The 144,179-nt window shown below is 36.6% G+C and overlaps 1 protein-coding gene across 47 annotated transcripts; it reads right to left on the bottom strand.

The window, feature by feature from the left end:
* Positions 1 to 52,005: 52,005 nt before the first annotated feature.
* Positions 52,006 to 139,429, bottom strand: RBM26 (RNA binding motif protein 26). Of its 47 annotated transcripts, none has more exons than XM_055245183.2 (22): positions 138,877 to 139,429; positions 112,221 to 112,339; positions 110,779 to 110,915; positions 105,734 to 105,822; positions 104,530 to 104,747; positions 102,328 to 102,588; positions 100,220 to 100,459; positions 99,643 to 99,783; positions 99,179 to 99,334; positions 93,215 to 93,326; positions 91,924 to 92,083; positions 88,839 to 89,003; positions 88,042 to 88,164; positions 86,766 to 86,837; positions 78,345 to 78,470; positions 77,853 to 77,927; positions 76,267 to 76,434; positions 74,705 to 74,809; positions 70,700 to 70,900; positions 67,951 to 68,037; positions 62,504 to 62,617; positions 60,118 to 60,884 (listed from the first exon to the last, which is right to left on the bottom strand). In XM_055245183.2, the coding sequence occupies exons 1-22, from the start codon at positions 138,945 to 138,947 to the stop codon at positions 60,795 to 60,797; spliced, it is 3,030 nt and encodes a 1,009-aa protein (XP_055101158.1). In that variant the 5' UTR covers positions 138,948 to 139,429; the 3' UTR covers positions 60,118 to 60,794. The 47 variants fall into 47 exon arrangements, with proteins under 47 accessions (XP_063474783.1, XP_063474786.1, XP_063474787.1 ...); XM_055245184.2 differs by having other exon boundaries at positions 88,042 to 88,173; positions 99,179 to 99,319; XM_063618690.1 differs by having other exon boundaries at positions 99,179 to 99,319; positions 99,643 to 99,813; positions 138,877 to 139,383.
* Between the last annotated feature and the right edge of the window lie 4,750 nt (positions 139,430 to 144,179).

Below are 144,179 nucleotides of genomic sequence, written 5' to 3'. Positions count from 1 at the left end.
TTAGGAGAAGGGATAGTTTATCCAGTGCAACAAGAGGAAGCACAGGGTGCTTGGTATGGATACATGTGGGTGGGTTGAGTAGAAGGGGAATGTGGAAGTTCCTTTCTGATCGTTTCCATTTTCTCAGTGACAGAAGAAACAAGGTCTTTAGTTGAGAATGAGTAGGGAAAAGAGAGTGTAAAAGTTAGAGAAGATCAGAGTGAGTGTAAAATAGCCATCTGGAAGGGTGGGAGCCAGGAACTACAGCAACATCTAAGAAGAGAAGTGATCGAGACTGGGAATGAAACAAAGATTGTAAATTCACGATTCACCAAGAAGACATTTACAACAAGAAGATGTGTGAGGCATAGGGAAGCAAACTGAGTGCCAGAACAAGAAGGAGGATGGCCTTCTTATGCTCAAGTCCATCACGAGGCTGCCTGTCTAGGGACAGAACTTTAGCTCAGCTTCCTATAAGTAGTTAAAATTCCAGGATGCTATTGAGCCCTTGGATGTGCTAACATGATGACTTAATATAATGTCTTTCACATGAAGAGGCACTATGGCACCACAGAAAATGATGGGGCTTAGGAGTCAGATGGATAGGGCTCAAACCCAGTCTCAGCAACTTGCCTGTCAAATGATGCTATTGGATCCATTTCTTGTTTTTTCTGAAATTCAAGTCCCTTATTTACACAGTAAAGATGCTAATATCTCCTTTTGAAGATTGTTGTGATAATGAGAGATAACTATAAAGTATCTTACAGAGTACAGGCAAAATTACTAAATTAAGTGTTTGGACCTCTCTTTAAACATGTCAGTTCAAACATATGCATATGTCTTCACTGTCTTCAAAAATCACACTAAAGCAACAATAAAGAATAAAAAGAAAATCAGAAATATGCAGGGACAAAGATAATAGGAGAGAAGAAAAGACCACACCAGATCACATCAAATTTTGAAATGTAAAATTTTTCAACATGTTTAATCTGACATATAGGAATTAAAATCTGCATATCTTCTAATAAGAAGCAAGCTGTCTTTAGTCACAGAGCCCCAGAAAGGCTCCATAATTGGAGGTATCAAATGCATATCAAGTGGAGGCAAAAAACAGGGCTGAAAAAGGGGCAATCAATGAAAAGCCTAAATAACATATCTCTATTATGTGAAGTCAAATGACCACGCCTCCCAACTTCTTAAGAAAGCTTATTGGAGAACATGAAATTTGGGAAAATTGAATCAAAAAGGCTACAGGTACCAGGGACAGGTAGGAGTGAAACATCAGACTGGAAACATAGAGGCCCCCCAGCCCCTCAGCAAATACTCAACCTGCCAGGTTCCAAATCTCTGGTAACCAAGTTTCAACTCCAAACCCTTGCCTCAAGATAGAAAATTCAAGAATTTGTTTGCTGGGAAAATCGAATGCTCCAGAGAAAATACCCATAGGCACTGATACGTAACACCACTCCTAAAAAAATGTAAGCTAGCCATGAAATCTCCTTAGAAACAGCTCACTATTTCACAAGCCCCATTCACACTCAGACCTTTCAATTAACTTTTCAGTTAATTGAATTTCAAGTAAAAAAAAATACAGCAAAAGGGTATCACAATTTGAAGAAAAACCTTGAAAATGAAACCTAGAATACAAAACAAATACAGGATGGCAGGCGGAGGGAGGGGGATTGAGGAACAGAGGCCTTACCAGTTACAGAAGAATATTAAAATTGATGTGAAGAAAGAATGAAAGGAGGGAGGAGGAGAATATCCTAAGCGAAAAGGGGAGATTGCCTCTATAAAACAAGAACTAAATGCTATATATTAGAAAGGCATAGAGGAGACACTCAGAGAATATGAAAGTGCCCTAGTATATTAAATAAACCTCAAGAGAAGGTTTGAAAGACAAAGTGGAAGTAGTACTCAGAAAACTAAGACAAAAATCAAGGTGATGACTAACAAGAAACAAGAGAATTTTTAAAATGAGGGCATCAGTCTAGGAGGCTACACAACCAAACAATGAAGTTCTGGAAAGAGATAATGAAGACAAAGAAATTATCAAAGAAATAATAAAAGGACATTGATTCTTCAGGTGGAAAGGGACAATAAGAATCTAGCACAACAAATGAAAAAGATCCAAATCTAAGAAAAAAATACTTTCAAACTCAAATTTTATACCCAGCCAAATTATCAATCAAGTGTGAGGACAGAATAAAAATATTTTCATCCATACATCTTCCCAAATCATCTGTTTTCCTTGCACTCTTTCTCATAAGTTACTAACATATTCTTTAAAGTAAATCAAGAAAGAGGAAGACCTGGGTTCCACGAATCAGGGGGTCAAACACAGGAATAATAAGAAAGAATTTAAGGGTGATGATAAAGGAAGGACAAAAGATGATAGCATTAATCAGCCTAGAAACAATCCTAGATTGCAGAAGGTGGATGAAGGGCTGCAGGAGGGATGTTTAGTTGTGATAAAGGGGAGAATGCACTTGCTAGATATATTAGTGTGTTTTCATGCTGCTGATAAAGACATACCCAAGACTGGGAAGTAAAAAGAGATTTAATTGTACTTACAGTTCCACATGGCTGGGGACGTCTCAGAATCATGGTGGGAGGTGAAAGTTACTTCTTACATGGTGGCAACAAGAGAAAAATGAGGAAGAAGCAAAAGTGGAAACTCCTCTTAAACCCATCAGATCTTGTGAGACTTATTCACTATCAGGAGAATAGCAAGGGAAAGACCAGCCCCCATGATTCAGTTACCTCCCCCTGGGTCCCTCCCACAAGTCATGGGAATTCTGGGAGATAAAATTCAAGTTGAGATTTGGATGGGGACACAGCCAAACCATATCACCAGATGATCAGATACATTTGATCACTTTAAAACTGCATTGAAATGTTTTAGCAGGATTAGGAAGAATTTATGAAAATAACAGAAAACTTAGCAAAAGAAAAAACAAAGTTGAAGTAGTAGTCAAAAAACTAAGACCAAAATCAAAGTGATGGCTAATAGGACACAATTATTAATACCAGGAAAACAACACTTATTGGAAAAGAAATGCAATCATAGTACACTATTTTGCTCAGCAGTAAAAAATATTTACATTGCCAGAATAAACACTAAAACGTTTAATTTTAAAATACAACATATAAAAAGCCCTGCTTGGATTTCTGCCTTGAGTTCTCCCAAAGCCAAGATTCACTGCAGAGATCTTGGTGTTTCAATGTGGAGATAAGCATGTTCATTTGTGAATAAGGATTCTGGAGATCTTGTAGCTGGATGTCTCCTGAACCTTAGATGTTAGCATGCACTCTTTTTCTCTTACTGTACTGTATCCCTTGTCTTTAAATAAAAGCCTTGGCCGGGCGCGGTGGCTCACGCCTGTAATCCCAGCACTTTGGGAGGCCGAGGCAGGTGGATGAAGAGGTCAGGAGATCAAGACCAGCCTGGCTAACACAGCGAAACCCCGTCTCTACTAAAAATACAAAAAAATTAGCCGGGCATAGTGGCGGGCGCCTGTAGTCCCAGCTACTCGGGAGACTGAGACAGGAGAATGGCGTGAACTCGGGAGGCGGAGCTTGCAGTGAGCAAAGATCGCGCCACTGCACTCCAGCCTCGGTGACAGAGCGAGACTCCGTCTCAAAATAAATAAATAAATAAAATAAATAAATAAATAATTAAATGCCTTATGTGAGTGAAAAAATTACGACATAACTGTATTGAAGAATTGAGATACAAATACATTGATACGGGGGAGGGGAAGGGTGACAAGAGCTATATCCTCGTCTACCATGACAATAGGTCAATACATATTTCTAAAATTGCTAAATCAATTTAAAAGTGAGTAAATTAAAATAAACAGTAGCTTGAGCATATTTCCTAGAAATACAGGGGTAAAGACCACCAGAAACAACTAAAAAACTTGAAGGCAGTGGTCTCCAAACAAAGGAGTAGGGAAGAATAGGGCAGGTAGAGGCTGTAGTTTCTCATTATACACTTGCATGAAAAGCCTTGACATTTTAAACTGTGTGTATTATTTTGATAAAAATAGAAAACAACTTTATAAAATTAATTTTCTTTTTAACTACTCCATTCCCTCCCTTCCCTTAGATTCTAAACACTCATAAACACATACCCTTATAATAAACAACACAGAGCAGGAAGGGAAAAATCATAGTGGCTATTTCTGTAGCATACATCCAATGCTTGCTGAGTTGAATTACCTGCTCTTTTTATATTTGTGTCACTTCTGAGATTTTAAATTTTATATCTTTATGTTCAAAAGATGGAACTTGGGGGACATGAAAGTTTCTATATCCCAGGTAAGTTTTCCACATCATCAGGACCTGAAGTACAATAACAACTTTAATCCCCAAATTAGGTCTGTATGACATTAAAGCAATCAATTAAAGACAAACGTGAACATTTTAACAAAGGCAATAATGTCATATAAGCACAAACTTAGCAAATACCTATTAACAGAACTCCATAGAAATGTATTTTTATGAATCAAGACAACCTAAAAGAGAGATTTGGGTTCTGTCCATGGGTGGAAGCTCATCAATATCATGAAATAAGATAAAGAATGATACTATAGGCCCATTGTCTGGAATATCATTTCCTTACATCTGAAAACAGAAAATGCCTTTTGTCTCTTAAAATTCATCAAAGCAACCTATATTTGGATGCTGCAAAACATCTGACAGTTCTTCTCATAAAGATAAAAATTCATACTTATATTTTATCCTCCCCAGATCTAATGGTGAAGGGGTTGTTTTGGTTTGGTTTTTTGTTCAGGGTGCTAAATAGTACTGAAAATTGATAACAAATCAAGTCAGCCTAATTTACAGTCTTGAAGTTAGCTGACATTACATTAAACAGATGATCAACCATCAAAATTACTACAGCAGTGTTTATTTTCCAGATCATATTTTGTAGTCTTTGAAATGTCAGATATGCCCTCCCACTGAGAGGCAAATGTGGATATACATATGCAAGGATGTCATCAACATGGAGAAGATTGAAAGCAAATGTGCAAGGGTTCATTACAGATTTAATCCTTCCAACAATTCTGATTAAACAAGGGACCGACAGGTTGTTTGATTCTGGGGATTTGGGTTATTGATTATTGACATAGGAACGGGATCTCCTGAATATTTCACCAAATGGAATTTTGGATTTGAAAATTTGTGGCTTCCAAATAAAGGACATTCATTTATAGTGTGCTTTATTCATGTTAACATTACATACTTCCTTCCGAGCTATAACAGACTGAGAGCTGTCACCTGAGGCACTGTCTTCTTTTTTATCACATTAAAGAGCAAAAAGCCACAAACAGCTTAATAATGCATCTTAAAGACCCTTGAAAACACTGAAGAAACCCTCTGAATTAATGATGGGAAATGTTAGCCCAGACCCCACGCCAATCACTCATCCCAAGCACTTACATTGCCTTTGCTTTCTGGCTATGCCAACGCCACACCCCTCCCCAACTTCACTCGGCTGTACACACTGTGTATGTTTAGCCATGACATACAGGTGAGTGGCTTCTCCCAGCAGCCACTCTCCTCAATCCACCTGATCCTACTCCCAGCCACAAAACACTGGGACATTAATTGGGAAAGATGGCTCTCTTTCCTTCACACTCCTTGTGCCTTTGTCCTTACACTGTGTGGGGGGACAATAGCATGCATTTCTTTCTTTGAAGAGCTCATAGTTTATAGGAGGCAACAACAGCCACAAAGACAATTGCCAGATATTGAATGAGGACTAGCAGAGAAGCCAGCACGAGGATGAGCCGAGTGAAGGGAGATGCTCATTCTGGCCCCATCTAGAGGCAGCAATGGAGCAAGGCCTTGAATTTTGGTGGGGTGGAGGACAGCAATCAGCCGAGTCCAAGGGCAACATTCCAGTCCTGGGAACAGCATCTGAACAGCAAGGCATTGCCTGGAAGGACAGTGTTTTCAAGAACCTATAATTGGGTTTCATGTCACTGAGGCTGAAACAAGTAAGTAGGGAATGGACAGGTACAAAGTTTAGGGATAAATTGCAAAGGGCCTCATATGCTGGGCTAAGAAGGTTGGGTTTTTATCTTGTAGGTAGCAGGGAACCATTCAGAATTTTGAAGTAAGAGAATATAGTCCTGGAAGTTTCAAAATGAATCTGCTTCTTCATGTTTTATCACATATTCACCTACCTAAGAAGGCTCTGAGAAGTTTCTTATCTCCATTTCAGAGTTTGTAGGAGGATTCACTAACCAACACAAATTCCTCTATTGGTCTTAGATCAAAAGGCCATAAAAAGGGAGAATACATCTATTCTATGTATTTTATACCCTTTCTAATTCTTCTTATCCCTAAGCAAAGGAGCCTTAAGTGCATGCTAAATCTATTTCTAGAATTTCCTAATTTGCAGCTTTGAGTTTTCTACAAATAATACTTACCAGATAAAACGTTTAAAAGCCTCTCATCTTTATTCTACATATTGCTTTGGTTTTTAGGACATATGTCTCCCAATTTTAAGAAGTCAATATACTTGGAATTGTTTGCCCTTTCACTAATCTGACATGTGGTTACCCAGCATGGCATCACCTTCATTCCTTATCACTCCACTTGTACCACAAACACTTGACTCTGGGTCACATCTTAAACACAGGTGAAGATCATTTTCTTGCATTCCTATGAAAAGTGATTCTTTTAAGAAACATAATAAGTGTTCAACAAATGTTCACGACTGTCTGACTTATGAGCACCTCCTGCTAATTTCTAAGCAGATTAGAAACACAACAAATCTCCAAGCGAGGCCACCTTCCTAGGACTGATCTAACCAGAGCATACAAAACCAATCAGCACTAAAATTAACCTCAGTTACACTGCTGGATAAAGACAGTTATTTGAAGAGCCTTGCTGTACAGTGCCAGATCAACAGATGTAGTTTATCCAGAAATGTCTCCAGGGAACCTGTGGCTAAAAGCTGTTACTAGGGCTCAGGAGAGAGCCAGTCCAGGCCTGGAGGCCATGGGCCTGAGGCCAGTGCACAGTTACAGCCTCAGCTTCTTATACTGCAGAGAAGTGGGACCCAAGCTACCCCTCTGAGTCAGCCAGCACACATTAACAATGACCCAGGACATTATATTGATGGAGGTGCCATGGTTAACATCAATAGCTACTGACAAGGCCACACAATTACTCCACATAGATTTTTTTAAATTCTCCCTTGCAATTTTTAATATTTTTAGGGTAATTTTCAGGTTAATGAAAGATAGGGAACTGAACTACTTTCTAAAGCACTGTTATATGTTCATCTCATTTCATCTTCATATATCCCTTATAATAAATAATATTATCTCCATCCTAGAAATGAAAAAACGAAACTCTGAGAAGGTAAGTGACTTGCCTATCACACATTTTTGAAGCCATGGAACCAGAGCCGCCTCCTAGGTTTTTCTGTGCCCTTGGCCAAAGCTCTTTCTTCTGTGGCAAACTACCCCTTGGGGTAGGCTGAGAAAAGAAAGGGGAATCTGTGAGGAATTCAAGGATGGTTAGAGATTTCCTCCTGGAGACTGCTTTCAGATGTGTGATGACAGATAGAGAGAGAGAAAAAGAGAGAGAAAAGGAGGGAGGGAAGGAAAGACAGAGGAAGAGAGCAAGGGAAGGAAGAGGGAGAAAAAGAAAAGGAAATGAGAGAGGATTGAAGGGAAGAGGAGGAGAGATAATTTAATCTACTATTTCCTCTACTTCTCCAAGTAGACCTCATAATATATTTGCACAAAACTACAGCATTTTTCACAGTGAGAAATATGCCTAGCTTCTGTCAAAGGAGCTAGAATTTACAAACGTGTTGGAAAGTCATCTCATAATTTTAGAGTGATTTTTGCCAAACCAAGTGTTTTGTGTATTGATTTCCTTCCCTGTCTGCCACTGGACATTGCTGCTGTGTTTCTGACATGACAGCCATCAGTGACACAGAGGCAGGAAATCCATGAGGCATGGTGGCAACTCCACTCCAAGGGACTGCTTAAGGCATTGGGTGTTATGTCCTCGTGGTGGAGGTGATGAGGGGGTGAAGAGGCAAAACAGAGGCATTAAATTTACATTTTGCTATTGATCTTCCACAGAAATCTTATCTTGTTTTCCTAAATCCTTGGCTATAAAAAACTCATTATTTTTAAGTATTTCCTAAGAACCTAAGTCTTCTTCCTATGTTGTGTCCAGAAATTTTTTTTAGGGACAATTTCAGGAAATATTTTGTGAAATACAAAGAGAAAGACCATCCCTAACTGCTCCTTATGTAATAGAGCTTCTGGGGGCCGATGTTAGAAACATCAGGTTATAAATTGTAGGCCTTTTGATTACTAAAGTATAATAATTAGATTATATAGAAATGTCCTTAACTATGGTGCTGAACGGAACAAAATAACTGGTAATTGGTCTCAACCAGAGTAAATAATGTCCTTCCTTTTATTTACATTTGGTTTTTCTATAAACTGCCTACTGGGTTGTGTGGAACTCAGAGGCTAGCAAAAAACTGAATCCCCATCCATCAGTATTAATCTCACACTTTACTGTGGCTCCATCCATTTATCTTTCCGACACAAATTAGAAATTCAAGAGTTTTAACAAATGAGCCTGCAAATGTAAACTTATTAGGCCATATATTTTTACTACACACTGTGCAGTGCCCTCCACAAAGCTGTCCCTTCAGAGAGCATTTTCCTATTTTCTGTTATTGATGGCAGCTAACTAATCACATTTTTAATGTTGTCTTTGGGGAGGGCTGTTTGAGTGAATGTGCAAGCTAAACTACCCAGAATAAATCTACCTTATTAAATGCTTGAAATTATGTGTCTTTTACGATAAAGAAACTCCCGAGCATTGTTACATTTGCTAACCTTCTTTTGCAGGAATCAAAAGACTGGGATTAATTAAAATAATACATCAAAACTGGGGTGTTGTACAGAATGTGTCTATGTGTGAGGAAAGGCCAAGAAAAATTGGTTAATTGGTCTCTTCATCCCTATTCAGTCCCCTCCATCTAAATAGCTTTAAGTGTTGCTTTCTGAAATGGAACTACAATAACGTGAGCTAGGGAGAAAGACTCACTCCAACTGTTCGCTAGACAATGGCTGGCCTCTACCCCACCCCGCTGCCCCCCAGAAATTCCTTCTGGTTGAGACAGTGCATATCTGATTAACAAAGAACTCCAAAAACTTTGGTCATTAGACTTGAATGCTTGAAAAGACATAGAAAGCATAAATATATTGTGACCCTAGCATTGTATTTCATCTAAACAAAGATGCACTTATTTAAATGCCTCTGAATAATGTCAGATTTCACAAGTATCAAAAGAAAACATCTGGCAGATAAATGCTTTCCTCAAAGCCCAGGTCTGCTTTTCCTTTAGCCATGATGGGCAATCTAATGGTGGGCCTCTCTCAGTCCTGGGTACAATCACTCTGTTATTGAGAGGTGGGCTAATTACTGGCAAGTCCTTTATTACTGAGCTCAAGTACTAATCTGAGCCCCGAGTACATCTGCTTTCTACTTCTTTGTAAGTTTTGCACTCTCAGAAGCAAATGTAAATATGGCCACAATTCTGGGTTGTCACATAAATTTCAAGGATAAGGAATGAGGTGTAAGCTTGAGTAGAGGGAATGGGATAGTTTGGGAATCAGAACTCTCAGTGGCACAAGTGGTAGAGAATTTGGACTCTATATCAGTACGTACCCTTCAGGACATAAAGAGATGTAATAGTAATTTACTTAAAGGAAAAAAAAAATGTTTGGAAAGTGGGAGGATAAAGTGAGAACTCAAATTTCAGCCAATTATTTTCCAGTTACTTGACTGTCCCACTTAAGAAGCAAGGCTTTTGTGAAACTGACATTTAAACACAATAAGCATATGCTAGTCATTGAAATTACAGTCACAAGCATTTCAAGACCATGTAATAGACAGTTTTAGTGTTCCTCTGCAATCAGAGTTCTTCTCTTTTGCTTAGCTTGGAGGAGAAACATAAACTTGATTAGCGCTTAACTGAAGTGTAATGGCTGATAAATTGTCCTTAATGTTTCAAAACTAGACAACTATGCTAAGGTTGCCTAGAATTTACTTCTAGACTACACAGACACACTCATGTTTTTCTCACTCAGTCACAGGAATCAACAATTTAAGAACACACTGGCTTTCTTGAAGCATATTTCTTGTTTATCTTAGATTACTTAGAGTAATTATTTAACTGTTACGTTTAGCAAAGGTGCAATCCAAAGAGAAAGAGTGAAGAGGTAAAGGGGGTGTTATGACTGGCAGAGGTAAAATTCACTAGAAGAGTCTTTTGTATTGGAATTTGGCTTGAAAAATGCAAGAAAATGTTTATTTTGCTCACTCTGCAAATATTTACTGAGCCCCTATTACAAACTGAGTCAGGTGCGGTTTACAGAAAGACAAAGATACTGGGTTGGTGCAAAAGTTATTGAGGTTTTTGCCATTAGAAGTAATGGCAAAAACCGCAATTATTTTTCCACCAACCTAGTAATAGCCCGTGCCCTCTAGGAGTTACTGGAGGACACGGCTCTGCTCCGTAAGCAGCTAATGAAATTTGCCAGGCACTAGTATAGAAACATAAACCAAGAGTTTCGGAGCTCAGATAATCACTAAAGAAATGTTCCCGTCCCTCAAAATTATACTTGTTATAAGGCATAGAATCTAAATTACACTTGCTTTCACTGCATTCTCAGGGGGAAAAAATCCATTTGCTGTTAACGTTAATGGGATCAATATTCACATTTTAAATAGTAACATTGTTACCTTCATTGTAAAACAGATGAAACACCACATCATAGGAAAGTTTTTTTTAAAGTTTAGTTTAAACAGAATTAAATAAATATTCATTTCAAACATCCCATGCTAAGGGATATTTACTCTTAAAAAGCACCCTTCAATTAATCCTTTATTTAAGCAAAGAACCCTTTTGCAATATGAACAATCTCCATATGCATTTGCACCGTAAGCCTGGATTTTCATATATTAGATTTGAATGGCAAAAATCTTAGTGATAGGTCCCCAGGCAACATATTGTATTGTCTTTTTGGGTCATGACACTGCCTGTGCTAGCAATGAATAGAATAAAAGACATTAAAAGCACTAATCCTTCTTGCCCTCAGGATAAGGTCCAAGCTCCTTAACCTTTCATGGATCTGGTCCCTGCTTAATCCTCCAGGCTTTGATTGAGTGACATAAAATAGTGGCACCTCTGTCAGCCTGGTTGCTGAGTGACTACATGGAACAGAGACACCCCCACCTCCACCACTGGTCCTTCTGGTCATGTTGGATATATAATGTGAGCCATAAATCAATCATGTTTGCTAAGTCCCTGGATTCAGGGGCTGTTTGTCACAACAGCATAGCCTAGCCTCCCTTAGCTCTTTGTCAACCATAGTCTAGTGTTTCCAGAGGAACATTTTCCATACTTGAGCACTCAAGTACCATCTTCACAATTTTTTACATACCTCAATACTGTCTTCACTTCCATCAATTTAAATTTATTTATCTAAATACATTTATGTTAAAATAAAATTTCATATTACTATTGGAAATTGAAAACCAGTATTACTTCCGATAAGTGGAAACTGACTGTAAAAACTATAACTCTTAAAATAAGGTGTTTATGTAACACTTTCAAATTTCTGATGTACCACCGGTGTAGATCTAATACACTCTTAGAAATGCTGGTCTAGAAAAGATAGACATGGGCCTTGATGTCCAAAATAATTCAGTTTTAGTACCAACTTCACCACCTACTTTGTGTCTTCAGGTAAGTTACCTGACTTCTCTGAGCCTCAGATATTTTATCTCTATTTTATAAAGTGGAAAACTATTACATAAAATTAATTTGCAGATTAAATGAGAAATAGATGTGAAGTTCTTGGCACATATTTTTAAGTGCACAATTCAGTGGTTTTTAGAATACTGGCACATTTTTAATGCTCAGAAATATCAGATGTTGTTGTCAGTGATGTCACATAAGTGCTAGATTGTGAGCACCCTGAGGTCCTGTGGTTATTCATCTGTGGGTCCTCATAACACCCAGTGCTGTCTTTTGCACGTTGGAGGTGCCAAGTAAATGTTTATTGAAATAGTCTGCATAGTCAATGATTTCCCATCTTGTTTGTGGAGGTTTCGTTCCATCCCCATATGTATTCAATCACCCAACCAGTTAATAGGTTCTGAAGGTAAATTGGTTTGTAGGTAAATCCACTTGGACTAGGGTTTGCCTGCTTCAGTCATAGACTAATTGAGGGTTGTCTTCTTTTCAAGCTATTATTTCTCAAAACAAATGTGTATCTTGTCTTTTAGTTTGAAGATTTACTAATTAGTAGCAGAAAGGATCTCAAGTTTGAAGGTTTGATGAATGTAATTATAACAGAAGAAAAAGTGGATTTTACTTACAGAAACCACAGAGTCCACAACATTTAGTGTTGATTACTGCTCACCTTTCAAGTGTTTAAGCACACAGAATCTAAACTTGGACAAACATGGTTTGTGCCAAGTTTCAAGGGCAAGTTACACAACCTCTTTGGTCCTTGGTTTCCTCCTCTGGCCTTATTAATGGCAGTCTCCTCTTAGAATTGACACAGGATCAAATGAGAATGAACAGAGCTTAAATGGGTTTAGAACAGGCCTGGGACATAGCAAGAGCTTAATAAATATTAATTATTATTACAATTCTGTTTACACCTGATGATTATGATTACAAAAATTTAGATTCTGACTAACTATAAGAATTCTTTTTCTTTTTTCTTTTTCTTTTTTTTTTTTTTTTTTGAGATAGAGTCTCGCTCTGTCACCAGGCTGGAATGCAGTCATGCAATCTCAGCTCACTGCAACCTCCACCTCCCAGATTCAAGTGATTCTCCTGCCTCAGCATCCCAAGTAGCTGGGACTACAGGTGTGTGCCACCACACCTGGCTAATTTTTGAATTTTTAGTAGAGACAGGGTTTCACCATGTTGGCCAGGATGGTCTCCATCTCCTGATATTGTGATCCGCCCGCCTCAGCCTCCCAAAGTGCTAGGATTACAGGCGTGAGCCACCGCACCTGGCTAACTAAGTATAAGAATTCATATATTGAATCACTATAAACATTTCAAGCAGCTAAAGAAAGAGCTTTGGGCATCCTACAACCATCTTTTTTATATTTTTGTTTCAATTCTCTCATTTTATTGAGCAGGATAAGCCAGATTATGCTGTGATTTGAAAAAAATAAAAATGATTCTGACAAAAGTGTATCACTCATTCTTCCAGGTCTGCTATGGGTCCAGATGACAGACAACAGTCCAGGGCAGCTGGTCACTTGTTGGTTTCATTCTCTCTTTGATATGGTTTGGATTTGTGTCCCAACCCAAATCTCATGTCAAACTGTAATCTCCAGTGTTGGAGGAGGGGCCTGGTGGTAGGTGATTGGATCATGGGGGCAGATCTCCCTCTTGCTGTTCTCATGATAGTAAGTGAGTTCTCATGAGATCTGGTTGTTTAAAATTGTCTAGTACCGTCCCCTGCTCTCTTCCTCCTGCTCCAACCATGTAGGCCATGCCTGCTTCCCCTTTGCCTTTGCCATGATCGTGTTTCTTGAGGCCTCCCCCATCATGCTTCCTGTACAGCCTGCAGAACTGTGAGTCAATTGAACCCCTTTTCTTTATAAATTACCCATTCTCAGGTGGTTCTTTATAGCAATGCAAGAACAAACTAATACATTCCTGCTTCTGTCTCAGGGCACCTCCACAGCAACGTGCACATCCCTGATCGATTGTTGTGAGAGGGAAGAGCAGGCTAACAGGCAGTCATGACTAACGCATAATACTTCCCCTCACTCGCCTTGGCCAAAGCATATCGTAAAGCATGCTTATCCTTTAGGGCAGCAGGTGGGGAAAAGCAGCCCACTCACCTGCCAAAAGTGGAGGAAAAGCAGGCATCAAAGCAGAGTGGTAATGCCTGCCATGATTGTAAAGGATCATATTAATCACTTCTCCAGTGACTTCGGCTTGGTAGTTGTAATTTCTCAAAGCTCTTAATAAAAAGCTATCATTACATTACAAATCCAGTCTAACACTTAACAAAATTCCATAGCAGGTGTTAAAGGTCATGAAAGGAGAGCTCTACTAAAACATTATTAATTCCCACCTAATTTCAGGGATTTGTGGTAGCTTCTTTTCCCACTCTGAACACTGATCTTGCCCCATACTAGAAGAAAATAAGTTTCTACCTCCCTGTCCTCACAGCAACAAAAAAAAGAGACCTAATTATTGGATCCAATTCAATGTAGAATTTGGACTTTAATCCATATGATTATATGACTTTTTTAAGCAGGGGAACAACCCACAGAAAATCACCTACAGAAGAAAGAGATGTTCCTATTTCAATGGCTTTTTTAACTTTCCTCCCTTCTCTTGAAAAATAAAAACTTTCTCATTAATTCTCTGATGTATTCAAGCTGCCTCTTTAGCTTGTTTATTCCATTCACTGTCAAATTACTGAAACAAGTTATATCTTCTAATTCTTGTTCATCATTTTCTATTTCCTCGTTTAATGTAATTGTCAAATTTGATCTTCAAATCTGCATCCAATCTTAATCACCCCAGCTACAGACACACTGCACCACTTGAGTATCTCACTTCACATATCTAGAATCACGTTCATACTTTTCCCCTCCAAGCCAGTACTTCTGGTTGCTTATTTTAGTTAATATTTTGCCCAAGTTTGAAACGTCAATAAACTTTGAAATCTTCTTCCATTTTAGCCCCAAATTGTATCCATCAACAAAAGCTATTAATTCTTTTTATGAAATGTCTCTTTTGTATGTTGTTCCCTTTCAATTTTTCACCATCATTATACTTAGCGTGATGCTTTGTACCTCACACCTGGACCATCCACATCCTCTTCTAACTGGTCTCCTTTGCTGCAGGCTTTTCTGCATCTTCCAATTTCAGCATGCCACCTGCACAATCATCCTAAAACATCACTTTTGTTATGTTAATTTCCCAGCGGGGGTGGGAAGGACCCTTTTATAGCCTGCCGCTGCATACAGCATAAATACCAACCCCTTTTCATCACTGGAGCTTTTGTCTTGGGCATGAATTTCCTCCTACATAAAATCAAATTGCTCACTGGCCTTAAGAAGCATCATCTATTTTCTCATTCTCTGCCTTTCCCCACCCATCACTCTGCCTCGCATGTGGCCTCCCATCCTCACTTGGACAAATCCCCTTTGTCATTTATAGCTTAGTCCCAGTGCCTTCCTACACTCTTTCTGAACCATGGTTAGCTCTATAAATATAACATCATTTGTGTACGAGTAGACACAGAGCAGCATCCCACAGAATGCCACTCAGATGTCTTTTTCTTGGTCAACATGGTGATGGTGTTTTTGCCACTATTTAAACTAAATTTTAATGCTTTCAGGGACCATGTGTATACTCTTCAGTTCCCTTAGCACTTGAGTTCAAAAACCCTTGTCTATGTCATGTCATGCTGGTGGCATTATTTCACGATTTTTATCTGTAAAATTTTAAAAATGTTTTGTTTATTTTTCTGACTAACTTGTAAGTTTTCTAAGGTCAGGGAAATGTTTTATACAATTAAAAATTTAAGTAGGGCAAGAGGAGTGGAAAGCACATTGTAAACATAATTAGCCAAAGAGTCGCTGAGTGCTACATCTCTTTTATTCCAAGCCCTTCAACACTAAGACCAGGAGGATATCTTAGAGCCACTCAGGTACAGAAATGGTTTCTGTCAGGCCTCTGAGCCCAAGCTAAGCCATCATATCCCCTGTGACCTGCACATACACATCCAGATGGCTTGTTCCTGCCTTAACTGATGACATTCCACCACAAAAGAAGTGAAAATGGCCTGTTCTTGCCTTAACTGATGACATTATCTTGTGAAATTCCTTCTCCTGGCTCATCCTGGCTCAAAACCTCCCCTACTGAGCACCTTGTGATCCCCACTCCTGCCCGCCAGAGAACAACCTCCCTTTGACTATAATTTTCCTTTATCTACCCAAATCCTATAAAATGGCCCCACCCTTATCTCCCTTCACTGACTCTCTTTTTGGACTCAGCCCGCCTGCACCCAGGTGATTAAAAGCTTTATTGCTCACACAAAGCCTGTTTTGTGGTCTCCTCACACGGACACGCATGAAATTTGGTGCCGTGACTCGGATTGGGGAACCTCCCTTGGGAGATCAATCCCCTGTCCTCCTGTTCTTTGTTCCATGAGAAAGATCCACCTACGACCTCAGGTCCTCAGACCCACCAGCCCAAGAAACATCTCACCAATTTTAAATCAGGTAAGAGGCCTCTTTTTACTCTCTTTTCCAACCTCTCTCACTATCCCTCAACCTCTTTCTCCTTTCAATCTTGGCACCACACTTCAATCTCTCCCTTCTCTTAATTTCATTCCTTTCATTTTCTGGTAGAGACAAAGGAGACACATTTTATCCATTGACCCAAAACTCCGGCGCCGGTCACAGACTGGGAAGGCAGATTTCCCTTGGTGTTTAATCATTGCAGGGATGCCTCTCTGATTATTCACCCAGGTTTCAGTGGTGTCAGACCACGCAGGAATTCCTGCCTTGGTCCTTCACCCTTAGCGGCAAGTCCCGCTTTTCTGGGGGAGGGGCAAATACCGCAATCTGGTATCTCTGTGCCCCAATCCCTTATTTCCACACCCCGACCTATTATCTCTGCGCCCTGATCCCTTATTTCCGTGCCCTGACCTCTTATATCTCTGTGCCCCGATCCCTTATTTCTGCACCCCAACCTCTTATATCTCTGTGCCCTGATCCCTTATTTCCATGCCCTGACCTCGTATCTCTGCACCCCGACCCCTTTGCCACTTTTCTGGAGAGTAAGAACCCCCAAACCGCTTCCCTCCATGTCTCTACTCTCCCTTTTCTTTAAACTTGCCTCCTTCACTATAGGCAACATTCCACCCTCCATTCCTCCTTCTTCTCCCTTAGCCTGTGTTCTCAAGAACATAAAACCTCTTCAACTCTCGCCTGACCTAAAACCTAAATGCCTTATTTTCTTCTGCAATGCCGCTTGACCCCAATATAAGCTCGACAGTCATTCTAAATGGCCAGAAAACAACACTTTCGATTTCTCCGTCCTACAAGACCTACATAATTTTTGTTGAAAAATAGGCAAATGGTCTGAGGTGCCTGACGTCCAGGCATGCTTTCACACATCGGTGCCTCCCTAGTCTCTGTGCCCAAAGCGACTAGTCCCAAATCTTCCTTCTTTCCCTCCCACCTGTCCTCTCAGTCCCAACCCCAAGCCTCGCTGAGTCTTTCTAATCTTCCTTTTCTACAGACCCATCTGACCTCTCCCCTCCTCACCAAGCTGCTCCTCACCAGGCTGAGCTAGGTCCCAATTCTTCCTCAGCCTCCGCTCCTCCACCGTATAATCCTTCTATCACCTCCCATCCTCACACCAGGTCCAGCTTACAGTTTCATTCCGTGACTAGCCCTCCCCCACCTGCCCAGCAATTTACTCTTAAAAAGGTGGCTGGAGCTAAAGGCATAGTCAAGGTTAATGCTCCTTTTTCTTTATCCCATATCGGATAGTGTTTAGGCTCTTTTTCATCAAATATAAAAACTCAGCCCAGTTCATGACTCGTTTGGCAGCAACCCTGAGATGCTTTACAGCCCTAGACCCTAAAACATCAAAAGGCCGTCTTATTCTCAATATACATTTTATTACCCAATCTGCTACTGACATTAAATAAAACTCCAAAAATTAAATTCCAGCCCTCAAACCCCACAACAGGACTTAATTAACCTTGCCTTCAAGGTGTACAATAATACAGTAGAGGCAGCCAAGTAGCAACATATTTCTGAGTTGCAATTCCTTGCCTCCACTGTGAGACAAACCCCAGCCACATCTCCAGCACACAAGAACTTCCAAACGCCTGAACCGCAGCAGCCAGGCATTCCTCCAGAACCGCCTCCCCCAGCAGCTTGCTACAAGTGCCAGAAATCTGGCCACCAGGCCAAGGAATGCCTGCAGCCCGGGATTCCTCCTAAGCCATGTCCCATCTGTGTGGGACCCCACTGGAAATCCTGGAAATCGGACTGTTCAACTCACCTGGCAGCTACTCCCAGAGCCCCTGGAACTCTGGCCCAAGGCTCTCTGACTCCTTTCCAGATCTTCTTGGCTTAGCGGCTGAAGACTGATGCTGCCTGATTGCCTCAGAAGCCCCATAGACCATCACGGACGCCGAGCTTTAGGTAACTCTCACAGTGGAGGATAAGTCCGTCCTCTTCTTAATCAATACAGAGGCTACCCACTCCGCATTACCTTCTTTTCAAAGGCCTGTTTCTCTTGCCTCCATAACTGTAGTGGGTATTGACGGCCAAGCTTCTAAACCTCTTAAAACTCCCCAACTCTGGTGCCAAATTAGACAATACTCTTTTAAGCACTCCTTTTAGTTATCCCCACCTGCCCAGTTCCCTTATTAGGCTGAGACACTTTAAATTATCTGCTTCCCTGACTATTCCTGGGCTACAGCCACACCTCATTGCCACCTTTTCCCCCAGTTCAAAGCCTCCTTCACATCCTCCCCTTGTATCTCCCCACCTTAACCCACAAGTATAAGACACCTCTACTCCCTCCTTAGTGACCGATCATGCACCCCTTACCATCCCATTAAAACCTAATCACTCTTACCCTGCTCAATGCCAATATCCATCCCACAGCATGCTTTGACAGGATTAAAGCCTGTTATCACTCGCCTGTTACAGCATGGCCTTTTAAAGCCTATAAACTCTCCTTACCATTCCCCCATTTTACCTGTCCTAAAACCAGACAAGGCTTACAGGTTAGTTCAGAATCTGTGCCTTATCAACAAAATTGTTTTGCCTATCCACCCCATGGTGCCAAACCCATATACTCTCCTATCCTCAATACCTCCCTCCACAATCCATTATTCTGTTCTGGATCTCAAACATGCTTTCTTTACTATTCCTTTGCACCCTTCATCCCAGCCTCTCTTTGCTTTCCCTTAGACTGACCCTGACACCCATTAGGCTCAGCAAATTACCTGGGCTTTACTGCCGCAAGGCTTCACAGACAGCCCCCATTACTTCAGTCAAGCCCAAATTTCATCCTCATCTGTTACCTATCTCGGCATAATTCTGATAAAAACACATGTGCTCTCCCTGCTGATCGTGTCCGATTAATCTCTCAAACCTCAATCCCTTACAAAACAACAACTCCTTTTCTTCCTAGGCATGGTTAGTGTGGTCAAAATTCTTACGCAAAAGCCAGGACCACACCCTGTAGCCTTTCTGTGCAAACAACTTGACCTTACTGTTTTAGCCTAGCCAATCATGTCTCCGTGCAGCGGCTGCTGCCACCCTAATACTTTTAGAGGCCCTCAAAATCACAAACTATGCTCAACTCACTATCTACATTTCTCATAACTTCCAAAATCTATTTTCTCCCTCATACCTGATGCATATACTTTCTGCTCTCCGGCTCCTTCAGCTGTACTCACTCTTTGTTAAGTCCCACAATTACCATTGTTCCTGGCCCGGACTTCAATCTGGCCTCCCACATTATTCCTGATACCACACCTGACCCCCATGACTGTATCTCTCTGATCCACCTGACATTCACCCCATTTCCCCATATTTCCTTCTTTCCTGTTCCTCACCCTGATCACGCTTGATTTATTGATGGCAGTTCCACCAGGCCTAATCGCCACACAACAGCAAAGGCAGGCTATGCTATAGTACAAGCCACTAGCCTGCCTCTTAGAACCTCTCATTTCCTTTCCATCATGGAAATCTATCCTCAAAGAAATAACTTCTCAGTGTTCCATCTGCTATTCTACTACCCCTCAGGGATTATTCAGGCCCCCTCCCTTCCCTACACATCAAGCTGGAGGATTTGCTCCCACCCAGGACTGGCAAATTAGCTTTACTCAACATGCCCGGAGTCAGAAAACTAAAATACCTCTTAGTCTAGGTAGATGCTTTCACTGGATAAGTGGAGTCCTTTCCTACAGGGTCTGAGAAGGCCACCGCAGTCATTTCTTCCCTTCTGTCAGACATAATTCCTCAGTTTAGCCTTCCCACCTCTATGCAGTCTGATAACAGACCAGCCTTTATTAGTCAAATCGGCCAAGCAGTTTTTCAGGCTCTTAGTATTCAGTGACACCTTTATATCCCTTACGGTCCTCCATCTTCAGAAAAAGTAGAACAGATTAATGGTTTTTTAAAAACACACCTCACCAAGCTCAGCCATCAACTTAAAAACGACTGGACAATACTTTTACCACTTTCCCTTCTCAGAAGTCAGACCTGTCCTCAGAATGCTACAGGGTACAGCCCATTTGAGCTCCTGTATAGACACTCCTTTTTATTAGGCCCCAGCCTCATTCCAGACACCAGACCAACTTAGACTGTGCCCCAAAAAAACTTGTCATCCCTACTATCTTCTGTCTAGTCATACTCCTATTCACCATTCTCAACTATTCATACATGCCCCACTCTTGTTTACACTGCCGGTTTACACTGTTTCTCCAAGCCATCACAGCTGATATCTCCTGGTGCTATCCCCAAACTGCCACTCTTAACTCTTGAAGTAAATAAATAATCTTTGCTGGCAGGACTATGCTGAATCTCCTTAGGCACTTTCTAATCAGATGTCCTGGGTCCTCCCAATTCTTAGACCTTTTGTACCTGTTTTTCTCTTTCTCTTATTCCATTTAGTTTTTCAATTCATACAAAACCGTATCCAGGCCATCACCAATAATTCTACACGACAAATGTTTCTTCTAACAACCCCACAATATCACCCCTTACCACAAAATCTTCCTTCAGCTTAATCTCTCCCACTCTAGATTCCCACGCTGCCCCTAATCCCACTCGAACAGCCCTGAGAAACATCACCCATTATCTCTCCATGCCATCCCCAAAAATTTTCACCATCCCAACACTTTACCACTATTTGGTTTTATTTTCCTTATTAATATAAGAAGACAGGAATGCCAGGCCTCTGAGCCCAAGCTAAGCCATCAAATCCCCTGTGACCTGCACGTACACATCCAGATGGCTTGTTCCTGCCTTAACTGATGACATTCCACCACAAAAGAAGTGAAAATGGCCTGTTCCTGCCTTAACTGATGACATTATCTTGTGAAATTCCTTCTCCTGGCTCATCCTGGCTCAAAAGCTCCCCTACTGAGCACCTTGTGACCCCCACTCCTGCCCACCAGAGAACAACCCCCCTTTGACTGTAATTTTCCTTTACCTACCCAAATCTTATAAAACGGCCCCACCCTTATCTCCCTTCGCTGACTCTCTTTTCGGACTCAGCCCGCCTGCACCCAGGTGAAATAAACAGCCATGTTGCTCACATAAAGCCTGTTTGGTGGTCTCTTCACACGGACGCGCATGAAAGTTTCAGTCACTGGGGAAGAGAAATGAACGTTTTCTCTCTTTTCCTCTGCTCTGCACCAAACTGAAAACACTCATTTTCATATTAATTTATGGATTCCTTCAGCTTTTTACCCCCATTTAAACTTAATTACTCAAACAAAAATTTTTCATGTAAAAACATTCCTATGGGAGATCTTCAAATCCCAAATAAAAGAAGTAGGTGTCTAAGCAGGTAAGTCCAATAATAAAAAATGAGGAAAGATTATTTTTAAAAAAAAAATCAAATTCAGCAGAAGGAAGCAAAGAATCTCAATTGTTTACAATGGTTTGAAGATGGGAGTGAAAAGATATTTGCAGGAAATATTTTGAGAAAAGAACAGAAGTAGGAATATAGTAATGATTAAAATAGTAAATAAACTACTATATATGAAGTGCTGATACCAGCCAAGATTTCACAGACCATATACCACAGTAACCATGTGAGGTTGATATGGTTGTTTTCATTCCAAAGATAAATAATTGAAGTTCACAGAATCTACCTGAAGTGACACCACTGATAAGTGATAGCATTGGGATTTAAACAGGGATCTGACCCGAAAGCCTGCATTCTTCGAACTAGAATACAGTGTCCTAATAGAATAAAATAGAAATAGTAGGCTTAGTAGATGACAATTGAGGTACTAGTTTAACTAATAAAAACATAACTTTATTTAAAAAGAAGTACGTAATTCAGAAGAATGCTTCTAACACTGTCATGACATAAACAATGGTTGAGAAGAACTATTGTCATGCGAAATGAATAAGAAAGAGGGTGCTAGACATAGACATGGTATTACAAGAAAAGACCATGGCAGTAGTTTAGAGAGTGCTCAGTCTGGGCTTTGGCTTTGAGGTGAGGGAGACACAAGACAGGAAATGCTAGCAAGATTACTGGTGAGGGCAGAAGTTGCAGCTGATATTATGAAACGGTTCAGTCTTTTTTGGATGATGACTTTGCAATATGATTCAAAATCAATAAAATGATTATGCCATATGAAACGAGAATCTCACCTCTGGAAAATTAACTCAGAAGAGTAATAAAAAAAGCAGGGAGTGGGGTGCGGGGAGGTAAAGGAGCATGACTGAACAAAGATACTTATAGCTGCATGTATTTATAAACGAAAACAAAAACTAGTAATAATATGGATGGTTGTGGAAATATTTGGTAAGCTACACAATATTATATAAAGCTATGAAAATGCTAAATGTGATTGCTTAGAAACCTCAGAAACTATTTAAAATTGGTCAAAGGGAAAAGTAAAGCATTAATATTGAATGCACTATAACACTAGCTACAATTTTTCGACACTTACTATTTGCTGAATTCTGTTCCAAAGTGTTACATGCGTTAACTCACTGAAAGTTAGTAAGTAGGCCAGGTGCAGTGGCTTACACCTATAATCCAAGCACATTGGGAGGCCAAGGTGGGGAGGATTGCTTGACCCCAGGAGTTCAAGACCAGCCCAGGCAACATGACAAGACCCAACCCTGTCTCGGCAAAAAATTAAAAAATTAGTTGGACATAGTGGCACATGCCTGTGATTCCAGCTACTCGGGAGGCGGAGGCAGGAGGATTGCTTGAACCCAGAAGGTTGAGGCAGCAGTGAGTCATATTAATGCCGCTGCACACCAGTCTGGGTGCTAGAGCAAGACTCTATCACAGAAAGGACAGGAAAAGGAAAGGAAAGGAAAGAAGGAAAGGAAAGGAAAGGAAAGGAAAGGAAAGGAAAGGAAAGGAAAGGAAAGGAAAGGAAAGGAAAGGAAAGGAAAGGAGAAAAGAGAAGAAAAGAAAAGAAAGGAAACAAAAAATTACTGAAGAGGAATTAGCATGACTTAGAATATAAGTGGAATAGACTATTTTGTTTCTACTCTGTATAAGGCCTTGTAGTGTTTTAAGAGATTTCCCTGGTGATGGTTTCATTCAATCCTTCCTGAGATGTTAAATTAAGTTCTGCAGGCTTCTCACAATTTTTGGTTTCAAAACATAAAAATGCCTCATAAGTAATATTTACCAATATTGTTCATAGGTAACTAGTTGAAATATATACCTGCAGACACAGAGACTTTCATTCACAAAACAAGAAATCATAGTAACAACGACATAAAAATCCCAGCCAACTTTGTTTTATTGTACTTTACAGACACGGTGTTTTTCTGGTTTTTTGTTTGGTTTTTCGTTTGGTTTTTTTTGGAGATGGAGTCTTGCTCTGTTGACCAGGCTGGAGTGCAGTGGCCCAGCCTCCACAAGCATTTCCTGTCTTGTGTCTCCCTCACCTCAAAGTCAAAGCTCAGACTGCAACCTCCACCTCCTGTGTTCAAGCAATTCTCCTGCCTCAGCCTCCCAAGTAGCTGGTATTACAGGCGCCCACAACCTCACCTGGCTAATTTTTGTATTTTTAGTAGAGACAGGGTTTCCCTGTGTTGGTCTGGCTGGTCTCAAACTCCTCACCTCAGGTGATCTGCCTGCTTTGGCCTCCCAAAGTGCTGGGATTACAGGTGTGAGCCACCGTGCCCGGCCTCTGTTGGTTGTTGTTGTTGGTTTGGTTTAAGGATGAGCTCTCACCATGTTGTCCAGGCTGGAGTGCTGTGGCTACTCACAGGCGCCACCATAGCTCATGCCTCCAACTCCTGGCCTCCAGCAGTCCTCCGCAGTAGCTGGGACTACAGGCGTGCACTACTGCACCTGGTCTGACCCTGCATTTTTTACAAGTAACGGAAGGTTTCTGGCAACTCTGCACAGAGCAAGTCTGTTGGTGCCATTTTTCCAACAGCATGTACTCACTTTGTGTCTTTGTGTCACATTTTTGTAATTCTGACAATGTTTCAAACTTTTTCATTATTAACATATCTGTTATGGTGATCTGCAATCAGTGATGTTTGATGTTACTATCGTAATTGTTTTGGGGCGCCACAAACCATACCCATATAAGGTGGTGAACTTAACCAATCAATGTCTATGGTCTGACTGCTCCACCCACCAGCAATTCCCCTGTCTCTCTCCCTCTCCTCAGGCCTCCCTATTCCCTGAGAAATAACAAAATTGAATTTAGGCAAGTTAGTAACCCTACAATGACCTGTAAGTGTTCCAGTGAATGGAAGAGTCACAAATCTCTCCTTTTAAATCAAAAGTTAGAAATAATTAAGCTTAGAGAGGAAGGCATGTCAAAGCTGAGAAAGGCCAAAAGCTAAGACACTTGTGCCAGTTAGCCAAGTTGTGAATGCAAATAAAATGTTCTTGAAGGAAATTAAAAGTGCTACTCCAGTGCACACATTAATGATAAGAAAGCAAAACAGCCTTATTGCTGATATGGAGAAAGTTTGAGTGGTCCGGATAAGAAGATCAAGCCAGACACAACATTCCTATAAGCCAAAGCCTAATCCAGAGAAAGGCCTTAACTCACTTCAGTTCTGTAAAGGTTAAGAAAGGTAAGGACATTGTAGAAGAAAAGCCTGAAGCTATTGGAAGTTGGTTCATGAGGTTTAAGAAAAGAAGACATGTCTATAACACAAAAGTGCAGCGAGAAGCAGCAAGTGCTGTTGCAGAAACTGCAGCAAGTTTTCCAGAAAATCCAGTTAAGATCATTGATGAAGGTGGCTACACTAAATAGTAGATATTTAATTTAGACAAAACAGCCTTCCATTGAAAGAAGATGCCATCTAGGACTTTCATCTCTACAGAGGAGGAGTCAGTCCCTGGCTTCAAAGCTTCAAAGGACAGGTTGACTGTCCTGTTAGAGTTAACGCAGTTGGTGACTTTAAGTTGAAGCCAATGTTCATTTACCATTCTAAAAGTCCTAAGGCCTTTACGAATTATGCTAAATCTATTATACTTGTGCTCTAGAAATGGAACAACAAAGCCTATCTCCCATCTGCTTTCAACATGATTTACTGAATATCGTAAGCCCACTATTGAAACCTCAGACAAAAAGATTTATTTCAAAATATTACTGCTCATTGACAATTCACCTGGTCACCCAAGAGCTCTGATGGAGCTGTACAAGGAGATTAATGTTGTTTTCATGCCTGTAACACAACATCTATTTAGCAGCCCATGGATCAAGGAGTCATTTTAACTCTCAAGTCTTATTATTTAAGAAATTCATTTTGTCAGGCTATAACTGCCATAGATTGGGATTCCTCTGATGGATCTGGGAAACATAAATTGAAAATCTTCTGGATATGATTCACCATTCTAGATGCCATCAAGAACATTCATGATTCATGGGAGGAGATCAAAATATCAGCATAACAAGAGTTGGAAGATTGTTACCATTTTTTAGCACTAAAGTATTTTTAAATTAAAGAAGGTACACTGCTTTTTAGACATAATGCTATTGCACAGTTAATAGACTACAGTATAGTGTAAACATAACTTTCACATGCTGGGAAACCAAAAAATGTAAAAGTGTGATATTCACTTTATTCTAGTTGTCCAGAACCAAACTTGCAGTATCTCTGAGGTATGCCTGTAGAAAAAGCCTACACAAAATGTACCAGGAGTGAAATATTTCCCTAGCTCTGTAAAAAAAAGAAATTCACCTCTTAAATGTATCATTTATGTTTCAAAGTAGTAAGCATTTCATACTATAATCTTTTTTTAAATAAAATGGGATGAAACATTGTAAAAAGATTTGTGCACGCTCAAATTTTCAAATTAGATTTAATTTCTCAGCATTTCGGAGGTTGTAGCAAAGAGAAAGACATACTGTTTTCTTTAGGATATGACTGTATAAAATGAAAGAGTTATGTATGTGTTTGTATATATATACACACACACTAAATACTACATATATATGTATATCTATTTAAATATTTCTTCCATTAATCATTTCATATGACCTACTAAAAATAAATCCCAAAGGCATATTGCAGTAAATGACACCATATCCAACTTTTGCAAACTGCAAACTGTCACTGTAATGTCACATTTCATTTCAACCCAATTTCAAGACTATACCCTTCCAATTCTCAAAGGTGATTTAAGCTATACTCAAGCTTAAAAGGTTTCAACTTTAGTTAATGCCATCTTCATTGTTGCCTGAACCTAAACTATTAGGAGCAAATTAATGCAGCAAAGCAGTGAGTGATATTGTTAGAAACAAAGGAGACATTTTCTTGCATGACTTCTAGAAAATGAGTTTTTGACTCTAGCCAAACCATGTGTATTGTTTTAATAGACATCAAGAAATCACTAACTTAATGCCCATAAAAAGAAAACAGTTAAAGCTTCTATATAGCAAATTCTGAACTCCATTGTGCATATAACACATACAAGTTTTTTTAAATACCCATATTACATACCATTTAAAAGAGGTCCTGTGATTGAGTGTTGTAGGCAAAGGAATTTTATCCATTGTTTCCAATACTACTTCAAATGGGATCATTTGAAACCTTGATTAAAAATGTGTACTGGTATGTCAGGTCAGATATTAGAGAATAGGAATGTGCTTTTTAAGACCCATTATACAATTTTTGTTATTTGAGAAACAGAAAGTAAGAAACAAAATAACACACAGGTTTTAAAAACATAAAGCTTGCAAACACCACCCATCTTTAAATTTCTTCTATCAAAAGGTTATATAAAGAAATAAAATTATCAAATGGAAGAGCACATGGAGGCATACACCAGCATTGTAAAAATCAATTTAAGAAGTGCAACTGCAGTTGTCTTTCCTGGGTTTTTAATTATGTGTTTGTTTGCCATGGCGGCCTAATTTAGTCAAGAAGATGAGCCAACATTAAAAGCTGGTAGGAGAGGTAAGTAATCCCCAGGGTGGGCTGCTTGTGCTCAAGAGTTTAAAAGCTACATAGACAGAGGCAGAAGCCAAGGCACATTTGAGAAGGGGGTCCACATGACAAACAGTGAAAGGCGAGCAAATCAAATTTTTCACAATTAGTTGAACAACAACTGTGACAGGTTTAGCGCTTAGCATTTTCATTTGTGTGCTCAAATTTGGTTATCTGTCCTCTTTTATGCAAATGCGATGTGACAGGAGAAGCTGGGAGCACTGGAGCAGGCCAATCATTCACAACAGGGGCTAGGGCTGAGTGGCTGAGAGGCCTGGATTAAATGGACTGAATGCTGATGGATAAATGACATGAGCCACGCTGAAAGCCTCATGAACTGATTTAAAACTTCTAAGGGAGGATGCCAAGAATATAATTATGCTTTATGCCCCGGCCTAAACTGTCAAAAATAAAAAGATAAAAGAAGAATAGAAATTGTACCAAATGAATATTATCAGCATTCATAATTTAACTAAACCCAACATGTTTATCCTTCATTGGAAAATAGATAAGATTGGAAAGCTGTGTTCTTCTAACACAGGCCTTAGGACTGAAGCAAAGTTTAAAAATTTACAAGTGAAGCACAGTGGAAAGGAATTCCAGGCATCCAGGCATCCTAATGGGGTTCCATCTCTAGGAGGGCAAGCGTCCCCTCTACGAAGTTGGTATAACCTGTTCATCTTTAAATGTATCTTGACTCCACGGTACTAAGGTGACTTTGCAAAGGGGGCAGGTTCAGGGTGGCATCTCCTTTACATATAGCGACTTGGGAGCACATCCACCAGCCCCGAGCAGGCTCTGAGGGACCATTTTTATGAATTTGTTTAGTGTCTGTCCTCTGTCCCACCCAGCACTAACATTCTATAATTCTATCAGGTTGAAAAAGTCGAAAAACAGTAGCACTTGTTATCTTGTTTCTTCACCTAGATCTTATGATTTTACCATCTCTCCAAGTTCTTAATAGAATGCTTTAAAACACTAAATTTCTTAGCAGCTGCCTGTCTGAAAACAGGAATCTCAACTATTCTCTTTGGTTCTTTTCAACATGACTGCAATTTCTCCATTATATTATTAATATCACTAGACACATACACACACAACATTCTGAGAAGACATCAATGATTTTAGACAAAAAGACAGGAAAAGTCCACATGTATGTATCTTATAAGTAAGTAACATAGACATAAAGGAAAAATGTAATCTTAAATTCTTTTTAGAGAAAGGGAGGATTCCAAACAGTGCAATACAATATGAAGGGAGGCAGAAAGTAAAGATGGTAGCAAAGTCAAACCACGTTTGAATGAGTTGTGTAATGCCTATATTCAATAAAATAAGTACATAAATGTTAAATAAAATATAATTTTCCTCAATAGTTGATGCTATTAGCTAATAGAAGTTTTTCCATTCTAGAAGAATCTTTGACATAATTTGTTAGTCCATGTCTTAAAATTTATCATTGTTTGCCACAGTATTAGCCACCATAAAGAATGTCACAAAATTCAGAAAATGTTAATTGGTACACATATATATTTAAAGGAACATCAAAATCAAAATACTAATACCTTGTGCAATGTGCTAATATGTACAAAGTAATTAAATGTGTCTCACATTTAAGACATCTGAATATTACAAATAAAAGGGCAAACCTCTTTTAAAATTTTTATAGAAGTAAAAATATATACACAGAAAAGTGCACAAATCATAAGTGTGTCTAGTGGTGACATTTCATAGTAAACACACTGTGTAACCACCATCCAGATCAAGAAAGGGAGTGTCCCCAGTAGAGCAGAAGTCCCTGCCATGTCCTTTCTCAGTCACTGGCTCCTCTGAATGTAACCACTTCTCTAAATTCCATCAGTGCAGCTTGGTTTTGCCTGCTTTTGAAATTCATACGAATCAAATTACATAAAATCTTTTCTTTGTGTTTGTCTTCTTTTGTGTGTGAGTGTTGGGGGTGGGGGGTGTCTGACTTTACTCAGTATTATGTTTGTGGCATTTATGCATATTCCTGTGTAAGCAGCAGTTTATTCTTTTGCTTTGCATGACATTCCATTGTATTTACAGAATATTCTACCATTGGTGAACACCTGGGTTATTTTCAGTTTAGGGCTATTACAAATGCTGCCATGAACATTCTTGCACATTTACTCTGGTGCTCATGTATTTTCATTTCTACAGAGTATAGACCTAGGAGTGGGATTGCTGGGTCTTTGGATGTACAAATATATTTTAATTTGAATTTATAGCATTAGTGGATTCTCCATAGCAGTTTTCTAAAATGGAACCAAGCACTCTATATAGTAAAGAAACACACCGTACCCTGTGAAATTTTCTTTAAGGTTACAAAAGAAAAAACCAGCAAGAAAAAGAAAATTGGCCAAAACTAAATACACACATGATATGCACAACTCAAATTTAGAAAATAATGCACCTAAATCAAAACCTAAATGTTAGTTTCTCCTAGCCCTGCCCCAACTGTGTATGTCTCACTGTAAAAGGATAGGAGGGGTACTTTTGCTTGTCAACTCTGATGCAATCTGCTTAAGGAGTTCATTAATTGTACTATAAAATGATCTTGTTGAGGGGCCTCTCAAAAAGTGCTATGAGGGTAAAACTAGATATATCTGCCTACGAAGTCTAGTCTTACCTGGCAGACATAGCACCCAATCTATAGCCTTCAGAACATGGATCACATTTTTATTCCTGTAACACGTCTGATTTTATCTTTTGGGGACAACAAAAGGTTTGTTGCAGTCTTAATCTGTAAATGTGCTTTTCCAGTAGGTTAAATGGGCAGAGTGCTCACTGTTCAGCCTCTTATCTATGCTTACCCAAGAGAGGGCCCAGACAACTCGAGAAGCCTAATCAGGCTGCTCTGCTGTCATGATGGGAACACACAGTTTAAGATGCAAATCCAGCTAACTTTATCTGCTGGTCATGCTAACACATGGCGACAGCTCCAAGTATCAGCGATGAAACTCTCCAGACAACGGTGAAGTCTGTGTCAGGGAAATTTGCAGTTGGGTTCACCTTGCTCCTTCTTCTTTCTTTTTCTTTCCTTTCCTTCCTTTCTTTCTTTTCCTTCCTTTTCTTCCTTTCCTTCCTTTCCTTTCTTTCCTTCTTTCCTTCCTTTCCTTCCTTTCCTTTCTTTCCTTCCTTTCCTTCCTTTCTTTCCCTTTCTTCCCTTTCTTTCTTTCTTCCTTTCTTTCTTGACATTTCACTGATTTTATTATTCTGAGTTTGGGGAAGGCAAACATCAAAAACGGTTGTTAAAGGAGACAAAATCTGTCATAAGTATATAAACACAAGAAATATTTACAGTTAACATTGCAAAATCACACAACAAACAACAAGGATTATTAGAAATGTAACCTTTTTTAAAAAAAGCAAAGACTCAAGTTAGCCAAATCTGGTGGTACATGCCTGTAGTCCTAGCTACTCAGGAGGCTGAGGTGGGAGGATCACTTGAGCCCAGGAGGTTGAGGCTGCAGTGAGCCGTGTCTGTGCCACTGTACTCAGCCTGGGCCACAGAGCAAGACTCTGTCTCAAAATAAATAAACTAATTAAATAAAGGTAACAACTGTTTTCAAAAACTATTTAAGAATATATGAAAAACCACCAACAGTTAACAGATTATTTTGGTGACAAAGGGAAACCTCTACTAATATGGGAAGAGAATAATTTAGTTATTTTTATTAAAAAAATCTAATTTTACTTCTTTTGTTCATTATTCATACAGTAACTTGTAGTAAAGGATTTATTAATATAACTTCATATGTATGCATTTAGTCATACGTGGATATATAAATACAGATAGGCAACAGCTTTAAAGTTTTTTGGCTATAGTTTCAAACTAAAATTAACTTAATATGATAAATAAAATAATGTATACATTAATTATAGTATTACCTTCTTGATCAGCTATAACTTTTTAATAAACATAAATCATATGTGTCATCTGCTATACATATTCATATTTGTAATTATTTTACCTTGTATATCAACCATTCATATTATCCTTTTTCCTTTTTTTAACTGCATGAGTCTATGAAGTCTATGTATGTGGTTGTTTTTTTTAAGTGTGAGTCTGGGAATTCTATCTATGAGTATACGAAGTTGACAAAACTATGTATGAGTATATGAGTAGTCAAAACTAATATATGATGATAAGACTCAGAGCAGTGGATGCTTCTTTTCCCCAGGAGTTTTCAACAGCTCATAAGGAGAAGGAGTTGGAATCTGCATCTCATCCCTTCCCAAAGGCCTCAGGCCTGAGAATTCTACTTCTCTCCAGAAACCAAGACGGTTTTTTTCCTTAATTGTTTTTGGTTTTTTCTTAATTGTGTCTTAGGTTTTGGCTTTTCACACACATTAATAGTGCATTCTTCACTCACTAGTATCCAATCAACTTCTCCTCCACAGGTTCCACATCACCTTTCTTCGAGGGACAGACTCCTCTTGTTGACCTCCATCTCACTGTTCCCTTATGACACTTCACTGTCCTTCTCCAGCATGGACACTCTTTCCATCACTACCTCCCTGGAGAAGCTAGGTCCTCTTCTGGGAAGTCACCCCTTCCCAAAACCTCACACAAATTTTCTGAGGAGCAGCCCCAGTGCCCCCTTCTCAGCCAACACACCCACCTCCATTCTCTCTGAGCATCCAGCTTTCGTCAGCACAGTTCTGCTCTCTCCCTTCCAAGCTATTCCCAAGATTATCATCCAGGGATATGTAAGTTTCCATCTGAAATGCATCATTCCTCCTCTCCTAGGCAGTCAAATCTCATTTCCAGGCCCATATCATCTGATTAATTTCTTAAACATCAGAATAGTCATTAACAATGATACATCAGTTTTCTAGACTCCATCTTAACCAAAACAACACACAAAAAAATTACAAACAACTTCTGGGAAGAAATTCTTCTGCCAATAGCACTAAAATGCTTAAACTATTCTCTCAAGGATAATTTTTATTCATTCTTAACACTCAGCTCAGGTGTCACCTCCTCTGTGGAGCCTGCAGCAAATTCCTTGAGACAGAGTTAGTCATTTTATTTTCTGGACTTCACAAGATCATTGTAGCATTTAACACGTTGTATTATAATTACCTGCTAGGGAGTCTGCCTTTCCCACTGGGCCATGAACTCCACAAGAGTGAGAACTGTGTCTTATTCATCTTTCAATCCTCCATTTCAATTCAATTCAGCAAATATTCAACACCCAGCACTGTGTCAATTTCAAAGTCAGTACTTAATAAATATTTCAGGAGAGAACGAAAGAGTGAAAGGAAGGTAAGTTTACATTATCTTAAAAATTCTTTCAAAAAAGTTCTGGCAGAAACTTCCTTTTTTATTTCTACTTCCAAGGAAAAGGTGTTTTTCCAAAATCCATACTTAGATAGGGACCCTCAAGATTTGTTTTTCCAGTTTGTTTTATGTTTATAAATTTAAATTTAAATGATAAATATCTTGAATTATATGGCATAGTACAAGTGACCTTGGAGGCAATCTCATCCAAGGAGACAGCTCATATACGGCACTCGTGGCCTGCTCTCCACTTCCTGCATCCATAGCAGACAGCACTAATGGATCGTGGTGTACTTCCTTATTAAGCCCGTACTCAGCCTAGAATTCTCAACTCAGCACTTAACAAGCTGCTTTCTGGAGCTGGTGGTCAAGATGAATCCTGCTTGCCATCCTTGATCTAGTTTATTCTCTCTTATTGCATATAAGCAGAGTGAGGTCCAGAAAGGTTAAATGAATATGCTTAGATTCCAAAACTAATTATTAGAGCCTGAACTAGACCCAGGTCACCTAAGCCTCTTTCCACTAGAATACGCTTTAATTTTATAGCTATAGGATTGAATACTTCATAGAAAATGTTAGTTGTGGTCATCACATCATATGTATATATGTATATATGTATATATTTGTGTATATACAATGATGAAAAAACCGACATTTTTACACTGTATACATATGTATGTGTATATATATATGAACAAAACCAATATTTTCTATGAATTGTTTATTCCTATTAATCAGCTATAGAATATGTGTGTTATATAATATATAATATAGCCACATAACATTTGTGTGTGTTATATATTACATTACATATTATAATATCTATGTTTTTCAGTCAAAAGTGAGGTGGCTCTAAAAGTGTACCATAAAAAAACAGTAAAATACAATGAAAAACAAGCACTGGTCAATTTAACTCTTTGGTATTTTTCTTATAGCTTCTTAACATATGCAAGACCTATTTGGAAAAAAAAATAGCTGTGGAAATTAGAATTTAAGGCTGATTATGTATATTATTTTAGTCAAGGGTTAGGGAGTTAGTAACATATACTAATTTTCACTGTATAAATTCAGCTCATCCTCCTCCATGTGATGAAACTGCCACCCTTACAAGGGGGAATCAGGGAGGATCCCAGAACTGTCTTAATGTTACTGTTTAGGCAACTCCAATGCTAGAAGTATCTCTCTTTATCACACACAAACGTGTAAAAGAATGTATGTTAGAGAAAACAAGAAATATATTAAGAAGTGAGTACAAACCATTGTTTTCTTTTTCAGAGCATGAGTTTAAAATCCTCCAAAGGGATACAGTTGTTTCTTCCAAGTGGGTCAGCAGGGGTATGAGAAAGAAACAGAAAAAGTTTAAATAAATAAAATCTCAGATTCTGTAGCCTCTTTTTCTTTGCATGGCAAACTGCAAGATACTCTCGAAGAATCAACACCCAGGATACCTCATTACCAGAGATAGAGAAGCAAATGAGAAAGGAGGTAAAGAATAAGCAGCCCCACAGCCTGAGAACAGATAAAAGAAGACAAGCAGAGGTCTTGGACACGGAATCACACAAAGGTTAGCCATTTGAGGATAAGAAATGAAATAAACTATTAGCAAATAACAATGGTAGCCTTTGGAGGGGAAAAAGAAGTCTGATTTCTATGGACCAAGAAGAAGTAGTTGTAACTGACTTCTGGTTGATATTTGGGCTACATGTGTCCATTTGTATCACTGCCTGATTTACAGGTGTAGCAGACTTATGACAGTGGCCCAGTAGACATGCCTCTTCAGAGACCAGGGGTACCAGAGCAATCCTAGTTTGCCAACAATCCCTGGGAGAAATGGTGATGGCAGTTCTGGTAGTTATTTCCCTACTGTCTCTCAGACCCAATCCAACCCTTCTATATTCAACTCTAAAAATGCCACAACTATGTGTCTGAAAACTGTATTTCCCACACTAACTTGACAACTGGCTTTCAGCCATATTCCACCAGTGGGAAGCACTATTGAGAGGCTGCAAGGTGGGGAAGAAAGAGCTGCTCCAGTGGGAGCATCTTCCATCTCTTGTGTGCATCCCTCCAGCATCTTTTAGCACCTTTAGAACCAGGTGTGTGTGGTCCCCGCAGAAGTCGAGGCATCCATACCGAGTCGGTCACTCTTCCGTGACAACTATCTGTTCCCTTCCATTCTTAGCCCTTGAGGCAGCAGCAACTCCTCTCCTTAACTTCTAAGCTGTTGTAACTAACATTGCATTAACCATTTTTGTAAAATGTTACATGAGTTTGTAATTGGGAGACAAGAAAGCAACACAACTACATGCTTTGCTATATGTGCATGAACTGAATAAAAGATGCACAGTAACCAATCACTGACAGACTTTGAAAGAAGCAACATGACTGTTCAGGGATCAAGATGCAGGTCTCTTATTTACACAGTGATTTGCAGATTAAAGAGCTAATGATGAAGTTTGCACTTTATACAATTAACCACAGTTGATGTACTATGGTAATTGATTTTTAATCATGGAGGACTGGTGTTATTTATGAAAACTGTGGTAACTGAAATTCGCGCACGTGAGAAGCGTCTACAGCAAGGATCTCCCATAGTTATTTGTTAAGTCTCAACTCTTTGGGGGTTCATAACTTTATTCCTTTTGAATTATAACTCATCTGCTTCAATAAATGTACCTCCAAACAGTCTTGACTGGTCTTTTTTCTTTTAGAAACAAATTCATGGTGAAGTTTTATGAGTAATAAAAGCAATCTGTTCCCTTCTATTCTTTTTCCTCATGCTATTTACACATTTCCTGGTGTTCACACACTAGATATGTGAGTCATGCTGCATCATGCCCATTGGCCCATGGGCACTGTGGGCTGTGCTACTCAACTGCCTTCTGTGTAAGTACATGCAAAGATTAGATGAGAGTGGGCACCTCATGAATATGGATTACAGTTGTTTCAAACCTTGTTTGCCATTCTTCAAAATTTCCTGCCTTAGAATTCTGCATCCATGGCCTTTGCCAGTTGACATTGCTTTATGAGAGTAGGCAGAGTGTATGTGGCTTGGCTGATGGACTATGGGTGGATGTGACATGTGCCAGACTGGGGCCTCATGAGATACGACATGTGTCTAGTCATCCTCTGGTTCTACAACTACATGCAGGAAAAGAGAACGCCCAAGGCTCTGCTGCTCCTCCTGCCTGAGCCCCAGTGTGAACACGTGTGGGACAGAAGTAAGGCAAGCCCCATAGGCTTGGAGCAAATCTTCTCAGTTGACCCCAGGGTAGATCAGCTGGACCGCAGTTAACCTGCAGATGTGCAGAATGAAAGCTTATTGTAAGCCACTGAGTTGTTGAATGTTTCATTACGCTTTTTTTTTTTTTTTTTTGGCAATAGCCGATGAATACAGGGCAACAGTATGTGTGAAGCTAATTAGAAAATCCCCCCAAAAGTTATACTGAAGAGCTCAAAGACTTTCCAGCTGGTAGAGAGAGGAAATGCAGACAAAGCTGAGGTGCTATGGAAAAAGAGACACAGAGTGGTTGCTTTTCACCTGGAATAAGTTTGGACTTCCCAGCCTTTTTTGCTTGCAGCAGCCTGAATTATCTGAAACATTAAAGAGCTCACTGTCTCTATTCCACGGCCTTCATGCCTGTGAAGGTTGGATCTCCAGAGTATATTAGAAGTAGTTAGAGTGGAAATGGAGAAATGTTGAGACTTTCCACAGGAGTCCCTATATCTAAATCTAACCAGGCCTGAAGGTAAATTTAATTCACCTTTTCAAATAAGGCCCTGGGAGTGGATGGTGGAACTACACAGCATCCACTTTCATTAGAACTGTCTGGGCCTTTCCTTTTCACCAAGACATAGAGCTCATAGGAGAAGGTCAGCCTTTTATGAAAATTACTAATGAACTGAATTATTACCGTCTCTCAAGTAAATCTCGAATCTACATAATCTCATTTGATTTTTCTCAACAGCTCAGTGAAAAAGGTGCTATTTATAGCTGCATTTTACATATGAGGAGACTAAAATATATATCCTAAGTCATTTGCTTGAGGCCACACAGTTAGTAAACCCAGAGGCTTAACATGTCTACTCTAGCCATATTATGCTACTTGTTTTTAGGAAGTAGTGGTAGAAACCAACTCCTGCCCTAGAAAGATTTTCATTATCCTAGGCAAGAAGATACAGTCCTTGAAATAAACAATTCAGAACAAAGAAAAAAAATATTTTTTTTTGCACTTTACTTATAGCAAACACAGACAAAATGCATTTCTTCCATGCATCAGGTGTTTTTATTCTCTGCTGGGCTTTGTTGTCTCATCTTTCTCCCCTGGGATTCTTTCTCTCCCCAGTACTCCTTTCTATAGCTTTAGTATTCACCATTTCCCCTCTCCCAATCCCTCAAAAAATCCAGAGCAGCTGAATTCATTTATTTTGCAAATATTATGGGTGCTTATTATGGGCAAGTCATTTTAATTTTGTAATGGACAATTATAACATTTCGGTTGTGTTAGTATTTCTGGGGATTCGTTGCCAATGGCAATCAGCACACTCCAGTACTTGATACCTGCCCCAGTTCCAGTCAAAAGAACTTTCTCTCAAAACTGACTTAAAAACACAGTCCAGTTAGTTCCATGCATTTCTGTCAGCCATATCACGCTTGAGCAGTCCTTGAACGATCAGGCCTTGGGCACTACATTCTTGCACACTCTCGTTACTGTTTTCACAACCTCTTTTCTCCACCCCTTCCCATGGTGCATCCTGAAACCTCTGTCCATTATAAACAAATTCCTTTACATTTTTAACCTCTTCCTTTCCCCTGTCTCTTTTCTTTCAGTCTATAAAACATGTTCATGAAGTTCCCTCAGTCTTTGGTAGCCACCATTCCAGAAAGAAATAAACAATAGCAAAGTCTAAGCTACCATACTAAATTTTGCCTTCTCTCCACTGTTCACGTTGAGTTCCCCACATTCAGTCTCCACTTAACTTCCCAGTTTCTCTTCATTCTACATCAGTCTGTCTTCTCCTCCCATGAAACTACATATGGATTTATGAGTTGCTAGATCCTCTCCATCTTGATCTTATTTGACTTCTTACTTGATCAAGCTCTGGCTTGTGAACTTCTCTCTTTTCTTGGCTTTTGTGACACCACCTCACTTAGCTCTTCTTTTCTTCTAGCAATTTTTTCATCTGCTTCAAGTGTACCTTATCCTCTAGGTCTTGTAAATATTGGGGGTTCATCAGGATTCTATCCTTAGCCTTCCCTCTTCATGTGCTGCATGTGCTTTCTGAGGAATCTCTTTCATATATATGGTTCTTACACCTATGTCTGCAGCTTAAATGTCTCTTCTATGCTTCAGATAGCAGATATCTGCCTACAGGATATTTCCACTTTGATATTCCACAAGGTCAAAATGTCAAAAATGAATTCAACTCCTTCTCTTGTCCTGTACACCTGTTCCCAACCCCACATGTTCAATGTCAGTGTGTCACATGGCCATCAGCTTTGTTGCTCAGCCAAGAGACTTGGAGTCTCCTAACTGTCCCTTTTATGCCCAATGTTCTCCATGCTTCCAATTTATCCTCCCACCATTGTGAAAGAGATAATTAAAAACTGCAAATCTAATCATTTTACTATTCCCCATCCTCATCCCTGTCCTTCTTGTGTCACAGCCTCTTTCTCTCAAACTCTCAGACATTTCAGTGGCTCCCCAGCACCTCAAAATGAAGTTCAAAGTTCTTACCATGCTCTGAACTTTGTTATTCAGACTCCTGTCCTAATTTCTCCTATTTTCCTTAAAATCCTTTACATTCTAATCACTTCATGATCCTTGCCACTCCTCTGAGTACTTATTTTTATGAATTGATAGTCACGGGAACTTTAAAAATATAAGATATTAGGAAAGAGAGTGGATAAAGCAGAAAAGAAGAATTATGGAGGGATGGCAAGATGTTTGTCTACCCACTAGCTGCAGAAGTTTAGGTAGAAAATAGGAGCTGTGTTCAAAAGACTATATCTGTCATCCATATCACGCTTAAGCTCTAAACAGATGCTGTACACTAGGTCACAGCAACAAAGATTGACAGAGTTGGGATGGGTCATTGACTTCTTCAGACCACAGCACAGCTCTGGTGCCCCGAAGGTATAGGGTAGAGGTAGGGGGATGATGGGGGCTGAGTAACCCCAGCACAGCAGTGCTTTCACAGAGGCCACTATGATTGAAGACCATGGTGAAGGTTCCTGATAAGTTTGGAATGGAAGAACATGAGGGGAGTAGTTGAGACCAGCTATTTTAGAGGATTACCAGGTATAACTGGGAAAGATGGTGAAAGAGGGGTGATATTCAGAAGTTATGCAGGTGGGGACTAGGCAGCAAACTACTTGTCTACTGGGTTGCAAGGAAAACTGAAGACATCTGATGGGGACTCCCTTAATTCCACTGCCAAACCTAAAAGCGGAATCAACTTTTTTACTCCTTACCTTGATTGTTTCTACTCCTGTCTAAGGGCAGTTCCTATAATTGTGCTTCAGATTTTTTCTCATCCTATCTTTTTGGCTGCCTTAAACTATCATTATTGCTCACTCTGTCTTCTTATTGAGACTCCTTTCTGTAGAGATTTAAACATAATTCCCTGGCTTCCCTCTATCTCCCCGACTTGCAAACTACAATCCTATCTCTCTTTCACCCTTAAAAATCTTCTGAAAAAACTTGCCTATACTCTCTCTCTATGTCCTTACCTTCCTTTGACTCCCATATTCATCACTAAAAAGCAAGCAGGCAGAGGGATGTTCCAGGATGGTCTAATAGGAACAGCTCCAGTCTACGGCTCCCAGCGTGAGCGACACAGAAGATGGTGATTTCTGCATTTCCAACTGAGGTACTGGGTTCATCTCACTGGGGATTGTCAGACAGTGGCTGAAGCCTACAGAGCAGGGCAGAGCATCGCGTCATCTGGAAAGTGCAGGGGGTCAGGGAATTCCCTTTCCTAGCCAAGGGAAGCTGTGACAGACAGTACCTGGAAAATCGGGACACTCCCACCCTAATACTGTGCTTTTCCAATGGTCTTAGCAAACAGCACACTAGGAGATTATACCCCATGCCTGGCTCAGAGGCCAGGAAGCTCAAACTGGGTGGAGCCCACTGCAACTCAAGGAGGCCTGCCTGCAACTGTAGACTCCACCTCTAGGGGCAGGGCATAGCTGAAAAGAAGGCAGCAGAAACCTCTGCAGACTTAAACATCCCTGTCTGACAGCTTTGAAGAGAGTAGTGGTTCTCCCAGCAAGGAATTTGAGATCTGAGAACAGACAGACTGCCTCCTCAAGTGAGTCCCTGACCCCCGAGTAGCCTAACTGGAAGACACCTCCCAGTAGGGGCCGACTCACACCTCCTACAGCAGGGTGCCCCTCTGAGATGAAGCTTCCAGAGGAAGGATCAGACAGCAACATTTGCCGTTCTGCAACATTTGCTGTTCTGCAGCCTCCGCTGGTGATACCCAGGCAAACAGGGTCTGGAGTGGACCTCCAGCAAACTCCAATAGATCTGCAGCTGAGGGTCTGTTAGAAGGAAAACTAACAAACAGAAAGGACATCCACACCAAAACCCCATCTGTACATCACCATCATCAAAGACCAAAGGTAGATAAAACCACAAAGATGGGGAGAAACCAGAGCAGAAAAGCTGAAAATTCTAAAAATGAGAGCGCCTCTTCTCCTCCAAAGGAATGCAGCTCCTTGCCAGCAACAGAACAAAGCTGGACGGAGAATGATTTTGATGAGTTGAGAGAAGAAGGCTTTAGATGATTGGAAATAAGAAACTTCTCCAAGCTAAAGGAAGATGTTTGAACCCATTGCAAATAAGCTAAAAACCTTGAAAAAAGATTACACGAATGGCTAACTAGAATAAACAGTGTAGAGAAGACCTTAAATGACCTGATGGAGCTGAAAACCATGGCACGAGAACTACGTGATGCATGCACAAGCTTCAGTACCCGATTTGATCAAGGGGGAGAAAGGGTATCGGTGATTGAAGATCAAATGAATGAAATGAAGCAAGAAGAGAAGTTTAGAGAAAAAAGAGTAAAAAGAAATGAACAAAGCCTCCAAGAAATATGGGACTATGTGAAAAGACCAAATCTATGTCTGATTGGTGTACCTGAAAGTGACAGGGAGAATGGAACCAAGCTGGAAAACACTCTTCAGGATATTATCCAGGAGAACTTCCGCAACCTAGCAAGACAGGCCAACATTCAAATTCAGGAAATACAGAGAACGCCACAAAGATACTCCTCAAGAAGAGCAACTCCAAGACACATAATTGTTAGATTCACCAAAGTTGAAATGAAGGAAAAAATGTTAAGGGCAGCCAGAGAGAAAGGTTGGGTTTCCCCATCAGACTAACAGCAGATCTCTCAGCAGAAACTCTACAAGCCAGAAGAGAGTGGGGGCCAATATTCAACATTCTTAAAGAAAAGAATTTTCAACCCTGAATTTCATATCCAGCCAAACTAAGCTTCACAAGTGAAGGAGAAATAAAATCCTTTACAGACAAGCTAATGCTAAGAGATGTTGTCACCACCAGGCCTGCCTTACAAGAGCTCCTGAAGGAAGCACTAAACATGGAAAGGAACAAACAGTACCAGCTACTGCAAAAACATGCCAAATTGTAAAGACCATCGATGCTAGGAAGAAACTGCATCAAATAACGAGCAAAATAACCAGCAAATATCATAATGATAGGATCAAATTCACACATAAAAATATTAACCTTAAATGTAAATGGGCTAAATGTTCCAGTTAGAAGACGCAGACTGGCAAATTGGATAAAGAGTCAAGATCCATCAGTGTGCTGTATTCAGGAGACCCATCTCACGTGCAGAGACACATATAGGCTCAAAATAAAGGGATGGAGAAAGATCTACCAAGCAAATGGAAAACAACAACAAAAAAAAACCAGGTGTTGCAATCCTAGTCTCTGATAAAACAGACTTTAAACCAACAAAAATCAAGAGACAAAGAAGGCCATTACATAATGGTAAAGGGATCAATTCAACAAGAAGAGCTAACTATCCTAAATATATATGCACCCAATACAGGAGCACCCAGATTCATAAAGCAAGTCCTTAGACATCTGCAAAGAGACTTAGACTCCCACACAATAATAAGAGGATATTTTAACACCCCACTGTCAACATTAGACAGATCAGTGAGACAGAAAGGTAACAAGGATATCCAGGACTTGAACTCAGCTCTGCACCAAGCAGGCCTAATAGACATCTACAGAACACTCCACCCCAAACCAACAGAACATATATTCTTCTCAGCACCACATCGCACTTATTCCAAAATTGACCACATAGTTGGAAGTAAAGCTCTCCTCAGCAAATGTAAGAGAAAAAAATTATAACAAACTATCTCTCAGACCACAGTGCAATCAAATTAGAACTCAGGATTAAGAAACTCACTCAAAACCACTCAACTACATGGAAACTGGACAACCTGTGCCTGAATGACCACTGGGTACATAACAAAATGAAGGCAGAAATAAAGATGTTCTTTGAAACCAATGAGGACAAAGACACAACATACCAGAATCTCTGGGACACATTTAAAGCAGGGCGTAGAGGGAAATTTATAGCACTAAATGCCCACAAGAGAAAGGGACAACCTAACCTCACAATTAAAAGAACTAGAGAAGCAAGAGCAAATACATTCAAAAGCTAGCAGAAGGCAAGAAATAACTAAGATCAGAGCAGAACTGAAGGAGATAGGGACACAAAAAACCCTTCAAAAAAATCAAAGAATCCAGGAGCTGGTTTTTTGAAATGATCAACAAAATTGATAGATTGCTAACAAGACAAATAAAAAAGAAAAGAGAGAAGAATCAAATAGATGCAATAAAAAATAATAAAGGGGATATCACCACCTATCCCACAGAAATACAAACTACCATCAGAGAATACTATAAACACCTCTATGCAAATAAACTAGAAAATCTAGAAGAAATGGGTAAATTTCTGGACACATACACCATCCCAAGACTAAACCAGGAAGAAGCTGAATCCCTGAATAGACCAATAACAGGCTTTGAAATTGAGGCAATAATTAATAGCCTACCAATCAAAAAAAATCCAGGACCAGATGGATTCACAGCCGAATTCTACCAGAGGTACAAAGAGGAGCTGGTACCATTCCTTCTGAAACTATTCCAATCAATAGAAAAAGAGGGAATCCTCCCTAACTCATTTTATGAGGCCAGCATCATCCTGATACCAAAGCCTGGCAGAGACAAAACAAAAAAAGAGAATTTTAGACCAATATCCTTGATGAACATCGATGCAAAAATCCTCAATAAAATACTGGCAAACTGAATCCAGCAGCACATCAAAAAGCTTATCCACCATGATCAAGTTGGCTTCATCCCTGGGATGCAAGGCTGGTTCAACATATGCAAATCAATAAATGTAATCCATCATGTAAACAGAACCAAAGACAAAAACCACATGATTATCTCAATAGATGCAGAAAAGGCCTTTGACAAAATTCAACAATGCTTCATGCTAAAAACTCTCAATAAATTAGGTATTGATGGGATGTACCTCAAAATAAAAAGAGCTATTTATGACAAAATCACAGCCAATATCATACTGAATGGGCAAAAACTGGAAGCATTCCCTTTGAAAACTGGCACAAGACAGGGATGCCCTCTCTCACCACTCCTATTCAGCATAGTGTTGGAAGTTCTGGCCAGACCAATCAGGCAGAAGAAAGAAATAAAGGGTATTCAATTAGGAAAAGAGGAAGTCAAATTGTCCCTGTTTGCAGATGACATGACTGTATATCCAGAAAACCCAATCGTCTCAGCCCAAAATCTCCTTAAGCTGATAAGCAACTTCAGCAAAGTCTCAGATACAAAATCAATGTGCAAAAATTACAAGCATTCTTCTACACCAATAACAGACAAACAGAGAGCCAAACCATGAGTGAACTCCCATTCACAATTGCTTCAAAGTGAATAAAATACCTAGGAATCAAACTTACAAGGGATGTGAAGGACCTCTTCAAGGAGAACTACAAGCCACTGCTCAACAAAATAAAAGAGGACACAAACAAATGGAAGAACATTCCGTGCTCATGGATAGGAAGAATCAATATCGTGAAAATGGCCATACTGCCCAAGGTAATTTATAGATTCAATGCCATCCCCATCAAGCTACCAATGACTTTCTTCACAGAATTGGAAAAAACTACTTTAAAGTTCATATGGAACCAAAAAAGAGCCCACATTGCCAAGACAATCCTAAGCTAAAAGAACAAAGCTGTAGGCATCATGTTGCCTGACTTCAAACTATACTACAAGGCTACAGTAACCAAAACAGCATGGTACTGCTACCAAAACAGAGGTATAGAGCAATGGAACAGAACAGAGCCCTCAGAAATAATAGCACAAATCTACAACCATTTGACAAACCTAACAAAAACAAGACATGGGGAAAGGATTCCCTATTTAATAAATGGTGCTGGGAAAACTGGCTAGCCATATGCAGAAAGCTAAAACTGGATCCCTTCCTTACACCTTATACAAAAATTAATTCAAGATGGATTAAAGACTTAAATCTTAGACCTAAAACCATAAAAACCCTAGAAGAAAACCTAGGCAATACCATTCAGGACATAGGCATGGGCAAGGACTTCATGACTAAAACACCAAAAACAATGGCAACAAAAGCCAAAATAGACAAATGGGATCTAATTAAACTAAAGAGCTTCTGCACAGCAAAAGAAACTACCATCAGAGTGAACAGGCAACCTACAGAATGGGAGAAAATTTTTACAATCTACCCATCTGACAAAGGTCTAATATCCAGAATCTACAAAGAACTCAAACAAATTTACAAGAAAAAAACAAACAACCCCATCAAAAAGTGGGTGAAGGATATGAACAGACACTTCTCAAAAAAAGACATTTATGCAGCCAACAGATACATGAAAAAATGCTCATCACTACAGGCCATCAGAGAAATGCAAATCAAAACCACAATGAGATACCATCTCACACCAGTTAGAATGGTGATCATTAAAAAGTCAGGAAACAACAGGTGATGGAGAGGATGTGGAGAAATAGGAACACTTTTACACTGTTGGTGGGACTGTAAACTAGTTCAACCATTGTGGAAGTCAGTGTGGCGATTCCTCAGGGATCTAGAACAAGAAATACCATTTGACCCAGCCATCCCATTACTGGGTATATACCCAAAGGATTATAAATCATGCTCCTATAAAGACACATGCACACGTATGTTTATTGCAGCAGTATTCACAATAGCAAAGACTTGGAACCAATCCAAATGTCCATCAATGATAGACTGGATTAAGAAAATGTGGCACATATATACCATGGAATACTATGCAGCCATAAAAAATGATGAGTTCATGTCCTTTGTATAGGGACATGGATGAAGCTGGAAACCATGATTCTGAGCAAACCATCACAAGTACAGAAAACCAAACACCGCATGTTCTCACTCACAGGTGGGAATTGAACAATGAGAACATTTGGACACAGGGTGGGGAACATCACACACTAGGGCCTGTCTTGGGGTGGGGGGTGGTGGGAGGGGGGAGGCATAGCATTAGGAGAATGCCTAATGTAAATGATGAGTTAATGGGTGCAGCACACCAACATGGCATATGTATACATATGTAACAAACTTGCATGTTGTGCACATGTACCCTAGAACTTAAAGTATAATAATAACAAAAAAAAGTAATTAAACTAAAGAGCTTCTGCACAGCAAAAGAAATTACCATCAGAGTGAACAGGTAACCTACAGAATGGGAGAAAATTTTTACAATCTACCCATCTGACAAAGGGTTAATATCCAGAATCTACAAAGAACTTAAACACATTTACAAGAAAAAATCAAACAACTCCATCAAAAAGTGGGCAAAGGAAGACACTTATGCAGCCAACAGACACATAAAAAAATGCTCATCATCACTGGCCATCAGAGAAATGCAAATCAAAACCACAATGAGATACCATCTCACACCAGTTAGAATAGCGATCATTAAAAAATCAGGAAACAACAGGTGCTGGAAAGGATGTGGAGAAATAGGAACATTTTTACACTGTTGGTGGGATTGTAAACTAGTTCAACCATTGTGGAAGACAGTGTGGTGATTCCTCAACGATCTTGAACTAGAAATACCATTTGACCCAGCCATCCCATTACTGGGTATATACCCAAAGGATTATAAATCATGCTCCTATAAAGACACATGCACACATATGTTTGTTGTGGCACTATTCACAATAGCAAAGACTCGGAACCAACCCAAATGTCCATCAATGATAGACTGGGTTAAGAAAATGTGGCACATATACACCATGGAATACTATGCAGCCATAAAAAAGGATAAGTTCATGTCCTTTGTAGGGACATGGATGAAGCTGGAAACCATCATTCTGAGCAAACTATCGCAAAGACAGAAAACCAAACACTGCATGTTCCACTCATAGGTGGGAGCTGAACAATGAGAAGACTTGGACACAGGGTGGGGAACATCACACACCAGGGCCTGTTGTGGGGTGGGGGAAGGGGGGAGGGATAGCGTTAGGAGATATACCTAATGTAAATGACGAGTTAACAGGTGTGGCACACCAACATGGCACATGTATACATATGTAACAAACCTGCACGTTGTGCACATGTACCCTAGAACTTAAAGTATAATAATAATAATCATCATCATCATCATAAAGCAAGCAGGCAAAACAAAACCACCACCTTCCAGGGTTGCCGATGGCTTCCTTACCCTAAAATCCAAGATATATTTTACATGTCATTTATCTGACTTTGCAATCCTTGACATTGATTATCATTCCCTCATTCCTAAAGCCATTTTATTTTTTTACTTTGGCCTCTTTAACTCTTTCCTGTTTTTTTCCTACCTCTTTGGCTGCCCCTTCTACTTCTCCTTTGCAGAATTAGCCTATACTACCTAGATTAAATGGAGAGCTGCTCATTCTATATTTGATCTCTAGAGAGTCCAGTTCTTACCTATCAGTTAAATTTAGATTTCCATATCGATAATTCTCAAATTTTATGTCTTTGCACTGCAGCCACACTGGCCTTTCAGCTCTTCAAATGCACCATATTTGGTCCCCCTATATTTTTGCACAAACTGTTCATTCTATCAAGAATATGCTCCCCCCTGGTAAACTCTTGTTCAGTTTTCAGATCTCAACTGAACCTCTTATGAGAAGCCTTTTCTCACATCATCCTAGGTCAGGTTCATTTGCCTTGCACTTGCATATTACTGTCTCTTTCCTTCAGATAATTTAATTTACAGTTAACGAGTTTGTTCCGTCTCCTCCCATTTCGGACGATTTCAACTCTCCTGATCTATGTTAAAGCAGAGAGCAAAGCAAACATTAGTTGTTTTCATTGTCATCCACCTTTTTGAGGTAGATGAGATCTGCCATTTCTCAGTCTAGAGTCTCTTTTAGTTAGCAATACTGGTGGAAGAATAAAAGAAGCAACATGCATGTGGCACTTACTGGCACTGGTTGCAGTGAAGCCATTGGGAGAAATGAGTCTGCAGTGCCTCCAGAAACTCTCAGGTGAGCAAACTCAATTTATTCCTTTTCTATACCTCCAATCCTTGCTTTCCCAAGTTCATTCTTAACAGGGAGCACACATCCCTCCAAGGCATTTCTGCATGTCCAATACGTTGCTAGTTAGCTGTTATTCTGCCTTTGATTACTTTTTTCTCTTTTCCAAATTAAACTTTTTGAGATATTTTAAATTCACAAAGATGTAAGAAATAACACAGAGAGATCCCATGTGTCCTTTTCCAAATATCCCCCAATGGTGTTGTCATGCAAAACTGTAGTATGATATCATATCCAAAATACCGACAGTGATACAGTCAAGATACAGAATGTTTCCATCACCATAAGGATCCCTCATGTCGCCCTTCTACAATCCCATCTACTTCCTTCCCACCCCCACCACCTTCATAACGCCTAGCAACCAGACTCTGTTTCTCACTTCTATATTTGATTTCTGTATGTTTATCTTTTTTTGTTTGGGGGTTTTTGCTTTTTTTAGACAGGGTCTCACTGTGTCGCCCAAGATGGAGTGCAGTGGTGTGATCATGGTTTACTGCAACCTCTGCTTCCTGGACTCCAGCGATCCTTCTACCTCAGCCTCCCAAGTAGCTGGGATCACAGGCACATTCCACCACACCCAGCTAGTTTTTGTATTTTTTTGGTAGAGGCGGTGTAAGGAACATGGAAGTGCTTTGGTCAAGGACAGGCCGAAGTAAATATCCAGAGTGACTCAGCGAGTCTAGAGTGCAGGTGTATAATTCGACTTGTTACCATAGCCACATAGAGATAACATAGAGAAGTTCACCACCATAGCCATAACATAGGGAAGGTTCATCACTTGGCTCTATGCCACTATTGCCTGTAAAATAGATAATTGCCCTGTTGACACTGTGCAGGCACACTGGCACCCAGAGAAAGAGAGCCAAAGCTGTCCGTCTTTGCAGACAGACAGAGGAGAGCCAGGACACAGCTCGGCCCGCTGGTGCCCAAAGAGAGTTTAGCTGCTGACCCCGAAGGCAAGGGAGAGCTGGCCGCACAGCTGTGTGTGGGGGCCGCCTGACTAAGAGCCCAGACAGGGCGGAGAGAGCTGTTTATGAGAGCTGCTGCTGAATAAAATCATCTTTCACCTGCCTATGGTTCCCCAAGGGTTCTTTCTGCTCATCTACCCACTCCCTTGAACCTCAGCATGGGCTGGAACCTGACCCTGGGCATGACATGTGGCGTAGTCACGAACCTGACAGACAGGGTTTCACTATGTTGCTCAGGCTGGTCTTGGACTCCTATACTCAAGCAGTCCGCCCACCTCGGCCTCCCGAAATGCTGGGATTATAGGCGCGAGCCACTGCGCCTGACCTGTATGTTTATCTTTTATCCTGGAACCTTACTGAGCTCATTTATTTTACATATAGAATTTTGTATGTAGACAATGTTATCTGCAAATAGGGAGTTTTAATGTTTTAACTCCTTTCCAATCTCTATTTTTTCTTTTTGCTTTGTATCACATTAGCTACAATTTCCAGCACTATGTTAATTAACAATGGTAAAAGCAGACATCTCTGCCTTGTTTTCCTATCAGAGGGAAGTAATTCAGTCATTCATCATTAATGAACATGATCTGTAGCTTTTTTGTAGGTGCTTTTTATCAAGTTGAAGAATTTCTAATTTCCTAAGAAGTTTTATCATTTCTGTATCACAAACATTGAATTTTGTCAAGTGCTTCTTCTGATTGATAAAATCATGTGATTTACTTTTATTCAGCCTGATGATAGTCAATTCTAAAATATTAAACCAGATTTGTATCTCTGGAATAACCTTCATTTGGTCTTTAAAAAGTATTGCTAAATTCTACTTGCTAATATTTTGCTAAGGATTTTCACATCTATATTCATAAGGATATTGGCCTGTAGTTTCTACCCTGTTGTGCTGTCTCTGGTTTTGGTAACAGAATAATTCTATCTTCATAAAATGAAGTATTCTCTCCTTTTCTATTTTCTAGAAGAGATTGTATAGAATTAGTGTTAATTCTTCTTTAAATATTTGGTAGAATTCTCCAGTAATTCTTCCATCCCCAGACACTCTGATGTTATCAGCATGTAGCATGACCCAGGCATTGGGATTTTAAAAATCTCCCCAGGTGATTATACTGTGCAGTGTGAATTTCTTAACATTTCCAATTAAAAAATACTGGAAATTTGTCAAGTCTGAAGTCATAGACAACAACCTTTAAAAACTGGTTTGAAATGTTCTTGACATTATGAATATTCACCTGTATTTCCAGACAGATTTGATTTATATATCTCTGGGATAAACAAAGAACATTTTAACATTAAAAGTGCAAAAATGTCAGATTTCAAAGGCTTTTTTGTCACTTGTACTTTTTCTTCTTAAAAATCAGAAGTACGAAATGGTCTTTTTATTAACCTATGTCCTAAATTCAAAATCCCCCAAACAAATACACTGCATACTAGAAAATCAGTTTCATGATTCAGAGCATCGAATACAAAATGGACTACTGCTTCAATAATACACATCTTAGATTTATAAAGTGAAACAAACACCGAGAATTTAAGAAAACTGTCATAGTATTGCAAACCCTTGAATATTGAAAGTAATGTCACATGGGTACAAAATGTTCCCATTTGCATTTGAGTAAGAACACGGCCACTATATGAATAGCTAACGAAAATATTCATGGTTTGCAGGAAATTCTTTCCAATGAAATGAATTAAGCTTTCAAAAATGAACCGGACACCGCCGCTTACATCTGTAATCCCAGCACTTTGGGAAGCTGAGGCAGGCAGATTACGTGAGCTGGAGTTCAAGACCAGCCTGGGCAACACGGCAAACCGTCTCTACAAGAAATACAAAAATGAGACAGGCGTGCTGTTGCATGCATATAGTCCCAGCTACTCGGGAAGCCAAGACAGGATTGCCTGAGCCCAGGGAAGTCAAGGTTGCAGCAAACCGAGATCACGCCACTGCACTCGAACCTGGGCTACAGAATGACACCCTGCCTGAAAAGAAAAGAGAAAGAAAAAAAAAAAAAGCCTTTTCTGTTTATGACAAAAAAAAAAAAAGATGGAAAAACCATTTTCCCATTATCTAGTTTTCTTTTCATAGTCCAATTGATGTTTTATTTGTATCAGTATGTACTTCATGGGGAAAACACAAATTGCTTTTCTGGAGAAAAGGCGTTTGGAGTGTTGATTAAAAATATGGGGACGTTTTTGTTATGAGTTTTTATTTGGCGGCTCTGTGAATTCTCATAGTAAATACAGTATGAAAAATGAAAATTCCAGTCCAGATTCTGACACTTATTTTACCTTATTTAATAAAAATAATCTCCCATACCTTTCAATAGAGACTCATGATAAGACTATCAAAAGTTTCTTGAAAACTTATAAAACATCTGTAGTTTAAAGAAAAAAAATCTGCTATGGTATACAAAATCCTGGCAATTACATATAGTGGAAAATATCCGTAAGTGTCACTACTGCAGCAGAGCTTAACTACTGTATTAGGCATAATTTGGTTTCTGTTATGAATATGGAATAAATTCAGTAAGTTCTAACGTATTTCAGAGAAAATAACAGGCTGTTCACAAAGCAGAATTCTTATTTATACATATCTTTGTAAAAGAAAATTCAAAATGTATCACGAGTTTTAAAAACTATATATATTGACCAGCAAGTTCTGAGAATATATCATGAATAATCAAAGGCATGGTGTTCACAGCATTGTTTATACTAAAAAGTGGAAATAAGTTCCCAAAATGAGAATTGATGCATTACATTGACTCATCTTCAAATAATGGAGGGGCCATTAAAAATAGTATCAGTATCATAAGGGAAAAAAAGTTCCAAGGCAATAAAAATTATATAATTCCATTTTTAAAATGTCTGGAGATCATTTATAAATGACTGGCTATCATAGTACCTCCACGCTTTTAAAAATTTTTAGCTTCTCCACAATATTACATGATTTAAAAAAAGATTAAAGGACAAATTCTTTCATTGTGCAGAAACATTTTTCAGGTAAGTGAAGGCTGACAACATGCTTAATCTGCAAATACTCCACGGGGGCTGGCCATACATGTGTACATATACACAAACATGTACCTTTTTAAAATAATTGTACCATTATTAACCAAAGTCCTCAACTTCACTAGATCTTTTAACTAGATTTTTATCAAAATTTGTCTATCTGTAGATGAGAATGTATTTTCTTGCAGAAGCAGTGTCACGTTACCATGTTAGATGACAGAAGATACATATGCGATGAAAATCGAAATAATTCAAATTCATCATTCAATAAAACTATTAAATGTGAAATGAACATGCTGAATGCTGGAAAAGCAGGCCAAATCAGATCGGGGGAAAATGGATCAGATGAACTGTAGAAAGTACAGTTCTGAAAACTTTCAACAGCTTTGCAAATTGACATTATAAGCACTTTGTGTCTAATTTCACTTCAGAAACTATGGCATTCCTTCTTTAACATCACAATAGTATTTTTATTCTTATCATATGATAAAGAGAATTTTTTGGCTGCCAAGCAGAATAAGGAGAAAAACTTCCAGGCAGTAAAGGAGTCAGGTATCTGTGGGAAGGATCATGAGGACCTGTGTATGTGTGAAAGGAGGAGACATAAAGCCAGTGACATATTGGTGCCAAAATTGACTTAATACAACTTAAAATGGAGGGTAAAGAGGGGAAGGGAAACAGGAAATGTGGAGTCATTTCTTCGTATAAACATTTTCAGAATTCTCAATTATGTAATGCCTAATGAATGCAATTTTTTCCTAGTATAAATTAACTGATGCAAGATGTAGGACAGTTTTAAAACGTTAACGACTGTTTTCAGTAAGGCTTTTATTTTAAAAATTTTCAAAATATAAAAATAATAAACAATATGGATTTAACAAAACATAATTCAACTATAAATAATAAAAATGTTGACAACCCCACATAAACATTTAATACTATAAACATTCTAAGCATATAAGAGTAGTTTTCTAGTTCAAGTTTTATCTTTTTTCAGTTCAAGTTTTATTATTACTTTAAAAAAATAAACAAAAAAGCTGCTACAGCTTAACCAATTGCTTTCGCTCCACTCAAAGAGCAGGGAAATTTTTTCCCCATGCCAACACACATTCATGAAATGGGATACTTATGGGCACAGGTATTTAAAACTGGAACAATCCAGTCTCCAGACAAGAAAACTCCTTTGGTGTTTTTCAATTCAACAGTCCACAGAAATTGAGTTAAAATAAACCACTTATTAGAAGAAATCTTGTGCCAGACAGTATGTTCTGAAGTAGCATCATACCCAAAACAGGTTTAGCCTTCTGAGAATGAAAAGCAGGCATCCATGAATGCTTTGCTGATACTTTAAACATTCTATCATATGAACATTCATTAAGGTGCTGGAAGGAAATCTTGGGGACAAAACAAAAAAATCGACACATCAATGCAAAAACCTACAATGCAATAATACATCTCTTTACAACTCACCAAACGTTCTGTAAATATTTAAGAATCACTATGCCTCCTGTTGAGTGACGGACATGGGAATTTAAAGCAAAGCAGGATTACATATTTTAGTATTAGAAGTTTTTCATTTGAAATAAGGGAAAACAGCCATGCTGAATGAGTTTTTGGATTCTAGCCAAATTAACTGCCTTCCTCTTAACAAAATAATTTTCTTTTTGGGAAGACGGGCACAAATAAGTGTAAGGTCATTCTGCATCACATTCTTAAATTATGATGTGTTTCTAATGGGCTGGGCTCTTTATCTGACTCAGCACAGACCACTTTTATAATTATGCTGCTACGTTATAATAAATCACAAGCAATCAGATTAAAACCTAGCAAAGTCTGAACAATGGGTTCAAAAATGATACTGAAAGGTTTTATAGCACCAATGACTTTTTCCTAAGACACTTGAGGGGCCTGTATCATTTTAAAGTATGATTTATCTTGTAAACAAGACCAAAAATATTCAGTTGATCTGTATTTTGAGCAGTTATAAACTCTATTAAAAAAACAAATATAGCATGACTAGAGCAGCTTAATAGTGTAAAATCTAAGTATATTGAAAAATATAAAGATATACAAAAGGCTTTCATTATGCAATCATGCAGAGGAAACTGCTTCATTCAATTACACAAAAGTGATTCTGTACAGTTATCTACAATAGCTCCATGAGAATCCTATTTAGGAAAATAAAATGATGAAAACCTTATGTTTAATTAACCAACATGGAGATTTTAAATATGTAACTGACTAGATCTCAAAGCAATTTTCAAAAAGCGCAGTGATCTTAGTGAGAATCAAGTCATCTTGAATTCTGATTCTCAATGGTATCTTCAATTTTGTTTTGCTTTGTTTTTAATTTTAAAAGCGAAAAATGAAAAATCAAACCAAACCAAACCAAAACTCCAGGATGACAAAGTTGCAGGTAGTGGTATGTGGTCCATATCCATTAAACAATCAACACTGTTAACACCAAGTTTAGTGTCTTCAGAAAATGGTCTTTACCCTAGCAGTAAACCACTGTAGTACGGGTAGAAAATTCTTTGCTTACAATTAAAAATACTCAACTAATTTGGGAAAATATTTATGAATACCTTGTGGCTAGTTTGCAAATGTGAACCAAAAGTCTAACAACAACAACAAAAAAGCCTTGTAAACTACTAGGTCCTTAAAATATTAGAAGACTTTCCAAATTATGTATTTTTAACCAAGCCTAGAATTAACCATGCTGTGTCCAACCAATGTGGATCAAAACAGTTAATTTACATGATGACTGATGTGTTTATTACATTCTTATTTTTCATGACAAATGCAATGCATACTCAAGGAGAAAAAAAAAGTTTGCAGAATATTCAGCTTTGTACCAAAAAAAAAAAAAGTGATAAAGGTAGTATGGCTGGATAAAAATAAAAACAAGGGTGAATAAAAATCAGTGTAAACTGGACTTTTCTAATATAGTTACTACCAAGTATAGCTTCCAACTTTTTAAATGCCTCCTGAGAATCTATGAAGGAATACCCAGAAACTAAGTGCAAACATTTCTTATAGTGCCCATTATAAAAAGGATATTGTGGGTACATATTTAGGATGAGATTTAATCATATTCTTTATAAGTAATTCTAAGCCATATTAAGCCATACTGCTTATAAATAATTTGGACATACACTTCTTAAAATAGTTAAAAACTAGTCTTCACCAATGTTAGGCACACAACACTATTTCCTCTTGCTTTAAAGGTCGTCTTCGATGTCTTGATTGAAAGTCAAAAAAATGTGAAAAAATTATGTTAAGACATATAATTTTTAAAATATTTATAATCCACAGATCATCATTTGTCACTTGGAAGAAAATTATTTTCTTTGTTGGCTTTGAAGAGCTAAGAAATTTTTTAAAAATATTTGGGTAAATGACCTTGGCAACATCAGAAAGTATATTCAGAAGAAATGCACAAGCTATTACAGTACATAAAAAAGTACTTTATCATCTATTCAAAATTATTTTAAGTGGCTATCCTACTCCCAGAAATATATCTTAAGATCCCCCCAAAATTAAAACCAAACTCGTGTTTAACTTTTTAATTCATTTTCATTTTAAATTGCTCATGCTAATGAACACAGTAGTATGGCTTTACAGATTTCCTAGACACAATCCTCAATTTGGCTCAGACTGAATATACGTCATCCAAGAGAACTTTTCCGTTCCTTCTTAAGGTGTTTAAAAAATAAATGGCTATAAAGTACGGGGAGAAAACATTTAAGAATAAGGTCAGAGCACACATTCAGATACACTTTGGACTCAGATGTACTCTTAGAGATCTGTAGAGATAAAATGCTAATTATAGTACATGTAAACATCTGTTCAAATTGATAAAGAGTGAACATAAAATAAGATGATATTGTAACAGTCGTCTCCAGACAGGAAATGGTCTTGCTCTTGCAGTCACAAAGCTAAATTCAGGCAATGATGATCTCTCTCTGCTGGAAAAAGAGAAGACTATTAAAAAAAACTTTGAAAATAACAAATAAATCTAAAACTTGAATCACATCATAAATTGACCTCCAACTTTTCTAAACATTAAAAAAATCTATTTGAGAAAGAAATCAAAATCAAAGTTGCAGGAAAATTACACAAAGCTTTGGGCTAAAATGATTTTAACAAAACCTCTCTGCATCATGCTTCCTTCAAACATTAGGCTGCAAAAGATCACAGCATACAACATATCTATGGCCTAAAATTTTCATTAGGAAAACTAGTAACTGATATGGAAAATTTTCACAGAGATGTGGGTACGCAAAGAAATTTTAAGAAATCATGAACAAATTCCAAGATGTTGTAAATAAAAATGAAAACAGATACAATTTTCTTAAGGTTTCCCAAAGATTTCAAAGTAATTGCAAGATACATCTAATTTCCTTAAACTCCATATGATAATCATTTCATTTGTTAATCACATTATATGAAGTAAAAGTATACTAAGCACAAAGGCCCACAGTAAAAATAAAAGGAATACATAGAAATCAGACAGTGCCTGGTATACAAGGAGAGGCTAACTTTGGATGATGGGAAATGAGTAGATGGATGAAATAAACAGTGAGGGAGGAATTTAGGAAGTAGCAAGTATAAAAAGTAGATACGAAAAAAAGTAGAATTTTAAAATGCTTTTAATTACATTAAGTAACAAGCACATAATATGGATAAACTGCAAGAAAGTTACTAGCAAATTAGGTGTTTTTCTACTAAGCAAGTTTGATGTTTTTCATTAGCAATTATTGGGAACGGCAGTCATGTTCACCAAAGTTTCTTTCCTAGGATTTTTAGGTAGCAACTTTGGAAGATTATCTATTGCCATCTGATAGGTATATAATGATCAGAAAGGAAAAATTTAAAAACTGCTCTTCCCTAAAGGCCTGTATACATACCTTTGAGCAACTAGCCAGTTCAAGAAGTTAACAGGAACAAGGCAGTTCCTGAGATCTGGGAAAACGAAATTTTCTTCTTGTCTTACAAATACTGTACACTAGAAATTTAATTCTGCATTAAATTTCCATTTGTAATTTACAGTATTTTATAAGAACAAGAAAAGACCCGAAAGAAAGACCAAAAAGTTAACTAAGCCAGAATTTCACGCAGGAAATTTTTGTTTTAAAAGGCTAAGACTTTTGTAAGTGGGGTGTGTGTGTGTGTGTGTGTGTGTGTGTGTGTGTTGGGTGGAGCTTACAAAACTTATATACATTCTAGAAGAACTAAAACTAGTTTTCTATCATTAGTCTACATTGTGTGTAAGGGGGGAAAAGAAAAGAAAACATATTAAGTTTGCTTCATACTCTAAAATAGCCAGTGATATTTCAACATACCAAATAAGCAACTGTTGCTTCCTTTTTGAACCCTTATAGCCAACGGTTAGTGTTCCAAGTATGGATAGAGTCCCCCAAAATCAGTTCTAGTAAGAAGACATTTCTTTCAATTAAACTTAGCCACACTTTCTACAGGAAATCAGCTAAAACAGTGAAGTCCTGTCTTTAAACTACTAGTTGTCACATTTAATCAAATCACAATAAAACAAAAGCTATGGAATACTCTCCCATTCCTGCAACATGTTTTCATCAAATGCTTGGGTATCAGTTAAATATAAAATTTAATTTGATTATGTTACAATTATCCAGTAACATTTAAAACAACACTGCTTAAGTAGAGACACAAAATATTGGGTGAAATATGTAAAACGACAACTCAACCATCCCTTGAAATAATCCTAATCAATCTTTTAACCAGTAATACACAATGTTCCTCAATTTTTTCCTGTAGGAAGAGGCGACCTACATTGCTGTCCTCAATCCTTTACCAACTCCCAACTCAGCCTGCAGCCCAGGTCTGTACTAAAGTAAAATAATCTGTTAGGAGAGTTGCAGAATTAAAAATGTGTTTCTAGTTTCAGGTAGCATATTGGTTTTTGTTTTTTTTTTTTTAAAAAGAGTAAACTGAGATGGAAAGGACAATTTAAATCCATATTGGTGAGAGAACTGACTGTATCTGCATTACTAGCAAGTGCTTCTACTTTAAAACTCTGAATTTAGAAGAAAAATGAAAAGTTACAATTGGGAAAAGGAAGTGCTGCTGAATACAGAAGTTCATCTCTATTTTATAGGCTGAATGTAATTTGTGCTGGCAAATGCAAGCATGTAGGAACACTATGCAAAAAATTGTACCAAGAGGCATCATATAAATTATCATAACCAAATCCAAGTTGTTTCCAATGATAAAATGATAGAAAACAACAACGATAACAGGGAGAACTGGCTTAGATATATTAAATTGTTTTGTATCAAACACTAATATAATACCAGGGAAACTATAGATGTAAAGGGACCTTAGAGATCATCTAGTCCAACTCTTTATTTTACAGACAAGGAAACAACCCTGGATAAGGCAAGAGACTTGTCTAAGGCCACAGAGTTAGTTGCAGAATTGGGACCAAAAGCTAAATCTCTTATAAACCTTGTCTAGTATTCTAAACTAGATCACCTTTGGATATAAAAATTAGTGGGATGGACTAGACTGGTGGCTCTTAGCATTTCTAATCATATACACTGACAGAAACCAAAAGTGTATTTTACCTCTGAAACAGACTACAACATTTATTACCCCAAAATATTAATGCCTTACTAAATGTTGTGGAAATTCCACTAAGCCTACATATGTGTATACCTCCATCAGTACTTGTAAGCCCACAAGTGGCAAACTCGAATTGTATCAATTGCTTAGCAAAATGCTCCCAAGTGACTGAGGAGATCTTCAAGAGATTTTTGGAAAATTGATAAGAATTAACAAGGGAGGTATTTGTCACTCTATGATTGGAGATTTAAATATGCATTCATTCATTCATTAATTCATCCAACAAACATTTGAGTGCCCATTATAAGCCTGGCTTTGTGATAAGCACTAGAAATAAAATGATGAATAAGACATGGTCCACCTTCCTAGAGGAGCTTGTAATCTAGTGGGGAAGACAGACATAAACCAGATAAATTATATTACAATGTAAGTACTGTAACAGAGATATGAACAAAGTGCTGTATTAAAAGGGAGGGTATAAGTATGAACTGGCGAATGACCAAGAAGTCTGCTAATTTGGTGCAGTATCTTTGAGGCAAGAACTACCATATTTACTACAAACACAATCTCATGTTCCACTCCATCAATAGTTAGGAAAGCAGCAGCATCAACGTAGAGTTAAAAAAAAAAAAAAGTTGGCACTGAAATCAGAATGCTTGCATTCAAATCTATTTTCACCCACTAGCTATGACTGGGCAAATCATTCCATCTCTATTAGCCTAAGTTTCCTTATCTGTAAAATGGAAATGAACAGCTCCTTCCTAAGTTTTAAATGAAAACATATGAAAGTACTCTACAAGAGTGCTAGTATTTATAAACAAGTAAAAAATTCAGTAGCAACTTAATACTAAGTAATATTTATAATTAAAATCATATTAATACTATGAATAATATAATTGTAAACCTAATGTTGGTAAGATTTAATCTCCATTCTTTGGGATCACATTGAAACATATTTGTCTTCTGATTCATTCAAAGCAACATGGCTTAAAACATTTTAAGTTCTAGGAAAACTAATTAGCTATTCATGGACTGAAATAAACAATATGTATTTTCAGTTACATTATAAGGGAATTTTATAATTTTTGAAATATCAGGCTAAAACATACTAATCAAATTATAAAGCCAAAAATCAGCATGGAGATTTAACTGGCCTTTGAAAGATTTACTTTCTTTATAATACCTGTTTGGTGTAAAGAGAAGAAACGTGAGCCTCTGCCAATTTGGCACCTTTCACGACTACTAAAAAGAAAAGAAAACAAACTTACCTAATGAATCAGAATAGCACATAGTCAACATACAAGAGACTACATAAAAATAGATCTTTGATTTAAATATATAAGTAAAAATAGTGACTTTTTGAGCAAAGTCACTATTTTGACAACTGAAATCTGATTTTGAAATTTTAAATATAAACGTAGACACGAATTGCAAGGCAAAGCATTTCTATGAAATAGTGTTACCATCAAGAAAATACACACAACTTCAGCCCCAATTAGAGGGGTATGGGGAAGAAAAGAAAGAACAGCATCCTTAAGTTACTCCACTGGCAGAAGACTATCGTGGTGGTGGAACAACAGCTTTTGATTGTGAGGACCCCAATATGGAAGAAAGTAATTTTTTAAATGTGATTTTTTAATATTATCACTATAATCTCAAGAGAGGCAGAAACACTTGCAATCGAAATGATGAATTTTAAAATATAAATATGTAATCTCCCACCCCCATTCTACAAAGAATGCATTTATTTCCTGGAAACTGCCATATCAACTTTCAATGATCATGTTCACTTGCAAAAGAAATCCACTTAAAAAAATCAGTATTGTTGCAAACGTCAAAGATTTTTATACAAGTATAGGAAGTACACACTTAAAATATCAGACTGGAACACTTACCAAACAGTGTTTTCCTAAAGTAGTATCTACAGTACATTTCTTTATTCATATATCTTCAAATGGTCAAGTTTTCTTTCATACATCCAAAATGTAATGTGATGTTTTCTTATTCACCAAATGTTAGCTCTACTTGCAGTCTGGTTCCAAACTAATCAGCCTGCTTTTAAATTTTAAGACATTTGTTGAAAATTTATAGGATCAAACCAAACTCAAGTGGTATAATTTTTAAACATTGGATTGTACATTATTGTAAGGGTACCAGTAATCATTATTATTAAGAATAAGTTAGTGATTATAGCTCCTTTTGTGATAATTGGGGGGAAGGGTAGATCGCCATCTGGAATGGTCTATTTTAATTTTTTTCTTTTCTTTCTTTTTTCTTTTCTTTTCTTTTTTTTTAAATCAAGGAACATTGTCTTGGCTTTGTTTTTTTTTGTTTTTTTTTTTTTTGTCATTGCTTTTCTCTTTTCTTTTTTTTTTTTTTTTTTTTAAAGAGACCATTCCACTTTATTATAACATCCGGATGCATAAGGACTCATGTAAAGCAGTCATACACCATTATCATTAAAACCCATATGGTAAAATACATACACAGTCCAACAAAAGGCTAATACATAGTAAAGCCTAAGCATACTACTATGTAATATTATAATACATAACTTGGAGATTTTAGAGCACTATGTTATCTATTCAGTTTTGAAAACATTCATTAAGATTTTAAATGCAAATTCATTCCTTATTTGGAATAAAACAAAGTCCTCTAAGTTATAACAAGTATTGGTCATAAGTTTTCAGACCTATTCATTAAATTACAAAGAACCCAAAGAATTCTGTGATGTCCCGTAGAAGTATGTAATAAAAACATTGCATATGTTTCTAGTGTGATGTTTTTAGCAATTGTTTACTGAAATAAAATGCAAACATCAATCTTTCAAAATACAAGATCAGAAGGTAGTTTTCTTCTTTTTTGTCTATTTGTGAAATCCATCTTCATCACATTTTACCAAAAATTGTTTTTACAAATATGTAAAAGTACATTAGATAATACTAATGAAACACAGGTAGAGTTCTAGCATATGTAGATCAATGATCAGTCAAATCATCTTCTCCAAGAACGAGATTCATTGTCCTCTTCTTCTTCATCATCATCTTGAAGTAATGAGTCATCCACCAAAGACTCTTCCTGAAACTTTAGGTTAAAATGTATTTAGGAATTTACCCAAAAAAAAGAAAAGAAAAAAAAGGTGACACTTTTAAATACTCATCTCTCTCAACAGAGTTGAATACAAAAGGATTTTTATAGCTAGAACATTCACAAAACAAAAGCAACATTTAACCACTCAATGGTTTCTCTATATGATCTATTCTATTGCTTGCATGAAACGCACTAAACAAATATCAAATAAAGCCTTTGTACATGCCATTTTTTCCTGCCTCTCTTTAGCAAATTACGCCACCTTCTATACCTTTAAAATATTGGTCAAACTTTTTTAAAAAAGAAAACAATAAGTTTTCTCTAATTTACCCTCCTAACCTTGAATACTAAAAGCAACCAATGACTTGTATAAAATTCTACCAAGATTTATATTTATTTTCTGCTGTATGCAACAAACATTTTCTATTATTGCATTCCTTTCTTTTCCCCATTCCCTTCATAAACACTTCTCAGACTGCTATTTCAAACTTTTCAAAATACCTAATACCAGGAGCTCTCCTGCTTTTCTCCCCATTCAATTCAAACTCATGGAAGGACAAAGGTATAATCTAAAATATAAAATGACAAATCATGTATATGAGTTTCAAAATATACATTTTTATTCTTGCATTTGACTATGGATATGTATAACAGCCTTGAAATGCTCTTCAAACAAAATGAAGTGCCATTATGAAGGTAAAACATGGAATTATTTAGTTTCCCCACCTTACCTTTATTTCTTAAACTTTTTCCTAAAGTTTATTTTGTGATTAAATAAGAGTTGCTTACTTTTAAGTTTTTGGTTTCAAAAGGCTCTAACACTTCACTGGCCCGTACCTCTTAGCCATCAGACTAACTGCTGTTACTCAAAGAAAAATGCACACTTTCATTTTTCCTGACGTTTATCCCTCCATCTAAAATACTGCTCAATTATATTCCCAGCTCCAGTTCTAGCTTATGAAAGCTGTTTTATTGCTTAGGGCCCAGTTCTACTGTCAATACCTCCTTTAAAATTTTCGGGATGGAAACAATCACTCCTTCCTCTGAGTTTCCAGAGCATGTTGTTCAAATCTTTATTCAGCATTATCAGTCTGCCTTTTATTGTAACTAGTTTCTTACGTGTCTGCCACCACCCCCCTTTTCAGATTATAAGCTCCTTGATGATAGATAGGGACCGTGTCTTATTCATTTTTGTGCCTATGACAGTATCTACCATATAACAGGCATTCATTCTAATGACTAAAATGATATATGAATTAAAATAAAGGAAAGCTGAAATGTTAATAAAGCAACTGAGAATAGATTATCCTAAAACTTAAAATATTACAAGATTTCCTGTGGATAAAAATCTAATGAATAATTATTGTCTCTAAGGGTAAATAAAAATTGAGTATATAAATATGATTTTCATATATTCTTTTTGAATTAGCAATCCACAGTTCTTCTCATTATCCAGAAAATTTAAAGCTGTTTGCATTTATCTGATATCCCCTGCCTGGACTATGGGTCAGGAACAGAAGTTTTATGTTAAAAATCACAGCCATAAAAATCACATTTTATATAAAAGCTATGAACGATTAAGGGTAAAAATAAGTGGAAAAAAAGTAACATACTTCTTCTTCATCAGGCTCAACTTCTTCTGTTTCAACAGCTGAAATATTAGTTACTGGTTTATTCCATGCCAGTTTTAGATCTTGCCCTTTGAAACGAGCTCCATGAACTGCAGCCTAAAACAATTAAAAATATTGGAATATAAGACATTAAAAATTTCTGAAGAAAAAAATAAATTTCATAGTGCCTAATATTAAAATTAAAGTAACTAAAGACAGCTGAAGATGGCTAGCTACTCATTTGCTTTTTGATATTTACTATTCAATTTACTATTATTATAATTTATACTTTACTTTTTATGGTTATTTACTCCTATAATCAGACTAGTAATTGCAAATTCCTTTAAAAAGAAAGTAAGAATAATTTCTCATAATAAAATATAGCTATTTCACTACTGGCCAACATTTGACTAAAAGAAATATGTCTACATGTTTATAACACAATGACAACTGCTATTTAAGATGACAATCCCAAGGTACTTCAAGATCCTAGTTTTAGTGTCTGAATCAATGTCTAAATTAGGATCAATATGCTAAATATATTTTATTTCATTTTAATTACTGTTCATTTACAAATGGTATACAGTAATTATTAATCTTCAATAATAATTTTGCAAGTGTAAAGTTTATTATTTTCAAATTACATCAAATGACCAACTACCATAAAATGTTTATTGTAAAACTAATAAAAAATATAAGTGTCTCAATGAAAGGAAAAAAAAAAACCCTCTGAACTTTTCTATTGAAAAACAGTTTTTCCTACCAAGCTTTTGTAACTGAATATAAAACATGAACTTATAAAATAGTCATGTCTAAGTACTTGCTATATTAAGTGGCTGGTTTGGAAACTGCATTCAAATTAGAGTAACATGAACTAAGGTAAATCAGTGTTAGCAACATATTGCCAATAACTTATACTCACACAAGATTTATAATGCAATCTCAAAGCACAGCATAATGTGAAATGTAGAAACAATTACATATTCAATGATATTTGACATAAGTTGTGTGGTATTAAAATCCCCAGGTATAAATTTTAAACCTGCACATATACATTTATGATAAATTTAAAAGATTTCATGCCTGTTCAAATGCTGCTCAGAGAATTTTTGTCACAATGTCATACAATTAGAATTTTTTTAAAAAGTACTTATATGTATTTTAGTTCCAGGACAACTTGCAATTTTTTGAAGCTATCACTATTACATAAAAATGTATCATATTCTATAAGGAATTCCAACTGTTTAATGCAAAACACCTACTCATAAAACTCATCCTTATGTTCAGCTAAAAAAATTCACCTAAAAAGCAAAAAAGTTACTGACATTTTCAAAAACAAGTTATTGACAAAAATTTCTGATGATCTAACTTTACACATCTCTACATTCAGCACACAGCTCCTCAAATCTGTAAGATGAGCCTACAACTTTCTAAAGTTTCAACTTTAATTACAAGATGATTTACAAACTTTTTATTAACACTGCTCCATTACAAACTTGAGAATTAGGCTGTGTAAATTTTTGAAAGAACTGAGTTTTTGTTTTGTGAAGATGTAAATTTACTCAGGAAAACTAAGAACTTCTGATGTTATAAGAAACATTCCATAATTACTTTCATTTTGATAAAACTATGTTTTTATATTAGAAAAGTTCAAGAAACCAATATTTCAGGTAATTGCAACATATAATCTTTAAAGTTTAAACAATTCCTTCTGCAACCCACCCATTTCATTTTTTACAAAGATTCAAAATTTCAGGCCACATAATGTAAAAAAGCACAGTCCATGATTATCCCTAGCCCTAAGAGATAACCACTATTCTGTGAGGAATTCGGAGTTAAATCCTATGTATATTTTCCTACACACATACTAAAAGAACTTCTGTATACAAATATGTATGATATGTATATGGAAACATACTAGTTTATAACTTCATGGTTAAATTATTAACCCAATTCTTTTCATAAATATCTCTCAATGTCCATACCAATAAATCTGTCACTTTTCTTGAATGGCCATATATATTATATATTTAGCATAATTAAAGCAATTTCTACAGATATGAACAATCTTGTGTATTTGTATATCTTGTGTCACTTTCTATTGGAAGTGAAATGTTTGACTTTTTTCACAATCTGGCCTGCTTGTATTTTCCTAATTGAATGAATTTTGGTGATATTTTGGGCAAAATATTTTCCCCAACTGGATTTTGATTTTATGATGCACCTTTTACTGGAGAGAAAGGGGTTGTTGTTGTTGTTCTTTTGTTTTTGTCATGAACGAGTTTTAAATTTTTCATGTACTGGAATTTACCAATGTTTTCCTTTATGAATATCGTGCCATACCTTAAAAAGCCCTCTCAATATTAAGATTATTTTTTAAAAAATCTAGGATTTTATTAAAAAAAAAAAGAATTTTGTAGCATGTATTAAATATTTTATGTATTAAAGAAATTCATCCAATTTACATTTATTTGGATATTTAAAAAAGACATAATGATGTCTTTTTTCCAAATAGCTAGTCAACTGTCCCAACATCATTTACTGAATAACTTGTTTTATTCCTTGATTTAAAACAACTCCTTTGTGATCCATTAAAATCCTCATAAAGTCAGGCACCACAGAACAATGTTTTGGTCAACAATGACTATATACAAAAGTGGTCCCCTAAGATTTTAATAAACCTGAAAAATTCCTATTGCTTAGTGACCTTATAACTATCATAATACATTACTCACATGGTGATACTGGTGTAAACAAACCGATTGTGCTGCCAGTCCAGTCATATAAAAGTATGGCACGCACAATTATGTACAGCATAATACTTGAATATGGTGGCAAACGACTGTTACTAGTTTACGTATTTACTATACTATACTCTTTATCATTATTTTAGAGTGTACTCTAATTTTTTTTAAGTTAATTATAAAACAGCCTCAGGAAGGTTCCTCTGGAGGTATTTCAGAAGGAATTGTTATCGTAGGCCACTGCCTATGATACACACATTGCCTATGACAGCTGTGTGTTACTGCCCCGCAAGACTTTCCAGTGGGACAAGACGTAAAGGTAGAAAACGGTGATACTGATGAATCTGACCATGTTTTGGCATAGGCTAATGTATGTGTTTGTGTCTTAATTTTTAATTGAAAGTTTAAAAAGTAAAACAAAAAAATGTTAAAAATAGACGAAGGCTTATTGAATAAGGATACAAAGAAAGAAAATATTCTTGTACAGCTGTGCAACGTGTCTGTTTTATGCTAAGTGGCATTAGAAGAGTCAAAAAGTTTTTAAAAATTGTAAAGTTTAAAAGTTATAGCAAACTAAGGTTAATTTACTATTAAAGAAAGATAAAATGTTTTTATAAACTTAGTATAGCCTAAGTGTACAGTGTTTATAAGGTCTAAAGTACAAGTTTATAAAATAGGATAGTAATGTCCTAGGACTTTACATTCACTCACTAACTCACCCAGAGCAATTTCCAGTCCTGCAAACGCCATTCATGGTAAGTACCCCATACAGGTATACCATGTTTTATCTTTTATACCCTATTTTTACTGTACTTTTTCTATGTTTAGATATGTTTACCTACACAAATACTTACCACTGTGTTACAAGTGCCTCAGTATTCAGTATAGTTAACACAATGCCACAGTTTCATGGCCTAAGATCAACAGGCTATATACCATATAGTGTAGGTGTGTAGTAGGTTATATCATTTATGTTTGTGTAAATACACTCTGTGATGTGTACATAACAATGAAATTGGCTAACAACACATTTTTCAGGTCATATCCCTCTTAAGTGGCACATGATTGTATAAACTTAGGTCTATTTCTGAACTGTATTGTATTGTATTATCTGCTTTGTACTGCTTTTTAACAGTACAAATAATTAATGTAAATAACTTTTTAAAGTATGCTATGGCAGTGCTTCAAGAGTTATGCATGTACTTTAAAATTTCATTAAAATATATTTTTAAAAGTGAACTGTATAGCCATTTATAAAATGTTAAGGAACACCATGTTTAAATGTGCTCTACAGGATGCCTACTTGGGCAAGGAGGTAGTGGTCAAAAAGGTGAAAGTGGAGATAAATGTAAAAATCCACAAAATATGAAAGGGGGGAAATAGTATCAGATGAAGTTAAATTTGTTTCCCAATGCAAATGTAGCTGATAATCTAGATTAAAAAGATAATTTTTGAAAAAAACTACCAAAGTACCAAACTAAAGCCAGCAAACAAATCATTTCTACAAAACAGCCTGTAAAAAGACACGTTTAATCATTAGATACTGATAGTTTCACAAATGAATTCTATTAAAATTTTAAAAAACATATTTCCAATGCAACTTAAATTATCTCAGAAAGCAAAGAATAATGGAAACTTTCCAATGACAGGTAACAGAGATACCTGACAAAAATATCCCTCCCAAAATTTACAAACCAATCTTACTTTTGAAAATCATTTTAAAAAGTAAAAAGAGAAAGAGAAAGAAAAAGAAGAGACTTTAGTGATTTTTAAAAATACAATACTATGGGATTTAAACCAGAAGAGAATGATTAGAAGCAGTACAATGAAATAAGGTGAAAAAGAAAAAAAATTCATTGTTATACAAACATCAAAAAGCATTATAAAAATCCATTTCTAGCCTGGGCATAGTGACAGAAACCTGTAATTCTAGCACTTTGTGAGGCTGAGACAGGCAGATTGGTTGAGCTCAGGAGCTCAAGACCAGTCTGGGCAACATGGTGAGACCCCATCTCTACAAAAAATAAAAAAATTAGCCAACTGTGGCAGCGTGTGCCTATAGTCCCAGCTACCTGGGGGACTGAGGTGGGAGGATCACCTGAGCTCAGGAAGTCAAGGCTGCAGTGAGCTGTGATCAGACCACTGCACTGTAGCCTGGTGACAGAATGAGAACCTGTCTCAAAAAAAAAAAAAAAAAGTCAATTTCTGATCAAAAATCTTAACAGCTCTCAATGAAACAGAGTCATTTGTATTCTACCTTAAGACAAAAAGCCAGCATCACACATAATAGTGAAAATACTAGAAGCATTTTCATTCTGCAAAAAAGTCAGTCACTATTATTACCAATGTTTTTAACATTTTTCTAAAGGTAAACAACGAAGTAACAGAAAGTAGTAAGCGTAGAAATGTGAGAGGTAAAACTATGTTTAACCAAAGATAAAAGAATCCCTGGTATCTCACGACAGCACAATTTGACATTCCACTTGGTGACTAAATATGTATTTTAATTATATTATGTTATACACAGAATTGCTTATAACTACATTAGGACATTCTTTGAGGGCATGAATTCCACTTCAAGTGTTCTACCTATTATCAAAGCATATTATTTAGTAAGTTAAAAAATTCATTTATATTAAAACTTAAAAGTGTATAATACTTATAAATCATTTAAATCTGAATTGATAAATTATTTTTAAAACTTACTGCTTCAGCTTCTGCTCTTGTCTTGAATGTAATTACTGCATGAAGTGAAGAATCATCAATCTGACAATCTTCAATTTCACCATATTGCTTTAAATTAAAAAAAAAGTATTTCCTCCAAATAAATATTTTGAAATATCCAAAAATCCTAATGGTATTAAAAAACATTAAAATACTAATAAATATAACCCAGAATACATAACAATTCATAATGGTTAACAGAAAAGTATGGTGAGTAATTTATTTTAGTACTTGATATTGTCAGATAAAAGGTGGTCCTATCTTCCAATCTTACTTAAAATTCATACTTTCCAGAATTAGTAAAACTTATACTCGATTGAACTATGCTTTAAATGAAGGAAATAATGGTCAAAGCCTGAGCTTTCTTGCTAACTAACTTTCCTCTTATACTCACCAAACCAATCCCAAGATAAACTCTTTTTTAAGCAACATACTGAATCCTCAGAATTTCTATGAGTTTTTGGTATCATTCCCAATAAATGGGGAAAGAAAGAAAAAGAAAGTTTAAGTAACTTCCCCAAAGTTAATTGTTAATTACTGGGATGAGATTCCAAGGTCTCTTGATTCAAGTTTAACACTCTAACTGACCATGGTTTTGCTTACTACACATTCTACTGTACTTTATAGTTGTTCAGAACATTTAAAAGCTAAACACATTGTATTATTCCTGTTTTTGGTTTGTTGGATTTTTTTCCCTCATGTGTGGGAGGATTTTTCTACAAACAGCAACCTTTATCCCACAAAATTCTAGTCCTTTATATATCATTACCAATACCTTCCTTATCTCCCCCAAAAATTATAACTGTAATCTCATTAACTCCACACATATCATAGAAATGTTCTGTAGAGCACAGTAAAGAGAATGTCCTAGAGCCACTAAGATTCTAGCTCTGCCAGTTATTAGTTGTGTAAACAAGTTACTTAACCTCATCATGCATCATTTTCTTCATCTCTAAAATGGGTGTAATAAAGGTATCTACCTCACAGGGTTATCCAAATAACTCATAATGAATTATTATAAGGCACTCAGAGGGCATACATGCCACAAAGTAAGTGTTCTATAGGTTTTCAGTTATAATTTTTATTACTATTACTACCGGTACTGGAAGATACAGCATTTTTGTTAATCACAATTTGTAATAGTTAATAGTCCTTTAATATTACAGATATTAAATAATGTAAATTTTTTTTCCTCTGACATCCACCATGTGTTCAAATCATAGGTTGAGAGAAAAGAAGCTAAACTTCAACTAAACCTGTGCTCTTAAGACTAATAATTTAAATGTGAACTTTGGAGTGAAATTTCAATGTTCAAATGCATGTCAGAATTTTCATTTAGAGGCTCTGAATACTTCTCAAGCCCAAAGCACCTTCGTCTCACCAAAACATAAATCACAACAAACTCACTTTGTCTGTTTGGATTATTTTAGCACATTCATTGTTAGTTTCCTGATTAGCTGCAAAACTATACACAACATACAAATTATCTGGATCTCCTTTCTCTTGTAGAAAGTGTGGAAGTGGGGTACACAGCAGGGAAAAGCTGGGCAAGATTTATTTCCAAGCTCCTTTCTAGTTCTCTTAATTCCTTTCTTTAACCCTTTAAATCCACCAAGAACAGACTACTCATTCTTAAATACTAATCATTTTGGTTATTTCTTAAACATAAACCATTTCTGTCAATATCTCCTTATGTCCTGACAAAATATCTGTAACTGCTGCAAGCCTCCAATATGATTTTTAAACACCTAAGTTTGAATTTTCAAAAGGTTAAACCATTTATGTACCTACCTACTAGCTTACCTACTCTTTAAGATCTAAACTACAGTTTTACTATCTATGAAACTTTCCTCTATTGTTCTTTTTTCCATCATATGCTGGCATGATACTTCTTTAAGTTACTAAAGTATTTATAGTGCTTAATAAATTATAATTTGATTATAAATTATGTCTGTAGTTTATTCTGTGTTAAACTGATACATGTAAAAGCCTTGAGGATAAAGAACTGATTATTTCCTTCATATCTCCAGAGCAACTACTATTAAATATAATGCTGAGGGTAAAACTGATGCTTAGTAATCAACCTTTGGGATACCACTAAGAATCACAGCATTTGAGATGGAAGGGCCATTCAGCAGGTATAATCTTCATTTTGAACATGAGCCTAATAAATCCCAGGAAGTCCAAGTTAAATAATGGATTAACAGAGGCTAGAATCCCATTCTCCCTTCTTGTAGGTCAATATATTACCATTATATGAAGTCTTTTTCATTACACCCTGACACTGACTGAGGCAATTTCAAGATCATAGGTCAAAATTTTATCTTGTTTCAATACTGGGTCAGCTAGATCAAGAATACATTTTTAACAAACACAAACCTTATTTTAATTTTTAAAAATCTGGATGGCCCATGTAGTATGTTAACTTTTTCTTCAAAAGTAAATATCAAATCAAACTAAACTACAAGACTTCCTCTCTGAAACAATAAAGTTTATATTGTTCATTTCACAATATTTCATGGCCTACTAAGTGTAAGAATAGTCTATTCTAGATAATTACACAAATCCTACAGTCTGTTTTTAAATTAACAAAAAAATTAAAGATTAAACTCTTTGTTCAGATTAACGAGTCGAAACTACTTATGTCCTTTTCATAACTTCCTCTTTAATTATGTCTACTATCCCCAATGATGATTATCAGTATTTGTTTTGTTGAGCAGTAAGAAAGTACCGCAAAATGAGGAAGAAGATCTTCTCTATCGCTCTCTGTAAATGCAGAAATCTCCAATGCCCTGGGACGGTGATCCACCACAGCATGACCAGGCACACCTCGCCCTCGCCCTCGCCCCCTGCCTCGGCCATGAACTGCACCTCGACCTCTTGAATGAATTCCTCTGCCCCGACCAGATGAAAGAATCCCTCGTTTGGCAGCCTAGAAGAGATTAGACACACAGGTTAAACAATGTTGCGGTTACTAACACAAGCCAAGCATTACACTCTGGCAGATGAATAAAACTTTAATGCAATTTGACAATGTATTCAAATGCCCTATAAAAGGATCACATAATTTAAATTGGGGTTTTAGTTTAGTGAAAGAAAATGTAGGTGGCTAGTAAACTGAAACAAAAAAATAACACTGAGGTCTTGGAATTACTAAATGTGCCTTTTTCTAAGTTCTTGCTCTCTAAGATATCAGGATATATCACAAAAAGATCAGCAACTCCTGATTTCCAAGTATACAGTGTTAAATGTTACTTCAGAAGTCAGGCTCATAAACAGATAATACCTACATTCACAATAAATACATTTTTTCCAGTTACGATTTTCTATTTGTTTGCCAGTTGACTTCAATAGGTGCAGTTATCTCAAATCATTTTAATTACTTATCACTATCATCATTATAGAACCAATGTAACACATTGATATTCTACCACATTATTCTGTATGATGAGAGCACACCACTCCTTCATTCCACAAATACTTAATGTGCACTTTCTGTGTGCAAGTCTTTACCCTCATGAAACTCAAGTCGTTAAGTGTAAAGAAGCATTAAACAACTAAGTTATGGCTGGGCATGGTGGCTCACGCCTGTAATCCCAAAACTTTAGGAGGCCGAGGCAGGCAGATCAACTGAGGCCAAAAGTTCAAGACCAGCCTGACCAACATGGGAAAACCTCGTCTCTACTAAAAATACTGAAAGTTAGCCAGGCATAGTGCCTGTAGTCCCAGCTACTCGGGAGGCTGAGGCAGGAAAATCACTTGAACCTGGGAGACGGAGGTTGCAGTGAGCCGAGACTGCGCCACTACACTCCAGCCTGGGCAACAGAGCAAGATTCCATCTCAAAAAACAAGAACTACTAAGTTATTTAACTATATTAATGAGAAGTGACTCAAAATGTGAAGAAATGCTTTAAGATTTGAAAAGAACTTCAAAGATTTGCAGTGAATAACCCACTAGAATGTATGTTTCCTGAAGATTTTTTTTTCCATTTTATTCTCTGCTTTATTCCCAGCAGTAGCTGGTGGATTGTATTTAATACTTGTTCAATGAATCAAAGGAGGAGCAAAGAAAAAGGCAAGAATGAGGTAGGGGTTACGGCATGAAAAAAGGCACCAACGCTGAAAGAAATGTAATTTCCCAAAGAATGAATATAATCCAGTGTAGCTGGATGGAGAGATAAGCCTGGAGAAAGGCAGAGTCAGATTACACATAACTTTAAGGATCATGTTAAGGATTTTGAGTTTTATCCCAAGAGCTATGAAAATAAATTAAAAGATTTTAAGCAGTAAAAGAGTGATGTAACCAAATCAGTGGTGAAGAGGATATTCTGGCTAGAGTTTTAAGAACAGAGTAGAAGGAAGAAAAGAAGCTGGGAAACCATTCAGTATGCCACTACAAGAGACCTGAAGAAGGAACTCTGGACTACAGTAGTGGCAATGGAGATAGAAGTAAACGCATTTAAGATACATTTAGGAGTAACATATATAAAATTTGATAATTAATTAGATACAGATGCTGAAGCAAAGGGAGAAATCAATTAAGACTGCCAGATTTCTGGTTTGTATAACTGTACAGATGGGGTGTAGGAGCAAGATAAGCAAAATTTTGAAGATGTTGAGTCTTAGATGTGAGACACCCAAATGGAAGTGTAAAGCAGGCACAGCTGCCAAATCTCTGCTAGTACAGGTATTTCAGTTTCTTCATCTCAAGACGGTTAATCTTAACATTAGCTAAAATAATCATCTAATATCCAAATAATAATGCTAAGTGAAATAAGCCAGGCAAAGAAATACAAATACTGTATGATCTCACTTATACATGGAATCTAAAACAATCAAACTCATAGAAGCAGATAGCAGAATGGTGGTTACCAGGGGCTGTGGGGACAGGAAGAATGGAGAGATGTTGGTCAAAGTGTACAATGTTTCAATCAGACAGGAAGAGTAAGTTCTAGAGATCTATTGTACAGCACTGGTTGGTGACCACAGTGAATAATAATTATTGTATACTTGAAAACTGCTGAAAGAGCAGAGTTTAAATGTTGATTTTTCATCAAAAAATCACAAGTATGTGGGGTGATGGACATGTTAGCTTGACGTAATCACTTCACAACTTATACATATATCAAAACATTTCGGATTATCATATATATAATTCTTCATTTGTCAATATAACAAAATAATACGTAATAATAAATTTTAAAGGTCAAGGATTAATATTAGTAATGGAACAGTATATACGAAAGTATGCTCTGAGGAATATTAATGCCTCAAAATGCTCCTTGAAAAGGAGGGTCCCTGGACAAATAAACTTGAGTAACACTGAATATTTAATATGTATTTTTAGAGATTCAGAAATTAAAAGCCTCTAAGAAACCTCACAGTAAAAACGCATATCCAATACAACCTGTTCTAAGGTTATATTATTTAGCCTAAGAACCTTTTTTCACTAGCTTTCTATTAACAACTAATGGAATTACTGTGGTGAATGAACACATTCTGGGAAGTACTGCATTACTGCATAAAACTAATATTCACTGAAAACTAAACATAAGCCATGATAAAGGAAAAACAGAAAATGTCATTCAGTGTTTAGCTATGTCATAATAAAAAAGCAAAACACAGAATAATAAGGAATTTTGTTAATGCTATTATTTATTTAAATTATGGGCCAGAATTTTGAAAATGATATTTTGTTTCAAAGATTCCACCAACACTGGCATAAAATCGCTACAATGGGAAAAACACAATTTCTCTATTAACATAAAAGAAATATTTTTCAAACTTTTTTTCCCCTCCAAAAAAATATTGGGCAGGACACACATGCAACCACATCAAGTTTCCAGAGAATGCAAAGGTATGAACATTTAGGACAACATCCTATGGCTTCCTATGACTTTCAGAGAAGACAGAGCTTTCAGGCAAGTCTGGTAGCTACTAAATGTTAAGTCTTTAATACCTGGATGGCAGTATTCAAAACAGATTTCTACAGTGTCAAAAAAACGATCAAGTTGCCAACAAATTCAGAAAAAAGCATTAATCTCAGCTAAAGCTAAATAATCTAAAGTATAAAAATCTTAAATTCCTGTATCAAACCACAATACAGACATGTGCCAACTATATTAATGACGTTAATGTCTATTTCAAAATACAGTTCCAATCTTTGAACCTCTTTTTGCTATTCAAAAATTCTCTCTCATATAACAGGAATCAATTTCACTAGGAGTTGTTTCGTATATAAATAACCATCTAACTAAATTACAAAAGCAGTTTCTCTTTTCTAAACATCCACAGCACCATCTATAGGCAAAACTCAAGTAAACATATTCTTCAAAATAGTTCTCAATATACTTCTCCAACTAAAACTCTCATACAGCAACTCAATTTATATGCAAAGAATATATCCATTAGAATACCTGAAAAGTCTTTATTATAAGTTTTCTATTCCAGGGAGGACAGACCAAAAATAGGAAAGAAATAAAATTCATTAGAAATGGAAGAACTTGGGGATATAGGCAGAATTACTGCCACTCCTCATTAAATAAGATTTTATCTAGTACCTCTGAAAAATTTGTTGACCTCTTCCCTCTTTCCTATATTAACATCTCAATATGTATGCCAGGAATTACCAACAATTACTAATTGAGAATGAAGGGAAGGGAATATATTTTTAAATTGACCACTACAACTACATTTGCTTCTTTTAAGCCTACTGTGTAGTTGTGATTAAACATACTTCCAGCTGTAATTCTGTATACTTTCTCCTAAGTTCAGTGACTTCTTCTCCAGCCTGCATCTTCTTATATAAATCCAGTTCTGTGTCAAGTAATTCCTTCTGCATCTAAAAAATAGCAATTAATATATTAGGTGACAGTAATTATTATCCTGTATTGATACAAACCTTTTTAAAATAACTTTTACACAGTCCCATTTAATCCATATATTTCTATTTCCAGTATAATCACTCTAATCCAAGCCAAAATACTCCACACCTCCACAATACTGCAACAGCTTCCTAACTTGTTGCTACTTTCACTGATTTTCCTATAATTCATTTTCCGTACAGCAGCCAGAAGGAGATTTATATAGACTGATATGGGGTAATTTAAAGGAAATAACTAAAAGGAAAAGTAAAAAACAAAACCTAAAAAACCAAGGTGCTAATAAGCAATATAGAGTATGTTTTTACGTAGAAAACATACCTATCTACGTTCATACATTTACAAAAAGAAAAACTAGGATAAACCAGAACTAATGATACTAGTGACCTATAAGGGATGGGTGGGGACAGAGTGCCAGGAATCAAAGGGAAAGGGATCTTTTATGTATTCCTTTTTATACAGTTTTGCTTTTGAACCATGAGAATTGTTTCACTTGTTCAAAAAATAAAATACAATCTGCAAGAATTGGGGCCAGGGAGAGGCGATCCAAAACTGAATACAAATGCAAATAGATTTAACTTTATCAAATTAGGAACAACTACACAAAAGGGGGAAAAAAGTAATCTCAGACCACAGTTCTGACTTTACACCTTTAGTGGAATACACCGAGGCTGTAAAGAACGTAAATAAATTTTGAATTTTATATTTAGTTAGTTGTTGGAAGTGGTATTGTAGCAATTTTGGAGCTACTTTAAACGTATTATAGCACTGTGTTTAATAATAATACATTGATATTAGTGGAACGAAGTTGCCATTATGGGAACAGAAATAAAATATGAAATAAGAAAAGGCACAACCAAGTGGTGTTGGGTTTGAATTTAAAATATCAATTAGAGTCATGACTTTATACATATATACATACAGACACACCAAGTATAAACATTGTATAACCCCGTTTTTTTCTTAATCACTTATTACCATCTATGTAATAGATGATCTACCTGATCAACCTGAATTTTCCCCTTTTTCAATCAATCCACTGTGTACGGTGTTGTCAGAATGTTATTAATACTTGTCTATTATTAACCCTCTATATCACCAACTACTATTATATAAAACTCAAACCCTTAGTCAAGCAGTCAAGTACCTGTAACACTTTGTCCTCAAGCTGCCTTTTCAAGATTACCCATGACTATTTTTCTAATTAGTGACTTTCCAACTACAACTCCACAGAATTTAAAAGATTAGTAGAGTTTACTTGTTTGTACTTTTTTATTTATGGCAGGGGGAGAATGGTACATACAATGGTCAGATTTTGAACAAAAGATATTACCTACAAGAAAAACTGAATCTTAAAAATATAGTGTCTAAAGCTTGTTAATAAGTAATAATATGAACAACAATGAAATTAAAATACCTGAGTCTTGGTTTTTACACTTTTTGGAAGACAGCGTCCAGGAGAAGCAGCTTTGACCTCATCTTTCAACTTGGTAATATTTTTTGTCAAAACTTCTAAAGTTTTCATTATTTCTGCTTTATCTTCAGACTTCATTGTTTTGTTTTTCTCCAGTTTTGAAATTAACATCTGCCAAATTTTTAAAAAGAGAAAAAAAAAGCTAATTACTCCTATTATCATTAACAAAACAAACACTGCAAATTTAAAAATAAATATTACTACTTTTCTTAGTTTATGCATTCGTGAGAAGTCTAACAACCACTAATTATCTAAAGATAGCAGAATAGCAGATTTGGTGATGCTAACTGTATCTCAATTCAAGTTTTACTCTTGGTTAAATTTGTGAAGAACTGTTACTATTTGGGTCTCTCAGAACGTAATTTTGAAGCACACAACCAGAAGGAACTCAATTCTATCGCTGAAAAATTATCAATTTGAAAAATATATTAACAATTTTACTTTCTAATCCATTTGTTGATGTTACCGCCTCTAAGTATTCTCACTATCAATGTCATCTCCAGCCCAGAAAGAACCAGAGGAAAAGCTTTATGGTTCCTTTCATACAATAAGATAATAGAAAAAATGAATGTTTAATTACTTTTTCACCTGAGAATGATACTCCCATCATGAACAGGAAACAACAAGATAAGCAAGATAATATGAGGTAAAAGAAGCCACATGATTTATTGTAGGTTTCCTGAATTAGGATGGCTTCAGTTCTTGGTTTTGTAAAGTACTGTGATTTCTCTTAATCAAGTATATCCAACTTTAAATTAGAAAAGATACACATTTCAAATCAAAATGTAGTTTCTGTATTTTCAACATTTTGAAATGTCATACTACTAACCTTCATTACTAGACATAATCAAGAACTGAGACTAATTAAATGTCATAAATTAGAGTAACTCGGTCCAAAAGAAAGAACCCAAGTCACATAAGTAATTTTTAATTTTCTAGCAGTCACATTAAAAACATAAAAAGAAACAAATACAATTAATTTAATAAAATATTTTGCTTAACCTAATATATTCAAAATGTGACATTTCAACAATTATTGTGTTTTACTTTTTTCTTTGTACTACATTTTGAGATCTAGTGTATATTTTACACTTATAGCACATCTCAATTTGGACTAGACACATTCCAAATGCTCAACAGTCAGATGTGGCTATCAATAGTCACATGTGGCTACTAACTGCTATACTAAACAAGACAGGACTAGAGGATCCTAAGCTAGTGAAGAAAGGTACATATCAATACGGAGAAAAAAGGTTCCATTTAATTATCTGTTGAGAAAACTACTGTGCAGCAACACAGCTGAATGAACACCTTAATTTCATTTTATGTTGATAACTATAGTACCAGTTAAAGTATAAAGTGTACCCACCATTTGATGTATGCTCTTCATCTCCAATATTATCATTGACAAATATTTGTTTTACCATTACCAATTATAGTAAATCTTTTTATGACTAGGTAGTATAAGATTAAGTTCACTCCAAATTATAACATTTGCAATTTTGCCAAATCTAACTTTAACATTTTACCTTCTGTGTTTCAATGTGCTTTTCTAAAATTTCTTGTTTCCTTTTCCTTACATCCTGCTGAAGTTTCAATGCCTCCTAGAATCAGGGATCAAAAATATCATTAGAATTTTTTATTATTATTATTATTATACTTTAAGTTTTAGGGTACATATGCACAATGTGCAGGTTTGTTACATATGTATACAAGGATAAACAATATTATTCAAGACAAGAGAAATGGTTGTAACTGAAGAAGTCTGTCAACAGAAATTATATGCAAGGCTTTTCTATGTAAAACTTAAAATATGTATGCAAGTTTCAAAGATTAATCATGGGAACCTTTCTTTCAAAGAAAAAATTTTTATTTACTGCTATACTATGGAAAATAAATGTTCAGTGGCAGCCAACAAACACCCTTGTAGTCTTATTTTGCAATAAGCACTGAAAAAACACATACACAAGGAACGCTTTCCTATATGCAAAAATTTTTTATACTATACCAGTTGTACTTACCTGTTTTTTTTTCTGTGCTTCATTATTATCAACTGCAGAGGTGGAAACAAGTAAGGTTTTTTGTGCAGCCTTCAAAGCAGCTGGATTATACACTGTTTTTGTTAGGCCAGTAGATGTAGACAACACCTACCAATACAAATTCAACTTTTAAAAATATATATCAGCCGTTCGTGATATCCTATTTTCTGTAAGACTCAACTTTAAAGCACTACTGTTAAACTTCAGCTTCAAAACAAACTGAACTAAATGTATTTTATACTTATAATAACGAAATCATATTTGGTGATTTGAAAGGTAGAGTATAAATAATAAGCTCTAAAATTTAAAAAAAATGAACACCAAATACCTATAGAAAAAGAAGTAAAGAAAAACATAAAAATGTCAAAAACACTGCTATTACTATATCACTGAGAAAGTATTAGTTGTTGAATATATTTACTAATATTTGTAGTGACTAAAGCAAAAACCACACTCAAGAGCATGGCACAGGAGGAAACTGGCTGCTGTCCCTCAATTTAACATGATCATTTGCAACTTCCAGTTCTGAAACATACCCTATTGCATTCATTCTCCATTCCTTTGGTAGCAGTGCTCCTTCTGCTTGAACCGACCTTACTCTCCTGAACTCAGCTTAGGTTCAGCCTAACACAATCAAGACCTCTAACAAAGCCTGAATCATTTCTCTTTTCTACCCAGGTCCTTACATGAAATTTTATTTCTTTGGCTATTAGGTAAAAATGCTATTAGCTATTTTTAGTTAGTGTTAGCTATTTAGTAAAAAAACAACCTGATAATATATTAATTAAAGTGTCTTTTCCCCCGTCTACATTGTAAGGGCATTAACATAAAGACTTGCCTTTCTCTTCTGTGCATCTTCCAGTACCTAAGTCTTGCCACCAACTAATTATGAGACCACGGGTAAGATTAAGTACCATTTTGGGCCTCAGTTTGCTCGTCTATAAAATAAAGATGATGAACATGATGGTCTCTAAAGTCCTTACAAACCCAAAAATTCATTCCAAGAGGGCAGAGATTTTGCTTGTTTTTTAACTTGGTTCAGTGCTACAAGCAGTGCCAGGGCACAGGGTAAGTACTCAAAAAACATTTCTGCACTAAACTAGACTGAAATGACTATAGGTCAGAGTGGACAACCTTTTCTATGCAATGGTCAGCTCAAAAAAAAAAGTATTGGTTATCTTTTTTATCCTTCAAAAGCAAAACAGTTTAAGTTCCAGGGGGTGATTGGTTACTGGTTCTTAAAAAGAAGCCTAGGAATCCCTGCAGGGTGATCTACGAATGCTATAAAACTAAACATGAAAGCAAGTGTGTGAACACTGCAATTTTTCTGAGGAAAAACATTGTTTCTAAAGTCATTGTTTCTAAAGGAGTTCATGACCTAAACCTAAATAAGGTTAAAAGAACTACTCAAGTTTAAGAGTATAAATGAGAAAAGTGGCCCTATTTTTTAGCCACTGAAACATTAACATCTGGTTAACAGGTAAGTAGCAATCTGAAGACTACTTTCTCATCTTTCATCATGAAATTTGATTAGGGAACATCACCAATCACTATTCTAAGTATTCAAGAAAGTGCCTCTAAACGAAACAAAAACCTAATTGTACTAGTTTCATACAGTACAGCTGATGTTTAAAAATAAAGGTTCTTAACAATATTTGATGTGTATTAAAATTTGATCAATTATTATATTTGTGAGACAGGGTCTCACTTTGTCACCCAGGCTGGAGCATAGTGGCCCAGATCTTGGCTCACCGAAACTTCCACCTCATGGGCTCAAGTGATCCTCAGCCTCCCAAGTAGCTGGGACCTCCGCCACGTGCCACCACAACCAGCTAATGTTTTGTATTTTTTGTAGAGACAGGGTTTCTCGCCATGTTGCCCAGGCTGGTCTCAAACTCCTGAGCTCAAGCAATCTTCCTGCCTTGGTGCCCCAAACTGTTGGGATTATAGGTGTGAGCCACCATGCTCGACCAATTAAACAAAGGTTTTGTTTGTAGTCAGACTTCAGTGACCTTTCTTCGTAATTCTAGAGAAAAATTTCTTCCATGCTACCTAACCACAGCACAAAATGCCAAACCATATGACTATACAAAGATAAGACAATAACTTTATTAGTAGAGAAACACAGGATAAACTGAAAACAGGGCCTAATTAAGTTTCACAAACGGTTTTCTTCAATAGGATTCCGTAAGTTGAAAGGCTGTGGCCAAAAAAAAAAAAAATCCTAATTATTTAAGTGGGAAACAATGAATATCGTAACCCAATTTTCCAGTTTTTAATTTATATTATCTTCATAATAAAAGCAGTGAGAAGCCCAGAACAAACCCATATAATTTATTTAACCAAGTATTTCTCAGTTTCAGTGAGAATACTCCTTTTCAAATCATTCTTAACATGTAGTATCAGACTAAGGAGTGCTGGTTCAAAGTGAATAAAAGTATCTGACAATGGTAAGACTCCTTTATTCCTAGAAGTATTCCCATTTCCTTTTTTATCCAGGAACATCCTTCTGCAAAACTAGAACATCCACGAATGTGACTCACTGAGCCTACAACTCAGTGACTGTAAGACACACTATCATTTATGTACCCCTACTAAAGAAAAAAAGGCTGCCAATCATAACCTGTGTCTAACAATTATAAGACACAGCCCAATGTCAGAGGTGTTAAAATGTAAAAATGTGACTTATAAACAATGAATTATATTGTTCACTATTTGAATCTATTTGGTTCTGGAGATTAGATAGTTTGTATAGTAAGAGACACATGTATTTTCAAAAGAAGAAAATCTATTAAAACTGAAATTAGTGGAGGGAAGTAACGAGCCCAACAGAAGATACTCCAAGAACAGAGACAGTGACTTCTCCAAACAACCACATTTCTATTTTCCAGATGCATTTCTATAAGTGCTATAATTTTTACATATTTACTTCTATACATCTTACTACACTTAATCCCAACTGTGTGTGAATTATTTTGAATTTTCTATATCTACAACCATGTCATCTGCAAGTAAACAGTTGTTTATTTCCAATCTTTATATGCTTTATTCTATTTTCCTTTCTTAGTGCACCCATGAGTCCCTCCAGTACAATACTGAAAAAAAATAAAAGTGATGCAAATGGACATCCTTGTCTTTCTCAACCTCAGGGAAAAACAGTCAATATTTCACAATTGAATATTATGTTAGCTGTAGTTTTTTTTCTTTTATTGCAGATTTCCTTCATCAAATTAAAACAGTTTTTCTCTATTCCTCCTTTGCAGAGTGTTTAATGTAACTAAGTAACAGAACGCTTTCTCTACTGAGGTAATCATCCAGGGTTTTTTCCTCCCTCATTCTACTAATGTCAATTAAACTGATTTTTCCAATGGTAAATCAACCTTGAATTTCTGAAATAAATACTACCTGGCCATGACTGATTATGTATTTCACGTATCACTGGACATTTGCTAATATTTTGTTTAGGATATTTGTGTCTATGTTCATGACAGATGTTGGTCTGTAATTTTCCTTTCTTACAGTATATTGTCAGGTTTGGTATGCTGAACTCAGAAAGTAAGTTGAAAAGTATCATGTGCTGTGTTGTTAAAATGTATAACACTAATACCTCTTATTTTCCCTAAAGAGAGGGAGGTTACAATCCATTAACACCTCCTTGTTTTATTTCCTATGTAAAATAATACCAGCCATAATAACTACAAGTAATCATAAAGAGAAAAATAGCTGTTTTTCATAGATAAGAATGGAAGGGAAAAAAGTATTTTGTAAAATTAAGTTATCCAAGTATCATTTTTCAATAACCAATGCCCAAGTAGAAATTAAATACAAATATAGTTAGGATGTTTAACAGCCACACTCACAATAAATAGCTCCAACAGGTTTTTAAAGCAGAAACACCTTGGTTTAATGCAATCAAAAGACAGTATCTGAGGAACTATGTGTAGGAAACATATTAATACAGTTACTGTATGGTCAGTTTTCATAGTAAGTAAATAGTCACCTGTTCAGTAAATCTGAATGTTTATGATATTCACTTAAAGCAGCACATAGATGTGCGTTCTGTATCAAACCTGAGAGTTCTGATGAGAAGAATGGGATTTTGGTTTAAAATTAAGTTTATACATACTTTTAGATATTAATCGTTTTTAAATTCCAAGAACACAAAGTATGTTTTAATGCACTCATCTATCTTATCTTTTTTGTATCTTTCAAAATTTTATTCTTTTAATTGACGAAAACTGTATAGAGATGTCCCTTAACTTATGATGGGGATACATCCATTGTAAGTTGAAATACCATTTAAGTTGAAAATACATTTTCAACTTGTAAGTAATAAATGCATCATCAAATTGAAAAATCGTTAGTCAAGTCACTGTAAGTTGATGACTGTATATTTATCATGTACAACATGCTGTTTGAAATATATACACTGTAAAATGGCTAAGTCAAGCTAATTAACATATGTATTACCTCACTTTTTTTTTGTGGTGAGCTACTTTCTTGGCAATTTTCAAGAATGCAACACATTGTTATTAACTATAGTCACCACATTGTACTATAGATATCTTTATTTCTCCTATCTAACTGAAGTTTTATATCTTTTGACCAACATTTCCCAATCCCCTGCCCTCAGCCCCTGGTAACCACCATTCTACTCTCTGCTTCTATGAGTTCAACTTTTTAAGATTCCACATATAAGTGGAATAGACAAAGGGATTAAAAGAAACAAAGATTAAAAATCTTGCAGAGAAATATTTTAACAAACATCAAAGTAAAACAATGTACAGTTAGTAATGAATTTTTGCTACACAAATAGCTTAGTTACTACAAAGTTCAGCAAAGCTAATACATTCAAATAAATTAATTTCATATTTTCCTGTAAAAAAATAATCTAGGTAATAATCCTGAGAGGCCAATGCATTAAAAAATAAAAATTAAAAAAAGTCAATAACAGTTAAGAAAAAAAACTATCATAAATCCCTCTTTTTTTTTTTTTTGAGACAGAGTCTAGCTCTGTCACCCAGGCTAGGGTGCAGTGGCGCCATCTTGGCTCATTACAACCTCCACCTCCTGGGTTCAAGCAATTCTCCTGCCAGTCTCCCAAGTAGCTGGGATTACAGGCGCCCGCCACGAGGCCCAGCTAATTTTTGTATTTTTAGAAGAGACGGGGTTTCACTGTATTCGCCAGGCTGGTCTCGAACTCCTGACCTCGTGATCTGCCTACCTCGGCTTCCCAAAGTGCTGGGATTACGAGCGTGAGCCATGCGCCCAGCCAAATCCCTCTAAATCTTTTAAGTAGCAAAGTTACACAACAAATTCAAATTTCAAAAATCCAAGGAAACAGTAAGATTTGCTTAGCATCTACACAATGCCAGCTGCTAAATCAACAGGTGAAGTTTCTCTATGATATGCAATATTCTTTTAATTATACCACACAATTTTCCTTTTAAAAGTTCCATGGTATAGATGTTAATATATCATCATGCAGAGACCAATATATATTTTTACATTGCAAAAAACACAAGTAAAGAACAATAACATCCTGTATCATAAATCTGGTATTTAAAGCTGATATGATAAAGAAGATTAAATATTCCACTGGTTACTCAGTTTACCTTCTTAGAATTTAGAAGGGATTCAGCAAGATAATTTGAACAGTCTTAAGTCTGTTTTAAAAAACTAACCAGGAGAGTATACACAGATGTAGCCCTTTATTCTTCATGAATTTCTTTAGTAAGCAGAGGCACTCAAACATAATTTATCAAATCTATTCACATAATAACTAAATACCTCTTGCAATACCTTCGTATTTACCATCAGCAATCACGTTTTAACTTTCCTCTCTTCTAGCCTCCTCACGAAAATGGGGTCTCCGAATAAAGAATAATCATTAAAGGTTTTACTGTGTGTTGTTGATAGGGAAGGTATAAAATGTTACATTTGTATATTTATTTAGTTTAATAATGACATAGGATATTGTGTAGATACAAGCTTTGGGTTTTCCCCTGCCTTCATTTTTTTAAAAAAAGAATCTTTCAACTAATATTTGATGATGGGGAACATTCTTCTATTCTTTCTAAGACTTCTTTGAATCACTGCCCTGTAAGTATTTTGGACCCAAACTCCCTAAGGATTAGGGGAACAGAAACAACAAAAATAAGCAAAAATAAAATGTTTCTCTGTAAAGACACTCACTGAAGATGAATAAAAGTTACATACTTACTGTTTTCCTTAATAGGCTGTTTATGGTATTTATCAAAAATATTTTTCCTCATAAATAGCTTGCTACCATATTTTTTTCCATAAAAATTCAGTTAGTGGTTTATTGCATTAGCATAATATATGGGTATATATATTAGTCTATGCATTAGTAAAGTTATATTATCAACTACAAATTTGTACTCACAATACACTGCAAAAATGTTATAAAAGCTATGAGTACACACTTCAATTTCAAAAGTCCAAATCTTACATTACACAGACTGCAAATATAACTGAGTATTTTAGACGTCTCTAGAATTTCTCAGTAGTACACTAAGTGTAGCTGAACTTAGTGTTGTTTTATTTTACTTTTAATTGACAGAACTGTACATATTTATGGGGTACAGTGTGATGTTTTGATACATATATACATTATGTAATAATCAAAATCTATCACCTCAAACACTTCCAGCGTTTCTGTTTTCTGAAATATTTATTTTCAAGGAGGATAAACCTAATCCAAGTAATTATTTGAAACTGCTAAATTTAGTAGCACAGACTAAGCAGCACAGAAATTCCAAGGAGGAGGTGGGGATAACAGAAAAATCTAGAGGTTTCATGGGAGATGTTAGAGAGACTTTCACTCTTTAAAGAATGACTGGAATTTAGTTAGGGGGGGAAATGCACTCCAGAAAAATCACCACCAAAAAGAAATAAAATAAAATAATAAAAGTCAGGAAAGGTCAAAGGAAAACGAGCAGAAAAGTACTCCCTTGGGTAAAAAGGAAAGACTAGAGCAGAAGTAATAGAACCAGAATTATTGAGTTATCGATGAGCTGTGAATCAAGGAAAGTAATTTAGCTGAGAAACTCAAAGTTTCTATAATGAATTAACACCAAAATAAGTCTGAGTGTAAGATGGTGACATTATAAACTAGACGAGGGGAATTCCAGGATGCCAGTTAAGACACTGCACCCAGAGGCTAGGGAACTGAAGGTAGCAGAAAAAGAAGTGGTCTACAAACACAAGCAAATAATTGTAAGGCTTTTAGATCACACAGCTTAGAAAATGGTGATATCACTTTCTGATAACAGCTAGGATAAATTAATTTATATGGGAAATAATGAACTCATTTTAGGCACATTATGCCCGAAGTAATGCTGAGATGCCCAAGAGGAAAGTCTGATACACAAACTCAGATTCAAATATCTAAAACTGCCAAAGTTTAACATTGTAAATAAAGAAAATAATATACTGAAGAATATAGTGAAGACAGCAGGGCAGCTATCTCACTGATGCATTATCTCTGAAACTGATTTTCAATCTTCAGACTGAAAAGAGCCATGGACTAGAAATAGGAGCCCCAAATTCTAGTTCTGGCTCAGTGACTCACAGTATACAGATGAAATCATAACACTGTTTAGGCCTTGACTTTAAGATAAGCATATAGAACTAAGAAAGATTATTTAATTCTCACATTCTGTGATTTCATATGCCTTAAATAAAATTAAAGACAAAGTATTTACTCATACCTAAACAGAAAATAATAACATCTACACAGAACTATATCCATAAATGATCTTGATTTAATAAATATTTACCCCCTTCATTTTAAAAAAAAGACTATATGTATTTTTATGCTACCTCAATTACTGTTTAGTAATAAGTAAAAAACTTACATTTACATCATCCTTTCCAGTTTACAAAAATATTTGAAATGATTTTATTTCATCTTCAGAAAACCCCATGAGCAAGATAAATATTACCATCACCATTTTACCGATGAGTAAAAGGATTCAGAAAAATTAAGAACACTGCCCAACGTCATGCAGTTAGTAAGTGAAGAGCCAAGGCTCAAACTCAGGTGAAATTCCTAATCATGGCCCTTTCTATTAGGCTGCCAGAGTTGTCAAATCAAAATGCACAGTATCTCTAAAGAAAACAAAGTAAATAAAAAGAATAAAACAAAGAAAAGGAATGGAGTACATGGAAATATAGTGGGAGGCAAGTATTAAAATGCTGATGCAAAAGTAAAAAAAGGAAAATATTTTTCTTTTTCAGCAAATGGAAAGCAAAAGGTAGGAAAAGATACAGATACTATTAAGAAGCAAGAGTTTAGAACTATGAAAAAAATTAAAAATTAAGATGCCACCTGAAAACATTTATGAAGCCAAGACAAACACATCATGCTATTCTTCTTACCTTTTCAGTTGCTGAAACAGATGGCTTTGATACAAAACCCAACCTGTCCTTCACAGATAACTTAGTTACATTCTAAAAAAATTAAAATGGACATATTCAGTGTTTCCCCAAACATACAAAAGTCTGTTGGGATCTTGAACATTCTGATTCTACTAATATATACAGAGTCTATGAGTATACCAATACTAACCACAAAAACTTGGTCCTTCTTAAAAGAAAGAGACAGAAAGAAAATACGTGGGAAAACAAAAATAAACAGTATGCAACATTATTCAATCATGAAAAATGATGTAAACTAAGAGGTCTGAGCCAGGTGGTTGCTAAAGTCCCTGCCACTGACACAGAATAAATTAGGAGAAAATCTCAAATTTTAAAAATTAAAATATATGCCCACTTACTGAGCTTAAAAATAGTGCCAACTTCTTCTAAAGTATGTTTATTTTATATCCAAATATACTGTATTTGGTGATAATTTGGGATGTTAGGACTGGGAATTTTTTAAATTAACTAATAATTTACCAATTGACATTCTGCATGTCCTTGCAGAAATCCAGCATCTTACTCTTCAGGAATTATCTAGGAAGACTAATAAGGTGGCATCCATTAGCTAAGTAGGATACTACATCCTAACTCTATTTTATACAGCAAATGCTGAAACATCGGGAGACAAAGGAAAGCTAAGTTTCAGAGACTGAGAATGTAGAAACAAGAAACTGCCACTCAAGTGTGGAAGGAAGTGGGAAGGAATTGATATATGGAGAAAAGAATCCCAGAGTCAGGAATAAGTGATGCAAAGTTATGAGAGAGCGGTCTAAGTACTTAAAACAGTATAATATCAAGCACGCTTAACTTGATGGTTTAAGCCTTCCCTTCCCATAAGCTTTTAGTTCAGTCTACTACACAATTATTTCTGGAACAGAATTCTAATTAAGTAAAAAGATGATGGAAAAAATAAGATTTAATGTACTCAACTTCACTCTTCAGGCAGTTTTGCTGACATGTATCTCCTCCACAAAGTGAGAGAGAAATCTTTCTCATAAATATTAACTGGAGAGAAGAATTTAAGATTCAAATACTATAGGAAAAGTAGAGACTGAGAAAATGTTATGGTAATGGTAAAAATTTAAAAAAAAAAACCTTATAGGTGGGGTTCAAATATGTAAAGACTATCATATTTCTATGTAAAATATATACAATTAACTATACTTCAAATCACCAAGGGAAACTAAATTACTGAGAACCTATTACGGGCACAATCGTAAGACCTTCGCTTTACCTGAGGAAGGTCTGAAGTGGCACTCTGGGCTTCTGCAGGTTCAATAGTACTTGAAGGTACTGGACCCAGCCGCTCTTTGACTGACTGCTTCACAACAGGCAAAATGGGCTGCTGGACTAAAGGCTGCATTACCTCAGAACAAGGAAAAAATGTTAAACAAGTTGATTCATTCAAAAGGATGGAAAGTGACCTGTGTTATTTTGTTACTAAATTGCCCATGCAGAGAAAGTTTTCAAAATGCAGCTTACAGTCAAAACCTAACTGCCTTCTAATTTCATCCACACATATACAAAGATGTTTTCTTTGCATAAAATAACTTATTTACTGGAATAAATTAAAGTCCAACTTTCACTATCTTCTGTTTTAACAATCAAAACCCATACTGTTGTAATATACCTCTATAAACACTCTAACATTACACACTGATGGGGGATGGGACAAAAAGGAGGGAGAAAGGGGAGAGGGGAAAGAAGAGAGAATTTCTAAGATGAACCTACAGTCTAAATTTCTGGAATATACATAGCTATCATTTACTGAGTACCTCCTATCTGCCAGGGACTATTCCATATGTCTCACATACATCATGCTGTTCTCTCAACTAGCAATTAACATCACAATTATGAGAGAACAGGTTAGAAAGGTTGAGTAAATTTTTCAAGTCTTTACAGGTAACAGAAGCTAAATGCAGAACCAGGGTGTGAACTCAGGCCTACTTGATTCCAATGCCTCTACTCGTAAACACTATGCTAAGAGCTTTCTAAGAAATGCACGTACTTTTACACAAATTTCTCTCTTACCTTTGGAGAAGTAGTTTGTAACTGTTGGGTGCTTCCTTCTCTGTGCCAATAAACCTTAATAAAGCGATTGTTTAATACTGCTTCCGTACTTGATATTGCTTTCTTTGCTTCTTCGTATGTTGCAAATTGGATAAGGGCACCTTCAGGATCACCATTATAAGCAACCTAAGATTTAAAATATTAAGAACAGTGAATTTCCAAAGGAATCAGTTGCTTCATACAGTAAAATTCCTCAATAAGTGAAATACTAGTCCTTCCAAGTAAAATTCTGTATTTATACTTCCTTGTATCTGGATTAGTAGACCACAGTCTACTTTTACTCCAGAAGAAATAGTAACCAAGGATTGTTCACAGCATAAAAAGAGTTCCTCTATATAATAGCAGAGAAAGCCGACTGCATAAATGTTACATATAGGCATTCAAAGTGTTTCTCTTTTTATTCCCAATTTTAATAGCAACTATGAGAAATAATCCCTATTGTCAATAAATGACATGGCAAAGATCCACAGAATCTGAAGAAGGCAGTAAATTACTTTGCAAGGGGTCATCGCTAACAAAAAATTACAGAAAAATCCATCTGAACGATTGCCCAAATTTGTAATTCTCACATTTCCAAAAGCACAAGAAAATTTAAGAACAAAAAAAGAGATCATGTAACAACAGCATCAATCACATTTGATACATGAGAAAACTGAGATTTCAAGGAATGTGATTCTATAGACACAGCTAATAAGTAATAAATTCAAGACTTTTCACTTCAAATTCCTATTCTTTCAATAACAGAGTTTTCCAAAGTGTGGTATATAAACCACTGGTGGTGTGCAGCAATACAGAAAAGAGATTAAGAGTGGCCTGGGCCAGGCATGGTGGCTCATGTCACCAGGCATGGTGGCTCATATCAGTAATCCCAGCACTCTGGGAGACCAAGGCAGGAGGACTGCTTGAGCCCAGGAGTTCAAGGCCAGCCTGGACAACATATTGAGACCCCACTGGTACCAATAATAATTGAAAAAATATTAGCCAGGTGTGGTGGCACACAACTGTGGTCCCAGCTACTCGGGACGCTGAGGCAGGAGAATCACCTAAGCCCAGTAGGTCGAGGCTACAATGAGCCGCAACCATGCTACCTCACTCTAGCCTCAGTGACAAGAGTGAGATTCTGTCTCAAAAAAACAAAAACCAAAAAAACAAAACAAAAGAGTAGTTGGAATCAAACTGCCTGGCTCAAACTTTGGCTGCTACTCTCACATGAACATCATCAAGTTACTTAACCTTTCTGGGCCTTGTTTTCTTTTTCTACAAATGAGAATAACCATACCCACTCTTCAGTGTTAAGAATTAAATAATTCACATAGAACAGAGAGTGTACACAGTCGGAAGTATTCAATAAACATTAATTATAACTATAAAGATAATTTTGGTAACATTTTAATAATTATACTTTTAAGACTTTATAAACATCAATTTCATCACTATGTTTAATTAGCATGAAGCTAAAGAGTTTTGAAAATTGACTTTGAAAAACGTTTTAATAATAATAATGCAGGTAGTACACAAACATGGCAAAAGAACCAATCAACAGAAGATTTCAACCTCACTAGTAATTGAGTAAATGCAAATAGAAACAATAGTGAGGTATGTTTTGCCCCTCAGCTTTAAAAAAATGTGTAAATATTACCAGTGTAGTTAATTGTGTGAAGAATATTTTGAAAACCTTTTTATGACTAGATATAGTGGTAGATCAAATGAAATTGCCATAAAAAGATAACTCAAAGATATTCAAGATTAAGTAAATAACCACAGGGTAATGTGTATACTATGGGCTCATAAATAGTTTTAAGTTTGTGTACAGATAAATAGACACAGAATGTGTAACAAAAAATTAAAATAACACATGATAAACTGTTAACAATAATGTAATTATAGATGGGCAGGGGAATGGAACAGACACAAAGACTTGAAAGGGAACCATTTCCTTTAAATTCTACCTATATATCTCTGCTGCCCTACCTGAATCAAACATGAATTTTTTCCCTATTACTTTTATAGTACTTTTTAATGGCAAGAAAACAAAATTTTCCAAAATATCCTAAGTTGTTAGGATGAATTGTATCCTCTAAAATTTGTTTTTATTAAATTATAAAACATTATTTTAATTGCAAAAAGAACACCATACAAAATGGGGGAAAAATTCAACATACTATTTCAACACTTTCACCATATCACATAATATAAACTCAATACTAAAAAAACACCCAAGTTATATATACCCAAGCCAAGGTCTAATTATAGGTGCAGTCAAATACAAATTACTGTTACTGTTACTTACCTTGAAGGATATTCAAAAGTGGTAAAGAAAAAGTAAATGTTTAAACTAATTACAGATAACAAGGTATCTGGGCCCCAAATGTCTCTATTAAGTGCATCCCACCACAAGAGTGACAAAAATAAATCTGACTAAAATTTCTGCTGAAATGATTTTGAGAAACTGAGGAACTGAAAACTATCATTAAGATTGGATTTTACCAGTGTGATTAACTTTGCTATAGTTTTATGACAACCTTTATTAGGTAAAAAGTTTATGATAATATGATCAGTTGAAACACTGAAAATTGTATTTTTTCCTAAAAGGTAGAGTTCCATTTCATGTCCAATTTTCCCAATTGAGAATAACAAATTTTCTATTTTTTGTTTTGTTTTGTTTTGTTTTTGAGACGGAGTTTTGCTCTTGTCGCCCAGGCTCGAGTGCAGTGGCGTGATCTCGGCTCACTGCAACCTTAGCCTCCCAGATTGAAGCGATTCTCCTGCCTCAACCTCCCGAGTAGCTGGGATTACAGGTGCCTGCTACCACACCCGGCTAATTTTCGTATTTTTAGTAGAGATGGGGTTCAACCAGGTTGGCCAGGCTAGTCTCAAACTCCTGACCTCAGGTGATCCGCCCGCCTTGGCCTCCCAAAGTGCTGAGATTACAGGCATGAACCACCATGCCCAGCCTTATAATATTTATTTATAAAGGTAGTTTTCTTATTACATTAAGTTCCCTAAACAGAAGGAAGAGATAACAAAACCATTTCACGGCTCTTACCTGTAAGTTAACCAAGGTTCCAAATCGACTAAAATGTTCATTAAGTTTGCTGATATTATTTAATTCTGGAGGAACTTTCCTAAGTTCAAGTTTGGTATTTTCATTTCCAAATTGAACCTTCTTCTGAAAGCCTGGGCTGTTTGTTCTATTAAAATTTGGTCTGTAAACAAAATTCAAGTTAGTCAACACATTTATAAATCCTGACCCCAACCAAATACAAGGGAATAAAGTTTAACAAAACAGATACCCAAGTAAGTTCAATTTTCCCCCAAATTGAAATTACTGGTTGATAAAGGAAATTTAAATTTTCTTCCAACAATGAAGTTTCCAAATGAGCACTGTTAGCACCTTTCATGGAAGCCAACTGAGAAGGGTTCTGCCATATCATTTGTTACTTTCCACTTCTGATCCACCTCTACTTAACATTCCTATCAGGAAAAGTCTCAGTATCCTCTTTTGGTCAATTTGCATATATAACCTTTATTCTGATTCTGTAAAAGCCAGCTTACTAAAAAATATCCTATCTTAAAACTAAGTTTTAAATTTGATTTTAAATTTTATTTTCTTTGATGACAATCTCAACCTCTTTCCTGTTTTAAAAAAAGAAAAAAAGAATTGTTGGAACCATAAAGAATATATTTTGACACTTGAAGAAAGGACAAAACTGTGGCCTAGAGAGGTTACTCTGCATTAAATCACAGAATTAATCACAAAGAACTAGAAACTATACATTATTAAGTAGATGTTAAAGCTCTAAAAGTGATCCTAGTCTCTCTTCACACATTTATTTATAAATGAATCACCTCAGACATATCTTAACATTCTGATTCCTTACCCCTTTCTCTGAAGCTCTTCCTTGACCATTCAATGCCTAGACACCCTCTCCAACCCCCACAAAAGCCCTTTCTAGCTCCTACCTAACAGGAACTGCCTACATATGAAAGTCTCTTGACAGGTCTGATCTATACCTCCTTCCTCTAATGATGAGAGGCTCATGACTATCCTGTATATAGCTAGTATTCAACAGGTCTAAGTTAAAGAGTGGGTTTTTTGGAGGAGGGTAAATGATAAGAGGAAAAAATTATGCCCTCAACTACCACACCATTTCTGTAAGAAAATGCTTTTCTAACACCAGACAACTAACCAATTTTTAGAAAACTCACACTTGGGGATTGCTTACAGAACAGAGTAACATTTTTGGAAGAAACCAAACCATATTGTCATAATAATACAGAAACGATCTTGAAAATCAATGCACAATTATACTCCTCAATTTTCCTGGCCACCTTACTTATCAAACCAAGTCTTCTTTGTAGGAACTCCAGGCTCTCCAGAACCAATAGTTCTTTTCCTTGATTCTGAGTCCACTACTATCCTCATACTGCTTTTATTGGGAGGCTTTTCTGTTTTAAAACAAAAGAAAATGAAAAAAATAAGCATAGGTTAATATTTTCTATTTATCATAGATACCTTCCTCATACAGGAAAATTTCTGGCTTTTGTCTAAATATATATATATATATTTTAGAAGAAATAGAAATAAATGTATAGTAGCTCCCCCTTATCCAGTTTCACTTTTACGATTTGTTATCTCTAGTCAACCACAGTCCAAAATTATGGAAAACTACAGAAATAGTAAACAATTCCTAAGTTTTAAACTGCCTGCAGTTCTGAGTAGTGTGATAAAATCTCATGCCATCCTGCTCCAACACTTGATCTCATCATGTAGACATTTTATCATCTCCTATCATCCCAAGAAGGGTAAATACAGTAAGATATTTGACAGAGAAAGACAGGACCATTCACATAACTTTTATTATAGTATATTGTTATAATTATTTCATTTTATTATTAGACATTGTTGTTTAGCTCTGTGTCTAATTTATAAGTGAAACTTTATCACAGGTGTGTCTGTATAGGAAAAAGCATAGTATATGTAGGGTTTAGTACTCTGTGGTTTTACACACGAGGAGTCTTGGAACATACCACCCACAGACAAAGGGAATTACTGTACATTCAAATACAGTAATCTAAGGGTTTTTTCAAACTTATTTCAATATATTTATTTCACACCTAACTATGAAAAAGAATCCATTCTCATATGCCAAATTAAAATGTGATTCTGTAGGTCACTTCTTGGTAGATAAAACCCAAGTCACTGTTCCCATCTAACATCACCCTTATCACAAATATATATATATATATATATGCACAGATGAGAAAATAATCACTTTGAGGCTTTAAGTTCACAGTTTTGAAGTCAAATGCACAATCTAAAAGATTCAAAACTTTACACTAATCCAATAACCTTTGAGAAGTGAAAGGTTAGTTATGATTGAAGTGAGCTGCTTTTAAATATGGAATAGATTCATAAAATATGAATGTAATGAAAGCATACTTGCTTTAAAAAGATTCAAGTCTAAAATACAGTGTAAAAGAGCTCTAAAAGTCTTTTACTTTCAACATTTTATATTTACTTACACGGCATGTAATGAACATGGTACATTTAACCTGTTATTCCCAAATGACTCCAAAGTTTAAAACATGCCAACCTTAATCCACATAGAAAAATGTAACTTAAAAACTCCTTTTTTATAGATGGCAAAATTGATTGTCTAAAATCCTATTCTTACATATTTCTAAACACCTAACTAACCAAAAGAACTGAGGATCTGTTTCAGCACAATATCTCTCATGGCCACAGCTATGGTCTCCTGCAGGAGGAGAGCATATACTCAATTCTAAATTTTCAACTTCTTGGTTCTCTCTGGAAATCCTACAGGTATCTCAAAACTCACTATGCAGAACATTCGAATTATTTTCATATTAAGTCTATTTTTTATTTTTCTTAAACATTTCTATTAATGAAACTACCATTTTCCCAATCATCCCAGTCAAGTCATATTTGATATATGACTACCCACATATGCCATACATACAGAGACTCGAATCAACGCTCTGGACCCCTGCTGCTTTCCTCCACTTTCAACCTTTCCCAGGACACTGATATCTCCCATCAACATTCAAACATTACAGCTCTAATTGCTCCATTTTAAAAAAAAGAAACTCTCGTAAAACCAGTTTCCCCTTTAGCAACAACATCTCTTTCCATACCCCCACAGCCCTTTCCTAATCAATGTCCACACTTACTAGCTTGGCTTCCTTAACACCCACTCACTAATCCTCTGAAAACTGGCAGTTGCTCCCATTACTGCACTATACTTGCTCGTGCTAAAATCACTCATGTCCTCACTTGTTGCTTAAGCCTATGAATACATCCCAGTCCTCTTACTGGACCTCTCAGGAGAATTTGCGGCTGTTGTTCATCTTCTTTTCCATCTTAGGTATTATATTCCCTGGGTTTTTAGGAATCCCCACTCCTTGCTTTTGTCTGCAGCTTTTGGGCTTCATTTCTAAGTTTTCTATAAAGTTCCCCTTTCTCTGTCCATTTACTTTGATGCTGACATTTGTCAAGCAGTTATACTTGGGTTTTCTCATCTCACTTTACATAGCCTTCCTAAAATAACTTTCTTATCTATTGCCATGGGTTCATTCATCTTTTTCAGTGATTCCCAGTAGGGATGGGGAGAGAAAGATTTTAGAAACACACGAGAAAGGTTTTTAAAATCATGTAAGTCAGACCTACAGATTTTGGTATGGCTCCATCTATCTCCCTTTACCTCCCACTGGTACTAATGGGACAGAAGAAAAGATTAAGGACCAAAGTTCTACATATGCATGATTCCAAAATCTGTATATTCTAGCCAAATGTCTCTCATGGGCCTCAGACTTCCATATCCTATTTCCCACTGGACATTTCTACTCAAATGCCCCAGGGGGACAAGAAGTTAAACACTTTCAAAACTAAATTTATCTTTCTGTCAAAGCTGTTCTTCTCAATGAATGACATTATCATCTGCCCAATTATCCAGGGCAGGAAACGGGTGTCTAATTTCATCCACTTATTACCCCTATTCTAAGCCTCCAAATTCAGTATAAGTTACAAGTTTTGTCAATTCTTTCCACTAAACTTATTTTTTTCATTTTTATTATTACCCTAGCCCAGCTACTATCACCTCTATTCTAAAATTCTGTAAATACTTTTAATTAGCCTCTTACCTCCCTCTACATTCCTTACTACTTCTCTTCCAGTCACAAAATTCCTTCAGTTTCTCAGAAGTATCACAGCGTACATAGGCTGTATCTATTCTCTTCCTCTGTCTAACTCTGACTTATCCTACGTCTCTAGGAAACATCCTGTATTTAGCACATGTGATGTTTCTCTGTCCAGTGGTACCTTCCAAGGATCTGTTCTGCAAAAGGATTTTTGGTCTTATTCCTGTCTCCCAAGTCTGGTTCACCAGCCCTTTTGGAGAATCTGTGACCTATCCAACATCTTTTGTTTTTTACTTTAATATGTTCTGTACCTGAAGGTTCACTAAGAGAGGGAATAACGTGTTTTGCCTCCAGTAATTGTAATGAGTTTGCTCCATCTCATCTGTATTCTCTAATTCAGAATCCCTTTCACTGATATATATTTAAAAGAAGGGTACTAAAAACACAGAAGCAAGTTCCTCTTGGTATATACTCAGCAAATGATCTAATATTAAATAGTTTTATATAATGTATTTTTGCCCAATAATCCTTTTAATGAATTGTTTTTCTGCCTAAAATTGTCAGCACTGGTTTTGTTGACTAGAAATGGAAAACTACTTAACCCTTCCTCCTCCCTATATCCAAGATCATCCATCAAGTTTTCCACCTCCTTAGAACTCTGCAAAAAATAACTGTCAGGGCCTCTAGGTAACTTTTACATTAGTAATTTCAATGCATCAAAGGGCCCAAATTTCTTTCCTTTTGCTGAGTAATAGCCCTCAAGATTTAAAGCAGTAAGCATAAAAGTTTAACTATCACATAATAATAAGTCTATGACAAATTTAAATTAAGGCCATCTATAGGCTATTAGGAATGTGTAATAATTATATAATTAACAATAAATAAGCTTTTTATGTATCTGTCACAATCCAGGACAGTAAATTTAAAATCCAAACTGGGAATAGATAAGAACACATGGTGGGAGGAGGGAGAGGACTAAAAAGAGATAAGAAAACAGAAGTACTACAGGCAATCCTCAATTTAGATGGGTTGCTAAATCAGTTGTTTGGTACATAAAATCACTGTTATCAATGGAGAAATCAATCCTAAACTAGCTAACAAAAATGGTACATGATGTATCTAAAGAAGAGTACTAAAATAATCAGTATGTACAATAATGATTCTATGAGAAAAGGCATTCAAATTTCTAAGTAGGTATGCCAGACATTTATCCCTCAACAGGATCACTTTCTATAACAATATGCATTAAGAGCTGAAATTACCATGCATCCAACTTGTACATGGTAAGATTTAAATGCAATGGGTTTGATCCCCTTGCTTCTCTTGATCACAACCAGAAATTGCCCTGGCATGTGAATGGATCTAATAAATATTGACCTGTAGTAGCATGTATCTACAGCTCCAAAGCAGCAAGGTAGAAAGAAATGACTTTAGTGGGAATCCCCAGTAAAAGGTTAACTGAAGTGGAAATTCCCACTAAAAGGTTCCCAGTAAAAGCAAGGAATATTGGTATAAGGAAAACAAACTACATGCTAAATAGTTATCCAAAGAAGAAAAGAGGGTTTCTGTGAACTAGCCAGGTGGGAGACAGGTTCAGGATATAGGTAAACATCACACAGCAGTTAAAATCTTAAGTGGCAACTTTTCAATTACAAGGAATCCATATATCCCTCACATACAAGCTGTTAAAAAACACTTTTTCTGTTGTTGTTACTAATAGCTATTGAAATTCCTCAAAGAGAATTTAAGAGGAATGGGTATCCACATTAAATGTTGTCCTATGACCTAAAAGAGGATATAAAACTGAATTAAAACGTTCCTTACACCTTCATTACAAAAAGTCCTTTAAACATTCAAGGAAGATGCTCAGAATCTGATAGCTTCCAATGAATAAAAGAAAAAACACAAAGTGTATGTAAGTAATCACACATTTACCAAACTCCATTAGGCACTGTTACTTACTTAAGACTTTTATTCACAACTGACGAAGAATGATTTTTAATTCTGACTAGGTAAGACAAGAAAAGACTGGAAAGAAAATGGGATTTAAAACTTAATTGAGGTGGTTAGGGAAAAAGATATATTTTTCATTAGCCCAGGAAATATTTTCCATTATGTCTGACAATCCTTCATTTCCCTATATCAAATGTGATCTGTAGCAAATACTGTATTTTCCAAATTAATGTGAACTTTCTCCCTCTGAATCTTATTAGTTTCCATTTACATCTCTAGTGTAGCACTCTAGATGTAGGGCACTGTAGATGTAGGGCACTTTGCTGCCCTAGCTTGTGACTATGTCAACCCAAATTGTACCTTTTAGAAATTTTATCCAAAAGTCTGTCTCCTCTAAGAAAACTTTAACAGTCATTTCTTAACACATAATATCCTTTGCTTAAAAATAAATGCAAACTAATATCAAATTTTAACAGGTGAAAAGTCAGCAAAAATAAATACCAAGAACTATTTGATTTTCCAAACTAGGAATAAACTTATCTTTAGGAATTAAAGCATTACTCTCAAGATTACAAATGATACAAATTACAAAAAAAAAAAAAAAAAGGCTACCCAAGAAAACGTGCTTCTTAAAGAAAATTCCTTTCCCTCTTGGACAGTGTAATAATTGTATAATAACGTGTCACCTCTACCACAAATACAGAATTACACAATATATTTTCTCCAACGGCGGAAAGAAGGATACAGGGAACAAACAAAATCGCCATCCCGGCCAGTCACGGTGGCTCGAGCCTATAATCCCAGCACTTTGGGAAGCCAAGGCAGGCGGATCACTTGAGGTCAGAGAAGTTCAAGGCCAGCCTGGCCAATATGGTGAAATCCCATCTCTACTAAAAATACAAAAACTAGCTGGGCATGGTGGCATGCACTTGTGATCCCAGTTACTCAGGAGGCTGAGGCAGGAAAATCACTTGAAGGGGAGGCAAAGGTTAGAGTGAGCTGAGATCACGCTACTGCACTCCAGGCTAGGCCACAGAGTGAGACTCTGTCTCCAAAAATAAAATGAAATAAAATAAATCACCATTCCTTATCCAACCCCAATAAAGGCAAGACCAACTGTTCTTTATAAATGCTTTCCCACTGTTTATATTATGAAAATGACAAGAAGGAAAGATTAATTATAGTACCTCTGGGTGGCAAATCCATATCCCCTGATGTTAGTCCTATCAAGTTGGGCCTTTGTGCATGCACTCTGTGTCTATACATAGGTCTGGAAGTGTTTGTTATGCTTGGGGCTTCAGGATTGTAGCCATCTGTGTCATATGTATCTGGTAATACAAAAACTGTAATTAAAAAACAATTATAAAATTCCACTTGGTAATTTTTTAATATTGATAAGAGAAAAAGTAAACAATATAACATATTAACATATAACATGCTTTATCTGTATCAAAAAGAAAATTATTTTAAAGTTATTAAAAAGAAAATGTTTTTTTGAAAACATTCATAACTGAGGGCTTATTTAATGTTCATTCACCATGCCTACTAGTGAGAAAAAGTAGTCCTCACAGAGCAATTCTCTCTAGACATTTTAAAATTCTTCATCTATAACTGTGTTACATTACGAATACAAAAAGGGCCAAAACTGCACCTGCAGTAAAAAGAGAGGGTGGAGCAGGAGGAGGCTGGTGATGAATGCCAGTTGTTACTACAGTAGGAACAGAACTGGTTGCAGAGTTTGGAGGAGCATCCATGCCAGATGGCTGCAAAGGAGGAAGTGGAGGTGGTGGTCCTGTCAAAACCAAAGAATAAGAAATATCATCTGAAAGCAAACAAATAAAACAAGTTATTGCACATCCGAACATAATCTTCTCATTTATCAAACTATAATATGTACAAACACCAAGCCCTTACAACTGAATTAGATATCCAGGGTAAAATATCCTTTTAATACATTCCAAAGCAGGTTTGCCTTAAGCTATGAAGGCCTGCAGGCGGCTGGGTTTTCCAGTGATGTACTTAATTCACAGGGTCATTCCAAACCATAGTAACTGGCTTGGCACCGGCTACAAAGTGGAGGTGTATTCCAAATGGAAGTATATTGCTATTAATTTCTATCAGGTATTTTTGGGATTCCTTTAGATACTTTTAATTTAGGAATCTATTAAGTTTTAAAAATAGGCTAAGAATGGCTAGATAAATACAGGCAAACAAACAGATTTACTTACCTGTAACAGGTGGGAGACTGGGTGGCAATGGACCTGGAGGTGGCACTGGGGGCCTGAGATTCACAGGTGGGGGTGTAAGAATTGGTGGAGGTGGGGGGAGTCCAGGAGGAGGTGGTCCTTCAACAACAGGAGGCTGTGCTGGGAAAGGCAGCATACCAGGAAGATTCACATCTTCTACAACTACTGGATCACTTCCATGATCAAAAGGACACATGTCTCCTCTCATACAAAAACCCTTTTCTATGAGGAAGGAATAGTTAGAAACAAATGTCAAAAGCACTGGAAATATATACTTTCTCTAAGGTAGCAAAAGTAAAATATTTAAAAATATGAATATTTTTAATATTGGACAAAAGTATAATTAACCATTTCCCAAGAGCTACCTGATCTTCTCCAGTAATATAAATACTTGTAAAGTGATAGTATATTTAACATACTGATATAGTTAGGATGTTTATCCTCTCCAAATCTCATGTTGAAATGTAATCTGGCTGGACGTGGTAGCTCACGCCTGTAATCCCAGCACTTTGGGAGGCTGAGGCAGGTGGATCACCCGAGGTTAGGAGTTCGAGACCAGCCTGACCAACATGGTGAAACCCCATCTCTACTAAAAATACAAAGATTAGCTGGACGCGGTGGCCGGTGCCTATAAGCCCAGCTACTAGGGAGGGTGAGGCAGGAGAATCACTAGAACCGGGAGGCGGTGGTTGCACTGAGCCGCGACTGTGTCATTGCACTCCAGCCTGGGGTACAGGGGGAGACTCCATCTCAAAAAAAAAAAAAAAACAAAAAAAAAACAAAGAGGAAAAAGAGAGAAATGTGACAAACGATGTTGGAGGTGGGGCCCAGTAGGAGGTGTTAGGGTCGTGGGGGTAGATCCTTCATGAATAGCTTTGGTGCCCTCCCCAAGGTAACAAGTGAGTTTGCCCTCTATTAGTTCACAGGAGCTGGTTGTTTAAAAGAGCATGGCACCTCCCCCACCCCCAACCCCACTCTTGCTCCCTCTTAGTTCTCTCCCTTCGCCTTCTACCATGATTGTAAACTTCCTGAGGCCTTCACCAGATGCAGATGCTGGCACTACACTTTTTGTACAGTCTGCAGAACCATAAGCCAAAGAAATGTCTTTTCTTTATAAATTTCCCAGGCTCAGGCATTACTTTAGAGCAATGTTAAACTAACGTATGCATACTAAAAAAAAAAAAAAAAAAAAAAAAACACATACACACAACACAAATGAAAATAACCTAACAAGAGATATCAGACTAAAATATAATTTTTGTCATATTTTTGTCTTTAGAAATGTCCTTCATTTAAATCTCTCGCTTAAAACTAAAAAAATTGCAATGATGGCTTTAATACTACTTATCTTTTACAGTAAATCCTTAAAAGTCTTCGATTCTTTTTTTTTTTTTTTTGACATGGAGTCTCGCTCTGTCACCCAGGCTGGAGTGAAATGGTGCGACCTTGGCTTACTGCAAGCTCCACCTCCCGGGTTCACGCCTTCTCCTGCCTCAGCCTCCCGAGTACCTGGCACTACAGGCGCCGGCCACCACGCCCAGCTAATTTGTTGTATTTTTAGTAGAGATGGGGTTGCACACCATGTTAGCCAGGATGGTCTAGATCTCCTGACCTCATGATCTGCCCGCCTCAGCCTCCTGAGGGGTTGGGTGCTGGGATTACAGGCGTGAGCCGCTGTGCCCAGCCAAAAGTCTTCAATTCTTTAATAAAATTCTTACAAAGGTGACATTTACATTTCTAGGTACATTTCTACTTACAGTCCAATAATCACTCATTTTAAAGAAATGAGTTTTGTCAATAATGTTTCAGTAGCAGATTCCCTGATAAAAACTCAGTAGATATTTACTCGTTTGGTAAACTCCCACAATTTATTAAGACTTACTTGCAAATAAATACTATCTTTAAATTGATAATCAAATTAGTGGCAACTAATAAATGTTTCAATCATATTGAGGAATTCAAAAAGTGATTAAGGCTAATTTCCCACTTTTCAGAGGTAAGTCTTTGAATAACTGTGTACAACATAAACACAGAATTTAGGCAGCTGGAAATATTAATTAAATACCTCATCAAACAGCTGAAAGACTTACCATCATAGTCTCTACACCGTTTCTTTGGCATGGGTGGTCTTACGTAAGAGTTATGGTCCACTTGGTCTTCATGAAATTCAGACCAACTTTCGGTAGTATTGTTTCCATGATGAGTAGGAGCAATTACTGTAATAGTGCTGCTCAAAGTAGGTACAGGGTAGTGGCCAGATGAAATACTAGGTACCGAAGAGACTGGAGTATAATTATTTTCTAATGGATCTGTTCTATCCAGGTCATATTTAGGTTTTACCAGATCCCTTTCTGCAACAAAAGATAAATGACATATAAAACTACACTGTATTAAAAAAAAAACCAAGTCCCAGATCTAAGAAATAGTGATATTTTTATAAACATAGAAAAAAAAGTTTTAAATTTTGCATAATAATCCTTTTATTTTAAAAAATATTCAATTAATATTAATTAAATTAAGCGATTTCTTTTCAATATAACCCAAACTACAAAACCAGGTAACGCTGCCGTATTCAGTGTTTTTCCTTGGAGTTTTGTTTATAGAAAAAAGGAATTTTATATTTTCTTCATCACAATCTTAGTACACATAATTACAGACCACAAAACAAAACATGCAATAAAGTACGGTTATTTTTCCTGTGATGAACATTTTATAGTCATCCATCTAAAGTTACTACAATGGCTGTTTATTAAGAACGGATGAGCCAGAAGGAGTTCATATTAAATATGCACAAATTAACTAGACTATACATATGGTCCTCAGGAAACAGAAAAGAAATTAAAGAGATTAGTTAAGTGAAGTAACATTCCATGAAGCCTAGTATACCTAGATCACAGCAGGGGAAAATTTCTAGGAGTAACAGAATACAGGGCTTATACAGAGGCCATAAATAGTATTAAGAGTAGCAAAAAAAGTTTGAGAAAAGGTGTTTTACTGAAAAGTGTTTTAGGTGTTTTACTACAACATCTTACTTTCAATAACATGTACTAGAAGAAAATTATACATGTTGGGAATGACATGCTCTTGCAAAAATATATGTCTGAAATAAAACTTTTTAAACTATTAAAAATAGTTTTGAAGTATAACTGATACATAATAAACTGAACATATTTAAACTGTATAAGTTTTAATCAAGGCATACACCTCTGAAACCAATACCACAACTAAATGATGTACATATTCATCACTTCCAAAAGAATCCTCATGCCCCTTTGTAATCTGTAATCTATCATCCCTCCTTTACTCCATCTCAGGCAACGACTGGCTTTGCTCTCTGTCATCACAGATTAGTTTGCATTTTTAAAAACTTTAGGCTGGGCACAGTGGCTCAGGCCTATAATCTCAGCACTTTAGGAGGCTGAGGCGGGTGGATCACTGAAGTCAGGAATTTGAGACCAGTCTGGCCAACCTGGTGAAACCCCCAACGTGACTACTAAAAATACAAAAATTAGCCAAGCATGGCGGCACTCGCCTGTAATCCCAACTACTTGGGAGGCTGAGGCATGATCATCGCTTGAACTCAGGAGGTGGAGGTTGCAATGAGCTGAAACAGTGCCACTGCACTCCAGCCTAGGCGACAGAGTGATACTCTGTCACGAAAACAAAGACTAAGAAAAAAAATTTTTTAATATACATATGTATTGTTGTCCTGCTTCTTTCACTCAGCATAATTATACTGAGATTCACCCATTTTGTTGCATGTATCAATAGTTCTTTTCTTTTTATCCATGTTATGGTATGGATATACCACAACATGTTTATACATTCACCCCTTGATGGACATTTAGGCTGTTTCTAGATCTGGCTCTTACAAATAAGTCTGCTATGAACTTTTGTGAACAAATATCTGTGTGGACATACACTTTCATTTCTTCCAGGTAAACAGTAAGAAGTAGAATAGCAGACCCATATGCTAAGTGTAGTTTTAACATTTTTACATACTGCCAAAATGTTTTCCAAAGAGTTGCAGCTTATCTACATTCTCACCAATATGGAATAGAATCAGTCTGTATCATTGTGGCTATCCTGTTGAATGTGTAGTGGTAACTGTGATTTTAATCTGCAAGGAATAAAACTTTTAAAGGAATTTTTAAAAAGCATTCTCTAGGACAACAGAATACATCATAATAGAAAAAAATGAAGACAACACTGACAAAATGTTAAGCAATTTTTAAAAACATTTGAACATGGAGTTTTTCATAATAAAAAGATAACCAAAATATACTATTTACCCCTGCTTCGTGTTCTGCTTCTGCTTCTAGTCCTGCTTCTATCTCTGTCCCTCTCACGAAGCCTCTCTTTACTCCAACTTCGACTCCGACTCCTGCTATAACTGCGACTGCGCCCTCGTCTTCTATTGTACCGGTCTCTGTATGAATCTCTTCGAGGAGGGTTTCGATCATAATCTCTTTTGCGAGAACGATCATCTTTTTTCCTCTCATCACGGCTTCTAAAGAAATATGTGATCACTTTTATACAAATAATTTTTAAGTGACACAGGAAAAAACTAATTAAATGCAAAGGTTATATTTAATTTTTGTAACTTAACTTTTTATCCTACCATCAGACAACTGAAAAAACTGAGCTTAATATTCAGTACTTTAAATTCCTTTTAAATGAAAAACAATCTTTTTAAAGCCTTAACCCTTAGTCTTATTACACATTGGCAACTATACAATTAGGCATCTGTAGGTAAAGGCATCTAAACATAAGACTTAGAGTACATATAGAACATACTATCCCGTACATATAATCTCACACTTACAGACATGTATCACATGCATTGTATTCTAAGTGCTTTTGAAGCCTGAATGAGAAAAACAATTTAATCACACTAAACGGAAACAGCAGGCAAAAAAAAAGACCCACACATTAAGATTCTACTGGAGGCCGGGCGCGGTGGCTCACGCCTGTAATCCCAGCACTTTGGGAGGCCAAGGTGGGCGGATCATGAGGTCAGGAGATCGAGACCATCCTGGCTAACACGGTGAAACCCCGCCTCTACTAAAAATACAAAAAATTAGCCGGGTGAGGTGGCGGGCGCCTGTAGTCCCAGCTACGCGGGAGGCTGAGGCAGGAGAATGGCGTGAACCCCGGGGCGCGGAGCCTGCAGTGAGCCGAGACTGCGCCACTGCACTCCAGCCTGGGTGAAAGAGCAACACTCCGTCTCAAGAAAAAAAAAACGATTCTACTGGAATCTGAAGTTAGGAATAAAAAAATAAGCAGCTAATATGTCAAGCACTGTTCTAAACTCACTCCCAAGATCTACAAATCTGACCTAGATTTTCATGGTAGAAACGGACCTAGGTATATTTTCCTAGACCAATAAAAGAGTAGATATTACTTGTCCCTGCGTAAAAGATAACCCAAGTCTAAACATTCATATAAAAGATAACTTACATCGAAACACTGAATATGGTTCCATGAACCGCTCACCTATTTTCCCTGTATCGGGAGCTTGACTGGGGAGGACTGTGATTTAGCCTTCTAGAAAACTTCTTCTCTCGCTCTTCCTCCTTAGTGATCTGATTAAAAAAAAAAAAAAAAAAAGTGTACAAGTTTAGTAGTTATTCCACTGTTAAATAGCCTTAGATAGGGCTGGGCACAGTGGTTTATGCCTGTAATCCCAGCACTTTGGGAGGCTGAGGCGGGTAGTTCACGAAGTTGGAAGTTCGAGACCAGCCTGGACAACATGGTGAAACCCTGTCTCTACTAAAAATACAAAGACTAGCTGGGCACAGTGGCAGGGGCCTGTAATCCCAGCTACCCTGGAAGCTGAGGCAAGAGAATCGCTTGAATCTGGCAGGCAGAGGTTGCAGTGAGCTGAGATCGCGCCAGTGCACACTCCAGCCTGGGCGACAGAGTGAGGCTCTGCCTCGAAAAAAAAAAAAAAGCCTTAGACACATTACTACTTTAATGACTTTATTAACATTAACATTTAATTAACATTAAATAAAATTTAATTAACATTAAAATTAGTTTATATAAAGTAGAAGCAAAATTGTCATCTTCTAAAAGTATCCAAACAAATTTCTCTACTAAGTATAATCATTTAACTATAATGAAATGATTACATTGGTGAGAAAACATTTTAAGCAAGTATGCTCATTTAACATAATTAATGGAAATCCAATTTTATTCCTCTTTCAAAAGTCTAACATACATTCGTGTTTTGGTTTCATGGATTTGGTCTGGTACCAAACACATCAAGGAATACAGGAGAACACATTAGAACTCACCAAGTCATAAATACACACACACACACACACACACACACACACAAACATATATTTATATATATAAATGTATATTTATATAACATACATATTATTATATATTTATATATCATATTATTGTATTTATTAAATATATTGTATAATATGTTATATATTATATAATATATAATATAAATATATAATATATAATACATAATATATATTTATATGTTTTATGTATTATATATTATATAATATATAGTAAATTATATATATTATATATATAGTAAATTATATATATTATATAATATATATTATATAACATATATTATATATAAATATTATATATAATTTATATATTTATATAAAATATATATTTATAATATTTTATATAAAATATATGTAAAATATATAAAAATATATAAATCTATAAATATATACATATATTATTTATATATTTTTATATATAACAAATTTATATATATAAACTTAAAATATATATATAAATTTAAATATATATTATATATAAAATATATCTTTTCTATATAATATATAATAATATATAAAATACATATTTTTATATATAATAATCATATGTAAAATATATAAATATATAAATATGTATATGTTTATGTGTGTATGTATTTATGACTCGGTGAGTTCTAATGTATTTATATATTTATATATAAATATATACATAAATGTTTATTATATATTGCTATATATAATATATATTATATATAATAATATATTACTTAATATATAATATTATATATAATAGCATATATATATATATATCTGGGAAAACAATGTATAAGGTGAAATAGTTCTCCAGTTTCTCACAGCAGCATGACAGCTATATATTTCTGTTTCCTACAAGGTGCCTCCATTCACATTATACAGCTACTAGAAAGCAACCTTGGAAAATATTCTCATTGCTACCTTCTCCAGACTATATTGTTGAGAATAATGGTCCTCAACAATAGGAACGATAAGAATCACTGTTTTTCTAGATAATCAGAAAAAAGGGACTTAGAGGTTAAACAAATTCAGGAAATATCGTGCAAGTGGCTTCTGTAAGTAAGATATGGCTCAAGATTTTGCATTACTGAGAACCATAAGATATTCTTATGCAGGTAGTCTACGCACAGGGTACACGTGTCCCAGTTTATGCCAGCTGTTCTAGCATCCTTTTGATAAGAGCTTCTGACTGTCAAAATGTGCCACTTTAGGCTGGGCACATTGGCTAACACCTGTAATCCCAGCCATTTTAAAGGCAGAGGTGGGTGGATCACTTGAGGTCGGCAGTTTAAGACCAGCCTGGTCAACATGCTGAAATATCATCTCTACTAAATATACAAAAATTAGCTGGGCATGGTGGCACGCGCCTGTAATCCCAGAAGGGGATTACAGGAGGGATACTCGGGAGGCTGAGGGAGGAGAATTGCTTGAACCCAGGAGGCGAGGTTGCAGTGAGCCGCTACGGCGCCACGACACTCCAGCCTGGGCAATAGAGTAAGACTCCATCTCAAAAAAAAAAAAAGTGTGCCACTTTAGATGAGAAATCAAATGGAAATCCTATTAACAGACCAAACTAGGAGAAATAATCTTTAAAGCGTTCTTTCAACAGCTTGCCTTTTTAAATTCAAGTACTTTCGTACTCTTTCCACCTATTCCAGCTCTCCTCCCAGACCAGACAAAAAACCGGGTACTAATACCACCCTTCTGATGCACTCTTTCCCTTCTATTTACTCAATGCACTTTTGCGAGTAATCTAACAGATCACCATATTCCACAGTACATGCCCATCTGCAAACTTTTAGTATAGCCACAGCATTTTAAACGTAGACTGCCATCTGGCATTTCAACAATTCTGAAAGATCAGGGATAAGTATCTCCCACAATTGGTTGAAAAAACAGGAAGTATTATTACATCAATAGATAATAAGACTAAGGCTTTGCTACTAACTCGATTTAGGGGAAGACTACTCAAGCCAAGGGACAGTGATTTACTCAAGATTTTCTGAGAATTAAAGGATATATATATATATATAGTGTTTTTTTTTTGAGACAGAGTTTCACTCTTGTCACACAGGCTGGAGTGCAATGGCATGCTCTCAGCTCACTACAACCTCTGCCTCCCAGGTTTAAGCGATTCTCCTGTCTCAGCTTCTCGAGTAACTGGGATTATAAGCACCTGCCACCATGCCTGGCTAATTTTTGTATTTTTTAGTAGCGACAGGCTTTCGCCATGTTGGCCAAGCTGGTCTCGAACTCCTGACCTAAGGTGATCCATCCGCCTCAGCCTCCCAAAGTGCTGGAATTACAGGCGTGAGCCACTGCGCCCGGCCAAAGTATAAAACAGCAAAGATCTGAAACCAACCCAAAGTTCCACCAGTAGGCAAAACTTGAATAAACCATTGCATTATCTCTATGTTGCATAAGCAATTGCCAACACAATATCCGCCGTCCCTTTCTTCCTAACAGAACCCTTATACTGTTAGGTATGAAATAGGTTCAGTTATAAACTACATTTCTGGTCTTCCCAGGCAGATAAAACTGATTGGGACGTTACATGTGGGTATGTGTATATGAAAATATATAAATATACACGTGTGTAAATATATTCAGATAGAGATATAAATATATTTGAGATTACATAATATATATATTTTATTGCATAATAAAATGTATTATTTATATATAATCTGGAAAAAGCATAAAAGGAGAAAAAAACAAAGGTCACAACAGCAACATTTCTTACAATCTCAAAAATGACAGCAGCTGCCATTTACTGACAACCTACCATGTGCCACGTGTGAGAAGTAAAATAATGTATATAAAGCACTTGATTGGTGTTTTATGTACATTATTTTACGTATTCCTCACAAGAACCTTTAATATTTCCATTTCACAGCTGAGTAAAATGAGGCTCAGAAAAGTAATGTTTTCAAGGTCACAAACCAGTGATGTGTAGTACCAAAATTTTAACCAAGATTTGTGTGACCTAAAGCTAGGGCTAAATGCAGAAACATAATGGCTTAACTGCCAACAATTATTTTCACTAAAATTATAGTTTTTTGTTTTGTTTTGTTTTTTTTTTTTTTTAGACAGGCTCTTGCTCAGTTGCCTAGGCTGCAGTGTAGTGCTTCGATCTGCACCCTCAGGCTCTGGGGCTCGAGCAGTTCTCCCACCTCAGCCCCTCAAGTAGTTGGGACTACAGGCATGCACCACCCCATCACACCTGGCTAATTTTAAAATTTTTTTCATAGAGATGAGGTCTCACTATATAACCCAGACTGGTCTCAAACTCCTGGGCTCAAGCGATCCTCTCGCCTCAGCCTCCCAGAGTGCTGGGATTACAGGCATGAGCCACGCTCACTCTGGCCAAATTATAATCTTTCAACATCAAATTGAAAAGATATAAATTATTATATGACTATTAAATAAGGGTGAAGAGAGGTTATAAAATACACACAAAAATTTCGGGACCTCTTGAAGTATGAAGTCATTTCCACTGTCCTGTGAAAGTCTTTGTGTTTTACTACCTTAAAAACAGTGCCCTACTAAATACATGTATGACAAAAGCAAACAGACCAATTGTCAACCTAATTATTTTCATAGAACAGATATTAAGACTCTATGTCTGTAAGATATTGTGCAGAGTAAAAACAGGCCTGACAATACTATCCTTAGAAAGCCAGCATGCTTGTAAGGCTGGCCTTTGGCTGGCTCCTGGGCACTTTGATTTCTCGAGGGTTCCCATTACCCGATAAGGAATGGTTCACTGTGCCTGAATTATTTATGAAACAATATGGTCTACACTGAACTGCCTTCCTCCCAGAAGTCTGGAATTTTGATACATACTAGGTAGGCGGTGCCTATGTGACCAGTTCCAAATAAGAACGCAGGGCAGAGTTTCTAAGGAGCTTGCCTAATCCCCATGTGTTGTTACAGTTCACTGCTAGGGGAATTAAGCACATCCTGTGCAACTCTGAGGACTTTGTAAGCTTGTGCTTGTTTTCCACTGGACTTGGCCTCATACACCTTTTACATTTGCTGACTTTGCTTTATATCCTTTTGCTGAAATAAGCCAGGGCCATAAGCATAATTATATGCAGAGTCCTATGAGTCCTCCTAGAAAAATCACTTAAACTGGGAGTGGTCCTGAGGACTTCCAACACAAAGATGTAGAAGATAAAAACTCAGTTTAGTTATTCCTCTTATGTGTTTAAATAACCTGTAAGGTATAACACAAATCATTACCTCTTCCTTCTTTATATCTTTTTCTTGGTGTGGAAAAAATTCTACCTTCAGGCTTCCTGATGATGGCTGCTCTGGAGGAGGTAGGTAACTCTTTGTATTCACAGCATCAAAAAGTTTTTCCACAAATATCTGTGTCTCTAAAAATAAAACCAAACACCATAGATTAAAACACATTTGTTAAGATCAATTCCCCGCTTCCACATCTCTTATCTCTAATATGATGAAATATACCTTGACTTTTATAAATTAGAAAATATACTAGTACTGGCCGGGTGCAGTGGCTTACATCTGTAATCCCAGCACTTTGGGAGGCCAAGGCGGGTGGATCACCTGAGGTCAGGAGTTCAAGACCAGCCTGGCCAACATGATGAAACCCCGTCTCCACAAAAATTAGCCAGGCATGATGGCAGGTGCCTGTAATTCCAGATACTAGGGAGGCTGAGGCAGAAGAATCACTTGAACCCAGGAGGCAGAGATTGCAGTGAGCCGAGATCGCGCCACTGCACTCAAGATCACACCATTGCACTCAAGATCACGCCACTGCACTCCAGCCTGGGTGACAGAGCAAGACTCCATGTCAAAAAAAAAAAGTAAAAAGAAAGAAAATATACTAGTATCAACAGCTTCCCAACCAGTGTGCCATGGCACAAGTCCTGAGGCAATACTGATTCATGCTATTTTCAAGAAGGTAGGGACTGGAATGGTTGCAGCCCTCTGGGCTAGTCACCTCCAGCCATGACTAAATCTTCTCTATGTCGCCTACGCAGTGTTGAGTAAACACAAACACTATCATAATCTAGATGTGGCAAAGTACAAAAAGCTGAAAAGCAATGTGCTAGGTAAGATTGAAAGCAGTTTCCTAAGCAGTACTAGCTTTAAATAAATAGGCAGTCATTTTCTTAATCTTTTAATCTACGTAAGAAAAAATATCAACATGCTTTAAGAATAAGTACATGGACATTACTGAGAGGTGGCATCCATTTTAAATAAGCTACGGATATACTCAATAATAATATTGTTTATTTAACTGTGTTAAAATTAGGGCTTCTTAGCGAGTTCCTTTAATATTCTGTGGATAAACTTATTTTAAATAACTTTATTTAATTTTTTGTGAGATGAGTCTCACTTTGTCGCCCAGGCTGGAGTGCAATGGCGTGATCTCAGCCCACAGCAACCTCTGCCTCCCGGGTTCAAGCAATTCTCCTGCCTCAGCCTCCCAAGTAGCCAGGATTACAGGCACCCACCATCATGCCTGGCTAATTTTTATATTTTTTGTAGAGACACAGTTTCACCGTGTTGGCCAGGCTGGTCTTGAACTCCTGACCTCAGGTGATCCACCCACCTCAGCCTCCCAAAGTGCTTGGATTACAGGCATGAGCCACCGTGCCAAGCCTTAAATGACTTTTTAAAATATAGTAGTATTTTTAAACCAAAGATCTTACCTTTCTGAAGAAATACATCCAGCTGATCAATACATAATGCCTTTAACTCTTTTTCACTTTTGTCTTTCTTCACCAAAGCCAGAACATATTTTGCTAGGGCGGATGGATCTGCATCACAGCTAAAGAAAAAAACCAATATTGAAGAAAATTTAGCCAACTGCACATTCTACAAATTCCAGTTACAAACGGAATTAGTGAGAATAATAGTTAAGTGAGTTAATACATGTAAAAAGCACCTGGGTCACAGAGGACCTTGAAGAAATTTAAGTTCTCTTTATACTAACACTCCCTAATGCTATGTGTAGCCATTGTATTTCTTAAAAACATACCCATCAGTATATTAAACAGCAAAAAAAGAAAGTCTAGAAATGGATCCAAATGTACTAGGAATTCAGATTTTATAAAAGTGGCATCCAAACCAACTAAGAAGAGATAAATTATGCAATAAACAGTATTGAGGCCAGGCACAGTGAATCAATCCTGTAACGACAGCACCTTGGGAGACCTAGGCGGGCAGATCACTTGAGCCCAGGAGTTCAAGACCAGTCTGGGCAAAATGGCGAAACCCAGTCTCTACCAAAAAAAAAAAAAGGCATGGTAGTGTGTGCCTATAGTCCCAGCTACTCGGGAGGCTGAGGGGGAAGAATCATCTGAGCCCAGAAGTTCAAAGCTCCAGTGATTTGGGATCGCATCACTGCGTTCCAGTCTGGGTGACAGAGTAAGACCCTATCTCAAAAAAAGAAAGAAAATGTATTGAGACAACTTGGCAGTTACCTTTTACAAAATAAACTTGGAAACATATGAGAGGAAAACACAATTTATTTAACCCTGGAGTAAGGAAGACACAAAATCCATATATCAAAAAAGTAATGTGATTATAAAAAACAAACAAAAAAAACCTCAGAATGAAGAGTCAACAAATAAAAAAAAGCTCAGTTTATCTCATCGCAAAAAGGCTAATCCCCCTAACCCACAGTGTTTTTACAAGACTAACATTATAAGAGAAAAAAAGACAAAGGATATGAATAGATGCTAAACCATAAAAGAAATAAAAATGACTCTTAAATGAGTAAAAGTACAACCTCACCCATAAGAGAAATACAAATTTAAGTTACACTGAAATATTTTTCAGCTATCAGGTTGGCAAAATCCAATAAATATGAAAATGTATTCTGGTGGCAAGACTAATGAAAACGCAATTGTAAACATGAGCTGCTGTGAGTAAACTGGTAGCTGATAGAGTACTCTGGTAGTATCAAGGTCACAAACGCAATTTACACCTACAAATTTATTCTACACATATACTCACGTGTTCAAAATGACATGTGTACAAGTTATTCACTGTCATAATTGATTGTAAAATCAAAAATGTGCACATGTCCATTTAGAGAACTGGAAAAATAAACTGTATTAAAATCCACACAAAAGAATGACATGTAGCAAAAAGATAAAAAGACAGGTAACGAAATTTTCAACCCTTAAAGAAATCTTCGTATCAATTTATTAAATTTAAAATGCAAGACAGAGAAAAGGTTTGTATAGTATTTGTCATTTGTGTTGGGGGAAAAGAGAGAAATCTGGTTTATATATATATGTGGAAGGATAAATAAACTACGGCTATTTGGACAGGATGATAGTATGAACTAAGTAAAGGAGGGACAGGGTAAGAAGGGAAAGTTTTTTTTAAAAAAAAAACACATAATAATTGTATGTATTCATAGAGTACAACGCGATATTTTAATACCCGTATGCAATGTGTAATGAACAATCAGCATATCTATCACCTAAAACATTTATTTCTTTGTGTTGGGAACATTCAAAATCTTCTCTTCTAGCTATCTGAAAATATATAATAAATTAACTATAGTTACCCTACAGTGTTAAACAACACTAGAACTTACTCCTCCAATCCAGCGTAATTTTGTTATCTGTTAACCAACCTCTCCCTATCTCCCTACCACCCTTCCCAGCATTTGGTAACCACTATTCTACTTTCTACTTATATGAGACCAACTTATTTAGCTTCCATATATGAGTGGTAACATACGGCATTAATCTTTCTGTGCTTCGTTTATTTCAATTAACAATGTCACGACGGAAAATTTTTGATGTCTGAACTATTTTCATCCAATTCAAAAGAATGATATAATTGTTTATAACTAAGCTAAAATTATTTAAGATTTTACAAGTTAGAGTAACTAACAATAAAATAATAGCAGTAGTTAATTACTAACACTTACTCAACACCTAGTTTGTGCCATGAACTGCACTTCTAATTTTACATACTATATTGGGCTCTCATTTTACTGATAAAGAAACTGAAGTTCAGAGAAAAGCTAAGTAGACTTCCCAAGACTACATAGCAAGGAGATGAATCAAGATTTAAAACTAAATCTCATACTCCAAAGTCCACATTCTCAACCACCACACTAGACTGCCTCTTACAACGAGGTGCCAGAAACCTGACTTCCAATTTACTTTTTAAACACCTAGAGTTACAGTCACTCCCTATCAACCAAATCAAACAGACATCAACCAAACTAGACATCAAGCTAAACATATTTCAATTTACTGGAACTCATTATGATATATAATATTATTGTGTTTTATTGCAACTGCTGTAAATAAATTCAGTCTACACTGAGTCTAAATGCTGTAATTTAATATTGGTTTGATTGTTGTGGTGAATTTTCAACTTATTAGTGGTTTTTCCACTAACTTACCTGTCATTTTTCAATTCTCTCAACAAAATACCAAATCTATTTCATTTTCACACCATTATTTTTTAAATAGGACATTTTTAAAATGAATTAAAATGTTAGCAGCTAAAAATCTAGAGGAAGGCTTTTGTGATTTTTATAATTATTATGGTCTATAAACCACAGTTTGATAAATCAGCAAGATAGAACTCCAGACATCTTCTGTAGAAGCAATCTGAACTGAATAAAAAACCATTAGCCACAACAAATAGACTACCATATACAGTTGTAAATCCTTGAAATAAGCTGAAAGGCAGATGACTTTTTAACATTTGTTAAAAGTTCAAATTATATAGAAGCAGGGGTTATAATTTCACATTTAATGGCAAAACAACTGAATTTGCATTTGGGAGACAATTTTTCTTAAGTCCTACAAGAAGTTCCATTTTTACTTCAATATTTTTGAAAACAAAAAGCTGAGTAGAAAATATGGACCACAGAAATTTAATAATATACTGAAATGTTATGTATCAGGAACAGAAAGGCAAAACGTTACGTTCTCTTTTCTATTTGTCTTTAGTGTTGTATTATCTGAACATCTAGTAATGATGTTATGCAAAGTCAATTAAACATTCAAATTACCTAATTAAAAAACTATATTCATACAGCAAATTAATTTAAAAAATTATCTCCATGGCTAGCAAGATTGTTCGAGGCACTTTACCAGTTGCCACTGCTGATAAAAGGTTTGTAATTTGAATGGACTATATATATCTTGTCAGAGCTAGACTTTTCTTTACCCCTGCTATATACTGCTAGCATCCTGAAAATGTGTGAAAGGAAAAGTAGACCTGAAATTGCCTTATAGATCAGGGAAAAAAAGAATCAAGTTTTGAAAAGTACTTCTTAGCTCCCGCAAACAACAAAATCTGCCAATAAAGTATGATTCTGATCACCAAGTGCTCCAACTGCAATTACTCTTCTGTGTGTGTGTTGGGGCTGGTGAGGGGGAAGAATACAAACAAAGGCAAAAACTACAAAATAAGGCATGAGATCTAACTTAATAATAGCATTTGTAGAAGGCAAATAGAAGGTGAAAACTTAAGTACTTTAGTAAATGGTTAAGTTAAAGGAAATAAAAGTGTGAAATGGCTGGTGGGAAACATAAATTATAAACATACAATAAAACAGAAAACTGAAAACTAGACAGGAAAGAGTGCTGCTCTCCTATGCAGTAGAGTGTTAGTGCTTTCAGTTCTAGGTGCCACCTTTATAAATGCATAAACAAACTCAAACAGATTCTTAGAAAATGACCAAGATGGTAAATGGATATCATTATTAGATGGTTTTCTAGGGATTCTCAGCCTAGAGAACTGAACTGTCAGAAAGAACTTGGTAAGTCTTCAAATAATTGAAAGGTTCACAAGGAAAAAGGATTACATTTGTCCAATATATCCTCCAAGGAATGTAACTAAAGCCAGTAAGCAGAAGCAGACAAACAGGTTTTGGCTTAAAATAAGAGATAGGCTTTTTTTCTTTTTTTTTTTTTTTAAATACTCGGAGGCCTCCTAAAGGCAGAATAAACTGCCTGAGGGTTCTCCATCATTAGAATGGTTTCAAGCATAGGCTGAACAGCTCTTGGCAGATAAGCGCTGGATTGGATAGTAAATCCCTCACAAATATCAATGAGTATAATCATTAGGTTTAAATCTGTTCATGAGATACTATGCAAATATATGAAATATAAAATAACACAGTAGTCTGTTCAATTACTGATCTACATGTATTAGTAATAGAAAAGCATTTTTTAAAAATTACACTGTAGATAAAATACACACTACAAAAGATCTGAGACATATTAATAGTTACTAAGCGAGAGAATACACATACAAATATATGTCTCACTAGATCAATGGCTCATTTCTGTCAGGGAATCTTTCATCTTCATATAAAGTTTGATGAATAAAATAAGAAAATAAGTATGCTGGGTTTAGTGATTATCGTCCAAATATCGCATTCATTATTCAAGCAAATTTTAAAAGCACCTACTCTGTCACTGTTCTAGATCCTGAAAATACAACTTTTAGAAACATCACTGTTGCCATGGAATTTACATTGGAGGGTGGGAGGGAGACAATATGCATATTACACAAACATACATTTACAGTATGTATTGTCATGTAGACACGTGCTCCGAGGAAAAATCCAGGTTGAAAGGATAAAGTGTAAAGGAGGAGAAAGGAAGAAAGGTAAGGAGAAAGAAAATAGAGAAGATAAAACAAGTATTTTAAGATCATCAAGGAAGCACTCTGTTCAAGTTACATGTAAACAGGGATCTGAATTTAGATAGGAATGGAAATGTAATGCAAGCATGCTTTATGGCTATCTGGGAAAGAAAAAATTTTAAAAAGCTCAGGCCAAGGAAACCCATCAGAAACAGCCTAAGGCCTACTTGACCTTCTTGACACATATGAGGGACAGGAGTCCAGTGAAATGGAGCAAAGTGAGCATTCACGAACACTGGGGTTTCCAATTTTAATTCTCCAAGGACTTCAAATTAACTGCTTCAGTGAGCTTTGGCAAATTAAATCTCCAAATCACTATGAAGTCATTCACATCAATGATTTTAAAGGCACAAAAATAAAACTTTGTCAATTCCTGAATATACTGTGTTAAGGATACAGCTAATAAAGTTTTTTTTTTTTTCATTTCATTTTTTTAGAGACAAAGTCTTGCTGTTACCCAGGCTGGAGGGCGGTGGTGCAATCATGGTTCACTGAAGCCTTGAACTCCTGCCAAGAGATCCTCCCACCGCTGCCGCCCCAGTAGCTAGGACTACAGGTGCACACAACTACACCTGGCTAATTTTTGTTTGGGTGTACAAATAGGGTCTTGCTCTGTTGACCAGGCTGGTTTTGAACTCGTGGCCTCAAGTGATCCTTCTGCCTTGGCCTCCCAAAGTGTTGGGATTTACAGGTGTGAGCAATGTGACCAGCTGGCATCTTTGCTTTTAAAAACAGTTCAGTTGGAGACTTCCAGCTTCATGCATAACCTTTAAAAGCATAGAAGTGACCATCTAAGAAGGCCATTCTCTTCCAACCATATCTGGGGTGGAGAGGGAAGTACACACACTAAAGTTACAGAAGCCAAAATAATACAGAAAATCAAATGTTATAATAAAATATCTTTAAAAACTAAATATTCTTAATAAGAAACAAATCACCTCCAGAAATAAAGGTTGTACTAATCCCCCAACACACCCACAGTGTGTTTTAGTTTTTCAGATTTTCAAAACAGTAATGAGACTGTAAAGAAAGCTATAATACTCCAATACAATATTTCAAAAAGTTTGTTTTGCACGAGTTTCTTGGAGACTTTAGAAATTCAGTAGAATATAACTCATGGAATTTAACCCAAGCTTCCATTTTCAGTAATCTTGAAAAGGAGCTGGAGGTGGTAGTGGGAATTAAAAATTAAATTTAAATATGTTAACTGAGTAACTTTAGAACACGGATATGCACCCACGTCTGTTCCTTCCAAATTTTCATTTTATATTCAGGAAAAATATCTAATTTGCATCAAAGTCATGATTTTATATTCTGTACTTAGAATTACTCTTTTAAAAATCCAAATTTCATTGCAGCAAGCATAATACATACATTGAAAATTCTAATTGCTGTAGTTTATTACATGCTTTATTTAATTCAAACAAGAAAGCAAAAATAGATTACTTACATACAGTAATTAGTTACAGCAAAGACTACTCATTAAGAGTTATTATACATCCAGTTCATTCTACAAAATCAAAATACAAGCATATCTAAACATGATCCATCCTTGAGCATCACACAATCTATTAATACTTCTTCATCACTGCAAAATGTATCACAATACATGTAATTATAACACTGAAAACTACTGGCCAGTTCTTTTATTCCCCCACATCATTCCAAGAAATAGCGTGATTCCATCTTACTTTTACAACAATGATTCTCAAACTTTTTGGTATCAGGAGCCCTCTATGCTTTAAAAATAGGAATCACTCCAAACAGCTTTTTATTTAAAAGAATTATATAAATATTTATTAAGAATTAAAATTGAGAAAAAATTTAGTTTAGTTTGAAATAATAAATCCATTAAAACTAGCATAAAAACTCTATATATTTGTTTGAGTAATCAGAAGAAGAATTTATTCATGCAAACAAACAGGAAGCCCATATGTGGGGCTGGCTTTTTTTCTGAATCCAGGAGTTCAAATCATATCACCAGGACTCTCTATTCTGCATTTTTCACTTTCAGAAAGGCTATGTGTGGTAAAAATGATGGCCCCCAAGCAGTTCCTGGCTTACATTATTCTGACAGCTAGTGAAACCAGAAAAAGGAGCCTACTTTTTCTCTCCTCCAGCAACCGTATTGGCCTCTGAAAATGACTCATCTTCCCCATTTAGGTCATATCCCCACTGCAGGTCAGGGATGGGCAGAGCTCTATGATAAATAGCCTCACCTGAAGTTAAATACCATATTAAAGAAAAAAAACTATTTTTCCAAAATAAAATACAAATTTTCTGAGAAGAGTGACCATGTTTTACACTTTTTGCAAATACTTTTGTTTGGCTTAATAGAAGACAGGCCGATTCTTATATCTGTTTTTACATTCAGTCTGTTATGATATGTTATACTGGTTGAAGTACATGAAGAAAACCTGACCTGACACAGATACACAGTAGGAAAAATAAGGACCTCATAGACACCACGAAAGGCTCTCAGGAAATTCCAGGAATCCTGATACCACACTTGAGAACCATAGAAGTCACATAACTTCTAAATTAAATAAAAAAAAATAAGAAGTGCCCATTAAGTGTCAAAGACCCAATAATCAGATAACAAAACCAAAGTAAAAGTTTGTACTGTTCAGTGCAAACAGCAGCAGCCCAAATGACAAATTATGCACAGATAGTTGTGGTTATAATTATGGTTATACATCAAGCCACAGAACTCTCTCTTTAAAAAAAAAAGGTGGATCTGCAATATGGTAGCCCATGACTAACCTTCATATTTAGGGTTTTGTTTTGTTTTTTTTTAATTTCTATTCATAGTTGAAGAAGAATTGAGTTCTCTGAGAAAAGACTGGTTCTAGAGGCCACCCCCACTCCAGTTACTCACATTCTATCTAGTTAACAACAGATCTCAGGTAATCCATCCCTCTGGTTACTAAAATGAGAGAGCAGAGGCTAGTGAACATTTTCTTTTAAAACCAAAAAGGCAAAATTATCCAAAAGAAATAGCACTAAAACTAGAAATACAAAAAACCTAGTTCTATCATCCTGTTGGATAAATTTGGCTGAGTCGATTAAGCCTTTAACCTTTTTCTCATATTTCTTTAAAAGGTCTGGCTAATGCTGTGTGGTTATATATGCTAGAGATTCACTTCTAAGTCTTTCTCTAACATTGCTACCAAAACTTTCTGATATGGTTACCACAGTCATGCCAAAATTTTTCTTTAAAAAGGAGAAATTATTATGGACACTTTTCCGGTCATGAATCTTAAGACTAAGCAAACTAAGCTTCAGTTTCTTCATCTAACAGCTGACCTGACAAACTAGAAATAATTACAAATAAATATAATTACAAAAAAGACACACTTTATTAACCTGCGAAGCACCCTAACAATCGTTAAGGGATTACTAAATAATGAACTATGATTAAAAAAAATGCCTATAATCACCCCTAAAAATATACTTTAGTTAAATTCTGGTTGCTATATTTTAAGTCCTATGTTCCTTTCAAACCTACTTTGCCCCAAGCCAAATTGTCAGCCTTTTCATGAAGCAGTCTGGTATTGAAGAAAAGCACTGAACTGTACTCCAAAAAACAGAATTTTCAGATTTCCAGTCTGATGTTATTTCTACTTTATTCACCAGTTATATAGTCCTGCGTTAGCATTTTATTTCTCTAGGCTTTAGTTTACTCATTTTAAAAATAAAGGCACTGAACCATACGATCTGAAAAAGTGGGTCATTTTTGTGAAAAAAGATTAAGCTTTCACCACCTTGCACTCTTTCTCCCTTCCCATTCCCAGTAACTTTTAGTTAACTGAATTTCAAAATAATTTAGTACATAGCATTAGAATGTTCAATTTTTTTTCCTTATGTCTTTCTAAAGAGTCACAGAATCCCATTTCCTCAGCACTCATGACCAAATTTTGAGCCCTTAGAAGGGATAAATAGATAAATTCTACTTAATAGAAACATTTTGTGTATTTCTCCTAAACTGCCAGACCTATATATCTGTACATTGTTTCTACCACTGTTACATAGCAACTACTGGTATGTTTGCCTCTTTCTCCCATTGGTATTACAGATAACTATGCCTGCCTTTTCCCTAGAACAAATCACAATGTATTGAGAAGGAGCTTCTAATTACCAACATTATAGCAAGCTAAATTCAGGCATTTCACAACTCACTCTTAAACTAGACTAAGAAATAGCTAACTAGTTTTCCTTTGTCTTCAAAACGTTTTATCTAATCAAACCTCTACATGCCATAAACTGGAGTGCAGTGGCGATCTCGGCTGACTGCAACCTCTGCCTCCCGAGTTCAAGCAATTCTCCTGCCTCAGCCTCCCCAGTAGCTGGGATTACAGGCATGTACCACCACGTCCAGCTAATTTTTGTATTTTAAGTAGAGATGGGGTTTCACCATGTTGGCCAGGCTGGTCTCAAACTTCTGACCTCAGGTGATCCACCCACTTGGGCCTCCCAAAGTGCTGGGATTATAGGCGTGATCCACTGTGCCCAGCAAGCAACATTCTTAAAAAAAGACTGGATCAAGTAACTCCTGTTTTAACCTTCCCCACATCTCATAATATAGCTCCAAAATTGTCCGATCACTTCAGTATGGCAATAAAACTTTCTCTACATCTGAAACCCACAGAGGCTAGGTGGATTCAAGAGCCTTTTCCTAATCACAACGTATACTCACGATTCCTCCAAACTTCATGTATTCTCACAGAACTTAACTGTTCCTCCCATTTGGCTGTTTAATGTCATCACAGGCATCCAAACTTCACACGATTCAATTTAGGAAAGTACATTAATAACTTAAGAGACTGGTAACTGCAAGTTTATAAAGCAGTTTTCAAAATAAGGTCTACCTATTTCACAGTCTGCTTGCTACTATAAAAAATTAAACTTTTTAAAAAGGTAAGATAAGCACTTGAGATCATTAAAGAAAGTAATAGTAACATGTAAGAAACGTCACAATGACAATTTCTTACAAAATATGTCCAAAAAAGATCACAAGTTATAGGCCTCAAAGTACCTGTTATTGCATTTATAACTATTACAAGGAGCAACAAATAAATGACCGGCTGAAGTATATATTAATGCTATGTGGAATCTGTAATCATTCAAACACTTTTCATTTATAAGTGACTTCATTTAAGATTTTATAAATTTTTTATCAACTTTTAAATTGCCTGTAAAACGGAAAATAAATAATTGCAGAATGTATGAAGCAGAGATATACAGAACTCAAAAGTAGGCTAGAATTTACATTGACACACTATCTCCCGTAACTTCTTTTTAAATGGCTCTTTGAGACAAAAAACAAAATGAGGAATTACTTATAATGCAATACATAACATCATAAAACAAGTTCCTCTGAAGTACTGGATTTAAACCAAGAAAGTATACTTAATACTAAGCCTCCAACAGCAGCATTAGCTGACTTCTAGAAAATAACTTCTACTAATGAGAATAAAGCAAACATACACATAGAGGAAGATGTTCACTGCAGAGTTATTTAAAAAGTCAAAAACAGTGTACCAGTTGCGTTGTTAAAGAAAAAAAAAGGGGAAAAAAACAGTTATTTGGAAAGCCAAAGAAAAAAGCAAACAACCTAAATGACAAATAAGAACAGAATGGTTACATAAACTATAGTCTCTCATCCACGTACTAACCAAGCCTAATCCTGCTTGCCTTCCAAGTTAGACGAGATCAGGAGTGTTCAGAGTGGTATGGCCGTAGATGATTTGGTCATGCAAAAACACTGGATTTCAGCCATTGTAACAGCATAAAAACTACATATTAACAGTAAAAGTTCAAGGATGGGAAACGTAAAGAAGATTTTGCTTTTCAAGTCAAAGTCTTTTGGTAAGTTTTCCTTCTTTTGACTACATACAGGAATTAAATAATTCAAGAAAATAAGCTTTTTTCCCCTAAAAAGTAATGATTACATCATAAATAAAGCACTATTTAAACAAAGTGCAATACACTCACATAATGGAATTCTATTGAACCACTGGAAAGAATAGGAATCTACCTAACAGTATACTTTTATGGGATGATGTGCAGTATTACTGGAAATACTAGTTGTAGTAGCAACATATAAATGATTCTATCTATGAAAAAAGTTATGTATATTCATCAATAGGTGGCACATGTATATTTTTACAGATATATGTTTACAAGTTTATATATGAGAATCAGAAAGGAATAAGAAGACTCATTTTTGGTTTCTATTTCTACACTGTTTAAATTTTTATTAGAACCATCATGTACTATTTTCAATTAATAAGACTTAAGAAATTGTGTTAAATTAACTAATCCAGCCTAAAAATGAGAGCATTATTATTGTTAACTACTGTATATACCATGATTCTGACAACAGAATACTACTCAGCAATACAAAGAAGCAAACTACAGATATATGCAATAATATGGATAAATCTCAGGCACATTAAAGCCTTGCTTAAAATAATACTCTGATTCCACTGACAGAAAAGTTCTACAACAGGCAATACTAATACATAGTGTAAAAAAAGCAGAACACTGCTTTCTTCTAGAGGTGGGTGGGGGCATGGGAAAAGAAATGAGTAAATTTTCCAGGGCAAGGGTAATGTTATCTTAACAGGTGACTGGGTTACAAAAATGTATACACTTGTCAAAACTATAAAATAGTACACTTAAGATCTGTGCACTTGATTGTATCTATATTCTGAAATTAAAATAAAACTACAATACTGAAGTAAAGCATGGTATGCATGCTTTAGGGGTAAGTGCACTGACATCTGCGATTTACTCTGAAATGAACCAAAGGATAATAGTGACAAGCACACTAAAATGTTAATGGTAGAATCTCAATGACGGGTATGTCACTGTAAAATTCTTTCAACTTTTCTGTATATTCAAAATTTTCAAAATAAAGTTGTAGGGCAAGGGCAGTCAAGGAAAACCAGGTAGGAAAATTCTAAAAATGAACATTATTGACAGGGGACTAGCCTTTTATCACCAAAAATAAGAGAATAGTGTAAAAGATGTAGATCAATATATAAAAAGTCTAGAATAAACCCAAATACATTTAAGAACTTAGTATCTATGTAAGGTTGCATCTCAAATCCCTGGGAAAACATGGACTATGCAGTCAAGTTTTATAGAGATAACTTTGTGTGCATCCGAATAAAAACACATAAATAAGGCTATATCCATACTTCATATCTGGATTTTCTTTAAAAATAAGATCATAAAGGACATGGATGATACTACTGGAGAAAATACAGTGGCTGGTTTCCATTTTGCCTCACTGACTTCTCGTGGTAAGTCACAGTATGATTTGTAGCATGCATATTGTCAAGTAGAGTTCATTAACTGACTGGTAAGCCAATCAGTACGCTGGCATACAGTAAGCACAACTAGTGATAGCTTTTACTATAGTATCACTGGCAGTAACTTCATCTCAAAATAGGGAAAGTTTTTCTGACTATGACTACAATAGAAAATCCAAACCCCATGAAATAAAGGATAAATTCAACTACATAAAATGAAGCATTTCTTTTTGTGTGTGTGTTTTTTTTGAGACGGTCTTGTTCTGTAGCTCAGGCTGGAGTGCAGTGGCGCCATCTAACGTCACTGCAACCACCTCCTCTTGGGTTCAAGCGATTCTCCTGCTTCAGCTTCCCACGTAGCTGGGATTACAGGCGCCCACCACAACACGAGGCTAATTTTTACATTTTTAGTAGAGACATGGTTTCACCATGTTGGCCAGGCTGGTCTCGAACTCTTGAACTCAAATGATCCACCCACCTCAGCCTCCCAAAGTGCTGAGATTAAGGGTGTGAGCCACCGCAACCAGCTGAAGCATTTCTGTATTAGAAAAATTACCACAAGCAGAATCAAAACATAAATGTCAGTATGGGAAAGAGAAAGCTGCAGCTCATATCACAATTTCCCTAATACATGAAAAGCTCCTACAAATCAACTTTTTAAGAAATCAACAATGTATCAGAAAAACTAGGGAGTGTATGAACAATTAACAGGAAAAAATATATAATATGTAACATACAATATACAATTATATATTATACAATAATACAAAATTATTTATTATATAATTATATATATTAATTATATATAATATATAATTATGTATATTTATTATATATCATTAATTGTATAACAGTAATTACATCATATATTTATGATGTAACCATTACTTTTTAGGAAAAAAGGTTATTTTCTTAAATTATTAAATCAATCTCTGGAGCATTATATACAATAACTATGTAAGTATTATGTATTATATATAAGTAATGGTTACATCATAAATCATACATATTCTAATATATTAGTTATATAATTACATTATATATTATATATAAACATATTTAATATGTAAAATATATTATCCATATATAATTTATATATATTTACATATATACATAAACATAGGAAAAATTTTTCAACCTAACTTTTATAAAACAAATGCACATTCAGACTACGTTAGCCATTCCACCTCGGGCTGGATGTGGAACATCACAAGAGACCACTGGTCTCACCCCAACAACAAAAAACAAGCCACTTTAACTACAAAACTGCAATATTTTTTAAAACCCAAAGAGCTTGAGGAGACCAAAAAAAAAAAAAAAAAATCCATAAATGAACTAACTATATTCTAGAAAGTGACAAACTCTTCAGAAGAGCAAAGAAACCCATGTTTACTCTCATTCCTGGTGGAAAGTCAGGAAGAAAAATCTGACTCCATAGATGAAGGTAAAGAGAAACCAGCGAAACTTTAAATCATCTTTTAGCAGTCATATAAACATGCTGTCGAGAGATTAGAATCAGAAGTACCACAAGCCACAAAGTGAGTCTACAGCCACTCATCAACACTTACTAACAAAGACTCATGAGTAATTCTGGGAGCAAGGAAGAACTAGAAGAGATCACCAAGGAACTACTAGCTTCCAGCTAACAAAGTATGAGGGTACAGCACAAGGGCTGAGTGAAACCACTCTGAGGCATTCTTGGGTGGGTTACCATTCAAAAGACAAGGAAAGGAGCAACAATGCTGAAACAGTTCCAAAAGTCATAAAGGCAGGAGGTAGGAGTTAAGAACAAAGATCTCCCCAGCAATTCAAAAACCTGGAACCAGGGGCATCTGATCGCTCAAGCTGCCCACTTGGCTCTCTTCCAAGTGTACTTTACCTCCTTTCATTCTTGCTGTAAAGCATTTTAATAAACATTCACTCCTGCACTAAAACTTGCCTCAGTTTCTCCTTCTGCCTTATGTCTCCTCGGTCGAATTCTTTCTTCTGAGGAGACAAGAAGTGACGCTGCTGCAGACCCATATGGATTTGCAGCAGGTAACATACGTCGGTGCTGCGTGACTTGGGTACATTCCCTACTTGTAAGAGACCCGTACACAGTGCCGTCTTCGGCTGGAGACATTCAAGCTCCATACAGTTTTCTTCTCCCATTCGCTGTCTGGCATACTAACCAACCCTCAGAACAATTCCTCTTGGTCACAAGTGGCTCTCCTCCCCCCGTCTGACCACTGAGATCACCTTGTGGGGGTGGGAAGGACCTTGGGGTCTGCACCGAGTAGAACTGAGGCACTAATGGCCCTCCTGGACAGGAGGCTCACGAGAATGATAGGGCTAAAGCCCAAAACCGTGTAGTGCTTGGGGTTTCCTGTTTTTTTCAACTAAAATCAGCTTTTCTCCAAGAAGCTGCACTGCCTATTCTTTTTTTCTGTGTATGTTCTGAAATGGCTTTGTGCACCTGCTGGACTGTTCACCTTGGGGGCAAGTCCGCTTCCCTGTTTTCACTCTACATGCCACCTGACTTCTTAAACACACACTTCCTATTATTTGTGCGCCTGCGGCTTTTTACTGTGTTTACACAGTAGCAAAGACCAGGGATCCCCCGCAGATATCCCCTGAGATTTATACTTGTTCTTACCCTACCAGCTCAAATGACCTCCAACCCTTCCCCTGTCTGCTGGCACATTGCTGGGACAAACACTAACTGGAACTGCGGCTCTGCCAGCTCCTTATGACTTACCATATGCTTTCCATTCCAGCCCCATGGCTGAGTTTTCTCGTGGCTTTTGAAGCAGTTTGTCAACCTCCATAAGGGCTCACTCTGGCCCTTTAATGATTCCACCTACTTGCTTTTTGAGTTAGCACTCCTTTGGTAGGAAGAGAAATTCTTTTGCCATTTGCGAGTCCTTACCTCAAGCCCGAAGTCCTCTAGAGATTACTACTTTCTGTCAAGAGGGCAAACAAACGTTGCCCTCTGGAATCAAAGTGCCATTTTTGGAAGCATATAAAGGCTTTCCATGAGTATTTCTCTCGCTTCCTCCCAACTTCCTACTGTAGCATCCATTTCTCTATTCCATGCCTTTCTCAACATGCATCAAGATCTTCAAGGTCATATTTGAACGAAAGGAAGTCCAGCCCCCTTGTGGCAATTAGCTAAATTTTATTTTTGACAGTCTCGTTCTGTTGCCCAGGCTGGAGTGCAGTGGCACCATCTTGGCTCACTGCAACCTTCGCCTCCTGGGTTCAAGCGATTCTCCTGCCTCAACCTCCTGAGTAGCTGGGATTACAGGCACCCATCACAACATCCAGCTAATTTTTGTATTTTTAGTTCGGACGGGGTTTCACCACATTGGCCAGGCTGGTCTTGAACCTCTGATGTCAGGTGATCCGTCCACCTTGGCCTCCCAAAGTGCTGGGATTACAGGTGTGAGCCACGGCACCCAGCCCCAAAGGGAAAATTCTCATTCTGCCTTCAAAGAATTTGAAGCCAATGGTGAACTGAATCAAATGAAAGTTGTTACAAAGCCCAGAACCAATTAGACTACAGGGCAACTGACTTAGCCTCCACTCAAGTGGCCTAACAAAAAAAAGGCATGCCCTTTACTGAAAATAAATCTTATTTACTTCAGTCTCTACAGTCCTTTTACACAAAAGATCTAGCATAAAACCAACTAAAGGGAACACAAAATGGTAAGAAAATGTGATCTACATGAGATGAAACAGTCAATGGAAACATACTCAGAGACTGCTCAGATAATAGATTAGACAGGGACTTCACAATAATGATAAAAATGGTAAAGAATTTACTGGAAAATGTGGACAACATGCATGGAGAGGTGGTAAACTTCAGTGAATACACAGCAACTATTAAAAAGAGCCAAATGGGAAAATCTAGAAATAAAAAATTTGAATCAGAAATAACTCTCCTTCGCAGACTGGAAACGGTAAAGGAAAAACAATAGTGAACTTGAAAACAGGAAGAGGTTCATATCTATAATCCCAGCACTTTGGGAAGCTGAAGTGGGAGGATTACTTGACACCAGAAGTTCAAGACAAGTCTAGTTAACATAGTGAGACCCCATCTCTACAAAAAAAAATTTAAATTAAATTAAAAAATTAGCTGGGTGTGGTGGTGTGTGACTGCCATCCCAGCTACTGAGGCAAAAGAATCCCTTGAGCCCAGGAGGTCAAGTCCGCAATGAGCTATAGTCATGCCACTGCACTCCAGCTTGGGCAATAGAGCGAGGCACTGTCTCTAAACAAACAAACAAACAAACAAACAAAACGGAAAATAAAAAATATCCAAATCAAAAGCAAAGGGACAAAAGTAATTTTTTAAAACATACATGAGATTTTCAGGATAATATCAAATAATTTAACATACAAGGAACTAAATATAAAGTCTCCAAAAAAGAGGAAAGAAAAATGGGGCAGAAAAATTTTGAAGACATAGTGACCATGAACTTTCCAAAACTGATGAAAGACCCAAAACGCAGATCCAAATTGGCAAATCTAAGAAGGATAAAACACATAAACACAGACAGACAAGCCTATCATAGTCAAACTGCTGACCAAATAAAAGGAATTGAATCTTAAAGGTAGTCAAAGGGGGAAAATAGACACATTACATTCAGGAGGACAAAGACTCAAATGACAGCAGATTTCTCACCAGAAACAACAGAGGACAGTGGCAATGGAACAATATCATAAAATAGCTGAAAGAAAGGTGCAAAACCAACGACCTAGGTTCCACTTTAAGAAAGAGGAAAAGGACAGCAAATTAAACCCAAAGTGTTTTAAAAGGGAATCATAAAAATAAAACACTGAAATAGAAAATAGAAAAAAAAAAGTTAACATTGTTCTTTAATAAGCTGAATAAAACTGAAAAACTAATAGCAAAATTGATTAAGAAAATAAAAGAGCAACCAAAGGTATAATTAAAAAGGGGAAAGGAAGCATCACAATAAATCCTAGTTATTAAACGAACAGTAAGGTTACAATGCAAGTAACTTTATGTCAATAAATCTGGCAACTTCAGAAAAATCCTTGAATATCATAAATTGTCAAGAGTGACACAAGAAGAAACAGAAATACCTACACAGACCTATACCTATTAAAGACATTGATTTTATACGCAAAACATCCTCACAACAAAAATCTCAGTCCCAGATGGCTTCACTGGTGAAGGATCCCAAAAATTTTAAGGAAAAAAAATAGTACTAACCCTAAATAAATTTTTGCAGAAAAAGAGGATAGAATATTTCCACTTGTTTTAATATTATCAAATCTAGCACAATACAACATGACTTAGCCTGGTTTATCTCAGGAATACAAGATTGGCTTAATACTTGAAAATCAATCCATGTAATACACCATATTAACAGAAAAACAGAAAAATCTGTATGATCATCTCAACGGATGGAGGAAAAGAACTGGCCAGGCACAATGGCTCATGCCAGTAATCCTAGCACTTTGGGAGGCTGAGGCGGGCAGATCACCTGAGGTCAGGAGTTCAGGACCAGCCTGGCCAACACGGTGAAACCCCACCTCTACTAAAAATACGAAAAATTAGCCAAGGGTGGTGGTGCACACCTGCAGTCCCATCTACTCAGGTGGCTGAGGCCTGAGAATCATTTGAACCTGGGAGGTGGAGGTTGCAGTGAGTCGAGATTGCACCACTGCACTCCAACCTGGGTGACAGAATAAGACTGTCTCAAAAAAAATAAAAAGAAGAAGTTAGCCAAGTCAACAATGACCTTTTATGACAAAATTATTAAGCAAATTAAGAAAAAAATTCTCAATCTGGTAAAAGGCAGTTACTAAAAACCTAGAGCCAGTATCAGTAATACTGAAACATTTAATCTCTTTCCCTTTAGACTGGAAACAAGACATGGACATCCACTCTTACCACTTCAACATTGTACTACTGCTTCTAGCCAGCATAATAAGAAATGAAGGTGTATTGGGAGGTCGAGGCAGGTGGATCATGAGGTCAGGAGATCGAGACCATCTTGGCTAACACGATGAAACCCTGTTGTCTCTACTAAAAATTAAAAAAAAAAAATTAGCCGGGCGTGGTGGCACGTGCCTGTAGTCTCAGCTACTCGGGAGACAGAGGCAGGAGAATCGCTTGAACCCGGGAGGTGGAGGCTGCAGTGAGCTGAGATCACGCCACTGCAATCCAGCCTGGGCAACAAAGTCAGACTCCAACTCCCAACTCAAAAAAAAAAAAAAAAAAAAAAAAAGAAATAAAGGTATAAACATCAGAAAATTGTCATTACTCACAGATGATGAGATTGGTATAAGAAAATTCCATAGAATCTATAAAATAGCTACTAGAATAAGTACACTTAGTAAAATTTCAGAATTCAAGGTCAATATACAAATATATTTCTATATACTAACAATAAAAATCAGAAAATCAAAATTTTAAAAGCACTTGTAAAGTGTCGCAGAGAAAATAACAAAAGAAATGCTTCTATATAGGTAAAATATCTCAAGAAGAATCACTAAGTAACAGATCTTGAACTTACTCCGTTATTTAATACACATATAAAAGATACTAAATAAAACTAGTTAAAAATAAACTTTTACCTATTTCAAAGTTACTGCATGTAAATTGAAAAGACTTTTTCCACAGAAATAAGGTAGTAGGAGAGTAATGAGTAAGTCTAGTAGGAACAGCTTACCATTCATTCATTTCTCTCATTCATCCTTTTCTCTGGCACAAAGGAAGCAAGAAGAGGGAAAAAATCTTACCAGCTATTTAGCTCAAGCTTCAGTTAGTCATTCTCAAGCTTAGGTTATGTACATACCTAACATGGGAATATTTTACATTTTGCTCATAATACAGTCCCTATCTCTTGGTTTAGGCATGTAAAATAATTTTGAGAAGCACTGTCAGCCAAAGATAAGGAAGTGCTAAAACATACAGAAAAAAAGTGCTAAATGCATTTTAACCACTCAGCATTCAGATGGAAAGGCCAAGTAAGAGTGCAGCAGCAAAATGTGATTATGAAAGTCAATTCATCACACGTTAAAGGGATAAAGAAATAAAGTGTTCTAACCAATAATTATAGACTATTAACTCTTCTACCAGCTATAAAATTCATCAGGTTAGAATTACTATAATTCTTTTATGTGCAGTTCTATGGAGACAGCAATCTTGCACATAGCAACATTCAATAATACTTTAACAAGTAAATATTAATATATTTCAATGACCTTTCCCTCTCAAAGAAAAAAAAAAAATCTGAACTAAACTTAAGCTTTACCTAAACTGAAGATGCTAGGAGTAAAAATGGAAAGAAGTAGACCCAAAGACTACTTAATCTTCAAATAGCTCACATATCTGCTGTTCTGAAGTAGGGTAGATTCTATATAATTTTACCCAAATTATTGCCTCTTCCCTTGGCTTTAGGTACACAAACTTGAAATTTCAACTAATGCATTTAATAATCAGGTATATACTACACACAAAGCATTGTGTTAGATAATGTATATAATGAACAGGAATATAGTTAAATCTTAAGAGTTGGAGTCTGCTTTCAAGGGCCTGAGACTCTAATAATAAAGCTAAAATAACACGACTAAATAATTTAATGCACAAGTGATGAGTGTCATGACAACTGAAACCAGTGCTGAGAGAGAGGAGTCATGGTGGGAGGAGTCGCTTCATCCAGCTGGATAGATCATAGACAGCTTTGTGGAAGAACTGGAATCACACTTGATCTTTGACTTCAACATAAAGAAAGGATATAAAGACAGTACACCATAATACAACGAGGCTCTGGAATCGAAATGTCTTCTTTTGGATCCTGTCTCCATCACTTACTAGCTATGAATAAAGTATGCTATTTCATCTTCCTAATACCTATCTTGCACACAATGAATGTATAATGATTAACATATATTAATAGTAAGCACTCAATAAATGGTGCCTACAACTAATGTTCAGAAAAAAGAAAACAGTAAAGTTTCAGAAAAAAGAAACAATAAAAATAACATGACAGTGAATCACGAAAGTTCAGCTTTGCGAAATTAAGACTCATATAAAAAGTAGAAAGATATAAATGGAAAGGTAATTTAAAGCAAATCATTAGCTTTCTTAAAGGCAAGCTAAAAAGTATGCAATTTATTATCTGGGAATGCTGAAGGTTTTGATCAAGCAATGGGATACAAACAAGGCTGGGCATCCATGTCAGAAGAACTGGAAGGGAGAAACGCCTAGAGATAAAAACAGATTTGTTAGGAAGCAAACTGCAATCATTTATATACGGAGTGTGAGCCCCCTACTAAGCAATGTCAGTAAAGATGATTGACAGAACCTCATGACTAAGTGAATGGGAGGGAGGAGAAGCCAAAAAATTTCAAGCCAGCATAATGTGGAGAAATGAAATTAAAATAAGTGAATCCAGAAAACACTTCTTTTCAGAAATTAGTTTGAAGTTTAGATGAGCGATCCAAGCAGATATACAGCCAGCAATTAGAGATAAAAGCTTAAGACTGTGAAGAGTGGTTAAGTCTAAACATACTTGTGTGAAAATAAATGCAGAGTAGAGGTTCTAGTTTGGAATCCATTAACAAGCTCAGAGTGAAAAGCTCTGAAATTCAATGCAAATGTGTATGTATTTGTAAATCCTAGGGAGGCAGTCTTTAATCAGACTTTAAAGGATCTACAATATACACTCCAAAAAAAAGTTTTTAAGAACCATTGGCATGGATTACAAAGAAAACCATTCATGGGAAAGGTCTTAGTCCGTTTGTGCTGCTATAACAGAATACCACAAGACGGGTAATTTATAAAGAAATTTATTGGCTCACAGTTCTGGAGGCTGGGAAGTCCCATATCAAGGTATTGGCAGGTTTGGCAATTCTGATTCCAAGATAGACCTTGAACACTGCATCCTCCGGAGTTCCTCCCATGGCAGAAGTCACAGGTCTCCCACAGCAGAAGTCAGAGGGGCAGAGCAAAACCTAACCTTTTATAAAGGCATTAATCCAATCAACAAAGGCAGAGCCCTCGTGACCTAATCACCTCTTAATACTTAACGCAATTAAATTTCAACATGAATTCTGGAGAAGACAAACATTCAAATCTTAGCAGTAAATTAATGAAATGTCAGAAGTAAAAAATGGATGAAGAAAAAAAGTCAATGTAACAACATTGAACAATACAATTAGAATCTGAAGAAAAGGAACGAAAGAGGGTAAGACTGATTTAAGAAAAGGAACCAACACATTAGGATTCAAGGCAAGTAAGTTAAAAAGGTGGCATCAACACTGATGTTATACATGCATAGGGCAAAAAATATAAAACTTTAGGCAGTAAATATAAATTGATTGGTAACACTGAGGTAAGCAATTTTGGTTGTAATTATATTACAACGAAGAAATTCTATTCCAAGACATTAAGAAGTAAATGGCTGAGGGCAAATTAACAAAAAATTAAAAGTCTGACTACTACTTCAAGATTTACCAGCGACAGGAACAGAAAGCTAGCAAGAAAGTGACTAGAAGCATTTTATTTTTTGTTTTGTTTTTTGTTATTATTGCTGAGTTTTTCCTAAGGAATGGGAAATGGACTTACTATGACAAAAGAAGCCAACTAAAAGGGAAAGGTCAAAGGAAGCAAAAATACTCAAAAGTTCAGGAGCAAAAAGATCATTTAGCAAACCCAAAAGAATAACTCTTCCTATCAGACAGGAACAAAAATAAATTTTAATGTGGTGAGAAAGGTGTAGTAACAAGTACAGGTGAAGGGAAAAATACTACAAAAACTCCAAAGATGTTTATTTCTTAATCTAAAGCACTGATAACCACGATCCTTTAGAATTTTGTTCTTTTACAATAGTAGCCAATACTATGAAAATGTCATAGTAAAAAAGTATATACAGTAACAGAAAACACTAGGATGCTGCATTGTGTAGTAGTAAATTAAGAATATGCACGCAGCTCTAGAGTCAGAAAGCCTTAGTTTAAATCACTGTGGGCAAATAACTTCATGCTTCAGTGCCTCAGTATCATCACCTGCAAAATGGAGAGATAACAATGCTTACCTCATAAAACTTGTAAGTACAATAATACAAAATGTTTAACAACAATGCATACAGTTTAGGTGGTGGCCACAGCAGGAGTGTTGGTGATAATTCTAACAGTAGCAACAGTAGTAATGTAGCCTATCTGTGTTTAATCAACCAATATCTAAGAAAGGAGGGGAAGGGCAAGGCTCACAAACGTGTCTCATTCAACCCTTTCAACTATAGATGGAAATAGTGTAATTTTTCCTATTATACCAATAAGGAAAGAGGAGGTTCCTTTGCCTAGACAGCTAATAAACAGCAGAAGTGAGATTTGAATACTGATCTGGACACAGAGATCTTCCTTCCACCACACACTTCCTCCACAGCACCACACAGTGGCAGAAGCACAACACTAGGCATTTTGTTCTTTACTACTCAACTCACAAAACCTGAGTACGTCATTACATCCATCTGCCCCTCAATTTTATTTTCTAAAAAATTAAAGTTTCGCCAGGCGCGGTGGCTCACGCTTGTAATCCCAGCATTTTGGGAGGCCGAGGCGGGCGGATCACGAGGTCAGGAGATCGAGACCACGGTGAAACCCCGTCTCTACTAAAAATACAAAAAAAAAAAAAAAAATTAAAGTTTCAATAGATGTTTAGGTGTCTCTTCAGAAAAAAAAAAAAACATGACTTTGATGTGTAAGTCCACTTAAAAGTTTTAAATACAGTAGAAAGTGTTTTCTTTTTTTGTTTGTTTAAAAGTTTACTACAACAAAAGAGCTTAATTTTTTTTCAGGACTTCTTATCATCAAAACGAAATGTTAGAAAAAACACTAACATTTAGCTTCATATTATTGGCAAGTATGACTAAGCAAATCTTTGAGATAACAAAACATCAATCTTAAGCATTTCAAGATGACAATTTTAATAAAGTTCAAAATTCTCAATTTATGAAAAAGACATTGAAAATTATTTTCAATAATTTATGAAACTCAGAACCCTGATACATGTACAGAAGTTATGAAACAGTAAAATACATACATGCAGACTTCTATTTCACGCGAAAACACAGCCAGGCTTTTTTTTGTTTAAAACATCCATCTGAAAACCCTCTTGCCCTAAAACCCTTCACTGGCTTCCCACTATCCTTCAATAACATCCAAAGTCTTAAACATGACTCAACAAAGTCCTGTATGATCTGGCTCCTTTCTCTGGAGCTTTCCACTGCCATTCTTCTCCCTTGCTTCTTTCTATTTCTTTCAATTCCTCCAACATATCTTTTTTTGTCCATTTTTAGGACCTCCATACAATCTGTTCACCAAACCAACAATGCTTTCACAGGTCTCCAATCCCATCCTTTTGCCCCAACAAAGTGTTCTTCATCCTTCCAAGCTGAGATAAACATTACACCAGGGAAGTGTTTCCTGACGTTCCCAGACTTCAACACCTATCTTTCCTGCTAAATGGTAAATAAAATGAAGAGTCATTTCATGTCTTGTTACCTACTATTTCCCCAATATCTTGCACACTGCTTAGCACAGAGTAGGTTAAGTACTCTTAAAACGTTTGCCGAATTAACACATTCAAAATGTGGAGTAAGTCCAAAACTATGAAGTATTTAACCAGCACAGGTAACTAAAAAGTTTTATGTAAGTTTCAAGTTACAGCTTACCCTTGGTTCTCTGTATGTTCCTCTCTCAAACAGAGGTAGTTTGGTAATTACAATGTTAAAGCAAAAAAAAAAAAAAAAATCCTTTTAGATAACAGATCATAACATCTCACAAAACCAACGTTAGAAACCACTGATCCATAATTGGGATCAGCTTTTATAAGTCATCATACAAAAGAATCCACCTGAAATGCAATTAAAAGGACAAGAACTTGGATAAGGGCTCAATTTTACCACAGCTACACCCATTAGAAAAGGACCAATTACAATTCCTACTGTCTAGGCTCTACTAGCAGTGCCCTATTTATGACAACATAATGACTGCAGTGCTACAGCCATCGAGAGTAGGCTTTATGATACATGGAATATGTTTTATTAAGACTAAAGAAAAATTACAAGCATACACTCTAAGTGGCTATAGTCTTCTCATTAGGTAAGATGGGGGGATACGGCAGTAAATCTAATATGAAACTGAACGCTTAAAGGAAAGCTATTTCAATCCAAAACATTTATAAGTTTTGTATTCACCTAATAACTACCGAATGCTAATTACACACCAGACAGTAGTCTAAGATTTCCTTAATACACACTCATTATTTTCCCAATTTTACAGTTGAGGAAATGGAAGCCCTGAGTTAAGTAACTTACCCAATATCATACAGCTGGTAAGTGGCAGAGGCCGACTTCAAAGCCGGACATTCTGCTCCAGAGCTCTCCTCACCGCTATACTATGATGCCCACTCTCCAATACACCGAAATAGGACTTCCATCTGCACAACTCCACTCCAGTGAAACTATTTTGCTAAGGTTACCAATGACTTCTACTTTGCTAAATCTAAGGGCTACCTACTTGCCTCCATTTTTTCATGCATTCTGCAGCATTTCATAAACTCCTCTCTTTTGCCATACACTTGTTCTTCAACGACAAAGCCCAGTTTTCCTCCTGCCTCAGTACTAGGCCCTCTTCTCTTCCCTATCTACACACTTTTCGTAGGAAATTTCCCACAATGTCATCGTTTTAAATACTATCTGCATGACTCCAGATTTCTCCAGTCCTGTCCTGAGTTTTAGACTCAAACACTCAGTGATCTGCTATCACACTTAGATGTATCCCACAGACTTCATACTTACTGTATTTATTATCAAAACTAGCCATCCCCATTCCTTCTCCCCTTAACCTGTTCTCTGCCTTCTCTACTATCACCCGTTCTGTTGCTTGGGTTATCTAAGGCACCACCCTTGATTTCCCTTTCCCTCATCTCCCGCATTTAATCCATTAATTTTACTTATGAAATGTATTTAGATCTGCCTGTCTCCACCATCACTCTAATGCAAACTAGCCACATCTCTGCCTACGATACTCTTCTGAATAGTCTCCTTACTTCCATTCTTGCCCTCTCAGTCTCTACAAAATAGGCAGAGTTAAAACAAAATTAAATCAGTCCTTGTCTGCTTTAAATCATCTCACGTCTTCCCATACACGATGTGGCCCCTACCTACTTGTCCAACTTCTTGCCTTTATATTCTCTCCCTCATCGCAAGGCTCCTTCCAGCCAGTGGCCTTTCTCCTCCTGAAACACACCACAATCACTTCTGCTACAGGGCCTTTCATTTGCTCTTCCTTTTGCAAAGAACGTTCTTTTCCAAGACTGTGACACAGATGGTCCCTTCTCTTTAGGTGTTACTCCAACATCACCTTCTCTGAGAGTCCTTCCTTGAACAATGTGAAGTAGCCCCCCTCATAATCACTTTTACATGATTCTCTATTATTGTAATAGTCACAGCTCTATTAATATCTGGATTTATTTATGTCTTGTCGATTTTAGAATTTAAAAGCTCTATCCCCAAAGCCTCCCGTAGTATATAGTAGGTACCTAATAACTTTATTAAATAAGTGAATTTTCCCCATTGCATTATTGTAAATCAACAATTCTGATAAAGCACTTTGGTCCATATTATATTTTGTATTACCAAGTCGTCAAAACACTCCTTAAATTTTCCAATCTAAGACTATTACAGCACTCTAACCGCAGCCCCCAACATAAAATCTATCTATAGCATCCCACTTAAAACTGCTAAATATTCCATATGGATGAAGATTCAATTTTCTTCCTCTTCTCCAAGCTAACGAACGTGTAGGCGGGAAAGGGGAATTTTACTGGCCACCTCAGCACCTGTTACATCTTCAATCAGTGAAGAGAGGTGCAGATGAGCCAGACAGCACATGGGAGACGTGGCCTTGCTTTCAGGAATTATATTTAGGTGAAACGTGAGTGATTTAAGCTAGAACTGCCCGAATCCCTAATAAAGGCTATTTCATTTAGAAAAACAAGGTAAAATAGTCTGTAGGAAGTAAAACACAGTCGGTTTTACTAAAATAAACCGATTTTGAGGCCCCCGGAAAATATTGCGGGTGGGGGTTGGAGTCGGTCTATATATAACGGGAAAACGAGACCAGCTCAGCAATAAAATCAAGCTCGACTCAGGCTCTCGGGGGTATCCTGAACCTGGAAGCGAGGTGGACGAGGAGAAGCCACAGAGCCCTGGGACCTCCGTTCACCGCTTCGGCCTCCACCGCAAGCACCTGGGGAAACTGCACAGATCTCTGGGTCCGCCTATCTCCCACTGCCATCCCTGCAAAGCGATATCCCCCGGATACTCACATGGGCTCGAGAGTCTTGCTGAGCCAGGACTTGAGTGCCTCGAAGTTTTCAATGATCATTTTAGAAACCATCCACAGCGGCCCTAAGGCCCGTCACACTCCTCCGCCCGCCCAGGTCGCGGCCGCAACAGCCGCCGCTGCCCCCGCCCCCTCCTCCGCGCGCCGCCCGCGTGGGCCGCGGTGGGAGGCGCCGGTGGCAGGTTCCCGCGGGCCCCGGTCGGCGAACAGCTCTGCAGGGACCGCCGCAGGCCACAAGTGCACTGGGTGCCAGGAGCTCCCCGTCCCCGGACCCCGGCCCGGGCTGAAACAGCAACGGTTTGCCCGGGCCCTCCCCCTTCCCTCTTCCCCAGCAAATCTACCCAGACCGGAAGCGCGACACGCGCTTAGACCCGGGCCTTCTCTCAGCCTCGGGACCAGGTGCTTGTTGGCTACGTCGAAAAGGCAAAAGTAAAGAAAGCGAAGGCGAAGGGCAGCTCAATGGGAACGATTCAGGGGGTCTTCCCGGCTCCCAGTACCCCCAAGAAGATGGCTGCCGATAAATCTCGCGAGAATTGAAGAAGTCTCGCGGTGGCTCCCAGAGCCTGCTGGGAAGAGACGTAAGGTCGGCAGAGAATGCGCGGGTCGAGTGCTGTAGTTCGATTTTTGCGTGTGTGCGTTGCTTGCGGCCTTTGTGCCTTTTTATTCTTTGCTTACCTTTATGATATAAAGACCTTATTTCTTGCAAGGAGGAAAAGACCGCTGACTTCAGAAACAGCGGGAACCCTAGCTCGTCCCCGGTAAGACGGCCGTGGCCTGTCAACTGGAACGGTCCTGCCGGATGGATCGCTCTTTGAGAGCGTACACACCCGCGTGCGCGACACCAGGTGGCCAGTAGGTTCCAGGTGCAGAGCGCGCTACCTCCTCAATTTACCTAAGTGCCTTACCAGTACCATATTCTGTGTATGCTGTGATGTGAACGAGGTTTGTAAACACAGGCTGGTCTAATGGAGCCCAATGAGACCGCCAGAGGATTAGTGTCTTGTCCAATAGTACTCGACTTGCTGGTAGAGCCCTAATGACTAAGGGATGCCCCAAGGGAAAGGTGAGAGAACCTTCACGTTTCTCAGGTAGTTTCCAGCCTGCACTTTACCCCAACTAAAGATAAGTTTTGTTATTTTTTAAATTCTCTTTATTTAGAGCAAATTCAGCCCTATCTCAGATCGGGAAATTATATAGTATCAAAAGAGAGAGTCTTCATATTAGCAACCCAAATAAATAAACTATTTTCCTGGGTGATTAAGTAAGTTTGATTCCTGCTTGAGCTCTATTTAGATACTAGGTGGAATTTTACAAAGGGTCTACGTTCCATGAACTGTAATGGAATGAAAATATTCGCAATCTAAAGACATTTTCAGTAAGTAGATCAATAAAAGCTCTTTATGAGAGACACCGATAGGCTAAATTGTTCTTAGGAACTCTAAATTTATAATTTGCTAGAGTGAAGTGTCTTTAAGGATTAAGTGAAAAGATTATGAACTACAAAGCAAGACATTTGTTTTAAAATACAGCATATAGAGTAGAATACAAATTAGAATCTGAATTTGTATTCTAATTTGTAGCTACTGAATAACCAGGGTGTTGATTAAAGTGATTTAGCTAAGTGAAATAAATCAGACATGAAAGGACAAATATGATTCCACTTACATTAAGTATCTAGAATAGTCAAAACTCCTAGAGACAGAAGGTGGAATGGTAGCAAGAGCAGGGGTAGAGAGGGTGCCCAGGAGAAGGGGAAATGAGTTATATTTCAGTGGATAATAGAGTTTCAGTTTAGGATGATTTAGATTCTGGAGATGAGTGGTGTTGTGTGGGTTGCACAATATGAATGTACTTAATGCAGTGGACCATATACTTAATGAAAACGGTAGGTTTTATATGTATTTTACAATAAAAATTGTTTATAAATTTAATATTGCCAAAAGTTAAAATTATATTTGTTTAGTCTGTTTGTTGTAGCCTTGCCACAGGCTGACGCCACCAATATTTTCAACCTTATCACCAGCTATTCTATGACTCTGGCTCTCCACTTCAGCCTTCCAAAGCTTCTGTCAAATACTGTATACCCCAGATAAACTGATTTGCTCACCCTCCCTTTCTCCAGACATTTGTTCACTTTATTTTCCACAGAAAACGCTTCTACTTCTTTCCCTGACTGCTCGAACTTTGCCCATCCATTTCTCATACCACTGTCACTGTCTTATTTAAAGTCTTTTATTCTTCCTAAATAATAGTAAAAGCCTTTTAATATCTTTGCCTTTTATGCTGACCTCCATCTCAGTTCATCTTCAGTTGCCTTCATCATCATTGCCTTTAAGAGCAATAATTCTAAAATTTGGATCTAATCATGTCACTTTCTTGCTTAAAATCTTCAACTTCCACATTATCTTTAGAATAAAACACATTATTTAACATCCTATAAAGGGACTTTCATAAATCAGACACCTTCCTTTTTGCCTAGAAACTCCTTTCAGTGCCTTTCAGTCTTTGCTCCAGCCATCCTAAACTATTTTGAGTTCCTTAAAATAAGTTGTTCCATGAAAAGGCCCTTTATGCAAAGTGCCCCCCAAACATCAAAGGAGAAATCAAATGAACAAAGCAGACAAATCCAGTTTGGTCAGTAAAGAGTGTTTTGTTGGGGTAACTTACAGACAGAAGCATGGTCTTCAGTGGCAGCAAGACAGGTATATCTCTGCCCTATTACTCCCCAGACCAGTACTTACATGCCATAAGGAAAGGGTGTACGTACTCTATAGAGACATTTAAAGGCAACCCTCCAGACAGGCAAGAATGCTATATACATCATAGCCTGTAATTTGTGTGATAACATCAGGGTTGCTTTGTTCTTAAACTAAGGACGTAAATAAAGTAATAATCACAAGGCTGGGGCTAATCAGAAGGCAACATGACAAATTAGCATTCAAGATGGAGTAAACGTTTGTCTCCACAGAAGTGTGTCCTCTCACTAAATTGAGCCGTTGCAAAATGTGTTTCTCTACCTTTCATTTAATAGATTCCTACTTATGTGTCAAAATGCAGTGCATACAGCATCATCTTTGGAAATCCATCTTTGACCTCCCTTCTCTAAAGCAAGAGTCCCTCTGAGATTTTCTGACACCAGCCTGTGATTGCTTCTTTTATAGCACTCATAGCTTTATTTTTGCAAGTATGTGATTATTTGTTCTTTAGTGGATTATAGCTTTGAATCCCCCGCTTCAAGAACAGCTGCTAATATATACAGCCAATCATTATTCACGGTGGTTCTGTAAAAAAGCCACAAATGCTGAATTAGTGACTATGGAACCATTGCTCCTAGGAGAAATGCAGGATTAGGTTCCTTCAAGCCTCTTATCAAATGTTTGTCAACCAGCCCATAAATACCTTGTGTTATGTGTGTTTCTTTTTAAAGGCACCTTATGTAGGAAAAAAAAAATTTTTAAGGCACCTTATTTAATATAGTTGATTCATTAACATTGAACTCATAGCCAGTGGCACTATAACTCATGCTTACCTGGTTTATGTATTTTCTCTTTAAAAAGAAAGAAGAGCCTTCTGGCACTTAGGGACCTAGATAGCCTTATCACTACACTTGGGGGGCATTTTAAACAGTGAAATCACAAAAAGCCATCTAAAGACACAAAAATATGGCACTAATAGACCATGAAAAGGACACTTGTTTCCAGTGTGAGAGCTAAAACAGGAAGGCAGAGCATCCCCTTGTTTCACCAAAGCTGGGAACATGTGCATCAGGTGACTCAAATTTTTTGCCTCTGTTCATGTCGACAAATGACTGCAAAAGCATTCCAAGTATTGATTTGGGCATCGCAAATAAATTTTAGCATGTAGGCAAACTCACAAATACAGAATCTGCAAGTAATAAGAATCAACTATATTTTTTGAATGACCAAAGGAAGCCGTACCACTTCCATGAAACCTTTCCTGGCCACTACAGCTGATAGCAATATCTTCCTCCTCTAAATTTATGGTACAGTGCTTATTATCACTTCACAGTGAGTTATTTTTGCTTCCTAGAATGCTTCTCTTCCTTAACCATTAACATTTATCTTTCATTTATCCCTGCTTCATCTTCTTCGGCCCTGGCTTCAAAGGTGACAATTAGCTGATGTAATCATCAATTCTACTAAGAGAAGACTAAACAGCTGCCATAGACTACTTTCTCTATTCAGTAACATGTACATTTTGGAATGTCCAGTATTAGGTTACCTGCTTAACGTTTTCCAATACACCATGTTCTTTCAAGGCCATGTGACTTTATTAGCACTGTTCCTTTTGCCAGAATGATTTTCCTTATTGCTCAAATGTCAGTACCTCAATGATACCCTGGACAAAGGTCTAGCTCCCTACCTGTAGAACAGGAGTTAAAACATTTACTGTGAGGAGTAAAACATTTACTGTGAAGAGATTGTGAGGACAGATAAAAATAAAACATTTTATTTAGTTTTCTCATCTTTCTTGACCTTATGAGCTCTTTTAAGGACTGGACTCAAGTTTATTCCTCTTTCTACGTCCTGCACTTAACTCAGTGTCTGAAACTCAGAAAATGTTTATTGAAGACACATGCTTCATTTTAAATAGGAAGGAAGCAGAGGCAGGAGAAAATATTTTAGATAGGTAAGAGAGTGATACGCCCTCTAACAGATCTATATTTCTTTATGGTTTATTACCATAAGTTGCCTTCATCTTTTAGCTGCACTGATCCCAGGTATATTCTCTATAGTGTGCTGAACTCCTCCTCAGGTTTTTCTAGCTCTCTCCTCTAGTTGAATACAGTCTTACTACTCTCAATAGTGCTTTTGAAGTCTTGTTTAAAAACAGTCTGCATTTCCAGATCACAAAGAGATTCTGTATTTTCTTCTATTTTTTTTGCAGTCCATTACTCTACTTAGAATCACACTTAAGTCTTTATTCTCTCTGTAATACATCCCTGTTTGTGGTGTAAAGTGAGGATCTAGGCCATTTTTTTTCTGTAAGTCTACTCACTCAGTTTATTCTTTCCTGTTGATTTTTTTTCTTTTTTTTTTTTTCTGGGACAGAGTCTCGCACCATCTCCCAGGCTGGAGTGCAGTGGCGCAATCTTGGCTCACTGCAACCTCTGCCTCCCAGGTTCAAGCAATTCTGCCTCAGCCTCCCAAGTAGCTGGGACTATAGGCGTGCACCACCATGCCCATCTAATTAGAAATGGGGTTTCACCATGTCGGCCATGCTATTCTTGAACTCCTGGCCTCAAGTGATCGGCCCGCCTCGGCT

The sequence above is a fragment of the Symphalangus syndactylus genome, chromosome 15, assembly GCF_028878055.3.
Source record: "Symphalangus syndactylus isolate Jambi chromosome 15, NHGRI_mSymSyn1-v2.1_pri, whole genome shotgun sequence".
NCBI lineage: Eukaryota > Metazoa > Chordata > Mammalia > Primates > Hylobatidae > Symphalangus > Symphalangus syndactylus.
This window is presented reverse-complemented; position numbering and strand designations above follow the sequence as displayed.

Bases quoted from the DNA above. Each gene is read 5' to 3' on its own strand.
- RBM26 (XM_063618682.1), bottom strand. From the start codon at position 130,508: ATGATCCACCTGCCTCGACCTCCCAATACACCTTCATTTCTTATTATG. The intron at 104,748-105,733 runs GTGAGCGGTTCA...ATATTTCTTTAG, and splicing joins TCCCGATACAGGGAAAATAG to AAGCCGTGATGAGAGGAAAA. The intron at 99,814-100,219 runs GTAAGTAAATCT...GTTTGCTTTCAG, and splicing joins CAGTCTCCCACCTGTTACAG to ATGATATTTCTTATTCTTTG.